The 144179-nt window shown below is 38.3% G+C and overlaps 2 protein-coding genes across 2 annotated transcripts; one reads left to right on the plus strand and one right to left on the minus strand.

The window, feature by feature from the left end:
- Nucleotides 1-8557: 8557 nt before the first annotated feature.
- RNF180 (ring finger protein 180) lies at nucleotides 8558-51607 on the minus strand. Its single transcript, XM_070935862.1, has 5 exons — nucleotides 51553-51607; nucleotides 46755-47671; nucleotides 21335-21548; nucleotides 18562-18687; nucleotides 8558-8784 (listed from the first exon to the last, which is right to left on the minus strand). Exons 1-5 carry the CDS (start codon nucleotides 51605-51607, stop codon nucleotides 8585-8587), a joined length of 1512 nt encoding a protein of 503 aa, XP_070791963.1. The 3' UTR covers nucleotides 8558-8584.
- Nucleotides 51608-134079: 82472 nt separating this feature from the next.
- HTR1A (5-hydroxytryptamine receptor 1A) lies at nucleotides 134080-135417 on the plus strand. The gene has a single exon (XM_070934556.1). It carries the CDS (start codon nucleotides 134080-134082, stop codon nucleotides 135415-135417), a length of 1338 nt encoding a protein of 445 aa, XP_070790657.1.
- Nucleotides 135418-144179: the final 8762 nt, after the last annotated feature.

Genomic DNA, 144179 nt, shown 5'->3' on the forward strand with positions numbered 1-144179 from the left:
TATACAATGTGAGAGAAAACTGTATACAGATTAGGATAAAATAGTATCCATCCAGTTTCAAAGAAATTAAAGATGCCATTTTCCCTTAAGTATTTATTTGTGAGAAATGAAAAACGGATAATACAACTTCCATTTTGATAAGAGAGGGAAAAGAATATGAAATATTAGGTTAATGAATTTAGTATCTATTTTATGCGAACTGATGAAACATAACACATCAGATTATAACACGCATTTATTTTTCATTACATGTTGTCCATGTTTTAATCATTTGTGCAGATCTTTCCATAACAATGACTAGTTTGGAAGTTTTCAAAGGCACACAATTATTATCAAAACTTGATTTACTTGGTAAATTTTACTTAACTGAGTATCGGCAGCCTAATATTGGTTCAGATAATTATTTATTTGTTGTGGAAATAAACAACTAAAGAAGGATTCCATATCAAACATGCCAAAAGACTTTATAATATTCAAAACGTCTGAATATTTTCCAGGTGCTTAATAGGTAATATAAAATGGTTTTATACAGTTCTGGAAATCAAGACATCAGGATGAACGAAGCTGGTCTTTTTAAAAAACCCTAAATCATCCTAGCATATTTAGGAGCAATTTATGATGACATCAGTTCAGTTGATGAGATACAAACATATCTTGACAGAGACACTGATTTTTCCAAGAGTATTGTCATAGAGAGTCCCAAATGAACAGATTAATGGCTATTCATGCTAGATTTGTTACGTTATATGATAAAATAATATGTCTTTCAATAGGATTAAAAATGTCATATATAATACATGCCCATTACCTATTCCCCTTCTGGGTAAGCAACACAATGCAGAGCACAACAAAGGAGACAGAAGAAATGAAGGAAAAAATGGGTTTAGTCAATTTCCATTCACTAGTTCTTTCCATTCCTCTCTATACTTTCAAATAATCTTTGCTTGCATTGTGGCCACATCCTGCCCTGTAAATGGTCTTTTCTTTAAATTTTCACCCCCTTTCAGAGGATCTCATTAATTCTACCCAGTCACCACTTTCTCAGTCTCCCTTTTCCTCTTTGTCCATTCACGTTTCTTTTTTTAAAAAAGTTGCTGAGATCAGAAGTTTATATTTTTTACCACTAGGTTTGAGACAAAGGCTGTCAGTAAAGATTCTAGCACAATTTCAGTTGTATGGCTGAATTGTAAATCCAATCTGAATCATTACCAACGATTCATTAAATAATTTTTCCCAAAGGCAAAGTAAGAAACAAAAAATATTTAGATTATAAAAATAATTCATTTACATTTCAAATCAGCTGATGATTTAAAACCAAGAAGTTTCCTGTTTTATCTGGTAGAGATTTTTTAAAAATCTTTTATTGAGCCCATTGACTGTATAATCTTCAATTTAACCTGCTTAAATAGATCAGAACTAACTGCAACAATAGCTCCAGTTTTAAAATGCACTCATAATATTTTTTTCATTTAATTTCTAATAGGTCTGAGGTCTTTGGTCTCATTCAGATAGCATCCTTTAACTGGATCTTCTCAGTATCCATCTGCTCAGCAACAGCACACCTTGTAAACTGTTGATACTTCTTCAAAACTATAATATACAGACTAAATATAATTTAGTCTGCCTCACAACCCAGTTAATTTATCCTGTAAAATAAGTTTAGAAACTAGTGGATGACTGGTTTGAAGATATATTTATTGAAGATCTCAAACTAAAATTTTCGAGCATAAGATTGTCTTTTAATTCTTAAATTCTATTATCTGTGTTATCAAATAATTTTCTCATTAGAATATCCATTAATTATAATTTCATTTTTGGAAAATTATGTCATGTTTTTGGGATACTTTTTTTACACTGAATATATTTAGCACATCACCTTTTAATTATTTTCATCATGGTTTCTTTCCTTCGGAGTGAGAAGCAAATTGTTAGAAGCTTGGAAAATTGAGTTTAGAGATAACCAGTTTTTGGTGGAAGGAATGCAATCTATTTTTAATGAGTTAATGAATTCACATCATTTAAAATTCTCCAAAGATAGAGGATTCGATGATACTAGCATGACATGCAACTTCCTTACAGTATTCTCATGATATAACCATGATTCCTTCAACAGTGATTCCTTTTATGATGACAATTGTAGAAAGAGTATAAATGGAAGTCACTATAGTTGAATTTATTTGCAGGATAGAAACAGACCTTAACTAACAGTAAACAAAATCTAATATATCACAGAAGAAGAAATATTTAATTGAAACTAAGATAGCAGAACAGAATAAATAAAACAGAATATGGACCATAATCAATAACTATGCTAATTAAAATATGTATTCACTTCCAAGGATAAACTATGCAATCATTGGAATCCAGCCAATCTAAGCAGATGGATTTAATTTGTGCCCAAAATTGTAGCTAAAAGAGTATTTCTAATATTCAATTCAGCACACATAAACAGAAGTATTTTAACCATTTTAACCCATAATGTTAAAACTAATAAAACCATAGTAATTTTTATATAATAGGAAACATTTCATCAATGAAATATTTAGATTAACGTATCTAACAACGTGCCACAAATATACATCAGAATATGCAAATTGTCCTGTACAGTTTTAGGGATCTGCTTCCAGGATTCAATTTGCATATATCTTTACTTACTCTTGGTGATCAAATTCAACGTTGTAAAACAGTCTTAAATTCTAATGAGAGCTTATCCCATCCAAAGCACCAGGCTGAGTAGACAATCTTGGGTCCTTTAATAATTAGCAATGAGTCAATGCAAGAATAGAAACACAGATATCGGCAGGATCTGAAGCTTTTGTCAAAATACAAAATGGATTTTTCACTAGAATTCTTTCCACCTAAGCACTGTTAGTATTTCCACTTCCAGCTGTTTTATTCTGGTTGAAAGACTGATTGCTCGAATCATGAAAAGTGTCAGGATTTTTCTTAAGATTCTCAAGGTCAAAAAAGCAGCCACCATGGGGACTCTGGAAATGCTCTTTATTGTAGTAAAGTAGAATGTCAGAATCTTGAAAATTGCCCTGCTCTAGACCACACAAACACAAACACACACAGAGTTGAAGGGCTTTATTTAAACACCACCAGCTCCTAATGTTATTTCCCCATTATTTTACACTAAACTTGCCTGCAAATAGCCCCCCTCCCCAAGTTTCAATAAAACAAAATCCTGTATGAAGTCAACCAATCAAAATACCAAATCATCTAGGCACGAGTCCAAAGGCATGATATCCAAATCCAAGGTACAAGTCAGAATCCACTCACAAGTCCAGAGTCTGAGTGCAATCAAGAAACAAGATAGGAATCCAAGCCAGAACATAGACACAATAAGAAATTGAACTGTTGTTTCCAGCATTGCGCTGTTCCACTCTCAGGCTAAGTAGGCGTAAGCCACTGTAAATCATTAGGAGGGGCAAGGCTGCCTCCTGACAAGTAGCCTTGGTGACCTCTGTTGTGCCTGCCTCCCTTTGGCCCCATGCATCCTGGGATTTGATGGAGGAGGACACTGTACCTCACTGACCAGCTGCAGCTGCATTACTTCTCCGCCCTGTGCTTCTGACTGGATCCCTGAGCTTCCCAGCTGCACCTGCATCTCTCCCCTTTTTTCTTCAACCAGGTGCTCATCCAGTTGTTCCCGATAGCCCCTTTGAGATTCCTGGCCTCTCCTCTTCCTCTGGCCCATTCACTCCCTGCTCAGAGACCTCGGCATCTTCCTGATATTCCCCCATGCCCTCCTCTGAAATTCCTGGAGTTGGCTTTTCCTCTTCTGAGCAGGCGTCAGGAGAAGCCATCACAAAACTCTTCCAAGTTTCTCTTTGTTCCATCTTATATCAAACAAATCAAGACAGGATTATTTTGAATTTATTTCTCATGCATCATCTCATTCTCAGGACTATGTAAACTTTTCTGAAGCTCCTATCTTGTGGGTCTTTCATCCCATTCTCTTAACAGCTTATTTGTACTTTCCGTATACCCAGAGTCAGCTCCAAATTCCTTTACATAGATTTGAGTTATAAGCCCATAACTAACTAGCATTCTCAAAGATATTGATAAAAGTCTACCATGCAAATTTTAGAGATGTAGCAAGATAACTATTGTTCAAGGGACTTGAAACAGTCATTTGAATGTTTCTTTTGACTCCCTGAATATTATTTTATTAAGATTTACTAGTTTTGCCCTACTTTATCGCCTTTAAAATTTACACACTAATGTAAATGGTGCAGGTTGTGATACAACTGCTCTTTCTTGTTGAAAGAGCTTTCTTGTTGTCAGCTAACATTGGGCTGAGTAAGTGTTTGATAGATGTTCTTTATGGTTGCTATTGCAGCTGTAATAAATTATGGACTACTAGTTCTTTGATTACTATGTTCTCTGATACTGTGGTTTATAAATGCATTTTTATATTCTGACTATTGCCGATGCTCTTTTTTATGTTTATTCTTTTTCATCAAAGGTTGAATCTCCTTTGAAAAAATTAACATGTTCAAAAACATCAATCAGATATCATATGTATGGCTACAAGTTCTAGTCTTCAAAAATCTAGATAAAGGAGCAGAGAGATATAAAAACTCTATAGATTTTTTCTGTTATCTGGGACAGAAATCATGTGAGATAGCAACACCTATCTAATCTGGCTATACTAATCTAGGTTTATCTGGTTAAACTAAAGACAATATTACTAAAAATCAGTTCACACCAATCTTGCTGGGCTCAGCTGAGTGTCAATTCAATTATACATCATACATTGTCAACAATATTGTTTTTTGTTTCTAATAAGTGGCAAAATGGTTAAGGCACCAGGCTAGAAACTTTGTGTTTTAATTCTATTTTAGGCATGAAGTCATCTGGGTGATGTCAGACCAGTTGCTGTCTCTTAACCCCAGGAATAAGGCAATGGCAAATCTCTTCCAAAAAGTACTGTGAGTATCTTCAATCTTTTCTCATAATGATCAGATTAGAAACTAGCTTGTTGGTTTTCTCAGGATAACAATTATCTTAATTATGCTGGCAGAGCTTGATATATTTGACTGTATAATGTGATTCCCCCCCAAAAAACTTTCTAAAATATGAGAGCATACTCTGATCATGCAACTCTTTTTGATTGCCTTGAACAGGCCAGATATGAATCATCTACATTTGTTCTTCTTTTCATCTAGTTACTCTATATTGTTTAATTTGATCAGTTCTGCCATTTTGCTACATTTTCACAAGCATTCTTGTGTTTCCTGGCCTACTTTTCAAAGCCGATTTTTTTGTAGTAACATTTTCTACATAATATTTGGATATTTAGGTAATTTCTCCTTTTTATAAATATTTGTATTTTTAGGTTAGCATATTGAAAAATACTGAGTTAGTTTTCACATGCTAGAGGGCACGTATCCCAACAAGCTATTTTCTCTTCATAAAGTGAATAATCACCTTTCTAAGTTTTTCTGTTTTGGCCTGAATTACTAATTTTCCAGTGTTTGCCACTGTGAGGCTTGCCAAGCTAATGATATTCCATTGGTTGTAAATTTGAATGTAAGATCTGAGATGATAAACCCCACTTGGGAATCAAAGGTTGTCATTTCCAAAATTGCAAAAAATCAACAGTGTATTATGTTATTTCATGCATGCCATTTTATTATTTTATTTTATTTTATTATATTTACTGTTCAACTATTTCACTATTAGTCATGCATTTATGCACATGTGAGTTTGTATATATGTGATAATGAGAACTTATTTATGAATTATGTTTGTTCAATAATTATAATCTAATAATGGAAGATCAACATTGGGTGCAGCTCAAAATTCTATCCAACAATAACCAGAACACGCTACAAACTAACTCTCTAATACAGTCTCAATGAAAGCATATCCCTCTACACACACACACACACACACACACACACACACACACACACACGTCTATACACACACACAGAGATGCACTGGCAGTCTCTGAGAATCAGATATGGTTGAACAGAAAAAAAAATGTTAATGAGTATTGCACTATAATAATTGCTATGTATTGATGTTATTGGATTAGTGCTGCAAAGCAGATATCCAATGGGAAATTTATAATTAAAGTTTGTTGAACTCCTTAATTTCAGAGCTTGCATATCATTAAATCTTTTCACTTTATATGAAAAGCACCTCCTTTAGTTCTCTATGCATAAAAAAATGAAAGTTAACACTATATATTTACAAAAAAAACTTAGTTTAATTGCTCCAAACATACAATAACACTCTTAATGGTGATTAAAATTTAAAAGTTACTATGAGCACCATAACATTATAGATAAAAATATACAACCTAGGTAAAAAATATTCCAAAAATTAAACCAAGTCTCAGAAGCTTACTAGGATATCAACAGCATAATATTCATTATAGTTTACTTAACAAACAGACTTAAGCCTAAATATTTCAAAATTGTATTTACAAAGAATTACAGAATTAAAAATAAATTAATACTGTTTCCATTTCTACTGCTAAAATTTCTGGCTTTTCTCAATTTTGAAGTAATATTCCCAGTTGTTCAGTAACATATACCTGAATCCAAAAGTCATTTCTTGCCATTATAATTTAATAACTTTTTATACTGATTATAATTATAGTATATATCCAATCTTCTGGATTCAGACATTTGAGAAAGTCACTGTATTTATTGGAGTCTAGAAATAAGTATTTTAGAGTTGGGAATTCATAGATAAACTTCATAGATAAACTTACTTAATATCATGTCTATTCAGATAGAAAGGTTACACTGTGTCTTTGAAAATAAATTAGGCCAGGAATTTTAGAGAATTGTTACTTATATATGAAAAATAGCAATCAAGAATGTGATCCCAACATTTAATCAACTGCAGGTACAATTTTCAATCATTAATATTTTCAAGGCTGACTCTTATCTCCAACTCCTACAGCCAATTCAGAATATTCCGAACTGTTAAAAGTATTTCCACAATTTACTTCAATCTGTAAAATATTTTTTTAAAGAAAATATACTGCATAATTATACATTACTTAATTGAACTTCATCTTTTACTTTCTCTTCATGTAACTCAAGGCAGCTGGAAATGGTATCACTCTCTAGCATTTTGGGGCATGGAAACTGTTCCAGAAGTGAAAGGAGACGTTGATGACTACTGGAGAAAATCTGGTCATAGCCTAAACTTAGGCTTTCTCCAGAAGTGCACTCCTAGTATACCACGTAGCGCAGACTCCTGCTGATTTTCACTAACTTCTGGTTTCAACTTTTGAGTTAGACTGTAATCTTGCACCTTGCTTTAGGCTTCAATCACACACACTTAAATGTGATCGCTATGGAGATTAGCAATTTTACTTCAAGGCTGAAGAGAAAAACAGCAAACTAAGAATGTAAACAAAACAGAAGCTAACTTGTAGAGTTAGTTTTCAATAGGAGCACACAGAAGAATAGTCCAAATCCAAAGTTCCAAGAGCCAGGTCAAGGTTGTTAGTTAGCCAAGAGGTCAGAGGTTCAACGTTTCTTACAAACAGAATTTATAGGAATTCTGTGTCAGGGATCAGACATTTTCAGCAACATGGGTCAAAGGTGCTTCTGAGTTTCTCTTTCTGGCCATCTCTTTTCTCTCTCTTTTCTCCTCATCTTCCCAAATTCGGGGAAATTGGGTTGATGATCACAAAACATTAGAAACAGCAAAATATATAGACCTAAAACTAGATAAAATTAGAATAAAGTGCTCCTTCTTTCCTTCCTTTCCTTCCTTCCTGAATCAATTATTCTTGGTTCTATATACATAGGTAGAAAATTGAAATTCTGATTTTTGTTTTTTTAATGTCAGCTCTTAACATAAACATGCTGATCAATAAGGCAAACCAATGAGTCTTTTGAGTAATTTGACAGACATCCACAAATAAAAAGGAAGATAAATTGTCTCTGCTGAAAAACTGACCACCATAGGCACTATACACATTTCTCTAACAAATTTTCCCAAGTCCTATCCCATATATCTTAAAGTACATAACACATTTTATTATTTAAAAAATCTCTCATGAAACTCCTGAAATGATTTCAAGAGGTGGAAAGCTGAGACTCAACATGCCCATTATATGCAATAAGCACTGATATAAAGAAAAACTTCACACTGAATTCCAAAGTTGATGAGAAAAAATATTTTAACTGAACGTAAGCATTTAATATGTGAACTATCTCTACAGAAACCATTAAGTGTGAGGTGATAGTTTGTATATGTATTTTATACATAACAGGTAGTAGTTGAAGTAAATCAGTGGTTTCACTGCTTTATGAATACTCTCATGAACCTGCCCAAGTTTATGTACAGATTGCAACTATAGACTCAAAGCACCAGGTCATCTTAATAAGTATTAGAAAAAGCAATCTAACATTTTTAATATGCAAATATTTTTTCACTTCAAAATATAATAAAAATTAGTAAACCAAAACATAGTAAATTATTGTTGTGCAGTTTTATCAGTGTTATACAGGAGACCCGAGATTGTATACATCTGCATTCTTTAATCCAGATTTGTCTATTTCTTTATCTTGCCGCTCACATACAAAATAGGGAACAGAAATCCTTAAAAAGGAAAGAAAAAATAGCAAAGAAAACAAAACATGATAAATCCCAAGACCCAGTTGATGGCATAAATGTAGATTATCACCATGTCCATGTCAAATCCCCATCCACGGCTATCGTCCTCAAAATCCATATAATCCATTCTGTGAGCAGCATGTGGAAAATGCCTTCGTGTAAAGGAGTCTGTACTCTGAAAACCTGCTGAATAAATATAATAACAATTTGATAAAACATCTTATGGAAAATAATTTAGTTTTATAACCTTTACAACTATGTATGCCCAATACATGGAAATGAAAATGCATAAAGGAAAAGAAGGAAACTTGTGTGGGTTAATTCAGCGGCCCCCCAACCTTTTGGGCATCAGGGACCAGTTCTGTGGAGAGAGGTTTTTCTATGGATCCGAGGGGGCGTAGTTTTGCATGCTGCCTGCATCCAGTTGCTGGCCTGCCATGGGCCAGTGCCAGTCCACGGGTTGAGGACTCCTGGGTTAATTTAGGGTTTCTATAACCTTTACTAGAAACCAAGAGTGAAGTAGGAAAGTAGGAATTTTCAATCAGAAGTCCTGTAGCAATACAGCAATAGTACTTAGTTACCAGTATATACAACCCATAGTGCTTTACAGCAGCGATCCCCAACCTTTCTGGCTCCACGGACCGGCATTGGTGAGACCAGAGAGCAGTGAGCAGTGGCCGGGGGGGGGGGGAGATGATTTTGCATGTGCAACCTAGATCCCCTGCTTGCACAAATGAAGCTTCACACACTCACCTGCCGCTTGTGCAGCCAGTTCCCTTTATTTAAACGAAAGACTTCATTGTGCAAGTGAAGTGTGATCTCAATATATCCACCCATTATATATTTTAATATGTATTAATGGCTAACCTTATCAATTGTACTGATAATATCCTATGCTGTTGCTACTAATTAACTATAATTATAATGAAACCAATTACATGATAATTTGCTTAAATCTATAAAGAGAACTTGTAACCAACCCACTTTAGGCTTACATTTCCTTGCTTTTTGTACTGAATCTGTCAAACAATCAGTTTGGTATAATTGTGTCTCGATCGCTAAGTTAAATGTACCTTTTGAGAAAAAAACCCTCTCCTTCAGGGGTGATGCATATCAACATGATGATATCCATCTTTAAATTTTCTGGGCCAAATAAGAGATTCACTAGAAGTTCTGACCAGGTCTGGGTGGTGAAAAATATCTATTCATTTGGCACATCCCGGACAATTGATAGACTCAATGTGGTTTCAAAGGGAACTTGGTATTTTTTTTCCTGAAGTATGGTGCATGGTTCAGTTAAGGCCTTGGTTGCAAGCATGGAATGAAGCCCATTATTCAGCACCTTTTTACTCAGGATTCAGTTTTGTTATAGTACTGAGACAGTATCAATTACACTTGTGATTGACTACTGGAGTGTTCAGGATCAGGGTGGACCAACCATCCTGGACTTTTCAGATCTCTTGGCAGTCTTTGATACCATTAACCATTTGGATTGGCTTCAAGGACTGGGAGTGGGGAGAACTGTTTTATAGTGATTCTGTTTCTTCTTCCAGTGATTCTGTTTCTTCTTCCATAGTGGTGGACAGAAGGCCTGATTCTAGGCCCCGCATTCTCTGTGGTAGCTTGCATTTATTGAATTGCTGTTTTGACTAAATTGCTGATGCTCCTAATCAAGCAAGTCTTTGAGACTGAGGTGACTTATAAATTTCTTATACAAATAAAAATATCACTATGCAGTGCCATTTCTTTGTCAGCTTCCTAATTCAACATGGAAAGTGGTCTTTCCACATTTACACAAAAAGAAGAAAAACAGGTCATTCCATTTGCTTGGCTGAGAAACTTCACTTGGTCCCCCAAAATGTTTTCATTCAGGATGGTTTGAATTTACTAACAAATGAACTCTTAATATAGAAACAAAGAAAACCGATGGCAGAAAAAGACCCAGTGGTCCATCGAGTCTACCCTTTGAATTTTTGTTTTCTTTTTAATTTATTATTTTTATTTATTATATCCCATTCAAATGATTAAGCTATTCAAGTCAATCAAGACATCATATGTAACAATAAATATTTTGTTCCAAATTTGTCAAATTTAATTTCACAATGTAGAAATGGAGCTTGATATTATCAGAGTGGCATTGTCTCAAACATATTTGATATACTATGTTAGTGTAGCTTTTAAGATTTAAATTACAAAGATAAATATGTTTGATTTTATATCTATCCTTTTGCAAGCTCTTAAGTGTTTCAGATCTGTGCTGGCTTACATCCTAAAGATTATGCCTCTATAACCTGTTTTTTAATTTGATTTCCAAGAAATGAATTTGTAACTACAGCTGAAAACACTTTACTATTTACTGACCACATAGAAATCCTCTATATAATATATCCTCTAGAGAACTCAAATCAAATTGGCCACAAGTGATTCTTTTTATTTATTTCCATTCTTACAGAAAACAAATATGCCAATGGGCTATTTTTGCGTCATCATCTTAGAATTTTCTTGCAATCTTTAATCAAGGCATAGTTACGCAAACACTTAGTGATATTTTATGATATGTTGCTTCGGCTGAGAAGATTTGAATGAATAAATGTAACAGTTGATTTGTTGGTTTTACTTTAAGCAAATCTACATTAAATTTACCCTAGATTAGACTTTATAATGTAATCATTCTTCATTCAATAGTAATTTTATTACTGTAATTGTTTTTGCTGTAGGAACCCGAGATATATCTAATACTGCATTAGTAAAATGCCTGACCCAATATTTCTCACCTGAGAACATACGGAGTCCATCAAATGAAGAAAACAAACACAATCACAAATCTGAAGTGTAAGCTATAGACTCACATTTTAAAAAGCTTCAAAATTCTAACACATGCTCTGACTTTAAGATCTGTGTCATGTAAGCACTGTGAAGATATTCTGCAATCTCCAGAGGACTTAAATTTAAATGAGTCTTGATAGACCTGAATACTGCTGAGTGTTTAGATCCACCCATGCCAATAGTTTGTGGTTCAAACTATGTGGTCATAGTTTGAAAATTTTTCAGATGGCAAATTTTTCTTAATTTTATTTTTCATAAATATTTTAATATATTTTAACTTGTTTTTTTTAACCTGAATCTTAAAGTTAGATCATATAATGATCCAATTCAAATTAAGACACTTATGTTTTCAGATTTTAAAATCTACTTCTTATGTGTAATGTTGAAATAAAGAATTCCAAAGTGAGCTGCATTTACTGAACTGAAAAGAGTTGGGCTTTGCTCCAAGTATGGAACTGAGATTCAATTAACAGTCTGTTCCCATCTTCTTTCCTTCAGCTCCTTTCATTTCCTTGCATTGATTTTTGTAGCATTTAAGAAAGGAACAATTCTACTCTACCCACCCCCAGTAAAGAAAATGATAGTCAAAAATCCATTAGATGGCATTAAGGAAGATGATGCAAAATGATGACAACAACAACATAGCATTTTCATTTTATTAAGAACAAAAGAATGGCACACAGAGAAGTGATGAAAAATATAATGGATATTATTTGTTCTAAGTTGCTCTTCAAAGTGAGCCAACATTTTAGAACATTCCCAGCAACATCTGCATTTTTCAGTTAAAAAGTATTTTTATCAAGTGAGATTTACCCTTGTATGATAATTGGACAAAGCAATTTATATTTAGACACGAGTATGGTGTGATGTTGAGAAAATCATGTGGAAGACAGTCACTCAAATTCCTTTTAGGCTTTACATAGCCATAGCTGTTAATGAACATAACTAATATGGGTGAAGCTTTATATAAGAAGACAAAAGAAAAAAAGAGATACCATCTCAAAGTTCTATTGAGATGAAAATATTAATCAAGCAATTGGTCAGTTTTTAAAAAATGACTACCATAAGTATGAAATGCAATATTAGCATTAAGAATAGAGGAAGCAGACATATAACTGCAACTGCTCCACTGCTCTCTATCAGCCATGGTAGCGCAGTGGTTAGAGTGCAGTACTACTTCCACTGCCTGCAATTTGGCGGTTCAAATCTCATCAGGCTCAAGGTTGACTCAGCCTTCCATCTTTCTGAGTGGGTAAAATGAAGACCCAAATTGTTGGGGGCAATATGCTGACTCTGTAAACCGCTTAGAGAGGACTGTAAAGCACTATGAAACAGTATATAAATCTAAGTGCTATTGCTGTTATTATTACTGGTAACTCTCCAGGTTTCCAATATAGGACTTTTCTAATCATTTTTACTTTAGATGCCAGAGATTAAAGTTAATAATATCTACATGTAAATCATCCTGAATTGTTTTCACTGACCAAGCATTGATAATATTACATCTTGGGAAGGAGAATCATTGGAATCAAGATAGTGGAGAGAGAGGAGCCACATTCAGGCCCCTTGACTGATTTTGTTCCTTCCTGTGTTTGTGATAGAATTTTTTTCCCCATTTTAATATTTTCTACCTGGATGGAAGCTGTTTATATTGGAAGGTCAGTGACTCAGATCAGACTATATCAAAGAGCAGCATACCAAAGGCAGAGAAGCATTTGTGGTTTTTCTCTATTTGTTTTCCTGGCCTTGTTTGACTTGTTGCATTTATCGTTTCTCAGCATTTCCCAGCATTTCACAACATCTTGTTAGCTGTGCCTGTGGAGCCAGTTTTGCCATGCTGTTGTGGACTTTTTTGGTTTAGGAGGCTGATTTTGAGGACTTGTTTTTGGAAAGATGGCTGTTGCTGAGGTCTGGAGTGTTGCTGGATGCTAAGGAAAGGCTGTTACGGATTGCTGTGGAATGTTTCTGCCAGACACTCTTGCTGTCAGGGCTTCTGTTGGAATTTTTGCTGGGGATTCTGCTGTTGGATGTCTTTGGTGCTGCCTGGTTTCTCCTAAATTTCTGAGTTTCTTCCTTTGAGGGATGGTGTGGATAGCTCCAACGAGGCAGGATGAAAGAATGGAGGAAGAAATAATGTGATTCCATTTATCTCCATCTGTTTTTAAACTCCTTGTCTTTAGGTGTTTTGTGAATAGACAGTTGGCTCTTCTAGGTAAGGTAAAGGTGGGAAGGGAGCCTTGCTGTAATGTCTGTATATGTTTTGTAGTGGATGGGGAGGTAGTGGCTGGATATTCTGATGCTGAGAGCTGGGCATCTGGCTTCTCTGGATGACTGAGAATGACACTGGGAAGTTCCTGATCCTAGGTCTTAAAGAGCCTGGTGTGGGGAATGGGCTTCCATGGGTGGGGGAGGGAGATGGGCCACAACATCATGGTGGTATCAGGCATGGGAAGGTATGGCAGGAGACTGAAAATTATAATAGACTTAAGAACTTCAGTTTAACCAATTAAGGGCAAGTAGAGAAGGAACGTAAAGGATCTCATACAGGGAATTCCTTTGACAATCTATTGCCAATAGTAGCTACCCCATGTTTCCCTGAAAATAAGACCCAGTCTTATATTTTTGGGACCACCAAAGTAACTACTAGGGCTTATTTTCGGGGGATGCCATATTTTTCCCCCATGAACGGGAGGCCCGCTTCTTCTGCTTACTCACAGCTGCAACAGGGCAGGAGACTGCACGATGCGCCAATGCCACCGCCATAAGGCGAGGGGGTGGAGTTGCCCCAAGCTTATCTCAGGGCCCTGCAGCCAAGCCATCCATGCACCAACACCTGCCTTGCCTCAAGACGGTGGCTCCGGCAGCCCTCTAGCATGACCCCATGTGGCAACCGGCCCACTTTCTCTGCTTACTCGCTGCTGCAATGCAGCAGGCAAGCTGAGAGATGGTGGGATGGAGTGGGAGGCTGGCCTCGGGAGGCCTGTCTTCACGTGTCTCAGCTTTCCTGCGGCCCACATGGCATGTCGGGATCACCTTTCTTCTTCACAACAACTCTGCCTCCATCTGCTGCCAGTGCTGCTGCGTGAAGGCAAGCCTTCTGTGGCCGGCTGCCCTGTCTGGTCCGACTCTTGGCTTTCCCGCCTCCTGTGTGGCATATCCGGATTGCATTCCTCTGCCTACTGTTTGTACAAGTAATCAACTCACTTGTGCTGTACAGGGCTGCAGCTGCTGCCAGACACCATCGGCCCATGCGCCCTCCAGTGCTGGCCACATCCCCTGCTGATGACCTTAACTAGGACTTATTTTTGGGGTAGGGCTTATATTTTTGGGGTAGGGCTTATATTAGGAGCATGTTAAAAAAATCAGGCTAGGGTTTATTTTCAGAGTGGGTCTTATTTTCGGGAAAACAGGGTGTTAGGATAAATACTACAAATACTAGATGAATAAGTATATCTTGCAATGCTTTGGGCAATATGTACAGTACTTATACATCCTTTTTCTAAGTATTCACATTTAGATTACAAATGACATTAAAACAGAAATTTGATGTGTAATCAACATAGAGATATAGTATGCTTCTTTGTTCCCTACATTTTACTAAAGATAGTCCTTGACTTATGATCGTAATGGAACTTTCTCATCATGGTTGTAAATTGGAATAGTCATAAATTGGGTCAGAAAAGCTACTACACAGATTTTGCTGTCAATTTATACAATTTATATTGGAAAATAATGCTAATTTTGTACTACAGATTATTTCTTTCCAATACTGATTTTAATTAACCATTATCTAGAAACGTAAAGAAGAAATTAAAAAAGAAACTTAATAATGAGAATATAGGCTGTTAAGAAAAAATTCACAAACGTGTGGAGCAATAAAACTGATGTACTCTGAATGTTTTGAAAGTCTAGAAAGGTGAGAAAAGAAATATAATCCATTATGTTTAAAATATAACCCACAGAGCCTTTGGGAGGAATGACCTAAAAGACTTTAGAGATACTATAAATATTTAATCAGTTGTAAGAGATACAATTTAGAAAGAATAGATGGCAAATAATTTCCTAACAAGTATACAGTATTACAGAGATATTCTTTAAGGATTTTGCTAAAAGCAGCCAACTGAATATAACTTGATAGAAATGCACATAACAATTCCCATTTTAAAAAATACCGGGGATTGTTTTAATTATGAATATTTAAATTGGAGAAAAAAAGGTAAAATCTGTTAAGAGTAAACTATAGTTTAAAACTTCATCTAACAGGAAACATGATGTATTTCTAAGACAAAAAGGACATATGGATTAATACTACAACTTTACCAATGTTTTCCTAATATTATTTGTTAACACTGGAAAACTGATATCTAGCAAAATATCAATTGACAAAACAAAAACTATGTCAGAAACTATGAATCTTTTTGGTGAACCTTAATTTTCATTAATCTTGAAGATACACATTGGCACTTCCAAAATGTGATATATTTTAAATTTCCATTATTTGAAGAATGGATTTACATTCAAATATATATAATTTATATTTAGGAAATGTTTAATAAGGAGGAAAATAAATGTTGAACAGAGAAGGGTATCACAGGCAGTCAGTTGAATGTAGTAAAGAAAACACAGTATGTATCACTTTCAATTGGCTACAAAAAAAGACAGCCTTCTAAATCATATTTGGCACAAGTTCAGCTTTATTTAATTTTTCTTCCAACTTTCAAAAAGGTGTTTTGAAGCTGGAAAGATCCCACAAATTAACAATTTAAAAAGATATTGAATCTGAATGAGGAAAGTGTAAAAGTTAGGATTATTATTGTAATATTTGTTGTAGTAGACATTCTAGACGTAAGAAGACTGCTGTTCACAGCAATGCTCATCTTAATCTTATTAATAAACAAATAGCTGCCAGCACATTAGTTGGTATATAATATTTTTCTACTTTTGACTGAAGCTTCGAAATGATCACTCATAAGAATTTATCAAAGGATGAAATCCTTTTATTACAAAGATTTTCTAAAATATGAATACCTCAGACAAATCTTTGGTTCTGGTTAGTTTTGCCTGAAGATAAAGTAATAAATGTACCATAGACCACAGAAAGTTCCTCCTACTTTCAGTCTCAAAATACCAATCTTGATCCTCCTAATTAATGTTCTGTTTTGGGGAACAGTTTTATATAAAAGTGATTGGACTTGAATCTTTCAGCAAAAAGTTTGGATATTTTAGAATGGAGTGTCAAATAATGCTAAACCAGTACCTGACTCAGATTCAAATATTCAGTCACTAATTCACATTCTGACAGTGCCAACAAAAAATCTGGAAGGTTCTAAACCACTGTTAGCAGAATACCTTTTGCTTTTATTTGTCATCTGTCATGAAGTAATAAAGACATTTTAAGCTAATAAACTCCAAGATAGCTGATAACCTAAAAAACATACAGATCAAATAGATTAGGAAGAGGGCTACAACAACTATACCTTTCATATTATACTTTTAGTACTATAAAGTTGGGTGGACGCCTTTGAACTGTGGTGCTGAAGCAACTATTACACATCCCATGGACTGCAAAAATAACAAAGAAGTCCTAGGCCGAACCTCATTAAAAATATCACTTGAAGCCAAGATTGCTATACAAAAGCTATTATACTTTAGTCATGTCATGAGAGCTGATTCACTTAAAAACAATCATGTTGGGAGTGATCAGCAGATAACGGAGAAGGGAACTCCTTAGTATCAGTTGGCTGGTCATCATTATAAAGGATGACACTGGGATGACCATGGTGAATCTGAAGGAGGCAATACGAGAAAGAGGGGCATGAAGAGTACTGATCCATGGAGTGGTCAAGGGTCAGACATGACTGATTGGTTGACAATGATGATTCTAAAGTTAGACAACTCCTTATAGAAGTCAGTAGCAGGAAAAAATTTTTTAACGTGATTCCCAGAGATAGACTATAGAGGTAACTGACAGCTATACCCACAGATCATTGCCTACTTCTTAGGCAATGATCTTATAATATGTGAAGTGAGTTATCATAGGAGAAGTGAGCAGCCACTTGATGTTCTTCTGCACCAATTCCTAATGCTGCTTTAAGTTCCTCTCCAATAATCTAGAAGGCTATTCATTTTGTTTTTTGCATTATGAAGAATTACTCTTTACTTTATTAAGCTTATTATGCTTATTATTTAGCATTTCATGATCTGGTTTGAAGTTTTCTTCTATTTTTGTAGCCTGTAACCTGAATATTCTTGCTTAAAGTGATGACTTACTATTATGTCATTCAGAGCATTGTTTTACCTATATTGGTTTGTTTCTTCATAGTTAGAAGTTTCTTTTCATCTCCTCAATGTTTATGGAGCCTTTATTTTTACCTGTACTTATTCTTCTGTATTGTATCTCAGCTCTCGATCTGCCTCTTATCCCTTTGCTACGACAGCCAATTTCATCACAATATCTTGCTGACTGGCAACAACTACTATATACCTGGTGTACTAGCTAGCAGAAAGCTTATCTGTCGTTTTAGTGAAGCTACCACGGTTTTTAATAGATTCTGCTGTCAGATATTTGTTGATCTATACTGTTTGCAATTAACTTTTACTCAATTTTATACACAAGATCTAATGCAAGTAAGCAATACTATTTTCTGATCTCCATAATTGCCTGTAAGCATACCTGTTACTCAATGTATTTATGATATAGTGTTGCATATTTGCAACTGTTAGTCTTTAAACAGTTACCTATGCATTCGACAGTTCACCATTCTTACCACATAGGCAATAACTGTTTTGAGGTTTTGCATCAACTCAAGGAAATAAGAAAATTCATGAGTTTCCCTTTTAGATATCTGCATGTTGAAATAGGATATCTTTCTGCATAAACAACTCAGCGAGAATGTTCTGAGAGTGTCTACTCAGGTATGCAAATATATAGTGTAAATTCAAACAAAAACTCAACTTGTATTATTTCTACTGCAATCCTATAGTTTGTGGTATTACTTTCAGAATGGGCATAGATAAAAATTCATTTTAAAAAATCGTAAGAGAATAAAGTATGATTCAGACGTGCATATCCTTGAACATTTAACTTTTTAAGTTAATGAATTTCTAAGGTAAAATAATCATTAATAATTTACTTACCACCAATAACTCTGAATACTTTTTTGCAACTAGGGAGAGGCCAATTTGCTAAATTTGATTTTTGAAAATTTTCCTTTAATTTTGAATATTCCATTGGAAATAAACTTTCTGTGGAATTATTCAGTTCTACAATAAACAGGAAGAAAAAACATAAACATGTTAGCAAACTTTATTTAATAATGAAAATATTGGTATCAATTTTCCATTGTTTTTCATATTTATGAAAACTTAAAAGAGAATAAGTTCTTGAAGATAAGTCTGTTACTTTCCAGAAGTACTTATTCTATCAATCAAGATGAATGAGACAATCTAGAGAATCATGTGATGAACTCTTAGAAAGTCTCTTTTATCTTTTTGAACAGCTGCCAACTGTGCTACCTGGCAAATGAGATTTGAAACTTTGGGCTCTTTCAAAAGCATTTGCAAAGCAATTATAAGAGAAGTTGTGGGTTTCTCACCAAATTCAGAGAATATGAAGACTATAAGACTATACAGAGCAGAAATGATATTGGCTGGATATAAAGCAATAGATATTTTTAAAATTACATATGTCAAAAAGAAGAGCCAGTTGGATAGATAAGGCCTTCTGAACTTGGATCAGTCTAAAGTCCAGTAGGTCCACATTTTTGTTCTATTTAAATATTTTTTATGCATTAAATTTATATACCACCCATTTCCCCGATAGGTGACTCTAATATTATTTCACTCATCAACATTCAATCGATGAATGCATTTGATGGAATACTAATGAGACACCCATTTCTTCTACTGAATATAGTTCGAAGAATGATACAGAGTAATTTGTTCTAGGACCTTCTATTATGCAAAGCCATCTAAAGTGTAAAAATACATAAATAATACCACTTCTCATTTTCATTAACTTTGCAATAAATGAGAAAACTTTATCTCTACCACAATCATAGGTGTAATTACTGTTTCAGTCACAGTTTTATTAAATCTTGTTACTAATGTGTTTTTCCTCTTAACACAGAAAAAAAAATTAATATGGAATGAGAAAAAAATCTTGTTGTCTTGATAAAAGTTCCCAAACTTATGGCTTTTGTGTATAATGGACAATGCAATAAATGCAATAAAGCTAGATGTTCAGTTACTATATATTGCCAAGAACCCTTTCTCCTGTTACTGCCTTAGAGACTTATAGTTCAATTTGAAATACTACATTTTTAGATTAAATTCTACTTCGGTACAATTTAATGTTACAAAAGGGGAATTCTTTGGTGGTAACGTATTCATCAGCTCTTGGAAAAAGACAAATTATAATGTATCGAAGACACAATATGCATGTCTGGATCTGTTCGAACTGATTTCTAGGTCTAGATAATGATTATGTGACTATTGTACATAAGAATCTATGGTTCATTTTAACTTACTAGACAGTGTAATGTTCTGTATGCATCTCAAGGAGGCAATGAAGGAAAGCAGTATATGTTAAAACTAAGCTAAACTGGTATGGAAACTTACTTCCAACCTAGTTATATAAGGGGTAAGGGCAATGGTAGGATTCAAATAATTTAACAATTGGTTCTCTGCCCTAATGACTGGCTGGGTAGGCGAGCTGGGTGATCATGTGACTGGGTGAGCGTGGCCAATTCAATGTCACTCATCACACCCAGCCCCACTTCCCAGCCACTCACCTTAAAGACCTCAAGGTACAATTTCCCTTTACTTACTATTTACTTACTATTTATTTACTATTATTGAACATTCAAAATGCCTCGAAAAACGCCCCGAAAAGGCCCCAAAAACAGCCGAAAATGGCCTGAAAAACAGGCCCAAAAATGGCTCAAAAATGGGTGGGGACAGGGCCAACCAGTGGTGAGATTAGCCAGTTCGCTGAACTGGGCAGAATTTTAACAAACATTTTGTGTGAACCAGTCTGAACCATCTGAATCCCACCTCTGGGTAAGGGTCTCTGACAAATGCTTGCCTCATCATAGTTTAACTCCACAAGCGCTTTCTTTTCATTTCTCATTACTGAGAAATCCTCACATATAAGCCTAGTTAAAAATTAAGCTGATCACAGGCACTTGATATGAGATGGCAGCATATACATTTAATAAATGTATATGAGCCTTGGTAGTACAAGGGTTTGAGGCACCCTGTTATTAAGCTGCTTAAGACCAGCTGCCTGCAATTACTGCAGGGTTCGAATCTCACCAAGGCTCAAGGTTGACTCAGCCTTCCATCCTTTCTAAGGTAGGTGAAATGAGGACCCAGTTTGTGGGGGCAATAAGCTGACTTTGTATAAATATACAAAAGGATGAAGGCTATTGCTGAGCACATTGTAAGCCGCCCTGAGTCTTTGGAGAAGGGCGGCATATAAATCAAATAAAAAAAATAAAAAATAAAAAAAATAAAAATAAAAATATTTGGAAGAGCAGACTATGCGTATAAATGATAATTGAGGAGACTGTAATACCCGCTACATGCATCCTGGATTTTGCCATGAAGTTATGCCAGTTGTTGAACAATTTTGACTGAAACACATTCAAATATTTACATATTAACTCTATATGACATTGCCATTGATGACACTGATTACTGAGACAATTACACTTTTAGAAACCTATATCAGCTGGCATCACATCGAATTTGGTTATATTTTCATTGGCTATATGTTATTAATATGTATTCCGGTACCTGGAATACATTTAATACTGAACATTTTCTTGAGAAGGATAGTTTTAATATTAGTACTAATTTGGAAATATAGGCAATAGTTACTGAAATGTATTTTAGGAAGGCTTTTCACCTGATTGAAAAAAAACGTGGGTAATTGGAGTACGGCAGAGAGGACATGGAGTGCTAGTTGGATTATCCTTGGCAAGCATACGTAGGCAAGGTTCGCAGAAAATATGATGGCATGGGTAGCACATGTAAGGATTGAAGTAGATATCCAAGCAAACTGCACAAAGGTAGCTTTCCTTATCTTTTCTGTGTTCATATTCTTCTTTTGTATTCATTGTCTATAATGGAATAAAAACATGAGGCAATGTCAAAAACTATTTTAATCATTCAAATTAAAGATGCAATACATGCCGTAATATCATTTATGACAACAGAATGCTTAATCTAAGTTTATTTTGCAATATATTATTTGGTTTAAAATAATATTACTAAAATAATATAAAAAATTATAGTGTGGCTCAAATAACCAATATTTAATTACTGAAAAAATAACAAAATCAACCTACTTGGTTAATCACTATTAACTCTCATGATGAACATACTTTATGATAGTATTAAGTTATAGATACAATTATATATTTTGATATGGGTCTATCAACAGGACTAGAAAAAGGTAGAGTTTTATCAATATGAATGGATCACTCATTAAATTAAGTAGTTGGTCACTGATGGAAACAAAAAGCTGGAATAAGACTGGACAGGTCCTGATTCACCATGGGTATTTTTATGTTCTTAAGTGTATGATTTTGTAAACCAATAATCTATTTCTAGTAGTTCCAGGATGCTCTTCTGCCAGACTTTTTTTTTAAAAAAACAAAACAAAACATATAGGCTTACTTGCTTCATGATAATAATGAAGAGCAGGTTAGATTTTGAGATCTGTTAAAAGCACAGAAAGAACTTACAATGTTTAGTTCTGGTTTACGATTTATTTATTTATTTATTTATTTATTTATTTATTTATTTATTTATTTATTATGTATTTATCATTCATTCATTCATTCATTCATTCATTCATTCATTCATTCATTCATTCATTCATTCGAATTTCTATACCGCCCTTCTCCTTTCGGACTCAGGGCGGTGAACAGCCAGATAAAAAACATCTATACAAACATCACAGTTAAAAAATAAAGTTAAAATAATTTATAAATTTGGCCCATAATTTAAAACTTGTCAATTAAAATAAATATTAAAATTTTAAAACTAACCCTAAAATCAGGACAGACCGGCTAACTGAAAAAAATAAGTTTTTAGGGCCCGACGAAAAATCCGGAGGTCGGAGATCACTCGTATCTCTGGGGGTAGATTGTTCCATAGGGTAGGTGCCACCACAGAGAAGGCTCTCCTCCTGGGGGTCGTCAGCCGGCATTGTCTGGCCGACGGCACCCTGAGGAGGCCCTCTCTGTGGGAGCGAACCGGCCGGTGGGAGGCTATTGGTGGCAGAAGGCGGTCCCGTAAGTACCCTGGCCCTAAGCCATGGAGCGCTTTAAAGGTGATCACCAACACCTTGAAGCGCACCCGGAAGTCCACCGGAAGCCAATGCAGCTCACGCAGGAGAGGAGTCACATGGGAGCGCCCCGTCGCTCCCATAATCCCCTGCGCAGCCGCATTCTGCACCAGTTGGAGCCTCTGAGTGTACCCCAAGGGGAGCCCCATGTAGAGAGCGTTACAACAGTCCAGACGAGAAGTGATGAGTGCTTGAGTGACCGTGCGTAGGGAGTCCCGGTCCAGAAAGGGGCGCAACTGGCGTATCAGGCGAACCTGACAAAAAGCCCCCCTGGCCACGGCTGTCATATGCCCCTCTAAAGACAGCTGCGCATCCAGGAGGACACCCAAGTTGCGGGTCCTCTCTGTGGGGGCCAATGATTCGCCCCCAATAACCAGCGATGGCGTCAGCTGGCTATACCGGGACGCCGGCAGCCATAGCCACTCGGTCTTGGAAGGGTTGAGTCGAAGCCTGTTTCTCCCCATCCAGACCCGCACGGCCTCCAGGCACTGGGACATCACTTCCAAGGCATCATTGGGATGGTCTGGGGTGGAAATGTACAGCTCAGTATCATCAGCGTACTGATGGAACTCCACCCCAAAACCACGGATGATCTCACCCAGCGGCTTCACATAAATGTTGAACAGGAGGGGTGAGAGGACCGACCCTTGCGGCACCCCACAAACAAGGCGCCTTGGGGTCGACCGCTGCCCCCCTGCCAACATGGACTGCGACCGGTCAGAGAGATAGGAGGAGAACCACCGCAGAACGGTGCTCCCCACTCCCAGTCCCTCCAGCCGGCGCAACATGATATCATGGTCGATGGTATCAAAAGCCGCTGAGAGGTCTAATAGGACCAGGATAGAGGAATAACCCCTATCCCGGGCCCTCCAGAGATCATCCACCAACGCGACCAATGCCGTTTCCGTGCTGTACCCAGGTCTGAAGCCGGACTGGAGCGGATCCAGATAGACAGCTTCATCCAGGTACTGATGATTTATATGACACTGTGTTATTAGTGATATACATACATATACATGAAATGTATACATATACATTTTGAAAATGCAAAGTTAAAAGATAAAACTGAAAAAAGATCTGAAAAAAAAAGCTCAGGAAAGAAAATGTGAACATGCAAGAAAGAAAAATAAAGAAAAAAAAAGAAAAGAAAATGATTGACTTCTGACTTTCCTTGGTACAAATATACTGGTAAGTAAAAAAAAAAAATTGAACATGTACTCTAAGTTTAACATTTGTATTACTTCCATTATTCCATATACTTGTAATCATCAAATCCTACAATCAACATTTCATTTCTTTCAGTTTCTCATAAAAAGTCCAAAAATGATTTCCAAGTAGAAATAAAATTTGTCAAAGCCTTTTCTCCCCATCAAGATTGTCAATTTCATCATCCTGACTTGAACGAACTACCATAAGTCTTCTTCTCCTGACTCTGTTTCAGTGTGGAGAAAATAATACCTCATTGGGGAAAAAGAATGAAGAAATGTTGTTTTTACTTATAACATCAAGAAACAATGATTCATGAACCCTCGTAAAATGAAAGGATGGAAAATTACAGCAGCATTCATTGAACACTGATGGAGTTTGGACAACAAAAAAAGAGTAAACTGAAGCAGAAGTTCTCAGTTAAAATGTATCTCTATTTGAAATGGCCTTTAGGTTCTTTTAATTTCCTGTTTTGCCTATATTTCCTAGAAGATAATGGCTTAACTTAAATGGCTGTTATAAGGCATACTAAGGAATTGTATATAAATCATTATACAGAATAAATTCCCTAAAGCACTAAAGATAAGCATTAAACTTGCACATGACTGAGTATTCCCGTAGGTTCCTTGTTAATAGCTAATAGGACTGCTTGGGTCAATCCACACATGCTTAATGCATTGACTGGAAGCATGTCAAGTGGATATGTACTTCACCAAGTCATTGTGATGGTTGAAGGAGCAAGAGCTTCACAGGAAGAGAGCCAGAGAATATCTATTGATCTTGAATGAATCTACATCTCCACAGCCAGATGGAATGCACTCTATTCCATTCCAAGCCTGTATCCGTTATTACTGAGAAGTTCAGGAAAATGAACTTTACAAAGCATCTAATGATTGGAAAGAAGCAAAGATTTTCCCTAGCTTCACAAGGAATTAGAAATCAGTCCTCTAAAAACTGACAATTGAGCAAATTATGTTATAAATTATTTATTTGTAAATGCTTTAGAAACATGCACCAGTTAATTAGTCTGTAGAGGTTTAATAAAAATTTGTGTCAGATGATTTTTTTCAACGGGTAACTTTCTTAGTGGACTGTAAAAATACTAAAACATTTGGCAAAATTTTCCATGACATTCTGACTGATTCATTGATTATATGTCATTAGGTCAACATTGATTCTTAGTGGCCAGATAGATAAACCTTCTCCAGAATGAGAGTCAGATAATATGAACTAATAAACATGAGATTCCAATGGCATAGTTATTAGGATGATTTGCAGATGTCAAAAATGCTAGAGTGTTCATCAACATTCTTCAACAAACAGAAATACGATTATCGTGTCAGATGTCACAGTATTCAGTCAAGGGCTGAGTACTCCTCAATAGTTGCATTAAATTTTGGATAAAACGGTAGACAGAATGTTTTCAAACTTGCAGACAGCATAACATTCTGCAGGATAGCTAATATTCTAAAAACAGAAACAACATTCAGAATGATTGCTTACTGGAATGTCTGAAAATACCAGAATGAACTTTAAATCATGATAAATGAAACTTTTCACAAAACCAAAGGAATTCAAATGACACTGGTTTGATAACAGCATATGTGAAAAGGATCTTACAAATTGCGATTCATCACAACCTGACAAAGAGTCAGCAATATAACACAATTGCTAAAAAGCAATTTTTTTGTTTGATCAATAAAGGTCTACTTTCTAAGTCAGAGAAATTAATTGTTTTCATTCTGCTTTGACAAGAACCCATTTTTAGTTCTAGATACTTTTTTAAAAATGAGAGAAACTGGAACAAAGACAGAAATGCTTAAAGATGACTAGAAGATTAGAAGTTAATGCTTTGGGAAAAGACTGAAAGGGAATGTTTAGCCTTGCAAAAAGAAAAAAAAATTAAGTTGCTAGTGAGCTGTCATATAAAAGAATGCTTTTTATTATTCCAGAGTGCCTGATTCAGTGTAAATATCTTATGTTTCAGGAATATAATTTCTGGTTGAATGTGATGAAAAATCAGCTGGTAAAAGCAGTTCAATAGTAGTACCAATTACCAAAGATGATCCTCTGTTTTGATGTGCTAAAGCAGAGTATAGAAACTGAACTTTTGAGGATGCTTTAATTTGGTATCATGTCTTGGAGGGAAGGGATGTTGGACTCAATAATCTAAATGTGATTTATTTAGCATTTTTAAAAAATAAAATAGTAAGGAACGACGTTTCATTGAGATTTCATAATCAAGTCATTCTAAGTTAGTAGTGTAACACAAGAATTTTTGATGGGATTATGACCTAGAAAGAAAAGATTAACTTCTCTGTCATTGCGTGTATCAGTATTGAATTATTTCACTTCCAGGTTCCAATGGAATTGCAAACATCCTGATTCACTCTCAAGTAATACTTTACTGTCCTATGTAATTTGTTCAAAAGGATTCCACAAAATCATCTTTCAACCCTGAAGCAAACCTGGCTGAGGCCGTCTTTGAGGCTTAAGGGTTGCCACAAGGCAGAAGACGGGACAGGGAGGGGGGATAATAGATAGAAGGGGTTTGTAGCCAAAACAAAAAGTTTTCCTGTGGGAACCAAGAACATTCCAACAGTTGCTGGGAAGAGGAGTTGAGTAACCAAGCAACTGACCAGCAACTCTATTGGACAATGTGACCGATGACTTGGGGGAAGGGGGCGCTTTCACTTTTTAATTAGGTGAAATCCATGGGAATGGAAACCATAGTTGGTTTTCACCAGTTGTGCCAATATGATGAATCCAATAAATTGTTCTTTGAGGAATCTACCTGCCTCGGAGTTCTGCTTTCTACATGTGCATTACTTGGAACGCTGACACCATCTTTATTCAAAGTTCTATATAGAACATATGCAAAATAAACAGTAGAAAGGTCAGCAGAAAGACTAAATTTATTTGGCAACCATTATGAATGTAAATAGCAAATATGTTATTTCTTTACTATGAATATATCAACAAATTTTATAAAGACAACTGAAATTTAACTTTTACAGTCAATTTTTAAACATAGATTTTAATGTAATTAACATGTCCTTATTTTTCATGTATAAGTAGTACCAGCAATAAGAATACTTTCAGGGTAACCAACCAAAGAAAAACATAGGAATGAAAATGTTCAAAGTTTATCTGAAGCAGAATTATCTACATATTCAACCTGATGCCTAAATTATTATTGACTACACTTACAAACCACAGATTCCATGTCCTTCAATATTATTTCATTTGCAACTGCTATTATTTAATTATTCCTGAACATATTAATACAATTATCTCAGCTTAACATTTAGTAGACTTTAGCTTTGGCTCTCAGAAAACAAATTCTAAATCATTAGTTGAGGAAGAAATGTACCCATCAACGTGGAACAGTGTATAAATGTCTACATGTAATAGGTTTAATTTTATTAATTAACTAATTAAACTTATCTTTCCACCAAGTGACTCATGTATAAGATGAGATAGAGAAACACTTGCTTAGCAAGTGTTACAAATATACGCAAATACAGACTGGGATCAGTCTTTTTTTTTTTTTTTTTTTTTAATATTTTATTGTAAGAAGTTATAATAGTACAATTTTTAGCCATCCGGTTACATAGTATGGAAAAAGAAATAAATACAGATTACATATTATGCATAAATAGATAATCTTTGCAAACCAGTTACATGGTAATAAAAAAAAATAAATAAATTAAGAAAAAAAAATTGTGGTCTCATATCATTTTTAGTATATATATTTATAATAATCTTTAACAATGAATTAGTAAATACATAAATTATATCTTTTGCTTACCCATGTAACCTTTCCTTGCCTTATTGTATTTCCTACCATCCACAGTACATCTTCTCTTACTATTTCATTTTATTATTTCTTGTACTTGCTCTGGTCTCTTTCCTTTTTATTTCAATTTCCTCTTCTCTAACCACCCGTACCACTTATCCCATACACTGTAATAATCTGAATCTTCTCTGTCATTGATTTCTAATGTTAGTTTATTCATCTCGGCACAATCCATTATTTTGCCGATTACTTGTTCCTTAGTTGGTATTTTTTTCTCTTTCCATTGTTGAGCGAAAGCGATTCTTGCTGCTGTTATTATATGCACTGCCAAGTATTTCTTCTTTTTTGCCATTTCCGTCTTAAGAATTCCCAGGAGAAGTATTTTAGGGTCTAATTCAAAGGTTTCACCTATTATTTCTGAAAGCCAATTGCAAATCATCTTCCAATACTTTTTTGCTTGAGAGCAGGTCCACCAGCAGTGGTAAAAAGTACCTTGCTGGTGTCCACACTTCCAACATTTTGGATTTGAGTTAGGGTAAATCTTGGCAATCCTAGCTGGTGCTAGGTGCCACCTATAAATCATCTTATACTGGTTCTCCTTGTAAGTAGTTGCCTTGGTGAGTTTTATATTGTTGTTCCATATTTGATCCCATTCTTCCAGATTTATATTTTTCCCAATATTTTTGGCCCATGCTAGCATTGGGCCTTTAACCACTTCTTCCATCAGGTCATATTCCACTAAGTAATTGTACATTTTGGCTAATAATTTATTATCTGTACCCATCCAAATTTTATCAAAATCTTTACTTCCCATTTCTATGCCGTATTGTTCTTTATCTTTTTTGTATCTTGATTTTATCTGTGCGTATGTCCACCATTCAACAAAAGTGCCTTGTTCTTTTAATTGTTCTAATGTTTTGAGGTTCCCTGCCTCATCTAGGATTTCTTTATATTTTACAGTTTTACCATGGTCCAGAACATTCGGGTAAATTATCGCCTCCATGGTTGAGAGCCAGCTGGGAATTTTGGTGTAATGTTTTCGTCTTATTTCTTCCCACGTTGACTTCAATATGTCCCTCAATTTATGTTTGTTGAAATATGTTTTGGTTTTTTTCCCCGTTTCCCATAAATAAGCATGCCAGCCCATCTGGAGATCGTGCCCTTCTAGTGTTAGGATTCTTTTGTTTGCTAATGTCGCCCATTCTTTTAACCAAACAAGAATTGCTGCTTTGTGATATGTTTCCCATATTGGTAATCCGAGCCCTCCTCTATTTTTTTTATCTTGTAAGCTCCTAATTGCTATTCTTGGTTTTTTTCCTCCCCAAATAAACTTCCTAATAGTAACATTAAGTTCACTGAAAAGTTTTTTATCTAATTTAATTGGCGCTGTTTGGAACAGGTACAACAATTTGGGTAGAATGCTCATTTTAATTGTCGCTATCCTCCCAAGGAAGGAAATTTGCAACTTCCCCCACTTCTCTAAATCTTGTTTTATGCTTTTTACCAAGGGGACATAATTGTCCTCTTTGAGGGCCAGGTATTTTGTTGAGATCCATACTCCTAAATATTTAACTTTTTTCACAATTTGGATTCCCATAGATTCCTCCAGGGCTTCTTTCTGGTTTTTCGTCATGTTTTTGGTGAGCATTTTAGTTTTAGATTTATTTAATTTGAGTCCTGCTACTTCTCCATATTTATCGAGTGTTTCCAATACTTGTATACCTGTTTCCACCGGTTCTTCCATAATTAGAACAACATCGTCCGCAAACGCTTGAACTTTATATGTTTCCTTCCTGATTTTAAGCCCTTTGATTTGTTCACTCTCTCTAATCTTCTTCAATAGCACTTCTAGTGCCAATATATACAGGAGTGGTGACATTGGGCATCCCTGTCTTACTCCTTTACTGATCTGAAATGTTTTAGTGAGTTCACCGTTTACTAAAATATTGGCCCTTTGCTTCTCATAAATTGTGTTTATTGTATTTGTAAAATTTTGTCCAAATCCCATTATGTTCAGTTGTTGCTTTATAAACTCCCAATTCAAATTGTCGAAGGCCTTCTGTGCATCTAGGAAAACTAATGCCACCTCTTTATCCGGGTGTTCCTCGTAATATTCTATCACATCCAGAATCATCCTTGTATTATTCCTAATTTGCCTCCCTGGGAGGAATCCATTCTGATCGCTATGTATTATTTTATTAAGAATTCTTTTTAGTCTTTCCGCTAATATGTTCATATATATTTTATAGTCAATATTGAGAAGTGAAATTGGCCTATAATTCTGTATCAATTTGGTATCCGATCCTTCTTTTGGTAGGAGTGTAATATAGGCCTCTCTCCAAGATTCTGGTATTTTATTTTTCGTTAAGGCCTCATTAAAAATTTGGAGCATTCTTGGGAGTAAAATGTCCTCTAATTCTAAATTTTTGTATAATTCCCCTGGGAATCCATCCGGGCCTGGAGATTTGTTCTTCTTCAATTTGGCAATTGCAGTCTTTAACTCTGTTAATGTGATCTCTTTGTTCAACATTTTTTTTTCCTCCTCTCCGATCTGTGGCATTCCCTCCTCCAATAAATATTGTTTTACTTTCTCTTTGGGTATATCTTCTTCTTTATATAAAGACGCATAGAATTCGCGTGCTATTTCCAATTTTTCTTCTTCCTTAGTTGTGGTATGGCCTTCGGTGTCTTCTAGTTGGAGAATAATTCCTTTCTCTCTCTCTTTTTTAATTCTGTAGGATAACCACCTTCCTGGCTTATTGGCATTCTCGAAATAATATTGTTTTGTTCTCTTGATGTTATATGCTAATTTTTCTTGATCTATTATATTTAGTTTATGACGAATGTTCATCCAGTTTTCTTTTGTTATTTCATTATCAGGGTTTTGTTGCGCCTCTTTCTCTGCCTTTGCCAGTTCTTCTAGCAGTATTCTTTGAGTTTCTCTCCTCTCTTTATTTCTGTATGCTCCATATGATATCATTAGGCCTCTTAAATAGGCCTTCATCGTATCCCAGATTATCCCCCGGTCCATTGGTTCTTTTTCATTTTCTTCAAAAAAGCTTTCTAACTCCCTCTTGACTTTATCAATGTTTTTTTTGTCTCGCAAAAATTGTGTATTCATTCTCCATCTTGTGTTTTTTCTCTTATATCTACTTTTCCATCTGATTTCTAGTGGATTATGGTCAGCCCAGGTATTGGGTAAGATTTCCGCTGACACAATGTCCATACCCAAGTTCCTGCTTACCCACATCATGTCTATTCTAGACCATGATTTGTTGGGGTTAGAATAAAAAGTATATTGTCTCTTATTGGGATGTAGTGTTCGCCAGATATCTACAAGGTTTAGTTCATCCACTAAGTCAAAGAAGGTTTTTGGTAAATTTTTCCTTATTTTCTTTTGACCTCTGGGTCTTTTGTGATCTTTGTGCGCATCAGCCACTCCGTTGAAATCCCCGATAATGCAAATATTGTTGTTATCCAATCCTCTTATTATTTCTCTTGTTTTGTTATAAAACTCTTTCAAATTTTTGTTTGGGGCATAGATCGCTGCTATTAATATTGCCGAATTGCCCCTCTCAATTTCAACAATTAGTAATCTACCTTTGGGGTCTGCGTATTTCAGTTCTGTCTTCATCTCTTTTCTGATATATAGTGCCACCCCTCTCTTTTTCTTCATGGCTAAAGAGGTATAAAGATTCCCCAATTTTTTATGTTCCAAATATTTTATATGTTCTTGTTTAATGTGTACCTCCTGAAGACAGACTATGTCCGCATTTTGTATGACTAATTTGTTAAAGAAGGTTTTTCTTTTTTTATGATCGTTAAGTCCATTTACATTGATCGATAGGATTTTCCAATCGTCCATCCTTTTTGCCTTGTGTTGATTTACTTGAATTTGAGGTTAGTATTGGCTCGAACTGCTCTTTGAGGTCTTTGTTTTTTCCCTGCTTCTCTACTTTCTTTCTCTTCCTTTTCTTTCTCCTCTAGGCTCTCTTTCCCCGTCGGGACCTCTTCTTGGGATCTTCTTTGGGTGAGTTCTTCTTCTGTGATAACAGCTTCCAGCTCCTCTTTGCTACTTTGTTCGTCTTCTGACCCTCTCAGTTGGTCCAGGAATTCTTGGGCCTCCACCAGACTATTAATTTTAATTCTTCTCCCTTGCCAAGTAATCAGCATGCCCTCCGGCAAGGTCCATCTAAAAAGTATATTCCTTTTGTTCAACTGTGTGGCTAGGAATCTGTAGTCTCTTCGTTGTTCTCTTACCCTCCTCGGCACTTGCTTCAGGACAATCACCTCCTTTTCCTTATAATTAATTGGTTCTTCTTTTACCATTTTATAAAAGAGATCCTTAACTTTCTTTCGTGCGAACCTTATATGTACCTCTCTGGGTAGTTTGTTCCGTCGGGCGTAGTTCGTCTGTATTCTATACACCTCATCCAACTCTTTTATTATATCGTTTGGATCCTGTTGGAGCACCTCCGCTATTAATTCAACCATTACTTGGCCTAAGTTTTCGTCCTTGTCTTCTGTAACGTTTTGAAAACGCAGATAGAAAGAGGCCTTGTCCATTTCCAACTGCATAATAGATTCCTCCAGATCCCTATTCTGGGCCATTAATTTTTGATCTACTGTCTCTAAATCTTTCTCTTGTTGTTCCACCTTAGATTCTATTTTTTGTATTCTCTGTTCGTTCTTTAAAATGGCTTGTTGTATGTCGCCCATTTTCTGATCAATGCCTTGTATGTCTATTTTCATTTCCTGGTGATTATTAGACATTTTCTCTTGCATTAAGAGCATTGTCTCTTGAATCATTGCTAGTGATGCCTGCATCACTTGCATTGTTGGAATCACTGATGCTTTCTCAATTTTTGGTAGCCCTTCCATCGATTTTGGGGTTGCAGGGGACGACATTATAATTGTGGGACTTGAAACGCTAGAGGTTACTTTCTTTCCTGTTTTTGCCACAGTGGATGCAAAACTTGTCATCTCCCTGAGCACTTTCGCCTGTTCTTTGACTATCCTTTCTATATTCCTCCAAACCGTCATCCACTAATTAACTTCCCTTGCTTAGTTTAACAGTTCTAAAGGAATTTACAAGACAAGTAGAAATGGTATAATCGACCTTTTCTCCACTATGCTGCCCACTACTTAACTTTGTTGACTAATCCCGATCAATAAGCACTTAATTAATTGATGTTATAAATTAAATCACTATTTTATAAAATTGATTCTTAATAGTATTAAACACAATAATCAATCAATAATCACTCTATACGCACAACAATAAATAAGTAAGTAAGTAATATATAAATAAGTAGATAATTAAATAGATATATATATAAATGGGAATATAGATAAGTAAGTAAATAGAAAATAGTAGGTTCTAATATGTCTATACAGGTATTTAAATAAATTAGCTATATTATATTACTACTTTTAATACTTTAAATATATAGGTGCTTTAAATAGATTTAAATACTTATATAAATATTTCAAGTACTTTAAATGTGAAGAGAAAAAAAAAGAAGAATAAATATGTATATATTATAGTTTTAAACTATTTTTGAAGTAATGACAATATATATTAATATAGATTTAAATTCAGGTCTTCTTAGTCCCTTCGAGTACCACACTTATTAGAGTCTATGCAGGAAAGTACATTAATTTAATATCACCCTTCTGCTTCTCGCTTCTTCAAAGTCTCCTTGTAAAAATAAGTTTAATTATTCCGTTGTTCTCTTCCTGGTGTTCCTTCTTTCCTCTCTAGCTCTTCGTTGTTCTTCTCGTTGGTATCAAGTATGGTTGCACTTCCGGTCCTAAGTTTCCGGTCGTTCTCCTCTCCAGTCAGCAGAATCTCTTCCCCACGTCCTCAGCGCTCGATCTATGCAGCAAATTAAATCCAAAAAGGTAGTGCCGCTGGTCCGCTTGCCGATCTTTCCTCCTCCTTCTTGCCAGCCTGTCTGCGATCTTTTTAGCTGTCAATCCTCCTCCTTCTTTCAATCGCCGCTTTTTTCCTCTTTTGAGCCCTTCCACTCAGACCCGGCTGGCGAGGCTTTATCTTCCGATCTCAAGCGCGCTCTGAAGAAAGTGGTCACTGGTGCACTCGCCTTTCTTTCCCGGAATTTTTGCTTCCTCTCTTGTTGGTTATCGTGGCTTCAGGTCTGCCATTAAGAGGCAGACGCACCCCGTTAGCTTGACAGTGGGAATCGGTCGCGCCGGGTGGGTTTGCGCTCCACCACTCAGCTCACCGAAGCCCCACTAATGTCCGTGAAGCCCTCCAGGCTTCCACGCCTCGAACGGTCCCCAAAACGTTGCGTTAAGTGGCAGTGGGAGAGAGCGATCACTCTCACCACGCCATGACACCTCGAGTCACCAACCGGAAGTCTCCGGGATCAGTCTTAACCAGCTTGATGTGTGATGTAATTCTTGTTCTAAATTGTTCAATGAATGTATGTATGTATGTATGTATGTATGTATGTATGTATGTATATCAATCTCCTAAATATAACTATGGGCTGCTAACAATTAAAACAAAGTAAAAAAATAAAAACAACCAAAATTAAAAACAACAGAAAACGTATACAGTAGCAGCTGAGATACTCAAAACATTCAAACTGCTACCTGTCAAAGTGAGAAATCCAGAAATCAATAAGAAAGCTCAAGCCATCATTAATTCCTGAAACGAAGGCCCAAGCAGTCATTACTTAAATGATAAATTCTAACCTATCTCATCCTTTCCATTATTTTGGAAGTTCTAAGATGCAATAAGAAATCAATTTCATCTCTAAAAAAGAAAATGATGTTTGCAGTTTAATTGCAGACAAATTTGCAGACAAATTTTTACAATGTAGAAAGTTGACTGAAATACCTATAGAAGAATCCATTGAGTTTTTTTAAAAACGGTTGTATGAGCTTCATAACCCACTCACTCCACCAAATAAACTTCAGGGTACGTATATTTGTCCTTTTTCTACATTGAACGTAATTGTTCACATAATTGTTCACATCAAAGTACATTTAAAAGAGTTCTCATAAATTTATTTATGACTGTCTGTAAACCGTGTTAATTATTCTAAAGTCCATTTTTTCAAAGTGTTAGCATTACATTACAAAACTTTTCTGTAAAAGATTGAATATGTTACATTACTTCTCTTCTGTCACATCTAACTGCAAAAAATAACTGGGAGCTATATGAGTTAGAAGATATCTCAGTTTAATATTTAACAAATGTTTACTTGAATGTATTAGATATTAAATGTAGCCTCACTTCAAAATTGGTTGTTCTCCATTGTAGTGGAGACAGCATCCAGGAATGGGTTGTCCTCGTCTGCTAGCCAATAGGACTGAGTCTGCCAAAGTTGCGAGGACACGCATTCACCAACGGTCTCCAGCTTTTGACTCAGTCCTAGCGGAAGACAGGCGTGTTTTTTGCTTAGGGCAACTAATTCCTGGATACTTTCCCCACTTTTATACCCTTACTACCAACGTGGCAGCTATATCACCAACTTACCAGCTGTGCCACCAACTATTCCAGCAAGAAGAGCTTTTAACTTGAGCCCACTGAGGGCCGCACAGCAGCAATTCAGGTCACTGGAGGGTGACTCTGACAGGGCAGCCAGATCAAGCATAGCTCGCAGCGCTGACCCAGAGCCTTTTTGAAGCCCGATCAAGGCTCCAAAGTGTTCTGGCTTGGTGGGAAGCTTCGCGCTCTGCTCCTTGCCAATGGGTGACCAAGCTGTCAGGTAAGCCTGGGACTGTCACATTTGAGAGCCGCCACCAGTGTTTTCGGACTGTATTTGATGAATCCCTGCCTGATTGCGGGCATACTCGAGAGATGCTGGCAACCGTCGCCGCGGAGCGTGGGCCAGATCCTGAGCCTCTGCTCGGTTGCGGGCATACTTGGCAGCAGCCACAAGCTGCCGCTTTTAGAGGCAAAGCCTTTTGAAGTTTGGTGGAGTGGTGGTTGCCTTAAAATAGAAAACTCGGCGGCTGCCTTTAGCGGGGAAGCCGCTTTGCCACCGGACACTTCAGTTTCGGACAGGAGAAGAGGCAGCACCGCAGGAACCTCAGGATCGAGGTCTGCGAGTTGCAAGACTGTGGCTAAGCTCTACAGTAGTTCAAAGACCTTCACTAAGTCGTCTAAAGTGGCTGAGAGGGACGCAGCAAGGTGCCAGAAGGCGCTTGACCGCGAGGTGGCCAGGACACTAGAAGACACTAGCAGTGGACTACCTCAGACGTTTGGGGTGGCTTGTTCCCACCATGTGGAACAGCAGTTGGCTCTGCCTCAGGCTTCTGACAGCTGACCTTCCCAGTCCCTGTCACTAGATGGCACTGCTGAGCAGTTTTTAACAGAGATTAATCGGCCCAGCAACAGGGAATCGCTTTAAGGCTCCCTCCCAGAACCTTTTTCTGCCTCAACTGCATGGCAACAGCCTGTCGGAGTCAATATCTCACCTGCAGCGGCGACCTTTACCCCGACTGCAGCGGGGATCCACTCAGGGGAAGGGCAAGACAGGCAGATACCTGCTAGCAGGTAGGTCTGATCTCAGAGGCCATTAAGCAGGGCATAGCAGCTGGCTTACAGCAAAGCCATAGAGCTGCTTCCATCAGATCTGACCATTCCTGGCCTGTAGATCTGCCACTTATGGCCCAGGCTCAGGGGGAAAATTTGCCTACACAGAGCTCTTGTTCCCCGGTCTCTTCTAATCACTCTGCCTCAGAGGAGGGACTGCCCAGGGACTGCTTAGGTCTATCAGAGGATGAGGGCTTAGCCCCGGATCAGCCAGCTTTTGCTGGTCTGTTCCGCCCAGCACTGTTCAAGACTTTATTATACAAGGCTAGGAATGCAGCACACTTAGTGGGCCATCTACCAGCTCCTGAGCCACCGCTGGACTCATCGTGACCAATGAGCTCGCTATTTTCTGAGCCGGTGGCTGAGGCAGAAGTCCCTTTGCCACAATTATTTTTGGATATTGTACAAAGGCAGTGGGCAGCACCTGGGGCAGAAGCAAATCCCAGCAACCTGGATAAGTGATTCTACAATGTGGACTCAGACTTATCCAAGGCACTTCAAGTGCCCGTAGTGGACGACCCGGTGGCGGGCAGCACAAATTGCACCATCCATACTGGCAGACTCACCTGAGGATGCCCTCAGACCCGAGGACAGACTGGCGGAGCAAACCCTCAGGAAGGGCCACCAAGTGGCAGCGTGGGCTGTGAAAGCATCCACAGTGGCATCTTTTTATAACAGAGCCTCATTGATGTAACATTTATGTAAAGCCGCTGGGTGAGATCATCCGTGGCTTCGGGGTGGAGTTCCATCAGTACGCTGATGACACCCAGCTGTACATCTCCACCCCAGGCTACCCCAACGATGCCCTTGAAGTGATGTCCCAGTGCCTGGAGGCCATGCGGGCCTGGATGGGGAGAAACAGGCTCCGACTCAACCCCTCCAAGACCGAGTGGCTGTGGCTTCCAGCGTCCCGATATAGCCAGCTGACGCCATCGCTGGCTATTGGGGGCGAATCACTCGCCCCCACGGAGAGGGCTCGCAACTTGGGCGTCCTCCTGGACGCACGGCTGTCTTTAGAAGACCATTTGACGGCCGTGGCCAGGGGGGCTTTTTATCAGGTTCGCCTGATACGCCAGTTGCGCCCCTTTCTAGATCGGGACTCTCTACGCACAGTCACTCAGGCACTAGTCACTTCCCGCCTGGACTACTGCAACGCTCTCTACATGGGACTCCCCCTGGGGTGCACCCGGAGGCTCCAGCTGGTCCAGAATGCGGCCGCGCGGGGGATTATGGGGGCGACGAGGCGCTCCCATGTGACACCTCTCCTGCGCGAGCTGCACTGGCTCCCGGTGGTCTTCCGGGTGCGCTTCAAGGTGTTGGTGACCACCTTTAAAGCGCTCCATGGCTTAGGGCCAGGGTACTTACGAGACCGCCTACTGCCACCAATAGCCTCCCACCGGCCAGTACGCTCGCACAGAGTGGGCCTCCTCAGGGTGCCGTCCGCCAGACAATGTCGGCTGGCGACCCCCAGGGGGAGAGCCTTCTCTGTGACGGCGCCCACCCTCTGGAATAACCTTCCCCCGGAGTTACGTATAATAACAGACCTCCGGATTTTTCGTCGGGCCCTGAAAACTTATTTATTTCAACTAGCTGGGCTGGCTTGAGCTAAATTTTAAATTGGTTTTAAATTGGGTTGTTTTAATTTACGGCCAGAATATCTAATTATTTTAATACTGTTTTTTAAATTTTGTATGCTTTGTTTTTACTTAGGCTGTGCACCGCCCTGAGTCCTATTTGGAGAAGGGCGGTATAGAAATTTAAACAAATAAATAAATAAATAAATTGATGTGGCTAAGACAATTGAAGGACAGAATTCCTGTGACAGATGTACGGTCTCATCAAGACCTAACAAGATTTCAGCTGCCTTGGAATTCTCCGCGGACGCCACACTCAATGCAGCATGGTTCGCTTCAAAGACCATTACCTCTACAGTGACTTCCAGACGACTCCTATGGCTCTGCCAGTGGCAGGCAGATGCCAAACACAAGTGGAGACTGGCCTCCGCCCCATTCTCCAGGGAGCGGTTCTTTGGAGATTCCCTGGATCCAATCCTGGTGGAATCACGTGACAAACATAAGATCCTCCCATCTCTCTCCTGGCAGGTAGACTCTCACCCTCTGCCATACTTCCGCAGTCAGACTTTCAGGGGTCAGACAGCAGTTTTGGACTGCTTCGGCCACAGCGCCCCTTCCAGCAGCGACAGGATCAACAGCAGGATAGGACGGGGAGGTACAAGCAATTTCCCCCTAAACGGCCCTTTCGAGGGGGAGGAAGCCATTCTTTCAGACACCAGAAGTAATAGCAGCGCTGGCTCTCCCATTGGGAGACGCCTGGCCCAGTTTGCCAGGCAATGGGAGAACATTACTACGGATGCATGGGTTCTGGGGATGGTCCGTTCAGGCCTCTCCTTAGAGTTCCTCTCCACACCCCCGAGGTTTTTCATTCGCTGTCCTGTGTCAGGGAACAGGATCAAGCGGGACCTCTTGGAAACCGTTATTCAACAACTGTTGGATATTCAGGCAATCCAGCCGGTTCCAGAGGACCAGCATGGGGTGGGATTTTATTCCATCCTCTTTGTAATTGCAAAGCCCTTGTGGGGGGTACAGGGCAATTCAGGACCATAAAAGACTGAACTGTTGCATAATCTACAAGCAGTTCAAGATGCATTCGCTTCAGTCCATTTTGGATGGCGTCAGGGAGGACGGCTTCCTCACTTCTATTGATTTCACCGAGGCTTATCTTCATGTCCCCGTTTTTCCAGAACGTAGGCAATATCTCCGCTTCTATTACGCAGGCCAGCATTATCAGTACACGGCCCTGTCCTTTGGCCTGTCGTCAGCGCCCAGGGTGTTCACAAAATTGTTGGCTGCCTTGGCGGCACACCTCCAGGCTCTTCCCGTGTGTGTCCAGTGCCACCTGGATAACATCCTGATCCAGTCTACCTCCAATCCCAGGCATGTGAGGATCTCAGTATCACCATCCAGGTGCTTCAGAACCACGGGTTCTCGATAAATATCAACAAGAGCCACTTTACACCAACCAACCGATTGCTGCATTTAGGAGCAGAGATAGACACCATTGGGTGCAGGGTACATATCTCCCAGGAGTGACAGGCAAGTACAAGGGAATTAGTGGGTCAGATCAAGAGGGGCTGTACGGTGCCTCTCGCCACACTTTTGCAACTCCTAGGCAAGATGGTGTCCTGCATTTCCATTGTGCCTTGGGTGCGCTTGCACGCCAGGGCCCTCTGCCTTACCAGAGGACAGGCAGGAGCACTTCCCCGTCCAAGGTTAGGATGCCTCCGGAGGTGATCCGTTCCCTGAGTTGGTGGGCTTCCCCTACTAAGCAGGTATATACAAAAGTATGAAGGCTATTGCTTAACGCATTGTAAGCTGCCTTGATCTCCGGAAAAGGGCGGCATATAAATCGAACCAATAAATAAATAAATAAATAAATGAATGAATGAATGAATGAATGAATGAATGAATGAATGAATGAATTACTAAGGGCTGTTTATTCAAAGAGCCAGAGCACCTGACGGTAACAACAGATGCCAGTCTCTTTGGCTGGGGGGGGGCACATCTAGAAAATAGGATGGCCCAAGGGAAGTGGTTTCAGCAGACCTCAGCCATAACATAAATTGGTTGGAACTCAGGGCAGTCCATCTGGCCCTTCGACAGTTCCAGGATATAGTGTCGGGCAGACATGTTCTAATTCTGACTGACAATGTAGCCACTAAGGCACATATTAACAGACATGAGGGTACCCAATCCAGGTCTCTCATGAGAGAGGCTGAGAGGCTCTTCTCTGGGCAGAGAGGCTCCATTTGTTGCTAAGGGTGGAGCACATTGCAGGGGCCACCAATGTGCAAACAGATTGGCTAAGTAGGCCACAGTTGATCATGCAGAATGGTGCCTGCATCTGGCTTTATTTCAGGAGCTGACAGAGCACTTCAGACAACCAACCGTGGACCTCTTTGTAACCCTGGACAATGCCCAACTGACAAGGTTTTTTGCTTTTGGTTTTTGGAATATTTTTTTTAAAAAAATAAAAAAAAATCAGACTTTTAAAATTTAAATTGGATTTTTAATAATTTAAATTGGATTTTTCTGATTTTTATCATCTTCACCAACTATTCTTCTGCCACAGGTATTACCAATATATCTATTTTTGTGTTTAAAATAATCTTGGTGTAATTATCATACATAAAAACAATGTTCCATGATTTTTTTCAAACTCCCCATCCCAACCCCGCAAATTCAAAACAACATAGCAAGCAAAAAGACAGATTAGAATTTATCTCAATTTTTTTTTATCTGCAGAGTTTGGGTCAACACTTAAAAGCAGAATTACCTATCTGTAGGACTATTTTTGCTGTATTATAAATTGCAAGTATAATAGAGTTATGCTACACAGAACAAATGATGAAAAGAGAACATGCACTTGCACACAAGATATGCTGGAAACAGTAGCTGACAAAAGATAGTTCTGTTTTTCTTTCTTCATCTCCATTTTATATTTTAGAATCTGGCCAATTTGTTCAGTCTTGGATATAGAAGAGTCTACTGTGTGCCATACAAAAAAGGACCGTTGAAGCAAAATTAGCACACTATGTATGAATCTTCAAAGCCATAGGATATATCACATCAGATACATTCAGTGCATTCCTGCATAATAAGGTATCATATTGCTCATATTCCAAAAGTTCAGTGCATTACAGTCTGCATATAAACTCCAGCCATCTGCATGTGTTCCCAATGCCATCAAACTACTGATTGCAGAGAAACTCAGATTGAGGCAGGATAATCCAGTGATAGCTTTAAAAAAAATCTACAACTTCCTTTAAATAATTTGTCTTCATTGAGAGCAAGTGTTCTTTATAATTCACACAATATATATCTATTTTTAAAAATCGTTTGCATCTGGGATTCTCTTTCGCTCATCATTAGGATCTATACAATAAATAAGTACTCTTTGTTGTGGTTAATACAGAGAATAAAAATATGAGGAAGTTTTTAGAACTATTTCAATAATCTACATATACACCACAAGCTCGTTTGCTTGTGAAGAATGATGCTTGATCAGTAAATTTATGCAACAAGACTTCATATAATAAATTTTGTTTTATTTTTCTTCTAATTTTCTGTAAGAGAACTTCTGTTTATTATCATGAGGTTCACTTTCCAAATCTATAATGTAAAATCAGAATATACATTTATTATCGAATGTACCATTCATTTCAAAGCAGTTATATGAATTTCCCATTTTAAAATTCCATTTAGCATACTACTCAAGAATGTTGGCAGATGGCTCTTCCTTTTGCACTGATACTAATAGTTTCTGTACATCTCTTGCCATCTCTTTAATTTACTATACCTTTATCCTCCTATAACAATGATTAGCAAATGATTCTTGAATAACCTTTAAATGAGATGTATTTCTGGTGTTTTCATAGTTTCAGATTTTATGGTCATTGGAATTAGACTATTCTTTGCTATAAAAATTTACTAATAAAATAATAAAATTTTATGCGCACAAGAAAAATTCATGCACACAAGAAAAGGCAGCTATACAGTGGTGGGTTGCTCCTGGTTTTGTCCGGTTCTATAGAACTGGTAGTAAAACCGGCAGGAGGCTCTGCCCATCCGCCACAATGTCATCATGGGCGATCTGCACATATATGCGCACATGCTCCCGTTGCGAACCGGTAGTAAAGGTAAGTAGAACCCACCCCTGCAGCTACAGTATATTTTCAAATCTTACATCCATCAAAAACTAGGTTAGCATAGAATATCTGATCAATACAGACTAGTCTTAATAATAGATGACAGCTGTAGGTAAAAAATGCGAAGCCATCAACTGAATACATCAATGGGTAGCCATATGATAAATAAATAAAATCAAAGTGCAAACATAACAAAAATCTAATATTATTGGAAGGGTAATCATTTAAGCACTCGAAAGAGTCTAAAATAGTAGGAATAAGATTGATATCATTTTTTCTTAATTTCTCCATTCTTTTCCCTTACATTTTTGCTTTATAATTTCCTTTCAAGCTAGGATAATCAGAACACCGTATTACAACCATGGCTGTATCTTGCATTTTATTATAATGACACTTTTACTTGCAATCCCTTTCCTATTTTTTTTTTATCCAAGAAGTTAAATGTCATGGAAATGAATTTTGAAACAGCATGGCAGGAATGAGGACTGCTTTCCTATCATTTATCTTACTAACAATTGCATTAACTCTTGTAACTGCAATTATAGCACTGCTGTAATTATCTGTACAGCAGAACCCATTATCACCATTTGGTGGAGAAACGTACTTACTAATTGTGTATCCTTTGTCGTTTTAATAAGCGATACTGTCATGGGTCACATAGTTTTGTAAGTCACCATTTCAAAGAAACCAAATATTACACACACAGAATATAGACCTGTGAACTGAATATAGTTCATTCTATAGTGACAGTACCTTTGAAAAATCACCAACATTTTATTTCAAATGAAAGTAGGCCTCTGTCATACTGATTTAGTTATTTATGTTACTATATATGCCTTCCTTTTAGATAAAATTTACAGGTAACTCATGCAGAAATCAGTATGTTCTTATACATGTGTTTCTGTAACTATGAATAAAATTTTGTGCAACATACAATAATGCCCAAATTAACTCTTTTTTGGCCTTGTTTATACACAGCCACAGATAACTTTATAGTCATATTGAGACTACATTTAATAATCATTTAAATAGTGATTCGCTGTTGTAACATCGAGTAATTTTATTAATTTTATTAGTTTTTATTCTCTATTTTATTCTCTATTATCAAGTTATTAACAATTGAACTTATGTTTTGTATAAATTCATTATTACATTCTGTATAGAAAAAAAACAAAACTAGAGTAGAATTCAAGTAGTAGACCAAAACTTAAATAAAAGCCACAATTAACAGCGTTTAGTCCACCAGGTCTCACATAGTCAGTAAATACTTAGGCTATAGACAACCATTAAAGCATTTCTATACTGTTGCCCCAAAAAACCAAAATCCTTTACTCCAGGGGTATCAAACTCGTGGCAGGTGGGCCGGATGCATCACACGCTGGCCATGCCCACTCACGGTTTAGCAAAGGGGGAAAAAGTCATGATACATCACGTGACGACAATTGACGCCACGAGTTTGACTCCCTACTCTACTAATATGTCGCTATGGTCAGCATATATTGAGTTTGACTTAAAGGAGTACATTTTTCTAGCCTGTACAGATAAACGTTTTTAATAAGGACCTTGTTTAAATCCTATCAGTATCACTTTCGAATGAGTGTTGACTCAAGTCCCTGAGTTTTTCTTGGCAAGATTTCAGAAGTGATTTGCCATTGCTTCCTTTCTAGAGCTGAGAGAAAGCCCAAAGATCACCCAGCTGCCTTTGTGTCCAAGGTGGGCCTAGAACTCAAGAGTCTCCCAATTTCTAGTCTAACTACTGCACCAAATGAGCATTCTCTCTCTCTGGTACCCAACTAATAAACTTCAGCTTTATACCCCTCATCTGAACTTACTGAGAAGTAAATAAGTTTATACCTGTGGAATTTTGAAAGATTCAGATATAAAATAGTTATTTTTTACTCTCTAATATCTGACCTAACCTATTCCTGCTAGAAACACTTCACCGCATTCTAAAATAACACACTAAATCCCTCCTAGGTTCCAGGAAACAAACAATATCTGTAAGAATGTAATAAATATTTATTTTTCCTTTAATAGCTTGGAGCTGAATCCCTGAAAGCCAACATATTGCAGCTGCCACAGTACTCTTGGTGACTTGTGCTGGAGCCAGAACTGGCTGCTTCTCATAGTACTCTGCATTTGAGGTCACCCTGAGGCAAACTTTTAAAGTCAGTTGATTTCCTTGGATATCACTTTACTTTCTTAATATCTCCATTCTGTTTCTCCATTCAGGAGAATGCCTTTCCAGAAAAGGTAGGGGCCAATATCTAACCTAATGATGTTAACTAAGAAATGCCACTTTCTCTGCTTCCTTCTCTCTTAACAATGACAGTGGTTTTTGAATTGAATCTTTATGTTGCTTCTTTAAATCACAGTTAGGAAATACTTTGAATAATAGATTATTTTTACAATACTGTAGAAATTCTGGAGCATTTAATCTGATAAAAATAAGTACTTTCTAACTTTCTAGAAGAAAACCAAATTTCCTATTTAGTCTTTTTAGGGTGCAGTCTGAAAAATCTACATTGCCTATCAAGTTTGATACAACTGAGAGTTTGGGACATGGAATATTTTCATAGCTCCAAAAATGATTATGAGTACAAGTTTTCATTAAAAAAATTAATTCTCATTGATAATGATGTAAAGCACTTATTAAGTTCTTAGCAACAAGAAAAAATCAAGTAGAGGTTCTATTTTATATCTTCTGTAAAGTTCAGCCAATGATTAAATGTTATTGAGATTTTTTGACATTGACTTTTAAGAAACAGAAATGCAATTCCTTGGCTAAGATGCTACACATATTTATCACCAGCATTTGGAAAATGCAATAAAATCAGTCACAAGATTGTACAAAAGTTAGCAGATACTGCATTTCAACACCAGGTATAAGCATTATCATTTTTAAACTCTGCAGCCAAAAAATGAAATAGTGTTAAATTTTACTTTATAAAACGTTTTGAGCATAATATAGCATGTGGCATCTTATTTATTAAAGTTTACAATATTTTGTTGCTTGGTAGCTGGAGGAAATTTGGTGCCCCCTGCTGTTAGAAAAAATCCCACATTTCTGTTACTATATACCTACTTGAGAATTCCTTTATACAAAAAAAAAAAGTAAACAAAGACAAAAGAAAATGTAATTCAGACATATGATTAACTTATAGCATGCTGGCATGCTACATAATAAATGGCAGAATTAGTGGGATATTTTTTTAAAAATATAATTCTTATATTCAGGAAATAATAAATAACTACAATTGTGTGTTAACATTTCAAAAGTGATTTTTAGAATGGGAATTTCAGTGTGGATTATTGACATGAAAATTGATAGGAATGCTGATGCAACTGTACACGTCTTTATGTTTAAAAAATGTATAACTTCTTAATGTACAGGGTGAATTATACCAATGGTTTAAGAAAAAGGATAGAAAAAGGGGTGAAGAAGTTGAATGTTCCAGCATACTACACAGGAGCTAATTTCAACACAAGAGAAACTAGAGCCAATAGAAACAACATTCTGCAGATGTTGTGCTTCTTTAATTTTCACAGTATTTTATCATAAATAAATGAATAATCTTTTTCATTCATTCCATTTGTACCAGAAACAAATTTAAACCCTGCATTTGAAACAAACAGACCTTTTTCTAAGCAACACTCATGATTTTCATTCATTCTTCGGTCTCCAATTTTTTTTCTGTAGTCTCATATACCTACCATACGTAAATTTTCTCTCTGATTGCAGAAATTTGTATAATTTTTCTCAAACCATATTTTATTTATTTAAACCACTTATATAGCTGCCCATCTTAAAACAAACTCTGGGCGGCTTGTAATCAAGAATCATGCAACACTTTCTTTCATACTTGCACACTGATGTTGGACATTAATACATAAACTATGGTGTTTGTATAATGTTTTTATGCTTTTATGTTTTTTATGCTTGTCACTTGCCAACCCTTGTGTTTGTTAAGAGTCCAATCCAAATAGCTGATCAGATGAGTGTTCATCTAAAAATTCGAAAGTTAATAACTTTTCTGTTTTCACAAATATATCACTTTAGATTTCTGTATTGTTTTCTAATATTGTCTTTTCAACATCTATTTTATTCTCCCTGGCCTTTTAATTTTATTTGTAGTGAACATGTTAATATTTTCCTAGACTGGAATTTGTTTGATTTTATTTCTGCTTTTGTTGCCATTGTATTAAGTTCAATTCCTAATGACTGAAGGACAAATACTTGATGTGCTCCAAGGCAGCCTTGTAATTGATACTATTCATCCATTTTACTCATTGTTGCCATTGTCTTCTAATTTTACAGTTGCTGTTGTATATTTTAACCCACTTTTACATTTTAGTCACAATTTCAAAATGTTTAAAAATATACTAAGAAAACTTTATCTGAAAGAAAGTCTTTATATTTCAGAATAGATACCCAAATATAAATACGATATTGAATGTATATTTCATGATGATTGTAGAACAGTTCTATACAAAACAAAATGCTGGAAATATTGAAATAAAAATTGAGATAGTTATTAAGTATGATAGGTTATTTTTATGTTTAGAAGTTCCAAGGAAACTTTTAGAAAGAATTTCACAATACACCAAAGCTCCACTTAGTACTCATAAAAAAATTCTTCATCTAATATAATCTATAAATTGTTGTAATACATACCTGATCTTGCCACCTATGTTTTCTCCCCAAATTGTTCAACTGGTTTCTTTTTTTCCTGTACAACTCTTGATCAATAGTTGTGAAGGGCTGAAGAAGATAAAAAGGTAAGATATGCAGCTGGAGAGTATTTTCTTTTGCAATATTCTCTGATGAAGGTAAGAACAGCTGTTGATCAGTAACAGCACTCTCAAGATAACTTTTTGAAGCTTTCCAAACAGGATTAAACCCAGTTTCTTCTTGTGCTAATATCCTGTAAGAAGTAACTAAAAAATTCTTTGAAAGCTCAGAAGTATCTGATTCAAGTCGGAAGTGAAAATAATTATGTACTTTGTTGGGTTTCACTGGTAAGTAATCTTTTGAATTAAAATGCTGTGTATCATCATGTTGCCTAGAAAAAACAGGTCTCTCAATTGTGGATATTCCATATAAAGTAGGAAGCAAGACAAGCTTCTTTCTCAAACTCTGTGGTATTCTATGAAAAGCCTTTACAGTGTATCCGTCATTCTGAGCCAGTGAAGCTGAAATACTTGCTTTTAGATTAGACACTTTGAAGCATAGTTTTTTATTATTCATCTCAAAGTTAGCTGATCTCAACTCTAGGCAAAGTGCCTCCATTAATCTTCCAGTACTGTCATTACTTTTAGCCAGATATGGAACTCTTTGATTTTCAGCTCTCAGAATTCCACTTGTAGCACTCTTGTTTATTTCTTTACTAGAATCACAATTGCATTTACAAAGTGACAAGTGCTTTAGTTCTGATTTTGGTAACCTAGTAGCTATCTGGCAGCCAGTTTGTCTTTTATAAAGATGTATATCTGTAAACTGTCCACATAAACATTCTGTATTACTGATAAAGTTATATTCTCCAAGGCAAGCCTCACAGAATGGGAAGTTCAATTTTCCAGTTGTCCATTTGCCTACGGGAGAAAATAAGCCATTAATTTTTCATAATTCATGAGATAAGAAATGGTCATGAAGTCAATTTTTCCCCACAAAATAGGAGAGACTATATACTTATCATTTTATAACTGAAAAAGAGCAAATAATCAAATAACAAAAGACAAAACCTAACACTTTTGAAAAAGTTCCTTGAGATAAATACATCTTGGAAATATTCACGTTAATGATCCATTGTAAACATTTTAAAATATTATCTGATACTACTAAACACACTCATTGTATTTATTTATATTACATTATATTTATACTAACTACTGGGTATTTTTGAATGTTAAACAGAGTTAAAACCATCCTAGACATTATAATACAATGTGTAGTTAATATTACCTGATAAATAAGCTATACCAAAACTGAATAGTTTATGAATTTTTATTGTTTTCACTGAAGTGCTACAGAACTCAATAATATATCAAGATAGGGCCTACTGCAGATCATGGACAAGGTAATAGGTCTCCTCAGTAGTAGTCCACAATTTATGTAGAACAATGTCTCTCAGCTTTTGCAACTTTAAGATGTGTGGACTTCAACTCCCAGAATTCTGGAAGTTGAAGTCCATACATCTTAAAGTTGCTATGGCTGAGAAATACTTCTGTAGAGGTACAGATGGCCACATTCCTGTTAGCATTTTATAACCAAGCTAAAGTGGAGTTATTTCAGCATGTGTTAAACCCTTGAAATAAATTAGTTTAATGTTAAGAATCATGATTTTGATAATTATTCATGCGGTTGTTGATAAAAATAGGATTGCCAATATGATTGCCAATATACAATGACAGATATGGCACAACAACAAGAAGAACAATGTTAAGAATGCCTATTTTTTATTAATGGTTTTAAATTATATTAACTGATTAAATTGAGCTTTTATTTTTGTTCTGATTTTTGCATTTGATTTTTTGCATTCTACCCAGAATCCATTAGGATTATGTGGTTTATAACTATTGCTAAATAAATACATAAGTAACAAGATAAAGTCTACAGTGTGAATCATCTGCATGGTAGGTTTTTCCATTTTGAAGTAGCTTTTTCCTATGCCTTCTGAAATATAATGTATAGTCTCTTCCTTGTGAATTATAACTTTGAATTCCACTCATTTTGGCATTCTTGTGACATTAACAGACATACATGGAAATTTGTACATGATGTAAATGAGAATATGTGGCAACGGATTATGATCAAATACAATTCCATGATCTGTAGAAAATATATTATCTTAGGCAGAGAACATAAATTTGGCTTTCAATCAATAAAGGTCTTTTATAAAATAAAATAGAGCTACTTCTTAACTAGACCTATCAGAAGAACTAATGTTCATACCAGTAATACTATATGGGACAATATAAGGAACATAAGATGTGCGAGTTTAGACTTAACTGAAGAATAAAAATCAGATTTTAAATGGCTGGCTGTAGATCACATTTAATATTTGGAAGGGGTCCAGGGATCAGAGTGGCCAAAATCACAGTAAAATCTATAGGATCTGAATCTTAAATTTTGTTTTCTTGGATTTAGAAGCAAAGTTTTAAGGCATAGACCTCAAACCTTTGCCTCTAAATCCAGGATATTTGAGCTATTTAATTATGGATTAAGTTTCATGTTTTTCTGAATTTCTCTTCAAAATGACAGCAAACTACATCACCAAATTTTAATAGGGAGGGAGCACAAAAAAGGATGACCACATGCAGCCCTAACTTCTCCAATTTCTATAACTCTACTGTATATAGTAGCTAAACATACATTTGGTTACTGTTAAAAAGCATAGCACCTTAAGTCTTACCAAGTTGCCTTATTGTTGTGGTAGTGTTCTTTGGAGGGATGACCAAAGGACATTGTCAGTATATGCTAAAAGGATTTAACCGCACCAAGGTCACCCAAAGTATGATAATCATCCCAGCAGACATCATGCGACTATCCAAAGAGTCAATAAATGAATGGAGGGCCAATGAATATCTGAGAGTCAATTGATGGTTTATAACTAATAGGTTGATTAATGTAGCTCTGTTGGGATCTCTGGAAAGCTCCATGCCAGTCCCTAGCCTTGAAAGAGAGGTGGCTAGCAGCAAGTGTTACTCGGGGTTGGATGATCAGCCATTATCAAAAGCAGCATTGAGTTGTCTGTTATCAACTATGTGTTGTTATTGGCTTCAATTATTACCAGTGGTGGGTTTCAATCGGTGTTACTACTGATTTGATTCATGCACGCACTTCGTGCCGATCTAGCACAGTATATTTCAGAACAGTTGAGACGCGGCAATCCACTCTGCTGCGCTTTTCAGCTGGACTAAAAATGACCAAATATAAGGTATGTATAACGCAGGGGCAGGTGGGAGGGCCAAACTAGAGAACTAGTTCACTCTCAGCTCACCATCGCCACTACCAGTTCACCTGAACTGGGCTGAACCGGTTGAAACCCACCACTGATTATTGCTATTATTATGACTGGTCACACAATCATTTAAACTAGATTTGTCATAGACTATCGAGTCCTTCCCAAGGACCTTGGATAGGCAAATGTTGTTTGATAATGTTAAAGGTATTATTGCAGAATGTAAGTCGTTACAGCTAAAGCTTGGAAAAATTGAATGAAGGTGATTTTTGTCAATGCTGATGGTGTTCAGGTGGTGCACCAGATGTTTTGGGATTGTACCCAAAGATATTACTATTGGTAACTATCTTTGCTTTCTTTTGCCACAATTGTTCTATTTCTATTTGCAGATTTTTATATTTTGTGATTTTTCTCTAGTTCTTTCTTTCTATTTTGCGATCTTCAGATACTGCAACAGCTACTATCCAGACTTCTTTGTCTTTCTTATTGACAATTACTATATTTGATGTGTTATGTGGCAGGAGCTTGTCTGATTGGATCCTTTAGCTTCTTCATTTTCTATTACTTTATTTTCTGGTCCCACCAGTTCTTGCTTTGCAAGCAAATGGTATTTCTAGCAGATCTTCCAATGCATCATTGTTGCTTTGTCGTGCCTTTGCTTGTAATCAGACTATCCTGTTTCAGGCCATGAGCACAAGCACACCAGAAGGGATTGTTTTGTTGTCACAGGCCCTGAATGTACATGTAAACACCCTTACAGCAAGTCCTGTTTGAGTGCCACTTGGCAAAAGTTCTTTCAAGGGCCTTGGTTAATGGTAGCAGATATATGTGATAACCTTCAATGGACTTTTGCTAATTAGGACCAAATGACAAGGCCTAAAAAGTATTGATAATAGATGAGATAGGGGAAGAAGAGTTCTTTTATTGTATTATCCGAGAAGGTAATAAATTAATAAAATTATCTGTACTTTTTGTGATAAGGGGAAAGTAATTTCTTTATAGATTTTTTGATTTTTTTCCTGCACTTTTTGTTTTATTTTTGTATTTTTTTAGTTTATATTCTAAACTTTAATAAAATTATTATTTAATGAGACATGAAGCAGTTTTACAACATCTGTAAACCTGAAACTAGAAACAGGCAAGGAAAAAAGGAAAGTCTCTGAATTCAGAAGGAGAATTCAGCCTTAAATTTGTATGCTAAAGGATGTCAATGGACAGATACTCAAAGATAAAAGAACATAAAAGAAGACCAGCAGCAAGTTGGATAGACTCAATTAAAATGGCAATAAATAAATCATTGGAAGACCTGAAGCATGAAGCTGGGGACAGATTATCCTAGAGAAAACCTATTAGTGTGGTCACTAAGAGTTGACACCAATTTGATGGTACATAATAATAATAATAATAATCAATCATCAAGGCAGAGTGGGAATTAGTCATTTCAATCTGTATGGAAATACTACGCAATAATGGACTAAATATTTTAACTCATAATTAAATTGGGGCTCTTACCTTTTCTATTATGTGAGTCACCCAATCTGGAAAAGCTTGTATGTTCATGTGCCATAAATTAGAATTATCCAGGGAGGTAATAGACAATCAAGGTTGCTATAAAATAAAAATCAATATATTATTAGCATTGTATATATTTTCAATTTGTAAAGTTTTAAAAAATATTTTTACTTCCAAAATCCTATTATGTGTGTTCATTGTCTTTTTCTTTCCCCTTTTCACTCTTTGACCATCCTCAATATTTCTATGCACAAGCTAGTTTATCCTTAATAAAGCTCTACTTTTATCCTTCTTCCATATCCTTTCAACAAGCTTAAACAAATGGCTGAGATTAAGTATGTCTTGTCTTTGCAACATCATCCTAATACTCCAAACTGATTTATTTCTTGCCATTCAGGTCTGGAAGGAAATTTAAGTTTCTCATATGTTCCCTGTCAAGTTTTTGACCAAGCCCAAGGCTGATTAGTTTCAGCAAGTACTGACCAAGCCCAAGGTTTCACATTCAATTCTTCATATCACAATACAAAACACACTGTTTTACCATTAGATCCCAAATTATAAGCATGTTTTTTATGTTTTGATATAAACTGTCCTGAAGGGATTACTTTAAAATTTAATTATGATTATTCCAAAGGTGCTTTTTCAGGAGGCAACTGGACTTTCTTGTTTTTTCTTTGAGGTCGTTTCGCTTCTCATCCAAAGAAAGAAAAAAACAAGAAAGTCCAGTTGCCTCCTGAAAAAAGACCTTTGGGGCAACCATGACCTGGATGACTGAGAATCTCTACAGACTTTTAGCTATACAATTTGGGATGAACACCCTTTGAATTGTGTGCGAATAGGAATGAATTTCCAGAGAAAAATTGCAGACTACAGGAACCAGGAACACTACTCAGGTGGTCCTGAGGACACAGATGAAACTCCAAGTGCTTCAGTGACACTCTAAAAGCATGCAAATGACCATCTGTCTGCAAGGAATATAAATCCTTCCATTCTTCACTATCCTGTCAAAGCTGAAGAAGCTTCTTGGATGAGAAGCAAAACATCTTGAAAGAAAAAATAAGAAAGTCCAGTTGCCTCCTGAAAAAGCACCTTTGGGATAACCATGACTGAGAATCTCTGCAGACTTTTAAATACGATTACTTTTTAATTTATAATAATTAAATTAAATTATAATAATTTATAATAATTAAATTATTATAATAATTTATAATAAATATAATAATTAATTTATAATAATTAAATTAAATTATAATAATTAAATTAAATTTCCAGATAGGAAACATGCCTAATAGATTTAACTAGGTATTACTGAATCTGCAACATCTCCCTAATGAACTGAAACTATAATCTATATAATGTCCATTGAAGGTATACTATAACAATTATACTACAATATATCTTATAGCATAATGATTTATTGTGAGCTTTGACATTCCAATTTACCGCCAACTAATGGAATATTATTCTTTATTCACATAAATTAATTTTATGAAAGAATTTGAAAACAGTATATTATTATATGTTTTAAAGAGTATAATTACAGATTTTAAACCATAAAAAAAACCAAAACATAAAATTCCCCTATATTAGTATAATAGCATTAAAGTTCATCCTATTATTTTAATCTCATTTAATTGGTTTGTAGATCATGTCAGTTTCTACACTGCAAAAGTACTGTAATAATGAGAAATATGTATAATTAGCATATATTTATGGAACTATCATTTTATTTTTTTGAAATGAAATGATAGCTTTGTTGGCAATCTTAAAGATCCCTATTTTAACAGTTCCTTTATCATTTGGTATACCAATGGGAAAATGTATTCAGATTCTAGAGTAATAAAAATTATTCTAAATTACATATCATTATTTTTAATTAAGAGACAGTGAAATACGTTCTTTTAGAGAAAGTAAGTTTACTATATTTATCAAAATAACCACATTTAAAATACCTAAAATCTATTTTCTGCCTCCAAAAATGTTACATAAAATGAAGAAATTAAATACTCATTTTACTCAAATTGTGAACTGATTGTGGAGGAAGAAGTATTTAGCATTTATGCAAGTCATTTCTCCATTAACAACTCTGATACTCAGGGTTTTATAGTCAGAATTGTAAGCGGAAATTGAGGAAAGAGGATTTATACAGATTTGGTATCTTACAGCAAGGAGGCAGAACAATAATTAAGCTGTACTGTGTGACTACTTTAGTCTCAAAAGTAAATTCATTTTAAAAAAAGGGTGATGTAAATTGACAACTTCCAGTATGAATAACCACTGGAATGTATGGAAAATTCAATCAGCAGCTACTGTTTCTAACATACAAATGTTACAATATAAAGAAACTAGTAGAAATAAATAGTGATAAGAAAACTACTAAAATAATTTCTTTGGTTGATGCAAAAGTTTTTATAAGATTTTGAAATCTTTTGGGTTTTCCCAAAGCTTTATATTTTGGACTGAGATGGCATCCTTTAATCAAAAATGATCAATGTGTGTTCTTTGTTACATCAAGGTTGATATTGATGTCAAGAATTCCCTTTTTATTCCTTTTTAGTTAATTCAGAACCTCTTCCATGGATATTTGGAGTGCATTTGAACAACCTATTAAAGATCAGGATGCCCAACAGGATCTACCCAAGAACATTTTCTTGAGCAATCATAAACCGGCGAGATACTTATATAGCTATTTCTACATTTCAGACGGCAGCAAATCTAGCACCTTTTAACCCTCTCTCCATAGCAGTTCTGGAGGGCCAATGTAAAAAAGTCCCATAGAGCTGCTATTTGATCTTTATGGACAGGGGGCCATTGAAGTCACAGCTCATGTCCTGTTATATTACATCCCCTATAAAGACTCATGGATTCATTTTATAACTCCTTACCTGACAAAATATTTAGGAAATATTGATCTCTTTTATATAGAGCTATTACTATCAGATCAGTATGATACAGGTAGTCCTCAACTTACAACAGTTCATTTAGTGATCATTCAAAGTTACAGCGGCACTCATTTATGACTGTTTTTCATACTTACGACCATTGCAGCATTCTTAAGAGCACATGATCAAAATTCAGATGCTTGGCAACTGGTTCATAATTATGATGGTTGCAGTGTCCTGAAGTCATGTAAAGCAAGCAAAGTCAATAAGGAAGCAGATCATTTAACCACTGTGCTACTAACTTAACAATTACCACTTCACTTACCAACAGTGGCAAGATAGGTTGTAAAGTAAGGCAAAACTCACTTAACAATTTTTTTTCCTGGTCTATGGCCATAATAAAAGATTGATTGATTGGAAATCATTAATACATAAATTAGGTATCCTGCCTAGTACTCCAAAAACTGGATGTGATAGAATAGGAAATGCAGAACATTGTCTCCCATCCTATCATACGGTCTCCCATTCCTCAGCAAACCATTTTTCTGCAGGTAGTCCTCTATTTACAACTTGTCATTTAAGGACCATTTAAAGTCACAACAGACTTTTAGAAAGCTATTTACGACCTGTCCTTGACCTTACGACTGCTACCCCACCCCTGCAGTCATGTGATCACATTTCAGGCACTTGGCAATCTGTTTGCATTTATGACTGGTTGCCAAGTGCCCCACAATCATGTAATTACCATTTGCAATTTTGTCTGCTGGCTTTCCCAGAAAGTCAAGGGAGAAACCAGCAGAAAAAAAATTGCAAGCTGTTGCTGCCTGCCAAAGGATTCCCCCTCCTCTTCTGCATTTGAAGTGGGGTGAGGTGGGACTCCTATGGGAAGAGGAGAAAGGAAACTTGGATCATGAAGACCTAGGCTGTTTTTCTCCAGCCCAGCATTAGATTTTTCTTCTGTGCATGGACAGGAGAGGAACTCTTGCAACAAGCTGGAGAAAGGAAGCTCGGAATACAAAGATCCAAGTTTCTTTTCTCCAGCTCAACTCTGGATTTCCCTTTTGTACATGGAGCGGAAGGCAAACACTTAACAGTGTACTGTAGAAAGGCAGCTCCGATTTTTGTGATTCAAGCTTCTTTTTTCAAGCCCTTCCTGGAGTTCCCTTCTACACACGGAGGGAAACTGCCTACCCTCCTTTGGCAGGCAGCTCTTTCACTCCATGCGCTTCATAATGTTAAGCAGTCCCTTAACAACAACTGAAACAGGTGAGCATATCATTTAATGATCAAAACAACTTACTGTATGATCAAAACTTTTGGACTCACTTGTGGTTATAAGCCGAGGAATACCTACACCCTGTTAGATGCAGCCTGGGAAACTCCCCTGGGAAAAGTGTTGGACTAAGGAAACAAGGAGTTATATTTACCCAAAACCGTTTTTTGGGTTCAGGGGGAAGGGAAGAGGACTGAAATACTGGTAGTGAGTGTTACTTTGGCTTAGTGTCATAATTATGGAGTTCAGAGAAGGAAGAAGATGGTAACTGGTGATCCAGGATGGATTTTAAATATAAAATTTAAAATCATTTCACTTTTCTGAAAGTGTGTCTGTCCCAAAGTACTCCAAGATAAGCCTAGTGAACATTTTTGAGTAGGCAGGAAAGAATTTTGAAGAATAGAGGTGAATTAGATTGCAACATGAGACGTATCTACTGGGAACAGAGGGCTATATGTAAAAGAGTTTAAGAAAAACAGTAAGTAATTACTTATGTTTTCAATTAGTTACCACATAGGAAACCAGGGTGGATAAAAATCAATGATTTTTTTAAAAAAATCAGATTTTTTTAATTTAAATCGTTTTTTTTTTTATTTTTATCGAATTTATTTTAATAAAAACTTTTGGGATAAAAATCTATCGTAAGATAGTTTTCTATTTAAGATAGATAAATAATTTAGTTTATTCAGCATGAAATGGAGCTTAGTTATGTACCATGAGGCTGTATATTCTGCAACACTGGGACTATCGGTGAGTCAACAGTGGATCAAAGGAGTAGCAGAGATGACAGATGCTCTTTAAAAATTATGATTTAAATTGAGATGATTTAAATCAAATCCACCCTGTAGGAAACTACAAGCCTAGGTATCATCTGCAAATATAATCAGAAATAATCCTATTCTTGTTGAATATAAAAACATGCTCAGTATCTTATATAGTTATTAATCATAATTCAGTTGTGACAAGATGAGAATAAATTAGAAAACCATCAAAAGGAAAATTGAAAATATTAAACAGGATCACACTACAATGAATTGTTGATATAAATTATTAAGGAAAAGCTCAGACTGAAAAAGAGAAAGAAAGAAATGGATAGCAAGTTAAATTTTACAGTTTACGGAATAATGCTGTAAAATGAAAACTTAAAAAAGGAAAAATATAACAGAATGCACCAGAGGATTATGAAGAAAAATTGTTCTGTAAAATAAAAACACTAGATTGAATGTATACAAAATAAGTTCATCCCCTAAAGATTGGGGAAAGAAATTGTGAATACAATCAAGGAAATAAACCTGGAATATTTAAAATTCATAATATAAAATGGGAACTATCAACTACTTAAATGAATTCTCTAATGAAAATTTAAGATAAATGCAGTATTGGCAGATGCAAATCTTGGCTGAAAAATCTATATAAATAATTAGGCAAAAATATAATGTCCTTGTTTTGGATGGCAATATCGAAAGAACAAGTAACACTGGTATTGCCAACACGCAGTAGAAAATACCACTAAATAAAGTAGCATTTAAGTTGACAAAATTTAATATAGCAACAAATATTTGAACAATAATAGATGATACTTGAATGCTATTTAGGATAGATACTTTTAAAAATATTTCTACAAGCATCAACATGATTTGCTAGGAAACTGAGGGTTGTTGCCATCAAACCCGCTCCCCCTACATAGTTCTTTGCTATGTGCATACAAGTGAATATCAGGAGAGATTTCTTTGATTCACCTTTCAATACTGAGATGGGAATGAAAATATAAAAATATTAAAATTAAATTTTTTCTGTACTGAGTTACTAAGTACTACAAGATAAAGTTCCTATGAATGAAATCAGACAGCACTTTCTAGAAATAACTAATTCCCTTTTGAATACCTTAATATTTTGCAACTGGCAAGATAATGTAACAGAAAGCAGCTGAACAACTAATCATTTCATTCTTATATTTCAATACTAATTACTGTGTTAACTTGAAAGAACTGGGATAACTAAATGCCAGTTTTTGAAATCAGAGCACAGAAACCAATGGCTAGTCAGTGTCTATTTTAAGAAAAATATAAAAGGTCTGGATTAGCTGAAAGACAGTTTGGAAAACAGGTTTGGTACATAGTAATCTACCAAACCTGAATCATGGTAATTAGAAAAAATAAAGATTTGCACAAATTAGAATTATTCTATAGAGTAATTGGGACAACCAAAAGTCAACAAAAATCAAATGATCTTCTGCATTCCTAGAGTGTTGTTCTCTGTAGTTGGTTGAAATTTTAATATAGCAATCACAGAGTCTGGTGGCGCAGCAGACTAAAGCACTGTTATTAACATCATGCTGTCTGCAATTACTGTAAGTTCAAATCTCACCAGGCTCAAGGTTGACTCAGCCTTCCATCCTTTCTAAGATAGGTAAAATGAGGACCCAGATTGTGGGGGCAATAAGGTGACTTTGTATAAATATACAAAAGTATGAAGGCTATTGCTTAATGCACTGTAAGCCGCCCTGAGTCTCCGGAGAAGGGCGGCATATAAATCAAATTAAAAAAAAAAAAAGAGTTGGATGAAGGGTATAATAACATAACTAATTTTAAAATTAGATAATTTAAGATTAATAATTGCCTTAAATTGAATTTATATATTATTAAAATGCTCATGTTTGTAACCTTTAACCAGGTGAAATGGTGTATCATAGACCAAAACCTTTTAAACAAGATACCTGTATCTGAAATAGGCTAACACAGTGGTCCCCAACCTTTTTATCGCCGCGGCCCGCTGAGCGCGTGCAGGGGTGGGGCCACGGCCCAGGAGCCTTTGCGCAGGCCCATTGCGCACGGCCCAGGAGCCTTTGCGCAGGCCCATTGCGCACGGCCCAGGAGCCTTTGCGCAGGCCCATTGCGCACGGCCCAGGAGCCTTTGCGCAGGCCCATTGCGCACGGCCCAGGAGCCTTTGCGCAGGCCCATTGCGCACGGCCCAGGAGCCTTTGCGCTGCAGCGTTCCTGTCCCCCGGCCGCTGCGCGGCCCGGTGCCAGGTACTCCACGGCCCGGCACCGGTCCGCGGACCGGGGGTTGGGGACCACTGGGCTAACATACAGAATGTGTACAAAATCCAGGATTCACAAATTTCACTGAATTGAAATTTGGCAAATTCTATGAAATAATTTAATAATTTAAATAATTTATTATTATTAAATTATTATTATTAAAAATTATCATAAAACATATTATTACATAATACAAAATACAAAAATTTCTTGTGATCAACTGCTGATCTTTGACTGTGCTATACAGTTCAACGTAGACTACTTTCAAGGCTGATACATCTCTGAATATCTCCCTGAATTTTTAAAACTGTTCAAGGACATTAGATGCTCTGCCATTGTTGAAGGCTTTGAGGAATCTGGTAAGAAAATATCTCTGAAATGATGATTCAAGGGGTTATGGGTTGTCTAGTTTACCTTAAAGATGGATTCAGATTCCATGCATCAATAAACATTTAGATCATCTTGCCTCATTAGGTGCTAAGTTTGTCAAAGCTATGCAAATCTTCAGATCTAGTGACCAAAATTATATCTTTGACTCACTCTGAGCCACCTGCTAAGGACCAATGATTGAATACAGATTTATTCAGAATCTATTTACATGGAAGGCCATTATCATAAACAACGTCCTGGTCACTTGTTGGTATTTATTGACAAGCCTGACAGTAGGCTTCCTTCAGTTAAAAAAAAATGATAGAATTGGTATATATCTCTAGTCTAACCAATGCCTTCTCTCCAGAACATTTTGCCCTTGCAAAACTTGCTTCTTCATTTTTCAAGGATGTATACAGGTGATCCTTGACTTATGACCACAACTGAGCTGAAAATTTATGTTGCTAAGTGAGCTAGTAGTTAAGTGAGTTTTGCCCTGTTTTTTACCTTTCTTGCCATAGTTGTAGTGATTCACTGCAGCTCTTAACTTAGTAACAGGTTAAGTGAATCTGGCTTCCTCATTGATTTTGCTTGTCAGAAGGTCATAAAAGGTGATCACATAATCCCAGGATACCGCAACCATCATGCATATGAGTCAGTTGTCAAGTGTATGAATTTTGAACAAATCACAATGGGGATGCTGCAAAGGTTGTAAGTTTGAAAAACAGTCATAAGTCATTTTTTTCAGTTGTAACTAAAGCTGTTGTAACTTCGAGTGATCAATAAATGAATTGTTTGTAAGTTGAGGACTACCTATATTTCCAAATCACAAGAAGGAAACCACTATTTAATAAGAAAAACACTGTTGCTCATCAGAACATTGACTGAAGGACCTGGATTGACTCTCCACATTTTGACTCATTAGTTCAATTCTGTCAGATATATATTTCTGACTGAAATAAAACTAAAGTGACTTAAATAGCAACAGCAATAGACGTATATACTGCTTCATAGTGCTTTACAGCACTCTCTAAATGGTTTACAGAGTCAGTATATTTTCCCCAACATCTGGATCCTCATTTTACCGACCTCGGAAGGATGGAAGGCTGAGTCAACCTTGATTCGGTTAGGATCAAACTCCTGACAGTAGGCAGAGTTAGCCTGCAATACTGCATTCTAACCACTGTGCTACCACAGCTCCTTAAATCAACACTGAATTCCATAATAAGAACTTCATAGTAACTATAAAGCATGAATGTCATGCTATGGGAATTCTTTAGTGCCTCAGGACCTGGATGGCTTGTTATCACTGAAGAAAGAATGCTCTGCTTTTTATCAGAGAATTCTATGGGAGACTCTTAGGCGGGGTGAAATGTAAAATTTGTTACTACTGGTTCTGTGGGCGTGGCTTGGTGGGGGGGGTAATGTGATGGGTGGGCATGGCCAACTTTTTTTTTTTTAACTTTTCAAAGCATTTTTTCTAAAATGCTAGAGGCTTTGAAAAGCCTCTGCCGATCAGGCAACTCAGCTGGGATCATCAGAGGCTTTTCAAAGCATTTTTTTTTACCATCTCTTCGGCCAAGAGGTTGCAGAAAAAAATGCTTTGAAAAGCCTCTGACAATCCCAGCTGAGCCGCGTGATCATCAGAGGCTTTTTTTTTTTACTTTTAAAAGCATTTTTTCATTGGAAGAGGTTGTAGAAAAAATGCTTTTAAAAGTAAAAACAAAAGCTTCTGATGATCGTGTGGCTCAGCTGGGCATGGGGGGGGTCTCCGAACCACTCGCCGCCATTGCTACCGGATCGGGAGCATTTCACCCCTGCTCTTAGGCCATTTATCTATTAAGTGAAGCTGAAGTGCTAGTGGGTGATGTAGCAAAAGAATGATTTCAAACATACAACCAAGTCTACATGATGAAGAAGTTCAAATCCAGTGTTTTGAATGGCTAAGTCCAAGTTCATAGAAATGTTGTCTCATGACCTGAAACAATTTGTGCTAAAAGACCTTTGAATGTTACTGAGGAAAAGCAGCTCTGAATTCCTGTACGGCAATATGAGAGACTGATCACCATTTATAGGAAATGTATGATTTCAGTTATTGGAAATAAATTTACTGAATCTAAGAGGATGATTCTTCTTTCACGCTATAATCATGTGTTGGATGATTTTGTTTAAAAAGTATATTAAGCAAGCACCAATGTTTGATGCTATTTTTTATTTATATTCCCTTTCTGTACTAGTGGGACCTGCTTTGCTAATATTCAGTGCAAAAAAAGGCCAAAAAATTCTGACTCAAAAAAAGGCTAAATGCTTTCTAAGAACTGCGGTGCGCAGTGGTTAGAATGCAATACTGCAGGCTATTTCTGCTGACTGCCGGCTGCCTACAATTCGGCAGTTTGATCCTCAACGGCTCAAGGTTGACTCAGCCTTCCATCTTTCCGAGGCTGGTAAAATGAAGACCCAGATTGTTGGGGGCAATATACTGACTCTGTAAAACTGCTTAGAGAGGGCTGTAAAGCACTGTGAAGCAGTATATAAGTCTAAGTGCTATTGCTATTGCTAGAGAACTATAAATTAACATTTCACATAAGTCATTTCTTTGTAGAACTTCCAACAAATTTATAGACTGTCCCTTAGGAAGAAAAGAAATATTTGAATAATTAAGCAGCTTTTTCACACAAACAGCACTTTAATAGGCCAGGGCAAGACATGAAGAAAAAATATTATAACTCCACCTTGAGTCTGTTTGGTATAAGAGGGGTCAAAATGAAACTATCAGGCTTTCAAGATTATTTTATTATAACGGAGAGAAACAAAGAAGCATTCCTGTAATCTTTGCAACCTCAGTTTCCTGACCTGGCCTATCTCAAAAAGCTGAACAGTGTAAAATTAATCTGCTGAAGATGAATTCAGCTCCATTTTCTCGCAGAAACTTTGATTCAGCAATGCAACCATAAGCAGAAATTCTTGGTTTGAGCTGCAGTAACACGATTTTCAACTAATTTACTAAATTAAATGGTGGAGGGGGCATTATCAAAAGGTAATTATTTCAGGATTACTTTTTATTTTAGTTACATCTTTTTTTTTAACCTGATGGAAATAGTTATATGTTTTAATTATTTTTATATGTAATTATTTTTTTTTAGATTACGTCGTTTGAAAATAACATAACAAATGGTTATTATGCCTGTTGCCAGTGGTGGGAACACTAGCTGTTTCAAAGACAGTTGTCTTATGTCCTTGTTAACTGCTGTGTCTTTAATCATGTAGTGGAGGGCAACAGGCAGTGAGAAATCACTTGAACATGTTTTCTGGATCTAGCTCCATCTTTTGCCTACCTTTGGATTAGACCAGGGATACTTCCCTGCACTCCCCCCAAACATAGCAACTCATCAAGCCAGTTCCTTAAATGCTGCCAAGGTTACCACATTAATACAGGTCATTTCCACAAAGGTGACCTACAGCATCTCCCAGACAGCCTTGAAATAATATAAACCTGCCCAACTTACTGTTGTTTTGGGACAGTGCTGATTAAACTTACACCGAACTATTAGTTACTTTATTAGTTAGCAGCCTCGCTGGGATGGGGAAAATGCAGCAGCCATTAAATAACTTTTAATGGCTACCTCACAGATTGACTTAAATGTCATTATTACTTAAAAAAAAAAACAAATTTCTCGTACAGTGTACAATAGAAATATCTCTCCCCTCCCCCTCCAATAATACACCTAAGGAGAGCTGAGACATCTTGCAAAATTCAGAAGACGCCCATTCAAAATAAAGGGATTTATTTTTCAGGAGCCCAACCTGAAAGCGGTCCTCATCCCCATCCGCCTTTCCGTGCCCTGCTATATAACCCAAGCGGCGTGAAAATGACCGCTGCTCTTCCTTGCAATAGCGGGAGGGAAAGCGGGGCGCCTCAACTCCAAAGCGGCCTTTGGGCTCTCTCCGAAGAGAAACAGCACCTCGCCTGACAGCATCTTACTTTCACGCTCCCGTCCTAAGGCCGCCGCCGCCGCCGCCACGAGTAGGCCTCCCCGTCGACAGAACGGCGAGCCGAGCCACCGGTGCTACCTGACGAAAGGCCCGCGCTCAATTTTACCTGCTTCGGCCTCCCGCCGTCGCCGCCGCCGCGCGCGGTCCATGCCGGAGACGCTCCGAGGGTGCGGTGGCAGGTGGGCGGGCCGCGGTCGGGGAGGAAAAACGAGAAAGGCCGCCTCAGCCGTGTCAGTCCGCCGGGTCCGGAGAGGGGTACAGTATTGGTAGCGGCGGCGGCGGCGGCAGCAGCAGCAGCAGCGGGAAACGGGAAGAGACTGGAGACAAACGGCACGAAAAGCGCTCAGTTCCAGGCAAAAGCGAAAGGCTGGTTTGCCTTGGCCCACCTTTCCTTCGTCAACGCCCCTTCCCCAGTCGGTGCGAAGCGGGAGGGAACAGCTTTTCATTTATTGGGCTGCCTGGGCCGAGGGGGGGGGGTAAGTGAGGGGGGGAATCATAGCAGAAGCGGGTCAGGTAGAGAATTGCCACATACCCCATTTTTAAGGGGTGGGGGTGGCAAAGTCAATTCGCGCATTTTGTGGCCAAGGACGGTGCTCGAACCCGGGAACTTGCCGTAGGGTGTCAAACCTGCTGCAAGGGAGGGGAGTCAGAAAAGTCAAGATGGCGGCGAGAACCGTGCGATGGAAACCCCGCCTTTTTTTGTTTGTTTGTAACTGAGGCACGTGAAAGATCGATCGTCATGGCAAAGATCTCTCTAAGGCAGTGTTTTTCAACCTTTGTAACTTGAAGATGGGTGGACTTCAACTCCCAGAATCCCCCAGCTAGCAGCGCTCCTGAGGAGGAGGGGCTTATCCATCGCATGGTTTTCGCCGCCATTTTGACTTTTTGGACCCCCTCCCCTCCCCTCAGGCAGCCCGGCGACTTGACACTTAAAAATCTTGCTCATTGTTGCTTGTTATGTTACTGGTTTCTTATATTTAAATTTTACATTGATACAGAATATAATAGAACACCTGTATGTTTCCTATTGTGGAATCATATAGGAATGATTCTATAGAATGTGAATCTTAAGGTTCTTTAGAAATTGAGCTGGAGATGGGGCAGAGAAGAGAAATTTATTTTGTTTGTTGTTTTAGTCTTATTTCTCAAAGAAAAATTATGTACATGTTGAACAGGTAATTAAATTACCAATTTAAAAAATACATTAAAAATAAGACACAGAAACACACACATACACACACATCTATCCTTACATATAGGAAGGGAAAGGCAGAGGAGAAATCTGTTTGATATTGCTGGTATAAGAGATGAACTTCTAAAGGGGCATTGAAATTGGGGTACTAACACCTTCCTTTATTTTTATTCTTTCTGGAATGAAAATATATAAATTGTCCAAAACCCCTAGATTGTTTTTAGTAAATCAGAATGACCTTTCCATCCTTTTTTCAATCACAGGCAACTGAATCTTATGGGTAGTGCTTTTAGATAGTGTCAGTGGGTAACAGCAATTAGCAATCTCAGAAAATTAAGCAGGGTTGAATCTGGTTAGTATAGTGTATGAAAAACTTTGCAAAAAATAAACATTGTAGACAAGACTGAATTTTTTTTAAAAAAAGATCCAAAAAAAAAAACACATTGGAAAAGTACTTCTATATCATTGGCAAGAAGACAACGTGGATGTGATTATGTTGTCTACCAGGAGTTGTCCCTCAGATTGACTGAACATCTCCAAAGACATCTACCTGGAGTTGCTTACATAAATTCAAGGGTTCACAGGTCCCTTCTTTCCAAAAAGGAGGCAGAATGCATCTCCCAGGATGACAGTTTGTGCTCTGCCAGCTTCCTATTTAATTATTTTTAATTTAAAATATCTTTAAAAAATCAGAAAGGACATGGAAGCAATGAAGGTGCTATTGATAGTACCATATAGCTTATTCAATTCACAGATTTTTTTTCAGGCATTCCCATTTACTAACTGATGCTTTTCCTAAATGGAAGATGAGATGTTAATCAATTAATAAAACAAGTGCTTAAATAAAATAGTACATTACTTAAGAATTGGCTGTCTGAACTGCCAAGTGGGAAATCTAGCTTCCCTTTATCAAGGAGCTCACAGTTAGAATGATAAAACTGATGTGTGTGTACTGCTTTCCGTTACCAATGCTCCTGATAAATCATATTACAGACTCTAAAATTATATGAGATAAATATTTTCATTTTGCAGTCTATGAATATAAGATGTAAGCCCTTCTGTGTCAGTGACGAGTTGTATCTTATTTGCAGAGCAATCCTTTGTGTATTTATCTTAAATTCCCTTTATATTCTATGGCAAGGCTTTTTCACTGTTCCACAGTTGATGGGATTCTCTGAGAGACTGAAGACAAAAAAAACCAATTGTCTATCATTAGAGTTTTGTGTCTTGATTGGGGGTTCTGGGAGATTTTTTTTTTCTAACTAACTTGGAGAGCAGAAGAGAAATGCTGGACAATGTGGAAAAGAAAGTAGTGAGAAAATATCTAGCTGCTTTGGATTCAAGATGTCAGGACCAGGTGGATTACATGCCAGGGTGCTAAAGAAAATCAGCAGATGTGGTGTCAGAACCACTATGTATAAAAAGGGGAAAAAAGTAGACACGAGAAACTACAGACCAATCATCTTGAAATCAAGTTGAAAAAAAAGAATATCTAATAGTGGGTTGGCAAGCAGATAGAAAGGAACAAGGTGGTTACTAGAAGTCAGTATGGGTTTATTAAAAATAGATTGTGCCAGACTAGTCATACTGCTTTTTAAAACTAAGTGACTGAATCAAGAGAATACTGTAGCTGTTGTATAGCTAGAATGTAGTAAGCTAGTTGAGAAAGGTAGCCATAACTCCCTTTTGATAAAATGGAGCAATATGTGATGGAGGGTCACACCCAAATTTACAGTTTGGTTGAACAGTGATTCATGATCTTTGATGGATTTATTTGTAAATGGAGTGAGGTATGCAGTGGGGCACTCAACAGTTTGTTCTGAGGCCAGTGCTCTTCAAATTTTTATAAATGATTTAGACAAAGGGATATGAGGTATGCTCAGCGAACCTGAAAATGACATAAAGCCATTGGAGGGGAATTGTTAACACCTTTGGAGACTGAATTAAGGTTCAGGAGGATCTTGATCAATTTGCATATTGGGTCTTTTCCAACAAAATGTGGTTCAGTGGCAAAAAATGTAGGAATCTGCCATTTGGTAGAAAAACTGTGTGTATAAGTACAAAAGGTGGTATGTGGCTCAACACTGGTCCCTGTGAAGAAGATCTGGGTGTCCTGATGAACCACAGATTAAGCACACTGCAGCTGCAAAAAGAACCAATGCAATGTTGTATTGCATTAACAGTGTTATAATGTGGAGAACACAGTTCCACTCTATGTTACACTGATCAGACCACACCTGGAATACTGCATCTAGTTTTGGTCATCATAATACACAAATGATGCTGTGGAAACAGTGCAAAGAAGAGCAATGAAGAGGCTGAAGGGTCAGGAGATTAAATCCTATGGAAAACAATGGAAAAAATCTCTAAAGAAGAGAAGGATAAGGAAGGTCTGATAAAAGTCTTCTAGTACATGAAAGAACTTTACAGGGAAGAGGATGTGGATTTACTCTCCATTGTAACCCAGGTTAAGACAAGAGCCAAGCAGTAAGAGTAATGTTCTGACCATCAGAGCTTATTGTTGAAATGGCTGATCTCCTGAGTTGTGAATACTCAATCATTGGAGGTTTTTAAGAAAGGTTGGACAGTCTGTCTGAGATAGTCTGAGAATTCCTGCCCTGGGCAGGAAATTGTACACAAAGACCTCCAAAGTCTCTTCCAACCCTGTGGCTCTATGATTCTAGGTCTATAGCCTATTTGGTGGGCTTTACTCTCAAGGACCAGACAAATAGCACTTACTCAAAAGTCCCATTGTGTTTAGAAGGATATATTCCCAAGTAAGTATATACAGAAGCAACTAACTATTATAAGAGATTAGCAATCAATAAATTTTACTGGTCCAACAAATCCTGTTGAATTGCCAAGTTCATTGACAACTGATCATCTGTGTAGCCTTTGCACACTCACGTTCTTCAGTCATTCAGTTGCTTTCCACTATTATAACCTACTATTTCATCAGGATTGTCTATCAGTAATTGATTATTTTTATATCCTTGTAAACTTATTTTATCTTTAATGATGTCTGTTTTTCTTGTTTACTGTCAATCTCTCTTTTTTTTTTATTACCTTCCATTTTATTCCAGCATCAGGGTCTCTTCTATTAACTGTTATCCCTGTATTGGGTTCAACATATCTAAACTTAGCTTAGTTGTTAATGTTTCTAGTGAGCACCTACTTTATTCCATCTAATACGGAATGATTTGTTTTTATGCAGTCCAAGGCATTCTCAACTATTTAAAAGAATTCCTTTTTATTTGTTCAGCCTTTTTGATGTTCCACCTATCACAAATATATATTGCAATTGGGAACATCATATCCTTGGCATTAAGTATCTGTTGTGAATGTGATATCTCTGCAGATTAATACTTTATTCTAAATGTGTCATAGTCTTTCTCCCAAGCACAAGACCTCTCTTTATGTTATGACTACATTCTCAATCCCTGTGAATTTTTGAGTTTAGAAGGATAAAATCTTCTATACATAGCTAGCAGTGTCTTTTTTAATTACAAAGCATTACACCAGGATTTAGCAATAAGAGATTAAATAAGCAGTGACATTGGGTGGTGGGCATATCAAAGGCGGGGGTCAAAATGACAAAAATAATGTAATGTCATCATGGTGGAAGCTTCATCCCTTTTGTACATACATATACACGACCCAAAATGATTGAACTGGCAGCAAATAAAGCAAAAATAAAGATCTTTTTGGAATTCCCATGCCTTCTCAATTGTCAATCTTAGGTGCCTTTGCTTCTTTTGAATCTGGCTTGTACAGTGTTCTCACTCCATCTTTTGCTGAAGTCTGCATTGTAAAATTTTGACCACTCTTAGTAGCATGTGAAATAACTGTGTGATTGTTTTAATTGTGCATTCCTTAACGCTGCTTTGGAGTATTCAGATAAAAAGGTACCTTTTCCAGACTTTGGCCACTGCTGTATCTTCCATGCTTTATTTACAAACCACATGCAGCACTTTAATGGTTTTATCTTGTGAAATTTTAATCAGTTATGATGATATTTCATCAACTCCTGCAGCTTTGTTATCAGCAACATTTTCTAAGGCCATTTAATTTGCCTTTTCAGAATGTCAGGCTCAAACATATCATTGATTTTAGGATCTTTCTGGGGACATAATAGCTCTCGGAATGAATTGGCAGGAAAGACTGAAATATGTCAACATTTGTTGCTCTTTAAATATAGTCATGTAAAATTGCTATATATGCAGAGAAGGAAGAAAGAAACCAGCAGGAAGACCAACTAGCAGAAGGTCTAAACTGCATATGATTCTGTATTTCAAAATTCCTTGCCTGTTGGACCATGCCAGCATTGTGTTGGTGTGCCACGCTGCATGATATACATGTCCGGAGTGATGTGATACTTGAGCTCACTGAAAGCTTGTTAGAAAGCTTCATCTTTCTCTCCATGTGTCCTCATTTGTCATATATTCTTTATTTCTAATATGATGTTCAAATATTATACTAATTCCTTTCTGGACACAAAAAGAAAACAATGGGAAGACATGAATAGGAATAAACCACATTGAAACAAGATTTTAATAGGTTCTAACATGAAATAAAATCAATGTTTTCAGAGTCTAATTAAAACTTTTCTGTAGGAGCCATACTCTTTACATTAGCTTTCGGAAATGCATGTTTATTATAATACAAAACAGACCTAGAAATAAAAAGTAAAATATGAGATATGGATTTGAATGGTTGTGAAAGCTGTATTATATTTTGACCTGTATGATACTGAAGGTGTAAGCTTCCTAAACTCACTAAATGTCTTGTGTATTGTTATAGATTAACAACAGACTAAACTCTTAATTTTTTTAAATTAAGAAATTGCAAACATTTGCTATATTTTATAAGGTTTTCAAATAAAAAAAAAAGGTTTGTACATATTCCTCCTGACTTACTTGGTCCAGTGATTGCAATGCATCTTCAAAACAATAGACCTAAAATAGCATATATTTATATCCGCATCCGTATATACCCATCATTCTATTTCTTTTCAAAGTGCAGAAAAAGAGTAAGAAACAGCAAACAAAAGAATCTTGGCAGAAGAGAAGAAAAAAGCAAAGGAAATGCAACTAAATCTAATTCATCTCAACTTTCACTATATTGTTCTGTACTTATAAAGGAAAATATTTGTAGCTCAGGATTGAAATGAGGGGTCCTTGGTGCTCTCTGAGCTTGGTTGTTTTCTTGCATACATTTCATTATTCAAACTAGGTAACAAAATCAGGTAACCTCTCATGTTCTCTACTTTTCTATCTTTGCAAACTACCCTTGGTTCTATACATAAATCCAAAATTTACTTTTTTTTCTTAAACCTTTTCCATATCTGTTTTTGAGGATCTTCTCTACACTGAATCTTAATGATATCTTTAGGATTAAAACAGTTTGCCAAAAGCAGTTAAACTTTTGTTTCCACATTTCATATCATTTGCTCTGAACATTATAAAATCACAGTGTGCAATCCGTTGAGCAATTTCAGCTCACTTTCTTTCAAGCATGAATGGGATGTATGTAGAAACACAATCCTTAAGATTTCTGCACAAAGCTTTCTGTTGGAATAAATCATTAACAATAAGTATATTTATTTGTTTAATCAATGTATATCTTTGGAAATGTGAGTCTCTTTACCAGACAAAAGACGAGTCATCTGAAGCCTATAATCGAATACCTTTGAATTATTTCAACTGAATATAAATTATGCAAGGGGTTATGAATAAGGATGATGGTATAGAATTCTTTCAACACCTTAGTACAATTCAGTATATGGTTTGAACTATCTGATGCATTGCCCCGTTTTCCCTAATAGTAGTATTTTCCCTGCTAGCAATATATTTCCTTTTTTTAATTTTCTCATATTCAATTATTTTATTTCCTATGTTGCAGTGTTGTTCTCATTCGTTTGTTTCAGAATGCCCATACAATAGTGCAAAATCATTCCATCCACATTCATATTTTACATATATGGTTCAATAGTAAGGTAAAAGGTAAAGGTTCCCTTTGCACATCTATGCTAGTCGTTCCCAACTCTAGGGGGCGGTGCTCATCTCCGTTTCAAAGCAGAAGAGCCAGCGCTGTCTGAAGACGTCTCCGTGGTCATGTGTACCCTAGAAAGAATATTGGATTTGTGGAAGGTTACCATTCATCCAATTCTCTCTGGACAAGTCCTCTGTTTAAACTCTGAAAATTCTATCCGGATGAGTGTTTAAAATGCTGAAATATCAAGGATCAGAGCTATTTTTAAGCAAGACTGCACCATAGCAGTATAGTTAGAGTGAGTCAGAAAGAAAATAAATGCTGCTGTTATTAGCATTGCTGTACTGCTATTGTTATTGCAACAAAATGAAATTGGAGGAAAGAGGCAGTGTATATGAAGAGCCTAAAGACTGGTCCCTTACTAGCAATCCCACAAAGAATTTTCCCTGGAAAAGAATCTGGCAGTGTTGGCTTAAGTCCAGGAGACAGATACATGGTGAGTAAGGGAGTGAGGCAAGAGCCATATAGAGACATACAACGGAAGCAGGCAAACAACTGTGGGAAGAATGATAACCTGCTGGACATGTCCTGGTTTGCTTGCCAGAGCCAACCCAACATGAAATAGTGCAGTCTCTCATCAATGGCAGCACTTTTAGAAGAAGTTAAAAAGGATCTAAGTTAAAAAAAAAACACAAAAGAGCAGGATGTTCTTTCAAAGAACACTATAAAATTGTTTAATTGCATTGTTCAAGAAAGAGTCCTGATATATTATTTGGTTTTCAGACTGACCTTCTTTTAAATTCACAGCTAATTGCAAGATGATACACTACCAGTGTAGAGACTTGTTTGCCAGTTTACAGAAAGGCCCTTAGAACATAATTCTCCACCTTAGTGTGCAATATACATACATACATACATACATACATACATACATACTGTATACATATGTGTGTATATATATATATATATATATATATATATATATATATATATATATATATACACATACATATATAGCTACACTAATAACACTCTTCTCATGACCTTTAACTAGCAAAATGGCACATCATAGGACAACAATCTTTGAACCAAGGTACCTCAAATCAGCTAATTTACAGAATGCGTCCAAAATATAGGACCCGTGACTCTGAGAGAATGAAATTTAGGAAAACGGGTTGCTTCAGTGGTACTGGCTGCTGCTTCGTTGCTGTGCCTCTGCTGTGGTCACATGATCTTCATATACGACATGCTGTGACAGTTTCCCAGTCAGTCTCGTAACCCCCTGCTCTCTCCCTCTCTGCTTGCTGGGAAGGGAAAGGAATAGAAGAAGGAAGAGAGGGAGGGAAGACCCCACCATGCAATCCTCTCAGCCTATGCCAACACCCTGTGCATTCTGTCAACTTGTTCCACCTTTCTTTGTGCTTTCCCTGACCTGTGCTTGCTCCCCCTGTGTTCCTTCCTTAACCTAGACAGCATCTATTGCGCACCCCCACGCACTCTCCTTTATCTGCACTGCCTCCCCTGCACACCTCCCCTGAACTTCCCTGGAGGAAGACGGAGGAAGGGAGGATTTCTGATGCTTCCTGCCATCTTCCCACAAGGAACTTCAATGGGAAAGATAGCAGGAAGTTAGACGTCACTCTTGCTCCTACTGGTCATTGTGTTTAGGTCTGTTTATGTGAAATGATGACCCAATGAAGCAGGGGTTGTCTAGTTGGTTCCAAATAAGAAATAATTCATTAGTGGAATTTTGTAACTTTCTTCCCAATAAATCTTGCTAAAGAGTCTTCTGGATAAATGAAAATCAGTTTCAGATGGTAGCCATACATGGTAGAACTTCTTCTGGCTTTGCTTCCTTGCTTTTAGCAGCTGTGTGCTGATCCATAGATTTTAAATACGTTAATATTTGGCCTATTCTCTCTTCCTGTCAAGATATGCTATAATGTCACAATGTATGATCATAGTTACAAGCATAGAAATAAATCTGATATAATAATCCGAAAGCCTTGCAATGATATGCAATGCCTGTCAGGTCACAGGAAAGTAAAGCTTGTTTTCATTAAAGCATCTGTTTAATCTGCGGAATTCTTTGCTCCCCATTATGTTGATGACTTTTATACTGATAACATTTTAGCAGCTTCTGACAAATCTTCCATGAATCTGGTAATCCTATTAGCAGTGATTTGATAAAAGTAATAGTAGGTCAATGTTTTTTGACAAGTGTTTCAGTTACTGGAACAGAACTGAATTCCTGTGACACTGCTGTAGCTGCACATTTTGAATTAGATGTGGGAAATGCCACTTTCAAATATCTTCGACCAAGTAATCGAATCCTCTTCCCCTGACACACTTACCTGTCATTAAATGAACCATGACTTACTCAATTAACCTAATTTCTTCTGTTTTTCACATCTCGTGGGCTGACTTTTTTACAACATATTAAGATTGAAATGGGCTTGGCTAGTCTGTGCCTCACTGTGTGAGGCACGGAGGTATTGCAAGAATAACCTTTCTTGATCGGGATTCCCTGTGCACAGTCACTCACGCCCTCGTCACCTCTCGCCTTGACTACTGTAATGCTCTCTACATGGGGCTCCCCTTGAAGAGCACCCGGAGGCTCCAGCTGGTCCAGAATGCAGCAGCGCGGGTAGTGATGGGAGCAACATGGCGCTCCCATGTAACACCACTCCTGCGCGAGCTGCACTGGCTCCCGGTGGTCTTCCGGGTGCGCTTCAAGGTGTTGGTTATCACCTTTAAAGCGCTCCATGGCATAGGGCCTAGCTATCTCCGAGACCGCCTGCTGCTACCGATGACCTCCCATCGACCCGTGCGCTCCCACAGAGAGGGCCTCCTCAGGGTGCCATCAGCCAAACAATGTAGGCTGGTGGCCCCCAGGGGGAGGGCTTTCTCTGTGGGGGCTCCCACCCTCTGGAATCAGTTGCCCCCGGAGATAAGAAGAATCCAGGACCTCAATGCCTTCTGTCGTTCCCTGAAAACCTATCTTTTTCAGCAAGCCGGGTTGGCTTAAGAAGAAATTTTTAAAATTTTTAAATCCTTTAATTAGTCTGCGATTTTTAATTTTTTGGGCCAAATTTTATATATATTTTTAAATGTTTTAATATTTGTATTCTATGTTTCTTATCTTGGCTGTACACCGCCCTGAGTCCTCAGGGAGAAGGGCGGTATATAAATTCGAAATTAAATTAAATTAAATTAAATTAAACCTGTACAAAACAATGTTAGATTCGTACACAGGAACGGCAGTAATAAGCTGTCAAAGCAAAAACAATTAGTGGCATCATGAATACTCGTTTAAAACGTGCCCATGACTACCTAGTATCCCATGGTGGGTTCATAATAAAAAGGGCATTTAGCAACTGTGTAACAGTGACAACCCCCTATTTGTTGGCAGGGTACAACATTGCTTTCTAAAATATCTCATTAGTTGAGATCCTACTGAGTAAACTGAATAGAAAGAATTTCTCCTTTGTTGCACAAGAAAGCTGTCCCACATAATCCCATTTACCTAGTGACACAAGGAGTGAAAATTAGACTACCCTCTTATTATTGGGAAAATGGGTTAAGTCAGTGCTTCCCATACTTTTTCCTTTATTACCCAAAAACACTTATCAGAAAGTCCTTTTTCACCCAGTGTAGGTTAAATACAATCACCTCTTGTGATTGCGTAATGGGTTTTTGTGTCATTACCCAAATAACTTTTACCACAATTCTGGATAATTTATCCAGATTTGGGAAGCACTAGGTTAAATTGTTAGAAAAGTTTCTGTTTTGCTGTCCTTAAGCCAAGACATCAGAAATGGAACATTTTGCTTGAAAGGGAAAAAACAACAATCACTCTGCCAAAGGCTGTTTTTCATTTATGTCCCTTTTGTGAACATAGCCTGCATGGTAGCCAGCAAACTCAAAGCCACAATTACCAGGGTAAGATAGCACTTTAACATGCATGTAGTTAGAATACCCCTATTCCTGCCACTGCTGGACATAAGAAAGAGTTTTGATTTAAAAAAAGAAAGAAAAAGAGGTTGAAATCTGTAAAGAGGGGCTTAGTAAAGAGTTAGATGCTTCCACTGCCCTCAGAAGCATCTAATTAATGGGTGAGAGGCTGAATAGATAATGAAGAATACCTATGGCCTTCTTCCCACAATCCTGGCTTGTCCTTTATGTATGACCTACTTATCATGGGATGCGAAGCAAAGCAAAGCCAGGCCGTTTCAAAAAAAACAGGCTGAAGTCTGGACATGGCTATTGCTAGGAGGAAGAAAGCTGCCAAAAGCTCCATCCATCTGTCATCTGTTGATAAATTCCAGGATTTGGCTGCTGAAGTTAGTGCAGGATTCAAACAAGAAGGTCCAAAGGTATCAAGAAGATCAGCTGCCATGTTAGAGGGTGGGCTGGCAGTACAAAAAAAGTCCAGGGGAGAAAGTGGCTAGGAAGCCAGCTAATGGTGATACAGATTAGGGAAGAAGAGACTTGGCTAGAGGAGATTGGTTAAAAATAAAAAACATTAGAGGTGGGCTGAAGATGGCTCCTTTCTTTCTTTCTTTCTTTCTTTCTTTCTTTCTTTCTTTCTTTCATTCATTCTTTCTTTCTTTCTTTTTCTCCCTCCCTCCCTCTTTTTCTTTCTTTCTTTCATTCTTTCTTTCTCCTTCCTTCCTTCCTTCCTTCCTTCCTTCCTTCCTTCCTTCCTTCCTTCCTTCCTCCTTCTTCTCTCTCTCTCTCTCTCTCTTTCTTTCTTTCTTTCTTTCTTTCTTTCTTTCTTTCTTTCTTTCTCCTTCCTTCCTTCCTTCCTTCCTTCCTTCCTTCCTTCCTTCCTTCCTTCCTTTCTTCCTTCCTTTCTCCCTCCCGCAATAATAGTCTTTAATGGGTTTAAAAAAAAAAAAAGAGACAGTAGTTGTGAAAAAAAAGTCAGGTTGGCAGCACGAAGGAAAGTGCAAGGGCAGCCAAAGGAAAGGTAAAGCTGGCAGCAAAACAGGACCAGGGACAGCAGCACCAAAGCTGTCCAAAGCCAAGCCTCTTCAATCCAGTAGTCCACCCTAGTTAATCTCTGTCTTGGTTTTATTGATTTTGATGATTGTTTTAGGGGTGCATGAAATTGTCCTTGGCATAATACATTTTATTCTAGTTTACTTTTAATCTAGTTTAATAAATAAACAGTTCATAGCGATGGCAGAGGCACCAGCAAGGGGAGATGTTCAGAACAAAGGTAAGAAAGAAATGAATGTAAAAGAAAATAACTTCTCATACCTTAAATTATTTTAGGGAACAGCCAAGGTCAACCAGCCCTGCTACAGATTTGACAGATGTTGCCTTGGGATGACCGCCATAGTAACTAAGAGAAAGGGAATATGGAAAGTATACTAATTGACAACAGGGTATAAAGGAAATGCCAGTTTAGAACTTTATGAAGAAATAGCTTTATTTTCTACAGATGATTTCCATTAGCTGTTGATCTGCATGAGTCTTTAGATTGTGTCATCACCAAACAACCCTGACACTGAAATCTCCATGAAATTGGAGAAATCTTAATATTTAAGCTCGTCTTCTGATTTGTAATATTTTGAGCAGAAGACCCTTCATCACCACTTTGTGGCCTAATTGGAATATATTTTCTTTTGGATCACTTTTTTTAAAACAATTGTCAGGCTGCTGTTACTTCAATCTGAACATCTCTATATGTATACTGAATGCACAGTATAAAATCTGAAGTTAAAAAGGGTTAAAACTTTAAACACCTTTATCTCTATTTTCATAGATCTGAGCTGAAGGGAAATGTTTTTGGGGAAAGAACTAAGAACATCTCAGATAGAGAGACAAACATAGGAGGACGTATCAGGAGGTTCGGCTTGATGGATGGCAGTTTATTGTAATTATTACTATTTTTTTAAAACTGGAAAATCATGAAAAAGGGAAGCTGCCAGACAGAATTTGGTTAATCCCTTATTCATAACAGAAAGGTAAGATAAAGGTAGAACATCAAAAGAATTAAAATCCTCCTGAATGGTTATGAATCCTTTCTAGTGACAAACAGAGCAATGAATACACAATTACTCTTCTGTTTTATTTTTCTGCAGCATTATTTGTCATTTGCACACGTAGGCAATGCTTGTTATTCAGATGTATTTAGGTTGGGGTTAGGAAGGACAGAAATTGAAGACCATTCAAGTTATGAAAGACTGGATTAAGATATATCTTGAAGGCTCTACCTGAATAGATGAGGTCTATGAGTAAAGAAATTTACATAGTTAAAAGCAGGGCATCTTAAGGGCAGTTAATTTTAGCTAGGCTCAGTTGGATTCATAGATATTCCATTCTGATCTCTTACGTTTGCCAATCTGAAGCTGAGATAGAAACATGAAATCTTTTTTTATCAGGCGAAATAACCGTCTCTCAGTGTTGCTTATTCCAGCATATAAGCAGTGGTGGGATTCAACTGGTTTGCACCACTTTGGCCAAACCAGTTGTTAAATTTCTGGCTGGCCCCTCCCCTTCCTGCCCCTTCTAGAAGTCCCCATGCGCCCATTTTTGCTCCCAAGGGGTGCAGGAGGCTGAGTGCAGCCTGTCACACCCCCTGGCCACACCCAGCCAGCCATTAGGGCAGAGAACCGGTTGTTAAATTATTTGAATCCCACCACTGCATATAAGCCTTTATTACTCAGAGAGAAACCAACAGTGAAGCAGGTGAGGGTTTGGGTGTAGGGAGCTATAGAAGCAATACAAGATTGCTTTGAGTGCATGGATTGGGGTTGTTTAAAGAAGTGGCATCAGATAACCAACATATAAATGTAGAGGAGTATGCTACCACTGTGTCTGCATATGTTCAAAAGTGCATTGCAGGTTTCTGTGTCCTTAAAAACGTGAGGGCTAATAAAACAGTATGGATCACATATGAGCTTTGCAAGATGTTAATAGCACGGAACGTGTAAATCTGGCTATATACTGGCATTTGGAACAGCCAGAGCCAATTTGAAAAGTACCATAAAAAGAGCAAAGCAGGCCAATTGTCAGAACTTTTTTCGGGACCCAATGAACACCAGGCATGTGTGGCCAGGCATCCAGCCCATTACAGACTATAAGGTGGCCCCATTGTGTTGTAAGAGTGACATAGACTTTTAGAATGAGCTGAACACATGTTTTGGAATATTTGAGGCACCAAATAGCATCCCTGAGAGGAAAGCTATGCCCCATCCTGAGGAGCAAGTGCTTAGCTTTAATGTTAAGACAGCAGGCCCAGATAATATCCCTGGGTGTGTTCTTAGGGAATGTGCAGACGAGTTGGCTTGTCTTCTTACAGATACTTTCAATCTTTCACTGCAGCAGGCAGTGTCTCATCATGTTTTAAAACACAGTCAATCAGTTCAATCCAGATAATTCCTGGAAATGTCACTTTTTTGTATAAAGTATGAGCTTAGAGTACAAAATCTGAAATCTTGCACAATTACAAAACTATGAAACATCACACAAACTTTAAATCTATAAAATGTTTTCTTATGGAAGTATGCAAGCGTATGACTTGCAGCGATGCCAAAATAATGACACTTTAATGAAAAAGTGGAAGTTGAACTATGGGTATAATTTTAAAATTATTGGACTGGGGCAACATTTATTTTCAATGATTGCTACAAATAAAATATTAATGAAATAAGATTAAGGCATTGATGGGGCAATTTATTTCATCACTGGAACTTGCAATTCTTTATATCTGTTCTTTATAGTCTGTACAGTTACATCTTTTTATAAAAAGATTTATTGGTCAACATTAACCATTTTTAAAAAGCTGACTTTGGCACCAGAGAAGAGAGACCGTTAATAAAATAGATTGAACAAGATCTATTTCACTGTGTGAATTGTTTGCCAATGTCAGTCTGGAAATGCCAGGATATTGCCTATCCCTTAACAAGGCCCTGAAGAAAAAAGGAGAGAGGTAATAACACAAAAACAGAAGAAGAAAAAAACCCCAACATACTATGTAACTTCATTTTCCTTCATTCATTAATGGGAAGAAAAGCTCCGAGAGCCAGTTTGTCTAGTGGTTAAGGCACCAGGCTAGAAACCAGGGGATTTTGAGTTTGACTTCTACCTTAGGCATAAAAGCCAGCTGGGTTATTTTGGGCCATTCATTCTCTCTCAACCCAATTCATTTTGAAGGGCTGTTATTGTGGAGAAAAAGAGGAAGGGGATGGGATATTATGTATGTTCACCACCTTGAATTATACATAAACATTATAAAGGGAGGATAAAAATAAATAAATAAACATACTGTAGGTGCCTGCAATCAGAAGGCTGTACCATTTCTCTGGAAGAGGCTTTTAAGTGCTGGCATAACATGCACCCTTGAGAGCCAAGGCCTGCCTTAATCCAGAATTTTGCTCTGACAGTACTTTGCTAGAGTCCTCTGAGGTGCTTATGAACAAGAGATACTCCTACTCCTCCCTCATCTTTATTTCCCTGAAACTCATTTCAAAGCATAGTGTCGGGCAAAAAAGGGGAAAAAAGTGAAGAACAATAGAAAAGAAGTAAAAAAGATATAAAGCAGCTTTCAGTGTTCTTTATAGCAGTTTTATGTATTACTATAGGTTTACCTCTTGCTCTAGGATTATAATATGCCCCTCTTTTTTCCATAATCTATTCAGTTTAATCATCAAACCCATAAATCATAAGGTTTTTGTTTTGTTTTACAAAAACTGTCTGTGAGATACCAGTCAGCAATAAATGTAGATATTTATTTTCTCTGATATGGTCAGTTTATCTGTCTCAGCAAATTACATCATTTTCACCAATTATTCCTTCATTGCGTTTAAAAGAAAATCTTTCCATTTTTGTGCCTGCTATAATAATCTTCATGCAGTTAATCATGTAAAAAAAAAAAAAAAAAACCCACAAAGTTCTGTGACCTTTTCCCAACTGCTTGTCCACCAGTCCCAAAAGAAAAACTACTCATTTTAATTGTATATTCATCTTTAAAATCTTCTGATTTAGTTTGTGTGATTGAGTCCAAAATTTTCTGGCTTTTTTGCTTTTTATCCCTCCTCAAAGAAAAAAAAGACCCTTCTTGTTGTTCACATTTTCAACATACATTTGAAATACCTTTATACATTCTAAATAAATTTTCTGGTGTCATATATCAATGGTACATCATTTGATAAAAATTCTCTTTAGGATTATAACAGTCTAAATCAGGGGTCTCCAACCTTAGCAACTTTAAGACTTGTGACTGAGGAATTCTGGGAGTTGAAGTCCACAAGTCTTAAAGTTGCCAAGGTTGGAAACCCTTGGTCTAAATTTCAGTCCCTCCAACCATATATTTTCCTTTTATTCCATCTCTATAACATAATCAAACATTTAGCCGACTTTATCATACAGTCTTTCACTAGAACCTTTTCCTGCCCTTACCATCCAGTCAAGGACTGTGCAGTCTCTTGTCTTGGGCTCCTCTCTAGAATGTGCTGCCTCCTCCTTGAGAAACCACATTGCTACTGCCAACATCCCCTCCCTTCTCCTTCACTTTCACCTTCCCTTCTCCCTTCTCCTTCATCTTCACCTTCCATCACACTAGCACAATTTCTTCCATCCTTGATTTCCCCTTTGGGATTTTAAGGCAGCCTAAGGAACCCTAGACTTTTTTTCCCAATCATAAAAGGAAAACATTGGTAGTACAGGAATACGAGTGTGTTTGGAGTTAGTGTCAAGTGAAAGTGCAGAGAGGAAGAATTTGCAGCCAGGGAATGGAGCAGCTGTCAGGATAAAGTTCAGTTTAGCAGGTGACTGGTGATGAAGAAGGAGAAGGTGTGGATTTCAGCAAGCCATGGACACAAGAGCTGAAAGGGCAAGCAGAGGCCAGCAACTGGCGTAGATGTTGAGTGCCTACAGGCAGCCAGCAGCTGGTACAGCACCTTCCTTCCCTTCTCCCTCCTTGCCAAAAAAAACAGACCGAAAGATTGTGCAAAGCAATGCTTCAGCTACAGTTATGAACAACAGCTGATAGCAACAGAAACGGATGGAGCTAAATATCGGATAAAACCTTTATTATAATTTGGGCAACAAATAAACAGATGTGTTCATAGAACTTTAGGAATTAGATACACACATAAGCATAGACATTAGTCTAGATATAGTATGTGGTATATGTTTTCTGATACAATAACTGTTGAATTAGAGACATTTGTTAAGCTTTTTGTGTAACAAAAGTCTGTGTAGTAGCTCATGAGTGGCCACTTGTACTATCTCCCCAAAGAACCCTTTCAGGGATGTTTTCACTGTCTGTCTGGGGTTTTCCAACCTGAATAATTTACAATCATCCATCAACTTGGCCAGTTCACTACTTTCCCTTAAGTAATAGTCATTCATGACCAGTTCAAAAGGATTGATACAAATACTTGATGGATACCGCTGAATGCTCCATTAAGAAAATTGCCCATTTTCTGTTTTCTAACCAGATAACAGTTCTTTAAAAAGGTGGATCTTTCCTCCATAATCATTACATTTTCTCACAATGGAGATGAGATTATTGATCTTCTCCAAAACCTCTGAAATTTGGTGAAGTAGAATTTTATCTGGGGCAGATTTCATGTTGATTTTCATGTTGTACATTTGTGCTGGGAATTCAGTGATTTCATAACTGAAGTCTTTATGGACACTCATGGAATGCTATCAAGATCTGATGATATGTGACTATGTTGACCAGATTTGCTTGCCACAAGTTTCTTTGCAGAGCTGATACTCTAAAGATAAGTGTTTTATCTTTCTTAAGAAACAACAAAAAGAAAAGGTTTCTACATTTAATCCTAGCAGCTTTTCTCCCAAGGCCACTTGATTCCTTTTGTAATTTTCTCACAATTTTAAAAGCCTTTGGGGAAATAGGGAGGAAATGGGTAATCTTTATCAGTTTCTTTACTGTAAAGTGTAACTGGGGTCATATCCATTAGAGTTAATTTATTTTATACAACTAAAAATGTTTTGAGGTGTCACCATATTTCTAACTATAGATCTTATTTTTTTCCACATGAGCCGTTAATTATTGTAAATGTGTCAAGAAAAATTTGTTGGCGGCTTGAACTACGTGTTAAATATATACTTTTAAACATCAGATCTATCCAATGTCTTTGTTAGAGCCTGAGAAAAGGCATTACTGCCTAGGTTTTCTAATGGGTGTAATATAAAAATATGCAGATGTGAGCAATTGCTTTCTATAGCCACACTAGTGAGAGAATGCATTCATTTCCTGTGCTTATTAAATAAAAACTCTCCAGTTTAGCTATTTAGGGCTCAGAATTATGCAAGAATCTATGGGTTTTTTTTTTTTTTTTGTAAGAGAGCATTGCAGTCATTATATGCAAGACTACTCCTTTTGTCATTGTTACAGATACTGTGCATGTATCTCTCTGTTTGGAAAAGAATATATTCATGGGTATATTTTTTACTGTCTTCAGCATTATCCTGTATATTGTTTGCTTTTCCAACTTGAAATGCAATTGGATCAAATAACATCTAACATCTTAGGACTTGTCAAGTGATGGCAGAGCTGAGATATCAATGTAAAAGCAGCCAATTAAGAATACTAAGGATCACAGTGCTAAACGGAGACAAATGTTCCATTTGACTCAGTATTTTTTAAGTAACACCTGCAATATTGACACTACTACTAAGTCAGTCTGAAGACTGACACTGGCAATGTCTAATCTACAAATATTCACATGCTCAAGAACATGCCTAAAATAAACATGGAAAATAAAATCTTAGCTTCTAGCTTATGTCTTTGCTCTAGGGAAAGCTAACCTTTGAACAATTAAATGTTGATTATTAGGAGAGAATACAAATTGTAGAAGTTTGGGGAAGCCCCTTACAAACAAATTTTCCTCTTTCCTTTTTATCTACTATATGAAAAATGTGTCTTCCACATGTGGTGGACATGTGTAGAAGCAAGGAGATATTAGACTAAGATACACACATGGTTGGAAAAAATGACTAAGAGATATATTGACTTTAAACCAGAGACATTTTTATTAGGGAACTTACCAGAGACATACAGTAAAGAATTGCAATATTTAATTGTGAATCTTTTAACAGCGGCTAGAATTGTATTTGCTAAAAATTGGAAAGGAGAAAAGATACCTATTGATGAAGAAATTATTAACAAAATGATTGAATGTGCTGAAATGAGTAAACTGACCTTTGAAATCAGAGAACAGGAAGATAAACAATATTATTTGATATGGGACTTATTTTATCAATGGATAGACAATAAATCTTGGAGATAACTATGTAACAAATGGAAATTGATACAAATTAAGTGATATAATTTCTAAAGGAAATGAGCTTGGGACGACTAGTGATAATTATAAGAGGGGAGGAGCACAAAAGAATGTCACCGATCGATATACTGTCTATGATTGCATAGAATGATAAATGTTTTTATGTTTTGTTGTTTGTTGTTTGTTTTAAAATAAAAAAAACTTTTATACAAAAAAAAAAAAGAAAAATGTGTCTTATGATCATTTTTCATAGTTACGATCTTTGAAGCATCCCCATGATCATGTGATCAAAATTCAGATGCTGGCAACTGGGTCATATTTATGACCTTTGCTGTGTCCCAGGGTCATATGATCACATTTTGAGACCTTCTGACAAGCAAAGTCAATGTGGAAGCCAGATTGACTTTTAACAATTGTGTTACTAACTTATCAACTGCAATGATTCACTTAACAAGAAAAGTCGTAAAACTGGGGCAAAACTCACTTAACAAATGTCTCACTTTACAACATAAATTTTGGGCTCAATAGGTCAATAGGTCAAGAACTACCTATACCAGTGATGCCGAACCTATGGCATGTGTGCCGGAAGTGGCACGCAGAGCCATCTCTCCAAGCATGCCAGCAGTTGCCTGTTGCTCTTCTGGGTTCTGGCGGGCATATGCACACTGGCATACACACACGTGTATGCGTACCAGAAACCAGAAGACCAGGTGACTGGCACACATGCGCACACTGGAAATCGGAAGCTTGGCTTCCTGGTGCCCGCATGCGCACCGGGGAACTGCTCTTCTGGTTTCCGATGCCCCCATTTTGCACGCTCCTATTTTGGCACTCGTATAGTATAATATAGCGTAGTGTAGTGTAGCATATCGTTTCAGTGACAGAATAAGCTTATCAGTGCACATAAAAAATGTTAGCAGTACTGAGTAGCACAGTTGCTATGATATTACTGGAGAATAAGAGATAGGAAGAACTTTGGTGGATCCCTTTTTAAGATTCTGTGGTCAAGGATTTATATTCATCTATGCCCGAGAAGCAGAGCAATTAAATCTTTGTTTGAAACTGCCAAAAACTTTTATCATTTTTTTTAAAAAAATGATTTATATGCCGCCCTTCTCTGGAGACTCAGGGCAGCTTACAATGCGTTAAGCAATAGCCTTCATACTTTTGTATATTTTTAGAAAGTCAGCTTATTGCCCCCACAAACTGGGTCCTCAATTTACCTACCTTAGAAAGGATGGAAGTTTGATCATCTTGTTGTTTATCTTCAGTTCTTCCAGTTTTCCAGTTAACACTATTTTCTTGAAGTTCAAAAAAAGCACTCTTCTATATATTTGCTCTATATTGTTATGATTTAATGCCTGAGAGTATCCAGACCTCAAGAAGAAAAAACTATGAAACCATCGTATGGTAGCTGTTTTCTTAAATATTTTTTCTTTTCCCCAAAGGTCCATAAAAGAAGAAGGAACTTCTGTGTGGTGGATCCCTCCCAGTGGAATATCATCCTTCTGGAGATAAGATTGTTCCCACCATTATAATTTTTTGAAAGGCCCTGAAGACATGGGTTTTCCAGTGGTCCTAGGACCCCAGGGTGATAAAGAACCCACCAAATGGTTTGCTTGATTGTTTTTGCTGGTGTGTGTGTGTGTGTGTGTGTGTGTGTGTGTGTGTGTGTACAGTTTACTGGATTTTGTATCTAGGGTTTTATTTTATTTTATTTTATTATTTTATTTTATTTTATTTTATTTTATTTTATTTTATTTTATTTTATTTTATTTTATTTTATTTTATTTTATTTTATTTTATTTTATTTTATTTTATTTTATTTTATTTTATTTTATTTTATTTTATTTTATTTTATTTTAATTTGTATACCGCCCTTCTCCCAAAGGGACTCAGGGCGGTGAACAGCCAAAATTAAAATGCATACAATACAAAAGTTAAGATAATTAAAAGAGATTAAATCAATCGGCCTCCCAATTTAAAACCCCAAGTCTATAAAATTAAAAAAAATCCCATTAAAAACCATTTAGGCTAGGCCGGCTTGCTGGAATAAATAAGTCTTCAGGGCCTTACGGAAGGTCCGGAGGTCCGAGATCAGTCGTATTTCAGGAGGTAGCTCATTCCACAGGGCGGGTGCCCCCACAGAGAAGGCTCTCCCCCTGGGGGCCACCAGCTGACATTGCTTGACCGATGGCACCCTTAGGAGGCCCTCTCTGTGAGAGCGTATTGGCCGGTGGGAGGTTATCGGTAGCAGCAGGCGGTCTTGTAGGTACCCTGGCCCTAAGCCATGGAGCACTTTAAAGATGAGAACCAACACCTTAAAGTACACCTGGAAGACCACCGGGAGCCAATGCAGCTCGCACAGGAGAGGTGTTACATGGGAGCGCCACGTCGCTCCCATAATCACCTGCGCAGCCGAATTCTGGACCAGCTGGAGCATCCGGGTGCTCTTCAAGGGGAGCCCCATGTAGAGAGCATTGCAGTAGTCCAGGTGAGACGTGACGAGGGCATGGGTGACTGTGCATAAGGAGTCCCAATCCAGAAAGGGGCGCAACTGGCGTATCAGGCGAACCTGATAAAAAGCCCCCTTGGCCACAGCCATCATATGCTCTTCTAAAGACAGCCGTGTGTCCAGGAGGACACCCAAGTTGCGAGCCCCCTCTGTGAGGGGTCAATGACTTGCCCCCAATAGCCAGCGATGGCACCAGCTGGCTATATCGGGACGCCGGCATCCAAAGCCACTCGGTCTTGGAAGGGTTGAGTTGAAGCCTGTTCCTCCCCATCCAGACCCGCATGGCCTCCAGACACTGGAACATCACTTCGAGGGCATCATTGGGGTGGTCTGGGGTGGAGATGTACAGCTGAGTGTCATCAGCGTACAGATGGCATTGCACCCCAAAACCATGGATGATCTCACCCAGCGGCTTCACATAAATGTTGAACAGGAGCGGCGAGAGGACCGACCCTTGTGGCACCCCGCAAACAAGGCGCCTCGAGGTCGACCTCAGCCCCCCTGCCAACACGGACTGCGACCGGTCAGAGAGATAGGAGGAGAACCACCACAGCACAGTGCCTCCCACCCCTAATCTCCCCAGCCAGCGTAGCATGATACCATGGTCGATGGTATCAAAAGCCGCTGAGAGGTCTAACAGGACCAGAACAGAGGAACAACCCCTGTCCCGGGCCATCCACCAATGCGACCAATGCCGTCTCCATGCTATACCCAGGCCTGAAGCCGGACTGGCATGGATCTAGATAGACAGTTTCATCCAGGTACTGTGGGAGCTGTCGCGCAACCACACTCTCAACAACCTTCACAATAAAGCGAAGGTTGGAGACTGGATGGTAGTTTGCCAGAACAGCTGGGTCCAGAGAAGGCCTCTTGAGGAGGGGCCTCACCATCGCCTCTTTCAAGGCGGGAAGCAAGAAACCCTCCCTCAAAGAAGCATTTATAATCCTCTGGAGCCAGCCTCGTATTACCTCCCGGGTGGCCAGTACCAGCCAGGAGAGACACAGGTCCAATAAACATGTGGTTGCATTTAACCTCCCCAGAATCCTGTCCACGTTCTCAGGAGTCACAGGGTCGAACTCGTCCCAGATAACATTCTCAAGACCGGCCTCAGTCACCTCGCCGGGATCTACCCAGTCAGAGTCCAAGCCTTCCCGAATCTGAGCAATTTTATCGTGCAGATACTATGCAAAATCCTCAGTCTGCCCTTGCAAGGGGTCCTCCCGCGCTCCTTGGTGTAGGAGGGAGCGAGTCACCCTAAACAAGGTGGCTGGGCGGTTATCTGCCGATGCAATAAGAGCGGAAAAGTAATTACACTTTGCTGCTTTTATCACCACTAAATAGGTCTTAATATGAGACCTAACTAGTGTTCGATCGGATTCGGAGTGATTCAGATTCGGATGTAAGCTGCCTGGAGTCACCATGAGTGAATTGGCGCAGGGCTGAAATCCAGCAGGTTCTGACAGGTTCTGGAAAACAGGTAGCAGAAATTTTGAGTACTTCAGAGAACCAGCAAATGCCACCTCTGGCTGGCCCTAGAGTGGGGTGGGAATGAAGATTTTGCAGTATCCTTCCCCTGGAATGGGGTGGGAATGAGGATTTTGCAGTATCCTACCCCCAAGAGTGGGATGGGAAATAAGATTTTGCAATATCCTTCCCCCAAGAGTGGGGAGGGAATGGGGATTTTGCAGTATCCTTCCCCTGCTACGCTCACCAAGCCACGCCCACCAAGCCATGCCACTAAACCAGGCCACGCCCACAGAACAGGTATTAAAAAAATTTGGATTTCACCACTGAGTTGGCCATATAAATTTTGTAAATAAATAAATAAATATTGTTAGCCTTTTAAAAATTCTTATCTCAAAACAGGAGATTAGTCTGTATCCAAGGAGATGTCATATTTTTCTAACCAGTGGAACTTTACTGAAATCAGGAAGTTTTAGTTTGGATTATATATGCACAGGATTGTATTGTAGAGAAAAAGAATTTTAATTTATTACAGACTTTTTGTACATAATCTGGCCCAGTTTGGCAACAAACTAGAGGGAAGTTGATGCTCTTAATGTTAAATCGTGCTTATGAAGGAATTCACAAATGAAATAATTCACAGCTATGTATGGATCAGATAACAAAAATGTGAAGTATTTTGAACTGGATATATGATATTGAAATGAGACATTTAATAACAACGTTCAGGTTCATGTTCCTTTCCTCCTTCATTTTAGCAGCTGATGCATTGTTCCCATCAAAAAATAATCTTAAAAAACTGTTTGCGACATCAGACTGAAAGGAGTATGAAAAGTGTTCTTCATGGAAAATTTATTTTCTGCTTCATATGAGAGAAGGAAAATCAATTTGTTTGTTATGTAGTGAGGCTTGCTCCATAATGTCTTCTAAACAGTGGTTTTCCATTTTTTTTTATTGTGCACCCTTATTTGCAAACAGGATCAAAGCAGACGTAAACCACAATATAACATTAAACCAGAAATTCTCATAACCAGCAGAAGAAAGCAACAGCATCCCAAGGAACAACTGTAACTTTCACTCCATATCAGGAAGGTCCTCCTCTCCATTCACTATTTCAAGGCTCTCCAGAAAAGCCAGGTTTTAATGGTTCTTGAGAAACCATTAAAGAGTAGGAGCCAATCTGACAAGGAATTCTGTTCCAAAGAAGCCTATTCTTTACTCATTGTACCTCACCAAATATCTTTGGATCAAGAAGCTGACTCAGATACCAGTACATTTCCCAAACAAATAAAGAATATTGCATGAGTAACTTTCAATTATTCTTGAAATCAAGAGTACCTATATTCAGTGGGCAAAAAAGATAAGATTTGTTTTCAGAAATGTGCTATAGTAAGAGAGTATGTCACAATTTAAAAGTAATTGTTAACTACTGAAGGCAGTCCTAAGGATGAAAGAGAAAGACGAGAACTCATATAGCTATGTTGGGAATAGAGAGCATTTGGCATTTGGACCATTTGAGACAAAGTCCTCTTGAGGAGATAACATCAAATGGTAGCAAAAAAGTGGATTTTTAAAGCAATGTTGTGTACAGAATAGGATACTGCTTCATATACATGCACTTACATCCAATCATTGTTATTTCCAGCAAATGTATTGTGTAATTTCTAGGGCAATTATACCAGTTCCTGTTGCCTGCTGCTCTTTTAACGATTTTATTTTTTCCTTATCCCATGAAAAGGCTCCAAGAATCATATACATCATTGTGATTGATCACATTTCTTTTCTTTCCTCTAAACCAGTGTTTTTTTTTAAACTTGGCAACTTTAACATATGAGAATTTCAACTCCTGGAATTCTGGGATTTTAAGTCCACATGTTTTAAATTTGCCAAGTTGAAAAAAAAAAACCCACTGCTCTAAAAAATGTCCACATTTGCCCATGCCCAAGATTATGAATTGAATTTCCTATTATTGCCTTCCTTAGGTTAATATCCTAGAAGACATGTGATCAGGTCATTCATTGGTTAGCCTCCTTGGAGACTAAGTGCAGCCCCATCCCAATTCAGTGAAAATGACAAAATGCTGTGGCTGAATAATTCCAATGAATTACCTTATAACAGGGGTGAAATGTAAAATCTGTTATTACTGGTTCTATGGGCGTGGCTTGGGGGGGTAATGTGACTGGGTGGGTGTGGCCAACTTTTTTAAAAAAACTTTTCAAAGCATTTTTTCTAATGGTTTGAAAAGCCTCTCTGCCGATCAGGAACTCAGCTGGGATTGTCAGAGAGACTTTTTAAAAAATGCCTCTCTTCCGATCAGGGAATTCAGCTGGGATCATCAGAGAGGCTCTTTAAAAAGTTGGAAATGCAGATGATTTCCTACTCCTGCTGAGTTATCACAATCAACAAGACAAGCTACACAATTTCAATCTGGTCTATTTCTGCCTAAATGCCATAGCACAAAAGGGAGCAGAAAGAGCATAGAAATGGCATGAACTTTGAAGTGCCATACTTCTCTGAAGAAGAAAAGAATATTGATAATTCAGACAAAGAGGGGAAAACATCACAGTAACAGTTCAGATATCTCACTGATGTAACAGTGCAGTTCTGAGCTGAAATTTAATGTAATGTAAAAGTTGTCTGCCTCAACAGTTCCCTTGATCCTCTTGATTGGATTTAGGGAACCTACAGAGAGCAGAGAGCCACACTAATTGCAGTTACTTCAACAAAACCATTTTAATGGATTTTCTTCTAATCCTTAATATGTATGCTTGCCAAAGTAAACATTGATTTGTGGTTTATAAAGTCATCCTCTTTAAAGTCTTGGAAAAAGAGTTAATTAGCTTACTTTGTGCAGTATTATGCTGCTGTAGCTTCTGCCCTAAATTAGTAATATATGAATGAATTGATCTTGTGAGAAATCCTGGTTGTATCAATATTTTTAGTGGGAGAGGATATCAGTTGAAGGAAGCCATATGGACATTTGAATTGCATGAAGTCCAGAAGTTGGCCTATTTGTATGGGATACTACAATTATGTGATCAAGAAGTTATACTCTCCTTAGGATAGGTAAAGGCAACTCTGTAAATAAATTACACATATGCATAGTCAAGAAGAGAGAAAAATAACCTTAGCTAATATGAAATGCTAATATAATACCAACTCTTAATATTTTGAATATCTTCTTTTGATAGCAGAAATGAAAGCAAAACTCCTGAACTGTTTATTATGCAATTAGACTCCATTACTACAATACAACTAGCTGAGGAAGAAACTGTAGCTTTGTAAAAGAAATGGCTTCAAGCTTTCCAAGCAATAAAGAAATTAAATAAACATTGTATCAGAATGAAAATGCAAATTCTGACTCTAAATCAATGTCTCTCAACTCAGCCAATTTCTTCTTTGGTAGATGAAATGGTGGCGCATTTGAGAAACTGAGATGGGGAAATATATTACTTAAAATGTTAGATCAATAAATCAACAAATCTGTTCCTAAAAGAAGAGTAATGGTCATAAAACAAGTGATTTTATTCTCTAAGGCAGTATTACTGAACCAATACTACCAGATTAAGATAAATTTTGTGAAACATATTCTTTGGAGGTGTTCTTCCCAAACTCACAGCTTTAATTGGCCAGATTATAGAATAGAATAGAATAGAATTCTTTATTGGCCAAGTATGATTGGACACACAAGGAATTTGTCTTAGTGCATATGCTCTCAGTGTACATAAAAGAAAAGATATGTTCATCAAGAATCATAAGGTACAACACTTAATGATAGTCATAGGGAACAAATAAGCAATCAAATCATATTAGGAAACAGTCAATATAAATCGTAAGGATACCAGCAACAAGGTTACAGTCATGCAGTCATAAGTGGAAGGAGATGGGTGATGGGAACGATGAGAAGATTAATAGTAGTGCAGACTAAGTAAATAGTTAGTAAATAGTTTGACAGTGTTGAGAGTTTGTTTAGCGAGCGATGGTGTTTGGGGAAAAAATGTTTTTGTGTCTAGTTGTTCTGGTGTGCAGTGCTCTATAGCGTCGTTTTGAGGATAGGAGTTGAAACAATTTATGTCCAGGATGTGAGGCGTCTGTAAATGTGTACTTACGAGATCGCCTTCTGCCACCGATAGCCTCCCACTGGCCAATACGCTCCCACAGAGAGGGACTCCTCAGGGTGCCGTTGGCCAAACTATGTCGACTAGCGACCCCCAGGGGGAGAGCCTTCTCTGTGGGGGCACCTGCCCTCTGGAATGAATTGCCCCCGGAGACTCATATGATCCCTGACATGCGGACCTTTCGCTGTGCCCTTAAGACTCTACTGTTTCAACAGGCTGGGCTGGCTTAAGAACAGATTTTAATGGGTGTTTTAGTTTTTAATATAGGACCAAAGCATTTAATATGTTTTAAATTGTTTTTTAAATTTTATAGATATATATGTTTTAATATGTCTGTGCACTGCCTTGAGTCCCTCGGGAGAAGGGCGGTATAAAAATTTAAATAATAAATAAATAAATAAAATAAATAAATATTTTCTCCTCTTTTTGACTCGTGCAGTATACAAGTCTTCAATGGAAGACAGGTTGGTAGCAATTATTCTTTCTACAGTTCTAATTATTCTCTGAAGTCTGTGTCTATCTTGTTGGGTTGCAGTTATTTAGGAGAGGGAGGGAGGGAGAGGGAGAGAGAGAAAGAGAGAAAGAGAGAGACAGACAGACAGACAGAGAGAGAGAGAAAACATCCCACTAGGATCCAACCTTACATATTTCTGATTCATTTCCTGCAGCAGATGCAGAAGCAGGTCATAGCGACTCCATTTATAGCATTCCTAAATGGAGGAGAGATGTTAAGCAGCCATAACTACCAAAATCCTTCAGTAGATATTGGTGAACATCTGTTTACCCTACATAATTATGGATACCTAGATGTTCCATCTAGTTTTCATAGTCATACTATAGAATTTCAGGATGTACTTCAGAGATGTTTGAGTCATCAATCATCTGCTTGCTAATAAGGCTGTAAAGTAAAGCCAGTTCTACTGGTAGAAAGTTTGCTTGGGTGTTATTCTGTGTCCTGTAATATGAATCATAGAGTTATTCTGTGCAAAGTTACAAGTTCTTTAGCTTAGGGACTGGCTAGCATCTGTGGATCCACAAGACAATTCACCAATTCCACAGCAAGTTCCTGAGAGTAAAGTATCTAGCCCATTCTCAATTTATCATAGAAGTGTTACTGCTCAGTTAGGAATTAACTGATGGAAAGCTGAGCCATGGTCCAATTGAATCTATATCTCAGTCCTTTGCACGACTGATATCCAAGATCCAAAACCTATAAACTTTCACACTCATCCTAATCAAGACTCATCCTGGTCCTTTGGGATGGAAGTATCCATTGTGTGGGCTGCATGGCACAATTAGGCTAACTGTTCACCAGGCAAAGTACAGCTTGAACCCACATGGCAGGTCAATGAGAAGCAAAGTTCAAATTCCTTTAAGGAAGACCTCAAGGATAGTGGAATGGACAATCTCATCTATACCTGTCAACAAAAGACATCCATACTTCCTTCATTTCAAGAATAAACTCTTGCTTATTAATTGGATGTGGATTTAGGAGAATGGGGTCTGCAATGACAGGTATTTGTAGAGATCATTGAGGTTCAAAGTCCATCAGTAGACCTCTTCATATAATACAAGAATCATAAAATAACTCAGTTCATCTCACAGTTCCAGTCCCCATGCTGGGATCCACAGCCTCAGATGTCCTTCAAACAGAAAGAAAATGGCATTAGATAAAGCAATTTAGAAAAAAATGAAGTGTTAGCTCAGCCATAAAACATTCAGACACAAAGAATGTTGATTAGGACATTAATGGATGAGATAAAGACTGAGAAACAAAGTCACTGGGAGAAAACACTTAGAAGAAAACATCAGATCAACAATTTTATTCAGAAAGGTCCATGACTTTTTTTCCCTTCTATCCCATTTTTTCAAAGAATCTATTCCACATTTCTTCTCACTAAGGGCTATATCTATCTTTTATTGTTTCATAGCACAGCATGAATAGAATTAAATCAGAAGTGGTGTGGATGCTCCATATGGTGGTAGAAGTTCCAGCACATTTTCATTTCAATTCCATTGTTCTTACCCAGAAAATAAATAGCTATTCATAGCTTAGAGCAGGCAGTCTTATGGGTCAGGGCTCAGGTAGCTTTATAGATCATGAAGAGTCTGTATGATGTTTCCAGAATCATGGTGCTGCATACATAGCCCATGTTAATATCAACTCTATCTCCCACAAGGCTCAAGAGCTATGTTTATAATAATTTTGTCTATGTGTACATTAATGTGTTCCCCCAAGAGAAACAGATGCTCTGAGCTAGATGCTCAGAGTGCCATCAAATTCCACTTCAAAGTTCTGAAGCTGGCACTGTGATCAGACTATTACTTTCCACCAAGCTTCTTTTGATCACAAGATCTCCTTTATAAGAAGTGTCAGATGGAGCTGAACCTGCAAAGCTCACTGCTAAAGCAGCCAGCCTGCTGCTGCCCCCCAGTGACTGTTACAACCCTTTCACAATGCCTATACAGTAGTCATCTTGGTTGTCTTTTCCATTAGTTTTCTACTGAACAGCAACACAGATCTAAGCCATAGTCGGATGCTAATTTACAGGTCAGCACTGATGCTTTCTTAGCCAAAGAGTTCTGCTCCAAGCAATGCTTGTTTGCAAAGCCCCTTCAATGACAGTTCTCAACCTCATGGGACAGAATTGTTAAAAATTTCCTAGGATATCTTCCAGTCATAGTATTATTGACATAGGATTATTGTGGGTTTACCAAGAAATCCTCCTTCTATTCATTGTATAAGGAGGCCATTGCTTGCATCTGTGCCTCTTCGGTCTTAAAATTCATGGAGTTCCTATTGACTGTTTCATGACAGTCTCTAAATGGATTTGGGGTTGCTCCCTATTACCATCTAGGGCAGCGTTCTCCAATCTTTCCGGATTGGAGGCCAGGTACGGTGAGGAGAAGAGGGATGGTTTTGTGTGAGGGGCCAGCACGCGTGTGCACAGCTTCATTTGTGTGAGTAGCTCTTGCAGGTGGGGCTGTCAGTACCACTGCCTGCTGTTCACATGAATGGGGCTGGGAGCGCCATTTCCTGTGTCTTGAGTGAGTGGGGCTGCGCATGCACATGTGTTGGCCTGCTGCATGTATGAGTGGGGCTGTGCACATGCTTGCCTGCCACTCATGTGGCCTGGTTGTAAATAAGCCATGGCTCAGTAGTGGGCCATGGACCATAGGTTGGGGACCCCTGATTTAGGGGCTGAAAGAAAGCATTATATCTTGCCTTCCATGGCAAATGAGACAAGCAATCCAGTAAAGATTGTCCTCTATCCATAGCAGAAAAACAAATGTCACAGAAACTATGTAGTTCTGTTCTATAAGCTTCATTCAACATCAAATTTTGAACTCCTTTCTTTGAAGTTTTACTGGGCATGATATTTAAAATGAACTGGGGAGAGAAAAACAATAACATCACTCTAATTATCTTAATGTATCTCTTTACTGCCTTTCTAATGTTATGTTTCTTTCCAGGCCAGAAAGACATTTGTGAAAAGTTATTAACAAAGTTAATTTGTTAATTGACAGTCTCAAATTCCCTTTCTCAGTGGAAGAACAGAGGGAAAAAAACCCCCTCTCAATCTGTAGCCTTCTTGCTTTCTCAAGCCTGCTAAAATTTTCATGACATTTCAGCTTAGGGGTTTAAGATTCTTGGTAACAGCATAATAGAGTTAGCAATGTCTGAGATGATAAGCATTCATGCTTTCTATCTTATTAGGGTGTCTAATATTCAAAACCTCTTTGCTCAACATGATTCTGAAAAAATGAACATTTGTATCTCAGACCAATTACAACTTCATTGCTTGTAACAACTCTAGGCAGGCTATAGAACGTTCATAGCATAAATCTCTCATCCAGATCCATCATTTAAGGACTGTAGAATGTGGTAGAAATCCCAATATGCTCGGGCTTACATTATAAACCAGTATGTGATAGATCCCTTTTTGGGAAGTTTGTGTGTGTAAAAGGGATGGCAGAACAACAATGACTTTCTTAAGCATCTAATTAGTTGCTTCCATGCTGAGTGTTCCTATTGGGCATATATATATATATATATATATTAAAGTGCCTCTCCCACATAATCCTTTTAAAACAATGGCACAACCTCTGAAAATTAGTCAGCACATTTGCCATTAAACCACACTGCAGTTAGGAAAGTAAATTCATTCACTAAATAATTTTCTGATTTGCTGGCTAGACCCATATCAGTAGAGATGGAGCATTTTTCTTGATTGGAAATAAATCATTCCTGAAGCATCCACTGTTCTGAAATAATCTGGCTTTTGTTCTGTTCTAAATTTTATAAAATGATTTCAATACAATGCTAAGGAAAAGGAGGAGGAGGAGGAGGAGGAGGAGAAGGAGGAGGAGGAGGAAGGTTGCCTTGCCTGACATGATCCTGACATAATCAGGATCATCTTTCTCTAACTCTTCTGTCTGCAATGAGCTTTGAACAAGTTCTGAAGCCTAAGTCACACATCTTTGTGTGACTATTGCCTTGTTTTGTTCTTTCCATAATACTGTGTTCTACTTTTTTCAGTAAGCTACTTTTTATAGCTAGGGATTTGGATTCATGGATTTTATAAAGAATGCCTTATTACAGGGAGTGCTTGACTTACAACCTTGATTGAACATGGGAATTTTATCATAAGTCTTTGTGGTCATTAAGCAACGAGCCCATATGATCGCCTTGCTCAATGACTGCAATCCAAGCTCTTCCTGTTGCCTGCCATGGGCTGAAAGACATCAGCTAGCTAGGTCTACTGTGGTGTGTGGATCCTTTCCCCTCCCTACCACAACCAGATCCACTTAGCTTTCCATCGCCTCTTCCATTCTGCATGCAGACCCATTCCTGTGATGGATCAGAAGTCTCTTTCTTCAAAATGAATGATTTGGAGAAGAGGTCTTCCAAACCATTGTGAGATTGATGGTGTTTGCTAATGTTTTCTGTTCTGGAGAACAAAACACCAGTGAAGCTAGCATGCTGAAAGCTTCTGAGCCTCAGCATTATGAAATTCTGGAGTTTTGAAATACTGAAACTCAAAAACTTTCAGGATGCCAACTTGGCTAGTATTTTTGCCAGGTTTGTTCCTCCAGTGTGCTCTAGGATTCCCTCTCCCTGCATGGGGGGTGGAGGAGGAAAATAAGGGGAAAACTTCCTTGGGGTGCTGGGGGAATGGACCTCAAATCCTCTATCTCTCCATTCACAATTTTTCCTGCCAGCTTTCCCCTTTGACTTTCCAGGGAAGCTAGTAGAGAAGACTGCAAATGGAGATCATATCATATAAGGGCACTGAGGAACTGGTCATAAATTTCAGCTGTCAAGTACCTGAAATGTGGTCATCTGACCAGGGAAAGGGCAGCACAAATTTTATGATGCCCAGAAGTGTTATAGCATCTGTTCAGTGGCTGTTTGGTGGCAAATAAATGATTTTAAGTCAAGGACTACCTGTAAAAGAAAGGTGTACATGTGTTCAGTGGCTTCAGGAATGATCCAAGGGCTCATTGTATTTTATATTTATGAGTTCATGATTCAAAGCATCTTCCAGCCAGACTAGAACAGGCCTGTCAAACTGGTGACCCGCTGGCCAGATGCGTCATGTTCAGGCCACGCCCAGCTCGGCTCCATAAAGGCAAAAAACATAGTGCTACGTCACGATAGGTCACGTGACGTGATCGAGTTTGACATCTGTGGACTAGAATTTGTCAGGCGCTTTAAACGCCAGTCCCAATTGTCTTCTACTTTTTTTGCCAATGAGTTTTCAAATTGTTCCCTCTTTAAATTGTAGCACTAGAATGTGTTGCCAATTCTCATTCCATTTCCATGGTGCCTATTCACCTTGCCCCTTCATCAGCCAAGGTCCTGAACAATGCCTTTGGATTCCAAGAGGAATGTTTTGGAATGACTTTTTTTTCATGACACAGCATTAAAGGCATTAAGTGATTGGTATCAGCTATGGCCAACCATTGCAGAGGCAACTCCAGTGCCATTTGGATGTACTGTAGTTTTTCTTTCAGCAATAGAATATATACCTGATAATACAGGCTCTTGGCAACTGCCTGATAGCACCAGTGGTGGGTTCCTTATGGTTCGGCCCGGTTCCCCCGAGCTGGTGGCGGTGACGATACGATGGAGGTCACAAAAGGGGATTACATGATGCCGGGACACTCCAACTGTCATAAATGTGAGTCTGTTGCCAACTGTCTGAATTTTGATCACATGACCATGGGGATGCTGCAACTGTTTTAAGTGTGAAAAATGGTCATAAGTTACTTTTTTCAGTGATGTTGTAATTTTGAACAGTCACTAAATGAACTGTTGTAAGTTGAGCATTATCTGTAATTGGTTCCCATTTCTCAGTGTCACGCTCCTTTGGTGCATCAAACATTGAAGCCACTAATGGAAGCAACCTGAGAAATACAGAGTCAGGACCTTGGAGAGATACTACAGGAGTCCGAAAGGAGAAGGGCGGTATAGAAATTTGAATAATAAATAAATTTGAATAATAAAATTCATGATTTTCAGTTTTAGGACTATAGCAGTGTTTCTCAACCTTGGTAGCTTGAAGATGGGTGGACTTCAACTCCCAGAATCCCCCAGCCAGCAGCTTCCAAGGTTGAGAAACACTGGACTATAGAGAACAAGAAAAGTAACAGCATTGCTAAAAAGGCGTTAAGAATTGTTAACCTAATTTTGTGAAGCTTCTTCTCTGGTAACACTATATTGCTAACTAAGGGATACAAAACCTTTGCCAGACCAGTTCTCGAATACAGCTCATCTGCCTGGAATCCACACTGTATATTGGACATTAATATGATTGAGTGGGTCCAGAGGTACTTCATGAGAAGAGTACTCCACTCCTCTACTCGCAATAGAATCCCTTATTCCACCAGGCTTCAATTTTTGGGCTTGGACAATCCGGAACTCTGCCGCCTACAGTCTTATCTAAACATAGTACACAAAATTGTCTGCTACAACTTCTTACCTGTCAATGACTTCTTCAGCTTCAATTCAATAATACACTGGCAAACAATTGATACAAACTCAAGATAAACCGCTTCAAACTTGATTGCAGAAAATACGACTTCAACAACCGAGTGGTCAATGCCAGGAATGCTCTACCCGACTCCATTGTTACATCCTCAAACCCTCACAGCTTCAACCTCAAACTGTTTTCCATGGACCCCACCCCATTCCTAAAAGGTCCGTAAGGGGGGCATGCATAAGCGCACCAGCATGCCTACCGTCCCTGCCCTACTGTCCCCATTTATTTGTACTTACTTCCTTTGTTCATGTCCATGTCCATGTCCATACTTATACCTGCTATCTTGTACATGTTTGACAAACAAACAAACAAACAAACAAACAAACAAACAAACAAACAAACGTAAAATTGTATAATCTCAGTGCTGAGTTTGACTGTGACTGAGAAAACCTATCCATAGTTTTACCCACTCACGATTTATGTTTTATTTTTTAACAACAACAAGCAAGTAAGCCAACACTTTTTGCTTTGTTTTTTAATTCATAAGTTTGTATTTTTCTAAAATTATATTTTATAAATTATTATTTACTGCTTGTTATAGAACAAGGCATGCTAAAATGAAGTAAAAAATAGACTATTAGTGTTTGAAGGGAGAGGGATGTGAAAAGGGAGATATTCCACTGTTTTCATTTTATAGCCAACCCATTACATAAGAAATCACTTTAAATATTTAATATGTTTTTATAATATATATATTTTAGAATGGAAGGAAATTAATTTTACCCTTGCCAATATGCAGTAGGCTTTTAATTAAAGTATTAGTGTCAAGATCAAGAAAAGTCACTAAAAATTTTGCTTAGGTTTCTTCTCTAAAACGTTGCTTATTGTCCTTGTTAGCGCTACAGTTCTTCAGTTGCCATTTCTTTTTTTATATGTAGTCTCTTTGCCAAAAGCCAAAATATTGCCAACCATTAGTTTATTTATAACCCATTATGCTATATTATAGCAACTTTTTCTAAATCTCCAGACTAGTGATTCTGCAGACAGCTTCAACTGTTATTTTTGTAAATCTCAATTCTAGTAAATGTAATTATCAAATCAGATGGAACAACATCTATCATAACAAATTATCAACAAATTAGCTAGTTTTTTTAAAATTGACAATTTTAAGTGTGATACTTATGTTCTTTGGCTTAGTAAAGTGTAGTTTTTTTCTGATAATCTGAATCATACATCATAGACTCATCAAGGAAACAGCCTAGATTAATTGGAGAAAGGTAGATACACATTGACTTTTGCAGATAATCTCTATCCGATCATCTGCTACTGCCTGAGGCACTTGTACAAGGAAAGGAATTTTATTCCACTGGAAACTGAAGCAGTGATCCTAGTTCCACCAACTCTGCAATTACAATGCTCAGCACATTGTATGATAGATAATTCTTGTGGACAAGCCAAGAAACACAAATAAGATCCTTGATTTTTCTGGGTTCCTCCCTATGTGATGGAATCCCATACTTTTATAGGTATGGCTTCCTTTTTCAGCAGTACCAAGGGCTGTTGCTAGCAAGAGCTGACATAAATCAAAGAGTGTATTTAAATTTTACTCCCTCTAATATAGTAACTAATACTATGCTGACACCTGTCCTCCAGTTTTGTTTCTTACTATTGCAGTGCCACAAAGAGGCCTTTTTATTGTTCTTTATTTGGCAGTCTTCTTATTGACTTTATTTGTTCATTGATGTAGTGCCTTCACAAAGCCGCTTTTAGGGTATAAATGAGGTACAGGAGAGCTGAGTTGCAGATTTTTGTAAAGATTATTGTGCAATGAAATGCAAGATACATAAGCATGCCCCTTATCCACTTTCTAAACATTAATGAGTTCAACGTCTATACCCTACCAATAATAATTTCACAGAAATGATGTCCTTTAATAAAATAATGAAAACAAATCTACGTTAAATTTAATTAGATCTGTTAAAAAATTAAAAAGAAATTCTTTGCATGGCACCAGTGTACTTGAACAAGAAGTATGATCTGAAAGGCTATGGGTTATCTGAAAAATGCTTATTGCAATTTGAGAAAGTATGTGACAAATTACAGGAGGACCCACTTCATTGTAAAAAATCTGTTCAGGTACAGGAAACATAGATAAATATTAACTTTCAGTGTTTCCTTGCCTTTATATTGTCAGGGAGAACAAAAGTTATTCAAACTGTTACCTTGATACCTGCTATAATGTCATTCATTCAGATCCAACTAACCAAAATAAGTCTTTTTTTTCTTCCTCACTGGTTGGTTTCTCCTCTTAATTTCCCAGTTGGTTCCATTTGATATATTTTGATGAACTACTCTTTAGATTCATAATTCAAGTCGCTATCTTTTCTCTTTCATTTTTTATTTGCTTGCTCCATTTCTCTCAAACATATCCAATCAAACTTTCTTAAAAAGTTTGCAATGTTGAAATTGGATGAAAGGGTAATGCAATTTCTTAGGCCATGTTTGTCTCCATTGAATCTGGTAAAATAAGAAATAAAATGACTAATACAGAAATAAATATAATAAAACTGGAAGCCAGTTTTATAATGTTAGAGAAAATAGGACATTAAATTATTTTTAGCTATTCATTATGATTTATTATAATGAATTATGATAACTAAATTCATTATAATTCATTAGTCATTATAATCAGTAACATATATATTAAGCTAAATTTCATTTACATGCAATTTAATTAATATGACATTATTTTTTATTGCTGTTTATGCTGTACCTGCTACTAAATTTGTTTTTTTAAAAAAAAATTTATTGAAAATTATTAAAAAGTACAGAAAAAAATAGCAATATGGATAGAGTTGCAGAGTAATATAATACATATAGAGTTTTAAAGCATCAATTTTCGCCTAGAAATAGTACAAACCTCCATTAAACCAAATAATCAAAAAAGGAAAAGATTATCCAGAAGAAAGGATTCTCAACTGCCATGCAATATTCCTGTAAATATTTACCCACAGTCACACTAAGATTATTATTTTATATTTTTCTTAAAATTTCTTTTTTGCAGCCAAGCATACCACAGGTCCCAACTCATATATAGCCCCGATTCTTGTCTATCTCGCAAAAGTCCGGTAAGCTTGTCTGCCTCTGCATAGTCCATGATCTTTGCGGTTAACGTACTACTACTAAATTTGTCAAATCATGGCCACATTCCAAAAAGTCATCAGTATATGACCCCCAAATACTTAGCAGTCTATATACAAATGCTCCTTTGATTCTCATTGCTCATGCAGAACAATCCCATCTTATTTCTGAAAATGGCTTTTGTGGTAGGCAAGATGATTGTCTCTGCTATAATGGAAGAAATTCATTTTTCAGATGTTCTGACCTTGGCTGTCTGCTCTGTCCATAGCAGTTTCTTCAGCCTGACTGTGAATATTTTCCATACGTTCCACACTTCCCACCAACCTTCCTCTGTTCTTCATACACTTCTGTCCATGTTTATTATTTTATTTATTTACACAAAAATAAACTCACACAATGAATTTTTTTAAAAGACATTTTTGTCCAATGTTATGGTGGAGATAATTGCTACTGTTGGCTATCATGGTTGCTATTTTTGTTGTTATTACCATTATTATTAATTTATGTTCTCTTTCCTTCAAGAAGTTCAGAGTTCTTCCTTTCCTGTTATAGGAAGCCTGTTATTGAAGTATGAGACTGAAAACACTTTTTGACAGAATAGAGCAGTTTCCACCCCAAATCTGTCTTGGTGTCAGGTACAGTGGATAAGATATATATACCAGTGATGGCTAACCTTTTTGCCGTCACATGCCAAAAGTGGGGGGAGGGCGGGTGGTTGTGTGCGCATGTGCCCACACCTATAATTCAATACTCCCTGCACCCTGCCCCCCACACATGCGTGCGTGACCCCCCGTGCTCCACCCGCTTTTGGCACGCAACGGCAAAAAGGTTACCAGTGGGCCCGGAAGGCCCATTTTTTTTGCCCTCCCCAGGCTCCAGAGGCTTTTTTGGTGTCTGGGGTGGGCGAAAATGGCCTTCCCCACCCCTCCAAGGCTGGAAACAGTCCATTTCCTGACTTCTGGCTGGCCCGGAAGGCCCGAAAATCAGCTGGCAGGTGTGCGCATGCGTTCTGGAGCAATGCTCGTGTGCTCACAGATGTGGCTCCACATGCCACCTGTGGCACGTGCGCCATAGGTTCGCCATCACGGTGATATACCATCTTTGATGTTATCAATTTTCAGTTGAGACTAAATTGAAGGGAGAGTTCCATTGATCTCTCCCTCCTTCTCCCTTTCCTTCTCCCTCTTCCATCAACCTTCTCTTGAAGACTGAAAGTTGTTTGGAAGATGCCAAACTTTCAAAGGCTCCAGATATCTTTAGTCCTTCGCTAAACCAACATTCTCCTACAACTCAATTAGCTCAATGCATGGATGGTCCTTTTTTCTTCTTCAACCATCTGATGTACTTGCAACATTCCACGCCCACCTATTTGCCTTGGTAGGTAAAGTCTGTCAATGTCATTGCAAGGATGAAGGGCATGATTCATTGTCATTATTTTTCTGGTCTTCCTGTCCATTGCTTTTAGTTCTGCTTGAGTCCAGTTCACTATTCCAGCTGTGTATCTAATGACTAGAATTGCCTGAGTGTTGATTGCCTTGATGGTATTTCCTCCTTTAAGTCTGGACTTTAAGATATTCTTCACTCTCTTTATGTATTCACCTCTAATCTTTTTCTTGACTTCATTGTGCTTGATATTGTCAGCTTAAAAGATACCCAAGTATTTGTAGTAATCATCTTCATCCAGACTCTTTATGTTATTTTCATGGGGCATCATGGAGCATCTTGATTCTTTCAGTTTTCACTATATTTCCTTGTTTGATAGTGAGTATGGCACATTTGTCCAATCCAAACTCCATTGCACTATCTTGGCTATATATAAGGACAGTGATGAGCAGTGATTCTATTTCAGATGGAGTTTTTCCATACAACTTCAGATTATCCATGTAAAGGAGATGGGATAATCTGGCAGCTTTTTTTGATGTTTGACAGCTCTGGCCTGAGTTATTCAGTATTGTTGACAGAGGAAACAGTGCAATGACAAATAGAAGTGGTGATAGTGAATCTCCTTGAAATATTCCTCTCTTGAGATTAACCTCTCCCAATCACTCACCATTGACCTACAACTATGTCTTCCGTTGTGCCAGCAATCTTTGCACAAAGTTTCTGATCTTTCTACTGACTTCTGTTATTTCTAGGCACTTGATTATCCAGTCTGGTGGCAGAGAGTTGAATGTCTTTTTGTAGTCAATCCATGATACATTCAGGTTGGTCTTTCTTCTCGTGCAGTTTTCCAAAATCATTTCATCAATTAGGAGTTGATCTTTTGTTCCTCTGCTACTGGGGTGGTTTCCTTTCTGCTCAGGTGGAAAGAGATTTGTTTTCAACTAGATGCTGTTGGACTGCAGCAGCTACCACACCAGTTAGCAATTTGAAAGTTGTTGGTAAGTAAGGAGTTGGCTTGTAGTTGCCTGGTGATGCCCTTTTGCTGGATCTTCCATTATCAAGTAGGTTTTACCAGAAGTTAACCATTCTTCAATTTCACCTCCTTGTTAAACTGCTTAGCAACAAGTCGCTACCTCAGAATTACAGGGTTCTATGTGTGTGCAACCATTTTTTGGGAAATGAGCCTTAAACATTCAAAAAATTGTACTGGTTACCCCATTGTACATAGAAGGAAAAATTTTGGTATGTGAGCCTACCAACAAATAGTGCATGCAAGAAAAAAAATGAGGCCGATGGTGACTCATCTTGGGGTCATACTGGAGGCTCCAAATATCAGATAGAACCTTGTCACACTAAGTTACACCATAAAAATGAGAATTACAAAGTTTAATAAAAACTGTTTTGAAAAAAGCACTGAATTCAACTCAAATTTGTTTTTGTGACCATAAAACGCTTGTAAATTACTATTTGAAGGTTCAGCATTAAATGTAAGAATGCAAATGTATGTCTTAATACAGAGAATTACTATTTAACCCGAGTTTTGCATAACGGTTTCTTCAAAATGGTGCAGTAATAGTCATTATCGACTTTAGGCATCCATTTGAGCATACTTCCTATGTCATCTTGTTTTGCTTTGGATAGTGTGTGTACCTGTAACTCTGTCTTAGGCACAGGCAATGTAACAGATGCGGCAGGCGGTGTTGGAGAAGCAGGTTTCCCGCAAACACTCCTCGTCTTCTTTTCAAAGGCACGGATGGTGACCGTGTTCCAATTTTCCACAGTGAAGGTTGTCTTGAACCTTACTATTGAATGAGTCTGAGTGAATTTTAGTTGTGAAACTTTAGCATATGGCACATTATTGTACTGAAATTGCTTTGAACACATGGAGTGGCAATTTTATGTTCCTCGCAAAGGTCACAGCAATCTTTTTTGGGTACGTGGAATGCCAGTTTAAATTCATTGTTGAATATGGTTTGATAGTAAGAGAGTTTGACTGCTTCAGTTCCTGTTTCGCTGCTTTTTTCTTTATACAGCTCGTACATGATGCTTACATACATTGAAGATTCGAGGTACTCTTTTTTTAGTTTTAGCACAACAATAATGCAACTCCACCCTTGGAAATGAATTAATACCTTGCCCTGTGCATGTACGTGCAACCCCCCCCCCCCTTGCTCCTGGCACGCAATGGCCCCAGTAGGCCCGTTTTTCTTTCTCACCTGGCTCAGATCCTCTCTAAGCATCTGGGAAGGGCGAAAACAGCCTTTCCCACTCCCTCGAGGCCCACCGAAGGCCTGAAATGGCCCATTTCCCAACTCCCGGTGGGACAGGAAGTAACTTTTTGTGCTCTCTAGGAGTCTCTGGAGGCTGGGGACAGCAAAAAACGTCACTTCCTATCCCACTGGGAGTTGGGAAAGGGGCCGTTTCAGGCCTCCAGGGGGCCTCCGAGGGAATGGGAAAGGCTGTTTTCATCCTGCCCAGATGCATAGAGAGGATCTGAAGCCAGGTGAGAAAGAAAAATGGGCCTCCCCCCCCCGGGCCCTCTGGAGGCAGGAAACAGCCTGTTTCCGTACTTCTGGTGGGCCTAGAAGGCCTGAAAATCAGCTGGCCATGCTCATGAGTGCCGGACGTGAGCTGGCGTGCCCATTGATATGACTACGCATGCCACCTGTGGCACACGTGCCTAGGTTCGCCATCACGGACCTATAAGTTCCCTTCCAACTGTGTTAATCTATCTATTCTCCTATTCTTTGTCCTGGGTAAATCTTTACAGTTCTTCCAGTTCTGCTTCTGTGAATACTTTATTTTGTATTATAAATTGACATTGATCTCCTAGTCCCTGTTCTGTTATTTCTGATTCTGGATGTTGTTCTTTCCAGAACTGGTGCATTTGTTTCAAATATCCTCTTCTTGTTGGACTTGATCATTATTTCTTTGTTTTCAATCACTGTATATTTGCGATAGGTAAAATACCTTTTCTTCCAGTAGTTCTGCAGCTGGTGGCTGGCCCTGGTTGCTCAGCCAACAGTCCTGAGTCCTGTAGCCCATTTTCTACCAGATATCCAGGAACTCCAACGTCTAGCGTGGACTTTGTTAAACTGGGTGACATCCAAGTTGGTATGGCTTTTTGAAGACAGTGATGATTGAAGAGCTCCTAATAATATTCAGAAAAACAGAAATAGAAATCAACCTTTCTAAGCTGTTCAAATAAAATCTTGCAAAAAATGGAAAAATGAGTTGGTTGATCATGATTTTTCTGTGTAATATCCTAGTGTGGCAATTTTTCTAATGATAGTACAATAACAAATCCTGTCTTTTGAATAAAGGGATCTAAGCCATCCCATTTATTTGTATCCAGGATATGCTATTTGTAGGATCTAACAGTCTTTTTTTGCTTCTATAGTCACAGTAAAAATCTGCACTATAGTCTGCTATCTGTAGATGGCACTTTTGACTGATGAGAAAGAATAATGAATATATTGGATGTGAACAGCATGGAACAAATATAAATAAAAATATTTTATTAAAAATTACTTTATTTATTCAAAGGCCTTAATTTATGAAAAATGATTTTAGATGCATATTTATTGTGCCACATTAAATTATTGATTCATTTGTGCATTTATGATACATAGCACATTTTCTGTATATGTATTAAAAATATCTTCCTGACTCTGATTGTGGAAGTAAGTTTCTCTGTTGTGACATTTTAAAATAAGATTGCTCCTTACTGAAGGGAATTGCTCACTCAGTCACTTAGTTTTATACAATCAACACATTGCTTGACTTACTTGAAAATTAAATAGTTACTGTAGAGGTACAATGATAGTGTAGAAATTATCCTGTTCTCCAGTGATTGACAGCAGTATGAACCAATGAACAGTTACTTCTACTTTTTCATCCCCTAATGAAAAGCCCAGTTACCCGACATTAAAAGACTTTATTTATCTACTTGTAAATAAATGAATAATTAGAATTTTTATATAATTGATGTTTCCAGCACAGTAGGATATTTGTGTGCCCCCAGATATGCCCCCAAATATGCATTCTGAAGTTTCCCAGAACATGTCTCTACTGAAATTCCACTTAATTTTAATCTGAATTTCATCGCTTTGCTATCTTGATGTTCAAATCGAAAAAACAGAAAACTGTTAATTCAAATGTATATTGAAAATCGCACCTCAGTTCTAGTTTGTTATTTTATGAGCAATGTGAACTTTCTTTTAATATTATTTGTATTCTAGGAAATGGTATTTTGTGATTTTCCCTTCTAACCCGGTAGTCATTTTATGGGTGGAAAAACGATCCTATTGTAGCAGTGATTTGTTGAGAGAGTTCAGCAAATGTGCACGCTAAATTAAGAGTTTGGATATATACTGAACAGATGTGATTTAAAAATAATAACATTTTTTTTTGAGTTTTAATAGGTAAAATAAATGGAATTATCATATAGGAAAATATTGGACACTACCAAAAATGACTAGAGAATATATCAAGCCTGCTGCATCTAAATGTCATCTCAAATATTAGAAAGATGAGACAATGATCCCATCTCTCTAATAAGCACATGCCAGTAGCAGTTTACAATAGGTAGTCCTGGCTATTGAGAGTTTTCTGGTCAGAATTCCCCCCCCCCCTCAAAGCAACAGCTAGGAGCTTATACAATTCATTGCATCTCCTTAGATCTGATCAGGCTATTGGATTGCTGTCAGAGTTCTTTCCAGGCTTTCAGTTTCGTAGTTCTGTATCATAAATCATCCAGTGCTTTCAGCCATCCTGAAAGTCCTTTGAAGAACAGGTTAAAAATATCAGTGAAAAATAACTAAATCTGTTTGGATGGCTGCTATTCCAATAAGACTACTCTTCCTTTAAAAAAAAATAAATCCCTTTATTTCCAACATACTGAAACTTTCATTTTGTTATTCAGTTAAAAAAAAAGAAAAGTACAATTAGAGACAAGCAAATGCATACACCAACATTTGATTCATTTTAATTAATCACTTTTATTTGGTATGCAGAGTGGATGGAATGTTTAACCGGACTTCCATGTATTGTTATAGGTCCGTGTATAGAAAGGGGAGCAACCGTGGAAAGGACAAGTAATGATATGGCCCTAGTTAAAGATACTGTCAGCTTTGTACATTTTATCTTATTCTGGAGTGTGGGCAAAAGATCCATCGTGCCTGACATTTTATGTGATCATAAGTATAATTTGCCTAATGAATCTCTATGGAGATTCTCAGTCATCCAGGTCATGTCCCAAAGGTGCTTTTTCAAGAGGCAACTGGACTTTCTGGTAACCCTAACCCTAACGAGAAAGCACCTTTGGGTTGCCTAATGAATATGCCCGCAGTTTGGGGGAATTATATTTCCATAGACTAAGTCAGATACTTGAGATTAGCATTACACAGTGGTGGGATTCAAATAATTTAACAACCAGTTCTCTGCCCTAATGACCAGCTGGGTGGGGGTGGCCATGGTGGGCATGGCCAGGGGGTGTAACAGGCAGCATTCAGCCTCCTGCACCCCCCTGGGAGCAAAAACGGGCTGCGGGGGGGGGGGGGAGACACCGCCCCCTGGGCCCCATTTTAGTAGACCTCCCTGCAGCCTCCTGGGAGCAAAAACAGGCCATGGATGGCCTGCACCGCACCTCCCCTGAGCCCCGTTTTGGGCTTAGTAGGCCTCCCTGCACTTACTTGGGAGCCAAAATGGGGTGCGTGGGGACTCCTGGAAGGAAAGGGGAGGGGTGGGGCCAGCCAGCAATTTAACAACCAGTTCGCCGGAACCAGCTGGAACAGGCTGAATCACACTACTGGCGTTACCTAATCCTGCTGAATTGACAGCAGATTTCAATTTATGGTAATTCATCTATGGTATGCTGTGCTCATTCCCTTTTTGCAGGGATGTGGGTCTGCACTAAGAGTCAGGGCAGGGGAATTTGCCCAGAAATGGCTGAAGAATTCTGGGAGTTGAAGTCCAGTCATGTTAAAGTTGCTATGGTTGAGAAACTCTGTAGCTAGGGTTGCTAAAATTGAAATATTTTGCCCTAGAACAGTCTTCATGCTCTCACGTTTATATTAATTTTTTTAAAAAAAGAATTGTATCGAATTGCAACATGGGCATCGCCAAAAGGTTTTCAAATAAATGTCCAGTCATTTGTACATTGCAGAGGTATTTATTTTATGTATTACTTTTACCCTTTCTATATTTATATTTCTTGCACTCTATGATCCAGCACTAAAGACTTGCAAGAACTCTTAATATCTTCAAAGCTAAAAAGTAGATAAACTAGTTTAGAACAGGCATGTTCCTGAATTAGAAATAAATCACAGTGGTTTGTAGGTAAGTGTGGCATAAGAACAGTTGATTTGTCTGAAGTATAAAGGTGGAGATGATTACCCTTGATAACTGGAGGATGATGGGGTACATTGGAGTTTGCGGCCACTGAACTATTTTAATTCCTGTTACACAATGACTTTTATCATTGTACGAGGGAACAGAGTTGAGCAAATTCACTTTGGGATGTGCCTTTTCATGCATCAGCAGAAATCTAAAGCATTTGGCTCTAAGGCAATGCTGTACAACTGGGAAAGAAAAACATATTTTGCAATAGCATTCAGATTTTGGATTTACATCCTTTCCTTGGTAAGAACACAGATCACTTACAAACGGATGGTTCTTTCCAGTGATATACAGTAGATTGCTGCAACATCACCATCCATGGTGTTGGCAAACTATTCTAAACACACCTGAAGGATCAGATTTTTTTCCTCTCCTTTTGTCCTTGCATTAAAAACAAGGGACTCAACAGTGTCTCCAGCTAGTCTTGCAAAAAAGTACTAACCCTACCAATCTTCAGCAAAATCATGACTGCATTTTATAAGATTCTGGAAGCTGGAAAAAATGTGGTGTCTCCCATCTGAGCTGCATCCAGTGCTGAATCTTGGGAGAAAGAAAATCTTGTTTTCAAAGACTGGAGAGACAGTGATTTTTTTCAGTTTGCAACAAGCCCCATATTACATTTCAGTTGGCATCATATAATGGATTGTTCAAAGTATTGGGACTCATATTCTTATATGACACTACTAGGGAGGTAATGGAGTAGGTGGGAGGAATATTTCTATATTAATAGGCAAAGAAATTGACATAATGGCATTAATGGAGCATAAACAACTGGATTTGTTTGGGACTTAGCATGGATCAGAACTGAAAACTCACCTGATTTGAATTTATATCGGCTGTAACCCCTGTGCTAGGCTCATCATATAGGTAGGCATAGCAAAACATATATACCCATGCCCTTTCCCTCTAGCCTTAGACCTGTTCTGGATAATAAATTAAAATTCTATTTACAGCTGACATCAAAAAAGGAGTAATTCTGTAGGAACATTTTATCTAAAAACAGTTTATCTAGAAGCTTGTAAGCCGTTTCTGACAGTGAATGTAACATTCAGTTGGGTTGTGTAGGGCTGGGATGACAGCCACAATCAATGGTAGATACGTTCTAAATATACTGGCAGTCTCAGATTGAATCTATTATCTATTTGATTGCCTCTTAAATTTATCTCTATGGGGTTTATCTCTGTGGGATAAGAGTATTAAAGTACTGAGCTTTTAATATCTAGATTCTGATGAGGATGAAATGACACTTTTGTTACAAAATCTGTGCCTCCAGCATCTCAAAGGGTGGCCTCTTTTGGCATTGCATGCAAAATTCACTATTTTGGGAATGGAACATTTACTTCTGAAAGTGCACTTCTTGCTCTGGGACTGGAAGATTTACTTTTACAAAGATATTTATTGACATCACAATTTGCAAGTGATTGAATATTACTCAATACCTAAGTAACAATGTTACCTAACTCCTAAAAATCCACAACCTTAAGATGAGGGCACCTGAGTGTTTTCTTGTCTTTAGATCAATGTACACATGCAGTAATGTTTTCTTTGGAAGTTCCTGTATTAGTAGGTCAGAACATTAGAAAGGTCCCTCTCCAAGATTTAATACTCGTTATGTTTTTTGGAATTATTTATTCCCTGTATATACAACATGTATAAAATAAATTTCATTATGATAACGTTTATAATTTACTTCTGAATCCTATTTTTCCTATTTATTTCTGGGTGTGATGGCTTCCCCGGATGCTTCTCCAGATGCCTTTTCAGATGCCAGTTCAGATGAGGTACAGCCAGTCCCAGGCATGTTGGAAGGGGACATGGAGGAACATATGAAGGTTGCCAGAAGCTCATGAGTACAGAAGAGCAATTGCAGGAGGAATGACCAGATGATTGACAGGCTGAACTAGGAACAGGAGAGGCACAGCTGCATCTGGAAGGCCCAGAGGTGTTGGAAGGATGAGGCACGCAGCTGTAACTGGCCAGCAGAGATGAGGAAAACCTGCCTCCTCCTCAGGGGTAGGTTCTATTTACCTTTACTACCGGTTCGCAACGGGATTGCTGTGCTTTGCTCACACATGTGCCTTGCTTCTGCGCATGAGAGGAGGCAGGCACAATGAAGGTCAGCCAGACTACTTGTGAGGGGACAGTCTCACCCTCTTGATGGGCGGCATTGGGGAGCGGCTATTTAGCTCAGTGAATAGAGTGAAATGATGCTGGGAATGATGTGCTTATTTCTTTGCCTTACATTCATCAACCTCATACAAAACATTTGCTAGACCAATTCTTGAATATAGGTCATCTGTCTGGAACCCGCACTACATATCGGACATAAATACAATCGAGAGAGTCCAGAGATATTTTACGAGAAGAGTCCTCCATTCCTCTAACCACAATAAAATACCTTATGTCACCAAATTTTGGGCTTGGACAACTTAGAACTACAACAATACATGAGCAAATAATAGATACAAACTCAAGGTAAACCGTTCCAAACTCGATTGCAGAAAATATGACTTCAGTAACAGAGTGGTCAATGCCTGGAATGCACTACCTGACTCTGTAGTTTCTTCCCCAAACCCCCAAAACTTTAACCTTAAACTGTCTACTGTTGACCTCACCCCATTCCTAAGAGATCTGTAAGGGGCGTGCATAAGTGCACCAGTGTGCCTACTGTCCCTGTTCTAATATTCCTTTTTACTTACTCTTTTCATGTAGTCGAATTATGTTTATACTTTTACCTGTTATCTTATATATGCTTGACAAATAAAACTTATGATTTATGACTTATGACTCTTGCCTTGAACCTTGTTTCCTGACTCAGTCTGTGTACCTTGGACCCTGGCTCGTACCTTGACCTCTGGACTTGCTTCATGGATTTTGCCTGTGTCTTTCAGATTTATTTTTGCCTCATGGACTTGTTTTAGCCTTGCCTCTGCCTTGTGGATTTGTCTTGCCCTGTGGACTTGTGTTGGATTTGTTCCTGGATTGAACTGTGAAATCCTGGGGGTGGGGTGGGGTTCCATGGTTATTGGCATGGGATCTCTGGGGAAGACTATTCAGGGCTTGGAAAGCCTCAAATAATACCTTTAACACATCTGTGACGTGTACATGTGTGAGCAGGATCAGTACACTGGCTTTACAATTTCTTAAAATTATTATATATTATCCACTTATAAGATGCACTGAAATGATGGTGGTGATGGTGGAAGAATTTTAAATGGCAGCATTACACTTAATTAAGTAAATAATAATGTAGAATATGCTTGACCCTGTGCTCCTTGTTTAAAAGTTGCTCCATCCATTGGGTATTTAGTTATAAAAACTGAATTTATATACTCACACATCATTCAAAGTTATCTAGTATTGTGCTTTCTACTCACGTTCTTCACTTATACTCAATTCAGAGGTGGGTTTCAACAGGTTCTGACCAGTTCTGGAGAACCGGTAGTGGAAATTTTGAGTAGTTCAGAGAATCGGTAGTAAAAATTCTTACTGGCCCCACCCCCATCTATTCTCTACCTCCCAAGTCCCAGCTGATCGGGAGGAAATGGGAATTTTGCAGTAACCTTCCCCTGGAGTGGGGTGGGAATGGTGATTTTACAGTATCCTTCCCCTGCCACGCCCACCAAGCCATGCCACCCCCACCAAGCCACACCCACAGAACTGGTAGTAAAAAAATTTGAAACCCACCACTGACTCAATCCAATGCCTACTTTGAAGTACATTGTCCTGAGTTTTGTGGGATATATACTCAGGGGTGTGTTCATAGTTATTTCCTCAGATCCTGACCAAGAAACTTTATCCTTCCAATTTGTAACTGGCCTCATTAAGATCTAGTCAAATTTCCTCCAGCCCCCATATCAACATTAGTAGTATTGACATTTAAATTATTCTCCTTGGGTTGATTGTTTTAGTCTGTCTGTTGACAGCTTCAATTAGGGTAATTCTAGACCGCAATCCATTCGTATATATGGAATTATCCTGGCAAGAATTCATTGCAATGACATAATACTGGGAAGAAGCTGGATGGATTAATATGAAGCCCAAGGCTTTGGAATTTAGGGGCAATGCACACAAAGAAAGTCTGTACACTTGTTCTCAGTCTGTCCAAATATCCCTTCATTATGGCCTTTGCAGTTGGCAACAATTCCTGATTTAAATTTGCTATACTCAGTCAGTCTAACACGCTGGGAGAAAATAAAGTCTGTGCAAATCACAAAAAGTGATAGTTGAGATGCACTTTGAAACACCCGCTTTCACCCATGAGCTTCTATGGTTCTGACAGAGATCAAACATTATTCTTTCCTGCATGTAGGAAGGAACTGGTTTGGAGAATGATAAAGGAACAGACGCATTGCAAAAAGATTGAAGATATAAAGATCGGCATATTTAACATTCTGAAAAAGATCTAATAGTTCTCTCTAGATACCTAAAGACAGAGTACATAAAAGATCAAAGAGCACCTTGGGAATTCTGGTGCACCTGAGAATAACCCAGCATACTTTGATTACATTGTGCAAGGGTTAGGTTTGATATGTTCTAGTTTTATTTAGTGTACAGCAATCTGGGTTGAATTAGTTCTTGTCTATTAACTCTGTGTGACTGGGGGTTAGTCTGGATAACTGAGTACCTAATGGCTAACTCTAATAACCTCTTTTTTTTTTCTATGGTTTACATTTACATTCCTTTGTGCTTCTGGCATCTTGTTATAATTTGAGCTTATTTGACTCTTGACCCTTAGTCTTCTGTGTTATGTCTCTGGCCAGGAATAAATTTTCTGAATTTTGATCTCCAGCTATGACCTCTGCTTTTGATATCTAACCCAGATACATAAATAAATGCAATGAAAATAGTAAATAAATGTAAACAAAGCCTTATTTTTGTCACTATATGAGGCCTGGCTTAGATCTAGTACTGAGGCTATTCCTGGAATTTTGAATATATAAGCTAGTTTTATATTTCCCCATATTAAAATATATAACTTAGTTTTGTTTTTCTCATATTAAAAGGGAAAGTTGTTTCATACAGTATTCATGTAAAATGCTTAGCATGCAGTCCACAACTTTAATACTTTAGAAGCAGTTTAAAAAAAAGGTGAAAAAAAGAAAGAAATATGCCTACTTCATAATGAAAATGTGAGGAGGTAGAAAATGTCAATACTGGGGACTCAATGTGGATGAAAAAATATAAGAGGCCCCTACTGAAAAAGTGGTAAGCTCCCTGAGGCATGAATTGTCACATTTCATTCTGTTGCAGGTCGCAACGAAAATACCTTCTGTCTATAAGCACCTAATTTGCCACATTTCTTCCAAATTTTACAAAAGAGGTTTTTTTTTTTTTTAAAATTCTAACTGGAGACAGAAATCAAATTTGTAATCTTCTCCATGCAAGACTATGCTGTGTCACTGAGCTACCTTGTAAATCTCAAAACCCACAAGGAATAGAAAAAATAATAATGAGGAGCTGGATATACTGCAGATAATGAAAACTGGTCCAAGGTCATTCTCATTGTGTGACACTAATAGTTGCTACTTTCTACAAAAACATTTTCTGCAGCTCTTATAATTAAAAGGCCTTTTTAATGGAAAAGCCTCTATGTTACTAAAATTAGAGAAGGTTACATCATTTGAATTTTGTATAATTAATAGAGTTTTTCCTCTGATGAGACATTAAAAATTGTTATAAGGTAGAGAAAGCTGAGATTATAATCATTCATGAGAACCAGTTCCAGAATGAAAGAATCTTACTTTTTCTGATTAAAATGATCACATTTCTCACCACCTCCATGACCTATTTATTTTTTTAAAGGGTAACAACCTTTTTAATTGAGAAAAAGAAAATAACAAACCTGCAATATAGTTCTATGTTCATTATATTGATAAAAGATGCTTGTTTTTGTAGATTCTGTTGTCTGGAAGGCATAAGATTGTAAAGGCTGCAAAATAACACCAAAACATTATTTTATTGCCATATTATTATCTACTCGGATAGATTCAATAGAAAGTTTTAATTGAATTCCCCAAATGTTGTCCTGTTTATTAAATAAATACTCACATTTTGAAAACTTTGATTTATATCAGGCTTATAATAGTTTTGCTCACTCATTATTTTTAATATATAAGATTATACATATAAAACTGAGCGGAAAGGAAGGAAAAACTGTAACAGAGAGAAAAGCCAGTTAATTGTTCTCCTGGGTAAAAAAAAAAATTGATTTGGGCTTCTGTGATGTAATAAAAAAGTGCTGTAAACTAATTTTCTCAATTTCTATCTTTCTAATAAATGGCAACTGGTGACTGTCAATCAGATTCACATGTCTGTTGTATTATTAGGCAAAGTGAGACAGGCACTTCGGATGGCAGATGGGCAGTTATAAGAAATTCTGCCGTGCAGAAAGTCTTATGCACCTTAAATTCACTTCTTGGCATTTCATGTTATGGAAGACACTGCTGTATCATTTGTTCTGAATTCAGATTCATCTGCCAACCTGGACAGATATTTGCCTCGCTGCCTGCTACCCACTCCTTTCACAGCCAGCTTGGGGAAGCAATAAACTCTGTGAGGGGAATAAAGATTCAGTATACTACATCATATACCTATAAAGACACTGCAGTAAATTAAGAAAGCCAAACATCATTGTCTACCGTTATGTCCCTGTGTCTCTCCTTCATCCATCTGCACAAGAATATTCCCAGCTGGCATTGTGCAATGCAAAACACCAACCTACAGCAATATTATTCAATCTACAAAAAATACTTCTGGGCTCTAACAAAAATCTTTAGAAGTCTCCTTATAAAATAAATATAATTGTTTTCCTAACCACTGCTTTGTTTGGAAGTGTACCAACTTGTCCGAGGGAGGGTGGGAAGACCAAGAAACAACTTCAGCATTCTGTCTTATGATTTCATTTATTTTTATAAAAACACAGACCCTAATATTCTAATGCGGGGTGTGTGTGTGCAAATTTGTGTCCCACAGGCCGGATGCATCATGCGCTGGCCACACCCACCTCTGGTTTATTGAAGGCGGAAAACTGATACGTCATGTGACGACAATGTGACGTCACGAGTTTGATACCTGTATTCTAATTGGGGCAACTTAAAACAATCAAAACTATAGTAAAATTCAAATAATGTAAAGGAATAAGAATAATTAACACACATATATACATATACAGCACAGTAATAGCAAAAAACGCTTGAATAAAATAAGATAAAATGTTCAGGTAAACTGTACACTGTTTTCCTAAGGAGGAAGGTCTTAGATATTGGCAACTGGCAAAATAACAACAACCCACCATTAAGAGTGCAGGTCTGGCTTTCCAAGGATTTAACAGATTAACAGAGTTGGAGGGGACCTTGCAGGTCATCTAGTCCAACCCCCTGCCCAAGCAGGAGCCCCTATATCTGTCTCTACCAAGGATCAAACTCACAACCTCCTGATTGTGAGGCAAGAGCTTTGCCTCTAGGCCACAGCAGCAGGGATCAAAAAATCAAAGTTCCTAGGCATCCAATAAATCTAGTTTTGTAATAGGCCATATTGATGATAGCATAGCATAGCACCAGAAAGATCCCCAAAATTTCAGATGTACTTATCAATAAGTTAACAAGAATGAACAGTCTTTTATATAAGATCCATCAATTATTTTTTAAGTATTCTTTCCAGTTGACCTAGAAGTGGTTTATTGACTTGAATATGTATACTGCTTAAAAAAATAAAGGGAACACAAGCAGAAGACATCCGAGATCTGAATGAATGAAATAGCCTTATTAAATACTTTGTTCTTTACATACAGTAGTTTATACACTGCTCAAACAACTAAAGGGAACACAAAACTACTGTATGTAACGAACAAAGTATTTAATGAGGCTATTTCATTCATTCAGATCTCAGATGTCTTCTGCTTGTGTTCCCTTTATTTTTTTGACCGGTGTATATTTTGTAAGTACCACTTTTCTTTCAAGAAACTAAGAGTAGGTTAAATGGGGTCTTAGAATTAACAGGCCTTACCCAACACAGTGAAGATTCCCAATTCTCAGAAATAAGAATTGATCAAACATAATTTTTGTCAATCATTTTTAGTGAAAATCCTTGATTTAAGTGATTAATCAAAATGCCTTGTGATTTTATTTCACTTCAGTTTTTCCATCAAAACTGCAGTGCTGAAAATGAAGAATATGTGGTTTTTTGTAATCAATAATGTTCGCTGTTCCTAACTTTTAATGGCTTTGATTATACATGAAAAAGAAGTGCCATTATTCAGTATTACAGATTTTTCCTCCATGTGAAAGTTCAAAGGCTGACACAAGATGAGTTTAATTGGAGTGGGTTCTAAATTTGTTTACTTCTGGTTCTGTGGGCGTGGCTTATTTTGTGGGTGTGGCTTGATGGTCATGTGACAATTCTTTAGGATTTAGCAGAGGTACTGGTCTACCAGGCTTTTAACTGCTTGCAGAGCTGTACCGGTCTACTCATTTGTTTTTGGAGGCACTGGTCTACCCATTTATTTTTGCAGGCACCAGTCTACTCATTTGTTTTTGGAAGCACCGGGCTACCACCACACTGTCTTTTAACACTGATCAGCTGTAGGGTGGCCCTTTGAAGCCCTGCGGCAAGAGTTTAAACAGTTTTTTTCCTTCTAGCTGATCAGCTGGGTCTCGGGAGGCATCAAATAGATTGGGGGCGGGGCCAAATAAAAGGTTTTTTTCCTTATAGCCGATCAACTGGGACTTAGGAGGCAGCAATAGATTGGGGGTGGGGCCAAATAAAAGGTAAGAATAACACGGGGGGGCGGGGGGCGGGGAGGGCGGGGGGCAGGGGGGGCAGAACCTTTTCGGTGACGTCATATCATCACCGTTACCGGCTCAGCGGAACCGGGAGGAACCGGGAGGAACCGGGAGGAATCCACCACTGAGTTTAATGATAACTCATGGTATCAGGGTGGAGATTTCCACGGTGACTTGATATAATTCAGGAAGTAGGAATCTTATGTTTCTATGATTGTCTGTTTTTATATATATGCTATGTTCCAAAATATGAAAATGATTCTTGTCAAGAAGATTAACAATCTATTATGCTAGTGATGTTTTAAGGCCTTACAATATTTGGAGACAATATTAATTCAACAATCCATACAAACTGATTTGAGTTCTAAAATCAGCTCTTTAAGTCTGGCTGTAAAATAATCTCAGTAAAGACAGAACAAACAGGGCCTTCTCCATGACTGTCCTACAATTCTGAACTAATAGACTTAAAAGTTTCACCAGTAAAGGACTTCAAATACGTTTAAAAACTCACTGATTCCATTGTTTTTAGGAAGGTTATTGCTGCTGATTTGGATATTTCTAAAATTGTTTTAAGTGATAATTGTATAGCAGTGTTGTGCTGCCTGTGAATTCTTTCAAACTGTGATTGATTTCATCTATGTTGGATCTTGTGGTTGTTTTGATATAAACTGACTTAAGAGAACTTTGCCTAGAGAGATTATTTCAAAATAGCTCAACTAAAGAAACAGACAGACAGAGGAAAGGGAAGAGAGTAGAAACACAGCAAGCAAACACAAACCAACCAATATAAAGCTCTCCATACAACTTAGCTAGTTAGCAGCACCTAGCCAATCTTAGCTGATCTCAAAAGCTAAGCAACATCTGATCGGTACTTGAATGAGACTGGAACTTCCAGTGAGCATTATGGCAAACTAGACATTCCCAAAGAATCAGGGATGACAATATGACAGGGATGGAGATCAATGACTACATCAATGAGATCAGTTGACTCACATTTTACCAGATAAAAGGAAAGATTGTGCGATCACCCATTTGCACTCCAGACAGCCACGCTTCATGAGTAGACTGCAGGAACTGAGGTTCTTATGGTCTTGAGTTGAGAGGCTAAGAGTTGAGAGAATTCAATCAAGCCCACAGCTTTAATTGCAGTCTATTACAGGGATGCAAAGCTTAGCCACTTATTTCTTAATCACTTATGGATGTAATTAATTTATAGGTAAAGAGGGATTTTCTAAGTGGCAGGGTAAAACTCCTCTTGGTGAGTAATACAGGGAGTTCTTGACTTATCATCTGTCCATTATGGCCACAAATTGTGATGGTCATTAAGAAAGGCCCTATGTCAGGGGTGTCAAACTGGCGGCCCGTGGGACGGATGCGTCACACCCCCCCCAGCTCCACGAAGAGAAAAAACAGTGTGATATGTCATGTGACTACAATGTGACGCCACGAGTTTGGCACCTGTGCCCTAAGTGATCACCTCACTTAATGACCCCAGTCACTGCTCTCCCCATTTATTTATTTATTAAATTTTTATGCGGCCCATCTCACTGATACAGCAACTCTGGGTGGCTTACAACATGATAAAAAGTAAAAAAAAAAAAAGACAAGACAATTAAAATTAGAGGAATTAAATAGAAAAGCTAAAAATCATGACAATGGGCAGTCTGGGACTGGGGATCTTCTCTATCCAGTCAGCCATACCCAAAGCAGAAGGCTCCTGTCAGGGCCCAGGTCATGGAGCAGACATTTTCAGGCTCTTCTGGAAAGCCAAGAGTGTCGGGGCAAACCATCTCAAATGAGAGAATATTCCAGAGGGAGTTGTGGTTGTTAGGTGACTACACAGGACATTAAGTGGAGCTTGGGGTGTCTCACTGGGAGGCCCAGACCTACACTGAAGCACCTCCTAGCTCGGGTGTCAGCAACCTGTGGCTCTGGAGCTGCATGCGGCTCTTTGGGCCCTCGGCTGTGGCTCCCTGTTAGGTGATCCCACCACTGGCTGGCCCCGCCCCTCACCTTCCCCTCCCAGTCACTCCTTGCCTGGCCTGAGGAGGTAAGGGCGACAGTGGTAGATGGAGAAGTGGCCAGGGCAGAGACAGAGAGATACAGAGAGGGTGGGGGAGAGAGACATAGAGAGATACAGAGAGAGAGGGGGAGAGAAAGAGGGGGAGAGAAAGAGAGGGAGGGAGGGAGGGAAGGAGGGAGAGAGATATGTCAAAAGGATTTTTGTGGTTCTTGGTGTTTTTTAATAACCGGTTCTCTGCTCTAATGACTGGCTGGGTAGGCATGGCTAGGGGGTATCATGTGACTGGTGGAAGTGAGTGATGTGGAGTTGGCCATGCCCACCCAGGTTTTGTGGTTCCCAGTTTTTTCTTTTCTGTGGGAAACGGGTCCAAATGGCTCTTTGAGTGTTTAAGGTTGCAGATCCCTGTCCTAGCTTGTACTCTTTCTTTTTTTTTTAATCCAATGAACAATGCAGGCCTGATTGATATATAGAAACAAAAACATGGCAGCTCAAAAGAATAGCTGCAGCCTAACATTTACCATATTTTTCGGAGTATAAGATGCTCCGGACTATAAGACGCACCTACCTTTTTTGGTGAGGAAAACAAGCAAAAGAAATCTGCCTCTGCCTCCCAGCAATTTTGCCTCCTTGCAGCAAACAGCAAATAGCCTGCTTTACTTTCATTTTCGTTTTCAGCATAGCTTGATTAGCACAAGAAAAAAAAAATCTGCTCCCAGCAATTTATTTCCTTGCAGCAAGCAGCAGAGGCCAGCATAAAAAAACTGAGAGCAAAATAGCTGAGAGTTGGGAGGCCGATCCAATCAACTTGTGCTAATTAGGTTGTGCTGAAGCTGAAATGAGCTATTTTGTCTTACTGCTTGCTACAAGGAGGTAAACTGCTGGGAGGCAAAGGCCAAAGGGTGGGGGCCAGTGGGTGGGAGGGGTTACATTCGGGGTATAAGATGCACCTAAATTTTCACCCCCTTTTAGGGGGGAAGAAAGGTGCGTCTTATACTCCGGTATGTTCCTCCATGACTTCAATATTGTACACACATACACATACACAAACACACAAGAGGTGCCATTATCATAGTGAGAATTTATTTGATACTCACAGTGCGCTTTGAAATTCTGTTTATAAAAAGGTCCAGATCACATAGAACAGGGGTGTCAAACTGAAGGCCCGTGGGCCAGATTCGGCCCGTGAGGTGCTTAGATCTGGCCCATAGGGTTGCCCTGGAAACAGCAAAGAACTGGCCTGTGATGCCTCTGCCAGTGAAAACAGAGCTCAGGAGGACCGTGCACAGCCCTCCCAGGTCCTGTTTTTGGCTGTGCCAGCCTCCTGCAGCCCTTTCCCAGTGAAAATAGAGCTCAAGGGCTGCATGCGGCCCCCCCAGCCCCGTTTTCACTGGCAGAGGGCTAGCAAAACAAACTAAAAACAAAACAAAAGGAGAAATGTTTCAAAAAGGAAATTATAATGAGAGTGAGGGAAGGTCTGAGGGAAGTCCTGCCTTAGTACTTGGCCACCACAGGTACCCCTCTGACACGAGTGATGTCAAATTGGCCATGCCCCCTGGCCATGCCCCCATCCCCCCAACGTCAAACACAACCCTGATGCGGACCTCAATGAAATCGAGTTTGACACCCTTGACATAGTAGCTTTATAAATACAGGGAATCTCCACTTAAGAAGGTAAGAAGAAAATTGTAATAGTGGGCAATTCAGGTTGAATTGGGGCTGGAGCAAATAATATGTTCCCATATTATCTTTTTACGTGACTAATTCATGCAAGTAAACTGATCTGAGTATGAGACTTACGACTGAATTATAACACTGGTTATAACATTGAAAACTGAAGCAGAAGAGACTTTCACTTACACTTCCTGTGACCTTGTCTTATAAAATTAAAATGATTGGTTTATCATTCTAATACTAAAAACATATAATTTACCTTGGTCCATCTGTTCATTGAATTTTACAGGGGAAACCCCTCTATAAGGTCAAATCTATAGACATTTATTCAGAAGTAAATTCTGCTGGATTCAATGTGATTTACTCGTAGATAAATACGTATCCTTACTTGGGAAAAAAATATGCTCTATATTTTAGCTTCTCAGTGATGGGACCTATCGTGGACAATTTATTGTTTATAAAGTCCTGTTTAGGATTACTTTAATGCTTCTTTCAGGTATGGGTAGACCTACCAGATGTTGCTGAACATCCAAGCATCTTCATCCCCATCTATGGTATTGCTGCTAGGCATTTAAGCTGAGCGAAATCTGGAAGACTACCATTATAAAATAGTACAACATTTTCCTTTTTTAAAAAATTTAAAGCAAATGCTTCCATCTGCTACTTGTTACAATTGTGTGGGATGTTTTATAGAATACTCTCAATGGTGTATTTTTAATAGCTTTATATTTTGTGTTTTGAAGCTTATATGTTGAAAGTGCTTTGTCATTTCTAGACACTTTGATAAAATACAAATCCTGAAAACATAGTAAAAGTTATCAACTAATAAAAACTGAAAATGAGAAGAACTAGGAAAACCTAACATTAGGAAATCATTTGCAAATAGAAAAGTATCTTTACTTGACACTTGTGTAAGCGCCTCTTATTTACAATTGTTGCAGCATGAACTCTATGACTCATTTTAAAGAATGAATAAGAACAGTAGGGGTCTACTAGACTAAATAGGTTGGTAATGAAGAATATTCTTTTGCTACATGCTGTGGCACTTCAGAATCCCCTGTAGTTAATAAGCAATGCAATAAGCCCAGGATTTAATGATTCTCAGATGTTTCTATTTTGAGTTCAAGGAACACAAAACAGATGACATTACTGCTGTTTGATTGAAAATTTAGCTGGGCACCAAAAGTAAAATTTACTCTAGTCTAGTCATATGGTTCACTTATTAACTGCTCATCGGAATTAATATTTTTATGCTTATTTATTACATGTATGTAATACTTTTATTAAGGGATTAGGATGGTCCCTCAACTGATAAAGATGCTCCTACTTAGTTAAAACAAACAGTAACCCCTGCTGTTCAGAAGCCACAATTAGGTTTGTCAAGTTAGCTTGTCTGCTGCTCATTATTTTCTTCCATCTTTGGCACCAACCAATATAAGCAAGCTGTTTTAAGAACTCTTGACTCATGAAATTCACATACTTTTTCATACAGTTCTAAAGAGACCGATTTTGATTGAGGCCATCCCTGTCTAAATAAGGACCATTGCACGGTAGGTGGAAATTAGGTGAGATATTACCATGGGGAAACTAGCAGGGGAAAATAACAAAACATGTTTTGTGAAGCCTCAGTATAGATTCTGCTTCTTCTATCCTTTCCTAATAATATCACATGCAAATACGCATGGGCAGAGCATGAGTTTATTTTTTATTTTTATTTATTTATTTATTTATTTTCGTCAAGCATATATTTTATGACAGATACAAGTGTAAACATAATTATAAATACATGAAAAGGATACAAATAAAAGAAAACATTAGGACAGGGATGGTAGGCACACTGGTGCACTTCGGCATGCCCCTAGAGACCTCTTAGGAATGGGTGAGGTCTACAGTAGACAGTCTAAGGTTAAAGTTTTGGGGATTTGGGGAAGAAACCACAAAGTCAGGTAGTGCATTCCAGGCATTGACAACTCTGTTACTGAAGTTGTATTTTCTGCAGTCTAGTTTGGATCGGTTTACCATGAGTTTGTATCTATTGTGTGCTCTTGTATTGTTTTGGTTGAAGCTGAAGTATTCATTGGCTGGTAGGACATTGTAATAGAGGATTTTATGTACTATGCTTAGGTCAGACCGAAGACGGCAAAGTTCTAAATTGTCTAAGCCCAAAATTTCGAGTCTGGTGGCATAAGGTATTTTGTTGTGAGCAGAGGAGTGGAGGACTCTTCTTGTGAAATATCTCTGGACTCTTTTGATTGTATTAATGTCCGATATGCAGTGCGGGTTCCAGACAGATGAGCTGTATTCAAGAATTGGTCTGGCAAAAGTTTTGTATGCCCTAGTTTGCAGTTCAATATTACCGGAGAAGAAGCTACGCAAGATTAGCTTCTAATTGTGATATCACAATTGTGATATCACAAAGAGTTGTGATATCACAAGGCACATGTCATCATTGTGATGAAATCTTAGCCTGATGCAGACTCCTCTAAAAATAGATTCATTTTTCAAATTGAATTTCTGACTCAGGGCACTTTAAAAAAAATGTTGTAGTTTGTCCATTCTCCAATTTGTGAAAATTGTAGCCTCTGTCTACTTCTCAGCTCCTTCTCTCAGCAAGTTATTCCTCTTTAAGGCTCTTGCTTAATAAAACTTGGACAGTCTTGTTCTTTGCATGCTGACTGGTTCCCTTTGGGAAGGGAAGCAGGACAAATGTATACTTATTTATCCGTGTTACTCCTAAAGTGCATAGAAAAAAAACCCTGTAAAAATTGTTAAGCAGTCAAAGCAACTTAAATAATCCTTCTGCATTTTAAAGTATCCTTCTAAGAGCCTGTCTCCATTGCACAGGGCTTATCTTCTTTTTCCTTCAGTCATGATAGCAGCATGCAAACATGGTTAGAAATACTGCAAAACTACCGATATTGTATCATTGCCTCTTCAAATGCTTTTAGATGCTAAGTAGCATTGATGGGAAGACAAGTTGGATCCTTTTTTTTTTTTTATGAATCAATGTTTCATCAAAGCAATCAGGGACATCTGTAGAGGAGGCACAAGCAAATTATTTCCTTTTTTTTTATGAGAGTGGGAAAGTATGTGTATGTGGAGGGGGGAGGCTGAATTTCTATTTCTCTAGAACCTGTGTCTGGGATGTGTGTATGTGTGGATTCCCCCCCCCCTTACTCTTCAGCTGCAGGGAGCATTGATTAGTTAATGGTAAACTCAGCATGTTTTTGCTTTTTGAGGCCAAGAGCAACTCAGTTTCAAATTGCTTTTGGAGGAGATTGGGGTGGGAAGACAGTGGGAGTGCCCTTGTTGTCTCAGGCTCTTGGATTATGGAAGGGTGAGTGAAAATCCTAATAGAATAGAGTAGAGTAGAGTAGAGTAGAGTAGAGTAGAGTAGAGTAGAGTAGAGTAAAATAAAATAAAATAATAAAATAAATTAAATTAAATCAATTAAATAATAAAATAAAATAAAATAAAATAAAATAAAATAAAATAAATAAAATAAAATAAAATAAAATAATAAAATAAAAATAAAATAAAATAAAATAAAATAAAATAAAATAAATAAAATAAATAGAATAGAATAGAATAGAATAGAATAGAATAGAATAGAATAGAATAGAATAGAATAGAATAGAATAGAATTGAATTCTTTATTGGCCAAGTGTGATTGGACACACAAGGAATTTATCTTCGGTGCATAAGCTCTCTGTGTACATAAAAAATACATTCATCAAGAATCATAAAATACAACACTTAGTGATAGTCATAGGATACTAAATAAGCAATCATATCTAGGAAATTAAATAAAACAATATAAATTGTAAAGATACAAGCAACAAGGTTATATCATAAGTAGGAAGAGATAGGTAATAGGAAGGATGAGAACAATGATAGTAATACAGTCTTAGTAAATAGTTTGACAGTGTTGTGAGAATTAGTTGTTTAGCAAATATTAATTTGAATGCTTCCTCTATGGATGGATGGATGGATGGATGGATAAAGAATATATGAATACTGGACAATCTGTGCCATGGGGTGATCATTTCAGATATATTTCCTTACCAGGTTCCTCAATATTTTCCACAGTGACAGAACTTCTGGTGCCTTCACTGGAAAAGTTGGGATACATTCAGAAATGTCTTGAAAGACTATGTAGCACAAACATCAGCACAGCACAGGAAATGTTTTATGACATCTTGCATTATGTCATAAACTGTTTTATGATAGTTTTATGTCATTTGCCAAATTGCAGTTTCACTGGAATCATGGGTCACAGATTCTGTAAGTTAGCCCATTTGAGCAGGCAAACCGGTAGTGGCGGCGGTGGGAGGCTCCACACACCCGACCAGACGCTTTGCACATGCACAGAAGCTTCTGCGCATGTGCAGAAGCATTGCGCGCATGAGCACGCCCTTGAGCAAACCAACAAGTTTTGAAACCTGCCCCTGCATTTGAGGTACTTTAGTTCAAAAATTGTTGCGCTATGATACACTGCTTAGACTAGGTAAAGATTATGGGAATGTGAGTAGTTGTGTGTGTGTGTGTGTGTGTGTGTGTGTATGTGTGTATAAGTGTGTGTGTGAATTGTTGTACACTACCCAGAATCTTTACGGAGTTGAGGGCTCTTTAAATATGATAAAAAAGGAAGCAATCAAATCAATAATGCCCAAATATTGATGGGTTCATATGGCAATAACTCAGTGGTGCAGTTGGGAACAATATGGTTGGTTGTATAAGGGAATAGAATGTCAGCCTTTTTCTTTAGCTATCTTTCTTTTGCTTTCACTGCCTACTTTCTTTTTGCATACATATCAGCCTTCCTGCCTCCCCTTCTGCTTTTTGAACAACCTTCTTGGCAGGATACTTTTGAACAGGGACATGGCCACCAAGGAAATGTGTAAGCATCTTTTATTCCTGCCATTCTTCTGTTGTAGCAGAAGCCACTCCAGACTGTATTTAATTAGGAAGGAAGACAAGAAAAACCCGAGGGCTCACTATACCTGTGTGTTTTATTTACATACCGGTTTATTTTTGAATTTATTTATTTAAAGCATTTCAATAATTCATCCTGCCTAGAATGAGTTACAGAACAAACCAGACTATTCAGTATTTGTGTGCAGTGTAAGTTAGGAGAAACCAGAGCCCTCAAGTGCTCTTTTCTAAATGTTATTTTCAATCTCTCTCTAGGAATGACAAAAGAAAAAAGTTTATTGGAAATCAGGAAATTTAAATTCATTTTTTTTTCAAAGGGCTTTTTTTTTCTCTTGTAGACATTAAAGAAAACAAGTCATAGCTCTGTAGAAGAATTGAAATGTCAATTCTTTTGTTATGTGCAATTCACAAGTTTGGCAAAATGTAAATGCCATGTTGAAACTCCTTGAATCCCTGATTCTTACTCATGCTTGCTGGATTTATTTAATTTGGAATCTTGCAGTAGTTGTCTATGGGTTCTCCAATCTTAATCTAAGAGATTTAAACAGGTCAGTAATGAGCAACTGTTTCTTCACGTTGTTAGGTCACAAAACTTCGTTTTCTTTGTTCATACTTCTCTCTCTCCCTTCCTAAAGCATCCTGTTTCCTTTTCATTCAAAACTGTAGAAATGGTGGTAGACTTTAGGAGAAACCCTCCCCTACTACCACCTCTTATAATACTAGACAACACAGTATCAACAGTAGAGACATTTAAATTTCTAGGTTCTATCATATCTCAAGACCTAAAATGGACACCTCCAACACCCAGTAGCGCATCCTTGGCTCCCAAGGGAAAGAATGTTATTTTGGCTACGCATCCCCCGACTATCTCTATCTCCCCACTCACGTTCCCACAGCTCCAACCAGCCTTGTTCTGGCAGCCCTGAAAATGCTCCCCAAAATGGCTTCAGGGCTGACAATGATATTCTCCTACCTGAGATAAGATCTCAGAGGTTGATCATAGAGGCTTACTACTCTATATCCTCTATATCCTTACTACTCTATATCCTATTACAGACTGAGACTCATAGGGATCACAAAAGCATATCTTCTTAGCATCTCCTCCTGAGTATTATCCTGCTATATATTTGAATTGCACCTTCCCTCCTGATTTTCAGAAAGTCAGTGAAGATGGTTTATTTCATTGAGCCTTGGAGGCAGGCTTATTATGACCATCCTTTTTGATGATGAATTAATTTATTTTTAATGTTATTGAAGTATGAAAGTTGATTCCTAACTTTTTATGCAGGGATGAAATCCAGCAGGTTCTGACAGGTTCTGGAGAACTGGTAGCGGAAATTTTGAGCAGTTCAGAGAACAGGCAAAACTCTGGCTGGCCCCAAAGTGGGGTGGGAATGGAGATTTTACAATATCCTTTCCCCAGGAGTGGGGAGGGAATGGGGATTTTGCAGTATCCTTCCCCTGGAGTGGGGAGGGAATGGGGATTTTGCAGTATCCTTCCCCTGGAGTGGGGTGGGAATGGAGATTTTCAAGTATCCTTCCCCTACCATGCCCACCAAGCCATGTCCACCAAGCCACACCACGCCCAAAAACCGGTAGTAAAAAAATTTGGATTTCACCACTGTTTTTATGGTTACATATAATGTGTGTTTGTAATTTTCATTATGTAGCTGTTCATTTTAATCTCAAATGACAAATCTGGGGAACTACAGTATTTGTTGCTCAGAGGCAGTTGATTAGTGCAGTTATAAACCCTGCAAATCAGTCAGTCAATCATTCACTCACTCACTCACTCAATCAATCATACTATATGTGCTTAGAAATAGAGCCTGTTCTTTGGGGGGGGGAACATCATGTTGTTGCCTGTAATGTGAAGAACCATAATAAATAGATAAATAGCAACCAGATCTGTTGAGTAGGTGAAGGAATGGCAGACAACAAGAGCAATAACTACAGCACATTAAGAAACATACAGTACGTAAAAAACCAGAAAAATAGACAAGAGTTTTAGAGACAAGACAAAAAGACAAAAGTATTAACTGCAATGAACATTTATCAAATAAGTCTTAACAAAGTAGTAGATTCATAGAAAATGTTTTCATGGTGTGATGCAATGGTGGGTTTCTACCGGTTCACCCCGGTTCAGACGAACTAGTAGTGGCGGTTGCAGGAGGCTCCTCCCACCCACCTGGACGTCGTAATGGACGCTCTGTGCATGCGCAGAAGCGCCGTGCACTTGTGCTTCCGGTTCCAAACCGGTAGCAAAGGTAAGTGGAACCCACTACTGGTGTGATGGGTCAGTGATGAAGAAAACATATGATTTTCAAACATTATTAAGAAAGGGATTGGGAGAAAAAAACCTCCAAATAGCATAATGCATGAATGAAAATGGCTGTAAATGGAAAAATAAATGGCTGTGAATCTGGGAACAGAAAATATATTTAAAATAAATGCCCTCATTTTATCCTTTTTATAATACTGGAAGATGCATGCATTGTTTTTGCTCTTTTCTAATATTACTTCTCACTGTCTCTTATTTTTCTTGTTGTTTTTTTCCCTACTTACTGTATCTCAGGAGTCACTTCTAACAGGATAATGATGCGATCCAATGAAGCCCCAAAGTAGCATCTGGTTTTCCAGGAATAGTAAGAGGTCGTCTCTTTTGCTATCATTAAGTGTTGTACCTTATGATTCTTGACGAATGTATCATTTCTTTTATGTACACAGAGCGTATGCACCAAGACAAATTCCTTGTGTGTTCAATCACACTTGGCCAATAAAGAATTCTATTCTATTCTATTCTATTCTATTCTATTCTATTCTATTCTATTCTATTCTATTCTATTCTACTCTACTCTACTCTACTCTACTCTACTCTACTCTACTCTACTCTACTCTATTCTATTCTATTCTATTCTATTCTATTCTATTCTATCTCAGTTTCTCTTAAGTGGCAGTAGAAGTAATTAATCTTCTCCCTTAATGTCTTAGATAACATTTGAATTTATTTTTAAAATCTTTTATGAGGAATCAGTTCAGGTTCTGGGAGGAACCATTTGTCCCAGCTTGAACTTGGGGAGGGGATAAAAACAAAGTGGGATCATAGAGGAACATAAGAAAAAAAAAAAGAGATGAGGGTTTCACCTACTTTTTCTTCTGGTCCTTTGTACTGCTTATTTAGCCTCTAACCATCACTGGCATTCTCCTTGGGACTTACTACCATAAAGTGAAGCCCACCCCAGAATTGTGCTCATGTTTGGTGCTGAGCATGTAACTGTGCCAACTATGCTGAGCACGTAACTCAGCAGATTGTACACGTTTATGAAGTATTAAAACTGTTAAAACTGTTACTCTGGTATATTTAGGGTGGTGAAAACTAGAATGCAGTGTTTATTTGAGGAGAACGCACAGGAGCGAAGCTGCGTAGGTATTACATAATGGAACAGATGGATAATCTTTGATGTGCTTGTTGAGAAGTCAAAAGCAGCTAAAATTCCATATGGCAACTGGCCTCCTCTCCCCCCCAGATGTGGGAAATATTTCTTTTTTCAGGTTTCCCATATCAATTTTTTACTATCATGGATTAAATAACACCTTCATCCATAATTCCTTTGACCAGAGGACTCTGCAGCGTGGTCTATTTCTTTTGGAAGTTCTAGCAAGATACTTGTGTGTGTTTTTGCAGGAGGTGTTTTACAGGAACCTTGAAGGTCTGGGAAGGGACCTTGGAGGTCTTCTAGTCCAATCCCTGCTCAAACAGGACATCTTATATCATTTCAGACAAATTCTTGTAAGATCTTTTCTTTAAAATCTCCGGAGTTGAGCACCCACAACTTCTGGAGGCAAGTCATTCCGCTGATTAATTGTTCTGTCAGGCAATGTCTCCTTAGTTCTAGGTTGGCTTTGAAAGGGAACCAACATTCTATGTCATTATCTCTTCAGCCTTTCCCCATAACAGTCAATCAGTATTGTACTCTAATTTCATATACTTAATGCTTCCTCACTGATTTAATTACATATATGCCAGGAGGAAAAAATCCTTTCTTATAATTTTTTTTCCTTGAGACCCTAACGCCTGCTGATGCCATCATCATCATCCACAACAGAGGAATAGCACCTTTTTGGGCACATAAACAGAAGTTGTCAGAAAACAGTGTGTTATAAAATACGATAGCTAACTAGAAATCTTTTGTTCAAAGCCATTGTACTTGGTAACATGATGCTAGTGAACTTTTAGAGGACATCTAATTGGCCATTGTTGCAAAAAGATATTCTGGATTGGGTGGATTTTTGGTCAGGTTTGGAAAGGAATGATGTGTATGTTGATAAGGAAGGAAGGAAGGAAGGAAGGAAGGAAAGAAGGAAGGAAGGAAGGAAGGAAGGAAGGAAGGAAGGAAGGAAGGAAGGAAGGAAGGAAGGAAGGGTTATTTGGGATTCTATCCAGACTAGACTGAACAAAATCATACCTTATATCCAAAACAGATTGCAATTTTTTCCCACCAAGGTTTTCCAACTTTTCTCCTAATCAACATTATTTCAATCAGTAGAATAAATTTATCATCAAGACACAGAATCTCCCTCATCCCCACTCCCTTCGAGGTGTTTACTGGCAAGCAATACATTTATTTATGCTGTGCCAATCCAGTGCCCATTTCAGATAGCTTGAAGAGATACTGTTCTCATTTTGAGATTTCTTTAGGATTGTTTTTTGCTTTCTTCTATCAAGTGAAGCTATAGCATCTTTATCTTCTGAAGATCAGTAATTTTAACAGTTTGTTGTATTTTAATTTCCTGAAATTCAAAGTTCCCTAGAGCTCTGAGAACAAGAGATATATATCTTTGCTTTTAGCTTTGTGTGCATGTTTGCCTTTGCATGCACATTGCACAGCCTGTCCTATCACTAGGCATAGTGAGACAGCTGCCTCAGGGGAGGAGAGATTCATATTCAGAAGTTCCCCTTGGTCTCCTTCTAATTTCATTTATTTATTTATTTATTTGAATTGTTTGCTGCCCATCTTGCTTCAAGGCAATTCTGGGTGGCTTACAGCAATGAAAACCAGTAAAACCATAAAAAATAAACATTTCTATTAACAGTAAAATTTATAGTTTAAAGATGGGGAGAAAAGGAGCAAGATATGTTTATGGGGGATATTGAAGTTGATAAGAATCAGTATGTATGGGTCTTTAGGTAGCTAAATGGCTGCAATGGGTAGAAATAATTTGCATGAATAACAATGCACTGGTAAACAAATCCATCTTAAAAGCAAGCTCCCTGCTTATTATTTTTTTTATTCATTCAGTCCTGTTTCATCCTAATTCATCACATTGTTTCTTGATCAGCTCTTTCCAAAAGGTTATGTGACAGAAACAACTTCCTTTCCCATTTGTTCCAAAGTACAGTATTCTTAATCACAAGCTTTCATGTTCTGTAATAATGTTTCCTGGTTCCTTGCACTTACAATCCCCCCCAAAATGTGAAAGTTTGCACACCAAAAATTTGTTTTATAAAATATACAGTAAGATTTCTTCTTAGATATATAACAGTACCTCCACAGGGTATTCCACCATCTACTTGTGACACAGCTTAGAAAAGGAAGAAATATGTAATTTATTTCTACAGCAACTTTGTATCTGAGAATCTTTTATTTTGGGATGTTAATGCAGTCTTGTATGGAAACCCTCCTCACAATCAAACCAAGCAATGTTTACTCTGTTTGAGTACTTACTGATAACCTCTCTTAGGAGGAAACAAAAGCACTAATTGCAGTCTTCCAGCAAACATTTACCCACTGCTTCAGGATGGTCAATTTATCTAGTCCCCAAAATGGCAGTCCTGAAACTGAAATGAGTGAAAAATAGATATTCGAGAAGAAAGGGGAAAGTGATTGAAAGACTCAGAGTTTGAAGCCGATTTTACAGTGACTCAGTCAAGCACTGAATCCTTCCCAAATACCATCTTTATTTAGCAAAGCCGTCAGTTACTGGCCTGGCCTGGAAACGGGAACGGGACATTCAATTGCATTTTCGAGGCTGTTTCATCTGCAACAGCTTCAAGGACTTGAAAAACGCAACAAAAATATGAAGCAGGGGGCGGCTGCCTTTGTGCAAAAACATGATCGCGCTCTCACACTCCAGATGTCTGTGGGGCAAGCTAGGACAGATGTAGGCTGAGCCTGCACCCGCAGGTTTCACTCCGAGTCGAAACTCCCAGTCCTGCAGGTGGCGTGCCTGCAGGTGGCGACAAATGCCCTTAAAGCTATGCGCTGTCCGTGGTCCTGAAACTCCCATGACTACGAAGCAGACGTTGAGAACGAATCTTGCTGCCGCCGCTGCCAAACGCAAAGAAAAGGGGGGGGGGGGACGGAGAAAAGGCAAAGTGCCCATTCGTGGCCTTTTTTTCAAAGTGCCAAATTATAGCTGGAGGGAGGAAAAGGATCGCACTCGGGTTTTCTCCCTTCTTTGCAGCTTCACAAATCACTCACAAACCATTGCTGTGGCGGTTAATGTGTTACTTCTTTCGGCTGATCAAAATAAGGAACGACCGTCCTTACTTCTCTTGTCGAGCATACTTTCCCCCGATTTTTTTCAGCTTGGCCTCTGGCCAAAGCTTAGCTCATTCTGCTTCCCAGCGACTGCACTACCATCTGGGTAAGAAGGGAAGATGCAGCCAACAGTGCAGGCAGTACCAATGTGAAATGTGTTGGATAAGTGGAGGGAGAAGATGCAGTTTTGTCCACTCTCTTACACACCCGGAGGCGTGGAGTCCCAACTCTAGAATGAGGGTTGGGAGTATTGAGAGTCATAGTGCGATACCTGTGAAAGGTATCAGTTGAGGACGGTTGCCTTATTTGCTGGCGACTTAACTTTTGCTCTGAGGAATTATTTGCCTTCCTTTACACTGGTTAAAAGTTTGGGAGAAGTGAAGGTAAAAGCGAGGGACTGAGTGCTGGAGGCTCGAAACTCTGTTTCGGGTTTAGTTTCCCCTTCTGAATGGAGGGAGGGTCTCTTTCTTAGTCGTTTCACCAGGCGTGCTGTTCCACATTCTACTGATAAAAAGGAACCATCGCTTGGAGTGTAATGCAACCCAGAGAGAAATACCTATTCACACCCATAAGGTGTGTTTGCCGGAGGAGTAGTCGATGGGAGGATGTGGGGTGGAAACTGAAGAAAAGATGAAGGGGGCAAAGTGGAGAAACATAAAAAAACCCGGGAAGATTTGGAAGTGAAGAACTGGGATTGAGATGAAAGAAAGGACAGGAGGAAACAAAACAAGAACCTAATAGCAAAAGATAGGAGAACCCCAAAGACTGAAAGAGAAGGAAAGTCATCAAATGAGTGGCGGGTGGAGTGGGTGCTAGAGAGGAAAGGAGAATCGAAGAGAAAGGGAGGGCAGAGCGAAAGGAGCCCGGAACAACCCGGGAGCTACAAAAGCGGGGGGCGGGGGGCGCAGCTGCAGAGAGAGAGAGACGTCGGTGACAGCAGCAGCAGCAGCAGCAGGGCTAAAGAACGGGAGCAGGAGCGGGGAAGCCGAAGGGGAGGGAGGGGGCCGAAAGGGGAGAGAAGAGAAAGGAGGCAAAAGAAGCGAAGGGGCAGCCGAGGGAGGACAAGATGCATCCGGACGAAGCCTCAACCTCAGCCAGGACGGAAAGACCGACGGGGAGTCGGGGAAAAAGAAAGCTGAGCAAGTGAGAGTTATTCGAGGAGGGCGAAGCAGCCGGCTGGAGGCAAAGAGAGGGCAAGAGAGTTCTTCGGGAAGGGCGAAGCGGAACCCCGAGCAGCAAGTGGGTGCCGTCGGAGAGCGCGAGGCCGGGAGGCCGAGGGAGAGCGGAGCGCTCGGCGCCGTCGGTCCCAGAGTGCTCAGACTGGGACGCGCGATGCAACCGGCGCGGCGCTGCCACTGTGACCGGGGCTCTCCCGAGGAGCTGGACGTGGCGAGCCCGGCCGCTCCCTCGCTATAGCTCATTAAGGGACACGTCATCCAGGCAGGCGGCCGCCCTTCGCCTGTCCCGTCGGGGGGCCATGGTGACCCTCGGGAGGAGCTGCCCGCCGCTGCCAGAGCCGGAGTGAAGGCGCTGCCTTCTTGCCCGCCCCTCTCGCCATGGAGCTATCCAACGGCACGGCGGCGGCCGGCTTCAGCGAGCCGACCGGGTCCCCAACCCCGCCGCCCTCGGGGTCCCCGGCCGGCCTGGGCTATCAGCTGGCCACGTCCGTAGTGCTGGGCGCGCTGATTCTCTTCGCCGTGTTGGGCAACGCGTGCGTGATCGCGGCCATCGTCCTGGAGCGCTCCCTGCAGACGGTAGCCAACTACCTGATCGGCTCGCTGGCCGTCACCGACCTGATGGTGTCGGTGCTGGTGCTGCCCATGGCCGCCCTCTACCAAGTGCTGGGCAAGTGGACGCTGGGCCAGGCGATGTGCGACCTCTTCATTGCGCTCGACGTGCTGTGCTGCACCTCGTCCATCTTGCACCTGTGCGCCATCGCCCTGGACCGCTACTGGGCCATCACCGACCCCATCGACTACGTCAACAAGCGGACGCCCCGCCGGGCCGCCGCCCTCATCAGCCTCACCTGGCTGATCGGTTTCCTCATCTCCATCCCGCCCATGCTGGGCTGGCGGACGCCCGAGGACCGCTCCGACCCCAACGCCTGCACCATCAGCAAGGACCCGGGCTACACCATCTACTCCACCTTCGGCGCCTTCTACATCCCCTTGTTGCTCATGCTGGTCCTCTACGGGCGCATCTTCAAGGCGGCCCGCTTCCGCATCCGCAAGACGGTCCGCAAAGCAGACAAGAAACAGCCGCCCTTGTTGCCCGCAGCGCCGGGGGAAAAGGTGGCCGACACTTGCCTGTCCCACTCGCCGGCCAGACGCACCAACGGCGGTCCCCAGCAGGAGCAGCGGCGGCGGCAGCAGCAGCAGCAGCAGGCAGCGGCGGCCAAGGGCAGGAGGAGCGCGGCGGAAGCCAAGGGGGCGCCCTGCGTCAACGGGACCCTCCGGCCGGGCGAAGGCGGCTGGGTGGCCGCCTCGGCCCTGGAGCTGCGAGAGGTGACGCCGTCCAACTCGGCCAAGAGCCTCATGCTGCCCCTGCCCAACCACCCCCTCCCCGACGCCGCCTCGCCGGCCCCGGAGCGCAAGAACGAGGCCAAGAGCGCCGAGGCGAAGCGCAAGATGGCCCTGGCCCGCGAGCGGAAGACGGTCAAGACGCTGGGCATCATCATGGGCACCTTCATCCTCTGCTGGCTGCCCTTCTTCATCGTGGCGCTGGTGCTGCCCTTCTGCGAGGTCGGCTGCTCCATGCCGGAGTGGCTGGGCGCCGTCATCAATTGGCTGGGCTACTCCAACTCCCTGCTCAACCCGGTCATCTACGCCTACTTCAACAAGGATTTCCAAAGTGCTTTCCAGAAGATCGTCAGGTGCAAGTTCTGCCTGCCCTGAGACGGGGCGGACGGCGGCCGAGTTTGCCGGGAAAGCTTCATCTCCTTCGGCTCCACGGACTTGGGCGAGCCCGAGCTTGTTTCGTTGGCGGAACCTTCTTGCCCTTCTTCTGCGGGACCGGAATTCTCCGCCTTGTTTTCTCGGGGCCCCTTGGCTTTGGGGGTGGGAAGGGGTGGGAAAGAGAGCGTCCTTGGGGGTCGCCGCATGGCTGGAGGCTCCTGGCGGCCTTGGGGTCCGAACACAAGCAAGGCTAGCGCGGGCCGAGATCTCTGACCCTGCGCTCTTTTTTTTTTTTTTTTTTGCTCTCCGTCCTCTTCCTTTCCGAGCTACTTCTCCCGCAAGACGGCTCTGGAAGGTAGGAGCGCCCGGTGGAAAAGCTGACTGTCCCTTTTGATTTCTCTGTTTCTGTCGGTCCCGGTCTCGACTCCTTCTCGGAGTTTACTTCTTACTCCAGGCTTGAGAATCTGACTCTGGAGACCGGGAAATAGGGGGGTGGGGGGGTGGGGAGGGGGGGAAGAGAGAGTGATAAAAACGGAGGAGGCGGTTTCGTGGGGAGGACGGGCTGCAGGATTGAAACTGAGACGGGAAAGAAAGCAAAGCAGTCCCCCCCTCCCCATGGGAACCCGCCCGAATTTAAACTACAATAAAAGCCACCCTATGCATTAAAAGAAAACATCTGCTCATCTCGCCTAATTCTTCCTCTCTCTCTCGGATTACCCACAAGAAAGTAACAAGCGGCCGCAGCGCAGAATTTGCTTCGAGGAAAGGCCGAGTAAGTCGGAACTCTGAAAGGGAGCGAAGGTTACCCCCACCCTGGATGCCGGGGACCTGGAAGCGGCCTGCCAGGCATCTGGGCTGGGCCGGGAGGAGGGATGGTCTGTCTTGTCCCGCCACCTATCTGGGAAGGTCTTGACTTGATTCCTGAGCCTGTTTGTTTCCCGAAGCCCCTTCTCCCAGCATCACTTTGGGTTGGGGGTTTTCTTCCAAAAGAAGGGGGTGCGTGGGTGAATGGATGTTGAAACGCCGGTGGGGTGGAGAAACAATTCATTCCCAGGCAGCTTTGCTGGAAAGTCAATCTTTGCTCTGGTTTTTGTTTTGGAGGGGGGGGCTTCCATTTGGGGGCAACTTTGGGGCAGAATCCCAGGGCTTTGTGGAGAATCAGCAAGGGTAAGGTGGGGTTGTGGCTGGGATCTCTGCTGTAACCCTAGAAGAGGCCTGAAGATCTGGGGCAAATAAACTCCCTCGGAGCCAGCATGGAGAAAGTTTAGGCAAGTGGCCTCACCAATCTCTTTGGGCTCAGTATTGCAGAAGGGAAAAAAATAGCAGAGCAATATGGGATTGCATTGACAGAATCAATGGAGAGGGCAGGCCAATAACTGGGTGCTTCAGGTATGCGGCATAAGGTTCATTCAAGCCCCCAACCTTCAATTTACAAAAAGAAGAAGAAGAAGAAAAAGAAGCTTCAGCAGAAATAAAGCAGCTTTTCTTTTCTTGAGGTTTCCTCTGGAAAAGACCAAAGGTGCTTCTGCACCATTGGATTCTTCTACAACTTGTAGAAGTTTGGAGGAGAGACTCTTGAGCCAAGATAGCAATTATAAAATTTGATCCAGATAAAAGTAAGGCCTTCTCCTGCCTTATTTTTTTATTATTATTTTCTAAACTGGGTGGAACCAGTTTGTGGTTCTCTGCAATGTTGGCCATGTGCACATAAAGGCCCAGGGCTGCCCGCTGCACTTCCATTGCAGGCTGCCAATCTCTAGCCCTTTATTCCTTAATAGACCGTGAGTTTGATAATATGCCATATGTGGCCAGCATGGAGATATTAAAACACTAGAAATAACACTGTAAAAGTTCCATCAGATATTCCATCCAAATCCAGATCACTATGCTATATTTAAAGTGATCCGAAACAATTGTTCTGTCACAAAAATGTGGCTGTAAACTCGGTTTACTTGTTTATGAACTGGTTTCTTTTTTTAAAAGGTGCTTTCTGGTTATATATGCTAAATAAATGTCACAAAATTGCAGTGCAGGGCCTGAAAGCAATCCACAAATCCTTAATCTGTAAGAGACCTATAGAACCCCATTTTAAAATGTGTGGGTTAATACAGGAGTATAGGTTGTGATCTACAGGTTCTAGCAACAATCTCACACACGAGTTTATTTTATTAAGCACATTTAAATTTTTGAAGCACACTTGAACGAAACCCTAAAGGAAAATAGTGAATATCTGAATCTCACTTACCAAAGAGTCTGTCCTGTAGAAAAACAACAATTAGACAAGTCTAGAAATGATCTCTGAATCCTTCCCTCAAATGCCGTCAGTTCGAATCTGATTCTTCCATCCAATCCAGAAGCGCTTTCTAGGGGAATCAGCAATGCTGTCGGGTACCATTGGGAATGGGGCTTGTGCTAGATCTTGGAAGTGTTCTCAAGGAGTTCCAAGGAACATCCATTAGTTTGTATTCTAAGCAGATGTTTACGGAGTTCTGTAGTACATACAAATGTCAGCGTAAACCTAGGAGCGATGAGATCATAGAAGATGCAGCACTATGGGTATAGAAAGAGAGACCTTTGATCTATGTAGTCCAACTTGTCAATCTTGACTGAAAGCAGTCATCTAGAATTTCAAGCAGATTTATGCCACTCCCCTCACTTTTCCAGAAATTTAGGGCTTCTGCGGGAAGATAAGAATGCTTACTTTCAAGCAGGAAAGGTTATGGATTTTAAGCAACAGTGAATTCATATTTGGAATTAGAGGAATTTCAGTATATTTGCTTCCATAGAAAAGCTTTTAGAATGCTTCTTATAGAGGCACAATAAATAACCCTTGCTCACACAGGTGCATGCATATTGCTAATTCAGAATATTTTTTAGGAAGACTTCATAAAGCAAGAGACTAAATATTTTCTAGATTGTCCTAGAAACACTGAAACAGATCTGTCATTCTTTTCATGTAATTCTTGGAGGGATTTTCCAGCGGCTTGAAGATTAGATTAATAGAATAGAAAAAAATGTGATTCATTTATTATGTAAGTCCAAAAGACCACTTTCCCCACCCCAGACCCTGTTTTCTCACTAGGATATCCCCTTTTTTTCTTAGCTTTCAACTCACTTACCAGCTTCATGTAAATTACAATGTTTGAAACTAGACCATGTGGCTTGCAAGCAGTAGTTTACAGTTTAGTGTACTGGCTAAAATCCATCAAAATAGGGTTTATTCACTGGCTGAGGCTGGAGCGCACGAAGGCTATCTTTCTGATGGGGAAATGTGAATTTCCATTGTCATGTTGATTGTGTGATAAAAGGCAGCATCAAACATAACTACCACAGGTACATATTAAATTAAATCAATCTTTGTCATTAGAAAACAGAAGTCGCAACTTTTTCTTTTATTTTCAACCATCAGATCCAGGCTGCACAAATCAGGGCAACAACTGAACAGCGGCAGAAAGTTGAAAGTTTTCTACCTTGCTTTGTTGCCCTCTAGTGGTCATCTGGAGTTTTGCAGCCCAGATATGGTCATCCTTTATTCTTTAAATCATTTTGTTCCATGATTTATTCCCCTTAATTATTAGATGCTAAGAATATTTTTTAAGTGAGAATACAATCTCTTCCTTATTCACAACTGAGTTTTAGTTCAGAGGTAGTACATAATTGTCATGAAGAAGATGCATTGGTATCTCCATAAAGCAAAAGAAAACTGCAGCTTAAATTCCTAAGCAGCTGCCAGCCGGTAGTCTAGATTGCTCATTGATCTGAAAGCCCATTCCTAGGCTTCATATTTTTCTTTTAAAAAAAAAAAATCTTAAAGCTTTCACTTTCACTGCTAAAATCTGTCTATTTTTAAAACAGCAATAATATTGATGTTTTTCCATAACAAGGTATTATCACAATTTTCAGTTGGCTCTTTGGCTAAATAGCTAAGTGGCTAAACTTTCTACGACAGAGTAGGCTTCATTGAACACTATAAATCTAATCTTTTCAAGACAGTTAATCTGCTAATCTTTTCTACATGTAAATATAATAACATCAGAGTTCTTGGTTTTGTAAAACAGATAGAATCCCATTCCAAGTTAAAACCATCTTTATTTTTGGAAATAGATAGAATAGATAGAATTCATTGATATCATCTGGAAGATATTTAAATCTTTAAATAATGTGCTCAGGTCAGAACATAATTGTGTAAGTAAAACTTCCAAATTTGCAAATAAACTGAATGTAGACATTATTGAGATTTGACTGCAAGTATGGAGTTTAGGACAAAGTAAACCTTAAAGTATACAGTTTTGCAATATAGTACAATTTTAAAAAATGCCATATTTACATGGCTGTTGATTTATTCCATGATTCAAATAATACAAGCTTCTGTGAGTTTTGCATTTCTCTGCAGAGGGAAATTAGTTTTATTGAAATTTTCTCTAAAATGTCAGGGTTAAGCCATGCTTTATATTCCTGGTTTATGAATCAGTTACATTTTAACCAGAATTCTCTTGGTGCAAATACAAATTTATAGACAAATATAGAAATATAGACTTCGGATGGAGTTGGATTCTTCTGCAGCAACCACTTGTGCAACAGCTGTTGAAGTCTGTTTGACAAGAGCAATTCAAGACATTTTAAAATTGAAATTGAGAACTCAAATGGCCTCTCCTCTATTTGACTGCAAGCGTCTAAAGGTTTTGCTGTTTCATTCAGACCCACATTTTTGCTATCAACCTCTCTGCCACTCATGATACAATCTGAAGTGTTTACCTGACTTCTCTGCCTGATCCCGTTGGGTGTATGTCTCAGTTTTTTTCTGGAATAAGGGCTTTGTATGGTTTAATCCAAAATTCCCAACTGGTTGTTTTCCATCTGTATTGGACTTAAACTCTTGTAATTACTCCTGTAGCAGCTGGGAATTATAGGAGCTGAAATTCAAAATATATGGAGAACACCAAGTTACGGAAGGCTGATTTAGTTTTTTAATAGCACACTTTTATCCACATCTGCTCAGACACACATTCAGTGGGGTTTACTCTGGGTAAATAAATATAAGATTGCAGCCTATATTGGTTTATTAATATATTCATTTAAAAATGTATGTCCTACCTTATACTATCCCATGGGTTTATCATAATTTCTGACTGTTTTTTTTGAGTTACATGTGGGAAATGGGAAAAATTAAAATCTTACTTTCGCTTAACACGAAGTGCTTCAAATGTTTTATAATATCCAGAACTTGCAGTCAGCGTGATAAAATAAATTTTAGGAGTTAAAAACCTGGAACAAATTGTGAAATCTTTGAAAGGCACCAAGTTTTGAAGAACTGTTTTAGAAATCTATTATTTTCAGACTGCTCTTTGGATGTCATGGATTAAGAGACAACCCCATTTAATGTAATACTAAATGCTGATGCTTTAGAGCCAGATTAATATAGTGGATAAAGCACCAGGCTATAACTAGGAAATAGAGACTGGGAGATGGTACATTCTAGTCCTACCTTAGGCACAAAGCCAGCTGGGTGACCTTGGACCAGTTACCCTTGCTTACCCTAGCCTAGAAGGAGGCTGAAAATATTGCCAAAAATCCCTGCAGGAATCAGTCCAGGCAGTTTTCAGGAGTCATTACTGTCACGACACAAAATACAATAAAATAAAAATGCTTTAGATAGGACTGGCTACTTTTGTTCTAAAATTTTCTTATATTTCTTTTCTTAATATTTCCCAGGCATTGCTGACCTGCATATTTTTTTCTCCAATTTGCCTCATGCTCTTTTATAATGCAATCAATGCTCTCCTTGAGCATGTCTCAAAAAAATAGCGTGACAAGTCCTAAACTAAATCCAGCAACCCATTTTGAAATTGCATTTTATGGATGACTCCTTGGCTTCGGGTCCAACTACAGTGACTTGGAAAACTGGTCTCTTCCATTCAATTGAACATGCTTCATACTCCAGGTGTTTGTTTCCCAGATGCTGTTAAAATTATTTTACAGTAATGGATAAGGAGTTTGTGTGTGCGCGCACGTGCGTGCTAACGCATGCTCATGCTTGGAATCAGTTTCTGAATGCTGGAAAAGCTGTCACAAAAAGAAAGTACAGAAGGCTGTGAATTTAACAAGCAACAATGGATGAAGGGTTCACTTTCTGATTGCAAAATTGACTGGACAGTGACACCAAATACAAGTGTAATTCTGTCTTCCAGAATCATATCTAGGTGATTCTGGGCTAAGTAAAGCTATTGTTTCAGTGGGACAGGTTTTGCAGAGATGATCAGAGTCTCCTAAAACCCTCTTTAGAATCACAAATCCTAGGGATGTGACAGAATGCACCCCTGGTTACATACAGGGTAAGGATTGGGACCTAATTTGTTTTCCCCAAGCCTAACTAGATTTGACAGGGATGTGAATATATTTGCACTACTCAACAGTCTACTCTCTTTGTGATATTCATCTTCAATCTCATGCTTGAGTCAAAAGGTGATCTGCTTTAATCCGAAACAATTTGTGCTACCTAGAGCTAAAGGAAATGTTATTCTGTGATTTATGTGAATGTATATGCCCACTGATGAGCTGCAGCTGCTTACTATGTTCAATGACAGGTGATTTTAATATGTTCTAAAATTCATTTTTGGATCAAAATGGATGGCATTTTCTGAATTAAAGTGAACTTGGATTTCATTTTTCACTCCTTTCTTTCATTATAATATCTTACGCATTTCTGTTGGTGATAGTCTTATATTTTTGAAAATTAAAACAGAAGTCTAAACACGCTCCATTGAAATAACAGGATTTAATTTCAAGTTATACACAAGGGAGGCTGATACTTTACACTTGCCGCTCCTAAAGTCTGAATAACGTGTGGGTGATACTTGTTGCAACACATGACTGTTACAAATGAGAAATCTTATGTTGTTATTTCTTTAGATATACCAATACACTCAGCTCTACTTAAATTAATTTTGGAAAGCAATAAATTATCTCTCTGTCTCTCCCCCACCCCCCATCCTTCTTTGAGAGAATTACTTTCTAGTTTTTTATGTCAGAGGTTACCTCGGTATAGTCAAAAAAGGTGACATGATCAAAGCCCCACCTGATGCTCATACAAAATAAGCAGAGCTTATTTTATTATTACTCTCATTCAAAATAATCATACAAAAGCAGCACAGAGCTGCTGTGCTGACTTTTTGGACCATGCTCTGTGGAGAGTTATGGATGCATACTAAATACAATTATATAACATTAATATTATTGGGTTAGAACTGGGTTATTTTCATGGAAGATTGGAACATAAATAGGTTAGTTGGAAAGAAATAGAATTCCTGTTCTTTTCTAAATAATACTTTTTAATGAATCTGGCACTAATAAAAGGAGGAATGCTGTGATGTACAGTTTGGACTAATATCTTAGTGACACACACAAGGATGCATTTATGTGAATCTCTGCATTTTGCTTAAGGGAGACACATCTACTTGATTATCCCTTCCATTTTGATCTTTACAGTTAATTAATTTTCCTTTGCAAATGGGTTATGACTGTTTCATCTTGAATATAGGAAATTTAAAAGGACAGAAGAGCTTTGTGTACAGTTTAACTCTTAATTGATATTCCCAGGGGAGGTTACATATTAAGCTATTGCTGGATTCAGTCACTATTATCCCTTCAAAATTGAAATCCCTATTCTGTTTTAATAAAATGTCTGTCTCATAAAGTTGCCTATTTAAAGAAAAAGTGAGCTATGGATTCTGAATGGCCAAATGACACATTATTGACGTAAAATATTTTGACTTATTTTAAATGTTGGTTTCTCCTGAAAAAAGAACAGAAAAGTATTACAGATTGTCTTACAACACTTACAACAGTTCATTTAGCAACCGTTCAAAGTTAGAACAGCACGGAAAAAGTGACTTATGATCGTTTTTCACACTGATGACCTTTGCAGAATCCTCTTGGCCATGTGTTCAAAATTCAAATGCTTGACGACTTTATGACAATCACAGTGACAATTTATGACAATAGCAGTGTCCAGGGGTCATGTGATCACCTTTTATGACCTTCTGAAAAGCAAAGTGAATGGGGACTCCAGATCCACTTAACAACAATGTTACTAGCTTAACAATTGCAATGATTCATTTAACAACTGGGGCAAAACTCCCTTAACAAATGTTTCACTTAGTAATATAAATTTTGGGTTCAGTTATGGTCGTAAGTTGAGGACTATCTGTATTTGGCGTTGAACATTCCCCTGGTTCTTCCAGATGCGCTAGATTGTTACTGTATAACTTTGAACTTTGAGAGTTAGTATACTGTACTGGAAAAGTCCCTTGATAGGTAAATCTGTATACTAGGCACACTGGTGTAGCTCTGTTTTTGTTCCATAGCGATTCTGGAACATCGTAATTTTGGGATAAGGTAGGGCAGACTTCTCAGTGTTTCACCAAGAGGCCATTTCCAGGACAATTGCCACATAGACTAGAAATGTTGGAAGTTGTAGTCCTAATTCTTTTGGAAGTCACCAGGTTGGGTATGATGCTGTGAAGGATCACCATTTTTGCTTTGGTTAATGTATACAAATAAATTCACAATCCCCTAGCAGCTTTATTTAAAATTACTTTCGTTGTTGTTGTTGATAATGAAATGGTTCAGGCAAAAACCACTGAAGATTCAACGGTTTGCCTGAACTATCAATGGTATATCAACGGTTCCACGGTGGCACAGTGGTTAGAATGCAGTATTGCAGGCTAATTCTGCCAACTGCCAGCAGTTTGATCCTGAAGGGC

Source organism: Pituophis catenifer, unplaced genomic scaffold (genome assembly GCF_029215685.1).
Source record: "Pituophis catenifer annectens isolate HBS135680 unplaced genomic scaffold, rPitCat1.0.hap2 SCAF_2, whole genome shotgun sequence".
Taxonomy (NCBI): domain Eukaryota; kingdom Metazoa; phylum Chordata; class Lepidosauria; order Squamata; family Colubridae; genus Pituophis; species Pituophis catenifer.

What these genes read in the sequence shown, in the direction of transcription:
- RNF180 (XM_070935862.1), bottom strand. Translation starts at nt 51,607, where the DNA reads ATGGCACATGAACATACAAGCTTTTCCAGATTGGGTGACTCACATAAT. An exon ending in TGACTCACATAATAGAAAAG is followed by an intron (nt 47,672 to 51,552) that starts GTAAGAGCCCCA and finishes TTTCTCCCGTAG; the next exon opens with GCAAATGGACAACTGGAAAA. An exon ending in AGTATTCAGAGTTATTGGTG is followed by an intron (nt 8,785 to 18,561) that starts GTAAGTAAATTA and finishes ATATTTATTCAG; the next exon opens with CAGGTTTTCAGAGTACAGAC.
- HTR1A (XM_070934556.1), top strand. Translation starts at nt 134,080, where the DNA reads ATGGAGCTATCCAACGGCACGGCGGCGGCCGGCTTCAGCGAGCCGACC.